At 43.8% G+C, this 106,336-nt stretch overlaps 2 protein-coding genes across 3 annotated transcripts; both read right to left on the bottom strand.

Moving 5' to 3' along the window:
* Positions 1–1,235: 1,235 nt before the first annotated feature.
* Positions 1,236–27,985, bottom strand: stmnd1 (stathmin domain containing 1). The gene is made up of 5 exons (XM_078228801.1): positions 27,848–27,985; positions 15,394–15,556; positions 8,172–8,329; positions 5,578–5,718; positions 1,236–1,747 (listed from the first exon to the last, which is right to left on the bottom strand). The coding sequence occupies exons 1-5, from the start codon at positions 27,923–27,925 to the stop codon at positions 1,415–1,417; spliced, it is 873 nt and encodes a 290-aa protein (XP_078084927.1). The 5' UTR covers positions 27,926–27,985; the 3' UTR covers positions 1,236–1,414.
* A 5,202-nt stretch (positions 27,986–33,187) lies between these two features.
* Positions 33,188–103,089, bottom strand: LOC144503838 (N-acetyllactosaminide beta-1,6-N-acetylglucosaminyl-transferase-like). 2 transcript variants are annotated; one of them, XM_078228777.1, is made up of 3 exons: positions 101,176–103,089; positions 92,224–92,313; positions 62,088–63,826 (listed from the first exon to the last, which is right to left on the bottom strand). In XM_078228777.1, exons 1-3 carry the CDS (start codon positions 102,131–102,133, stop codon positions 63,642–63,644), a joined length of 1,233 nt encoding a protein of 410 aa, XP_078084903.1. In that variant the 5' UTR covers positions 102,134–103,089; the 3' UTR covers positions 62,088–63,641. The 2 variants fall into 2 exon arrangements, with proteins under 2 accessions (XP_078084912.1, XP_078084903.1); XM_078228786.1 differs by lacking the exons at positions 62,088–63,826; positions 92,224–92,313 and adding an exon at positions 33,188–33,276.
* Between the last annotated feature and the right edge of the window lie 3,247 nt (positions 103,090–106,336).

The following is a 106,336-nucleotide window of genomic DNA, read 5'->3' as shown; positions in this document are numbered from 1 at the left end:
GGTTGCAAACTTAGGATTGGGGATTCCTCCTGTTTTCCCTAAAGGGCCGCTCCAGTTTGAGCCTCCTCCGGCTTGGACCCCCTCCAATCTCCCGATCACAGCTCGCTGCCTGACTGGGATCTGCCTGAATAACCTCAGAGAGGCTGCTCCACTTACCTTCCAGTCCAGACTCCTCCAGGGATCCTCGTTGTGGACTGTCTGTGGCCGAGCACAGGCCACCACTTGCACTGGCACTGCTGGGACTGGCATGCTGCTGGCTTTCTATCTGGAATGTTGCACACATGGAGACAGAAACCATGACCTCAGACAGATAACTGCCTGACCATCATAAAATCCAGTCCTGGCTTCCCCAGCCAACAGAGGTGGGCTCAACCCTGACTCTTTATTTAGTGGGTGAGGCCAGTGCTTCCTTGTAAAATCCAGCACCTGTATTGAGAAGTGTCCTGTCCATTAAAATAAAACTCTTGAAAGTTCCTGTTTACTTTTGGTTGGTTAAGGGTACCAAGGGATATCGAGCTAATGCGGGTAAATTGAATTCAGGTATTGATCAGCCATGATCTAAATCATTGGTGGAGTAGATTCAAAGGGCTAAATGGCCTATTCCTCTTCCTGTGTTTCTATTTCAGACACGCAAGTCAATTGAAAGGTCATTTTTTTTCTTCCAATAATTTTGCTCGAGTCCCCCCCGCATTGTACGCCATGTCTAAGTTAGAGAAGTGGAAATTAAACTGCTCTCAGGCCTAACCCTGATGCTAGATCTCAGAGGTACATGAAAACAGTGCAGATTTACTGTCCCTGCAGAATCTCCTCAAGCATCCTTTTTCACTTTTGGTTAACTTCTTCATCCTCTATATGACGTGAAGATGCCGGCGCTGGACGGGGTGGGCACAGTAAGAAGTCTCACAACACCAGGTTAAAGTCCAACTGGTTTATTTGATATCAAGAGTATTTGGAGCACTGCTGCAGGATCAGCACTCCGAAAGCTCTTGATATCAAATAAACCTGTTGTGAGACTTCTTACTGTGCTCATCCTACGGCATATCTGAGATCTTAGAAATTAGGATATCGCAGATCATGGCTGCAAACTCACACACCGCTGCTCTATGCAGCAAAGTGTTGGAACATTTCCATCTTTCATCTGATTATTCGGTACCTTAGCTAACTTTTATTATATATTTACAAGTGAAATGTATCTTTTTTTGCAAAGGGGTTTCTGAAAGAAGCAAAATCATTATGGACAACCTTTATTGACACAGAATAATTCTCTTCACAATGGCGTGGTAGACTTTGGCAATTCTTAGTTTAAGACAATGCAACACAGGTGTTAAGAGGATAAATTCCACTAAGACATTACAAGCAAGTCGTTAGGCAATCGGTGTGCAGTATTGATTCACATTTTTGAAACAAAATTGATTCAAATTTTGTTCACAATTACTTCATCAGCTACTTTTGTTGTCAAATAATGTCCATCATCTAATTCTACAACTTCACAACAGTCCTCTGTATTAACCTTTCTCTCCTGTTGGTTTAATCCAGCCTTGTCAACCAGGTCATTGCTTTCATCTTTCTCCTTTACTATCTCCTGCTGCTCTTGCTGGATTTCTTTGTGTTTGGCATTTATTTTCTCAACAACTTCCTCCAATTTCGCATGGTCAGGTTCTGGAGGCATCTCAGTCGGTTCATCTTGCATTATCACCGGTGAAGAATTAAACTTATTTATTCTTTCCTTTAACTTGACTTCTTTCATCTAAGAATAAACATCACTTTTTTACTGAACAAGTAATTCCCAATTATAATTTGGACTCCTTCAACTGACGCCATCAAAACTAAATTAAAAATAACTGACAGGTTGTGAAGTGCTTTTGCTAATGCCGGGCACATTTAAGGTACTGTATTAATGCAAGTTCTTCAGAAATAAAAAACCTTCAGCTCCGTCTAACATATTTATTTTCAATTGTTCTACTCTATTTCTTAGTCCAAGCAATCATTTTGATGTAAAATCTCAAATCTCATCCGACATCCGTTGATGATCCACTCACATAAGGGATAATTTTACCAACCGATTCTCCTAGGGCTGACGTTAGCCTATTGGGAGCGTATATCACACGTTCTTGTGCATATTCCTCATGAACTTCTGGAAAAGTTACTCGAGGTGTGCAGCCAAATTTTCACATATATTCCAGCTGACCACTGGAAGCACAATTTTGTAAAATTACTCTGACAACATTTACAATTTATAATCTTTTGAAATCGAAGGTGGAAAATGCTGCCTTAATGGTGATAATAAAGAGGAAACATTTTGACTGGATTTTCCCATGTACAACCTGGATGGACTGATTGCCGCTTCTGCGCTTCGCTATTCAATGATTTGTTGGGGGAGTTTCTCTGCTATTTATCTGATAACTCTGCCAAAATCATGGTGGGAGATTGGGAAAGTCCAGCGCCATATCTCTGTCCATGGCTATCTGACTCTGGGATATCTGTGTCCATTTTATGAATCACGTAATGGCTGTTTCTGCAGTTCAGAAACTATGGGTCAGGTGAAGGATATTTGGTGAGGTCTGAGTAGATGCTGGACTGATTTTCTTTCATCTCTAGGATCTGGGTTTCAAACTAATCTGGGTTCACTAAATAGATATTTCCTTCCTCTGCCAGTTGCAAGGGTGCCAATGAATTGTGTTCCTAGCAGGTATAATGCCACAACATAAAATGGGCCATGGTTTGTCTCTAATTTGACATCATCATTTCGGTAGCCCGTGTTAGAATAGGAAATAGTTAATCGTGATTAAAATAGTAATTAGAGGTTAATACGTTAAGCATAACACTAGGTGCATAAAAAAGGGAAACAGGTGATGATCTGGAGAGAGCATGTTCTATGAGAGTTGGAACAAAATGCTGCCAGGAAGTTCAATCTTTTACTTACAAGCAGCAACCCTGCTCTGTTACCTTTATAAAACTCCAATGGCTAATTGGTAAGAAAGAAACCTTTCTTCACAGAAAAGATTCTGTTGGAATTAACTTTAAGAGAAGATTGGTTTGGAGTCACCTTTGGAAAATGGCTAGATCAAAATCTAGGTATAATTAGTCACTGATGTTTTTTGGTTTTTTGACCATACAAAAGCAAAATAAGATGCAAAATATTTTTGGAGATGGAGCCTGAGCATTTGGACACAGATGAAGGTTTGGAGACTTATCAAATTTAATGGATAAAATTTATCAAAAGGAAGATTTATTAAGTGCTTTCAAGGCATGGTCACATTTTGACAAATGTAGAAAGTTGGAGGATAGTTCCGTGGAAGATTATATAATGGAATTCAGGAGACTATATGCAAAATTGGGGAATTTCTAGGTGGAATCTTTGCAGTCAGAGCTGGTTTTTAAGTTACAATACTGTGCTAAAGTATTGAACATGGATAGGCTTCTAGTTTTGCCGGAATTTTGGGAAAGACATACTGCTGAAACAGTTGTCAGAGGCTCTTAAAAACTTCCTTGGAAAATTATTATTTTCCAGCAGCATTCTGCAAATGGGCCATTCGTCAGTAAGATAGAAAATGGAGGACACAATGTTGATGTGGTGGTGAGACTGTCTAGACACAGGACACAAGTGTCAGTTTAAAAGGAGAATTGTAACTAGAAAAAATGAGGACAGGAACACCTTTGACAATTAAAAGGAGCAAAAAGAATCGGGGACTTGCAACAAAGGAATGAACCCCAGAAATGGCCCGGGCATGGCCAATCAGTGTTTTAGATGTGATTAGAAATACCATTATGCAATGAACTGTGCTAAACGACATAAGGGGGACAATTCTCCCAACCCGCTGCGCTGCTTCAGCGACCGGGAGACTCAAGCGGAGGCCGCGTATGCGGGTTTCCTGCTGGGCACCATGGCCTCTGCAAGTCTCCGGTTGCCAGATTTCTGGCGCCATCAGCTCCATGCCAGAAATCGGCACGGAGCTGTATAATGTATTCAAATACTCATTTAAATTTAATTAGCGGTCCTGGGACTGAAGTCTCTGGGCCCGCTAGCTTCTCCCTCTGCCCTCCCCCCACCACCAGGAGTCTTTCACTCCAGCGGGGTTTACAACAGCTCCCCACTTGCGGGGAGCTGGCAGCCCGACCCCGCTGGAGTGAAGGGGGGGCCATGGAGGCCCCCCAGGAGGTTGGGGGTGAGGGAGGGTGCCCCTGGGCATTGCCAACTTGGCAGTGCCAGCCCGGCCCCCTGGCATTGCCCAAGGGGCAAAGTGGCAATGCCCAAGGGGCATCGGCCAGAGCCAGGGGGTGGGGCCAAATGGGGGTGGGGCCATCCGTGTGGGTGGGAGTTCCCGCTGCCACTCTGCATTCAGCAGTGACAAAAGGGGGGAGGACAGCGATCGAGGCTGGCCATGGTGGGGGATGGGGGGTGGGGGGGTTGGCCTGCCAGGGGGTCAGGGCTGCCCGGTGGGAAATTGGAACTGTAGGGGATAGACTGAGGGGGCTGGGGGGCAGGGGGGTTGGGCGGTCGAGGCTGGCCAGGATGCGTACAGGGGGCAAGCAATCGGGCCGTGGGGGGCTCGCACGGCCAGTGATGCGGGGCATGGGGGGGGGGGGGGGGGGGGGAGGAGGTCAGAGGGGCAGCCATGTGGGGTTCGCGGGGCTGGCCAGCGATCAGGAGTCCGGCAGTGCAGGGCTACTGTGCTTGCGCTGATCTGTGCTCTGACAGATGGGCGCATGTGCAGTGGCCTGCTCAGCGCTATGCTGCCGGCCTCTCCAGCATGAATAGGCCCTGCCCACTAATTTTTCACAAGATTCACGCTAGTGCACTCTGCAGTGCACAGGGTGTGGGAGGTTGATTTTGAAACTCCCACTGAATAAACCAGCAGGAGTTACTCCAGTTTATATGCAAATTCGACACTTAGAAGTTTTGGGGGAATATCCCACCCAGTGTTTGAAATTAAGCATGAGATGGAAGATTCTGAAGAAGAAGATAGAGATATCGACCAAAGGGAGGGCATTATATTAGTTGCAAGAAGTTTCAAGCTGGTGATGAATAGTCCTTTGTGTGGTGTTAGAGGTGGATGCAGTGTGTGAAATAGAATGACTGAAATGCTACCTAAGCTCTTTAAATAATATGGATTGGAACAATGTTAAGGAATTTGGGAGTTCTCCCGATTCCAGATTTAGCAGAGAAAAAGCTAATTGTGTTAAAGTTGCATCGGCAGTTTGGCCATCCCTCTTCCCAAGGGTTAGAATTTGGTCCCATACCTAACAGATGAGCTCTCAGTGCAGGCACAAGGTGGGGAAGGTGGACAAATATTTCACATGGCAACAAAAGGTTTCTGTGGGTAGAAATCAGCATGTGTTGTGCCTGTTTCCCAAGGAAAAAACAGAGACAAAGTACACCAAATGAGCAGCAGAGTGCAGCCTATCTGTCAAAATTTCTAAAACTGTAAATGGCCATTTTATTTTAAATATAATTTGGTGCACAAAACTAATTAGTTTCACCTCTAGGATGGTAGAATACTACAGGGTGGTAGAATACTATGGTGTGGTGGAATACTATAGGTGGATATTATATTATAGGGTTGTTCTATACAATACCTTCCTCTTTTCCTCTGCTGCTATCATTTTATTTTCAATCTCTTCTATTGTCACACTCTTTTGTTTAGTTGTTTCATTCTTTAGCTTATCGAGTCTTGTTGGAGGTTTCTTAAAAATTCCCTCTGTCGACTTCACATCGAACTAACAAGTAATAAACGAAAGAAGGCATGAAAAATTAATTTCAAAGGGCTGTTAAAGGATTCAAGAGAAATAAACATGCTTGAAAGAACTCATGAAGTAAACCATTCAGAAATACAATATTAAAATCATGGAACAGTTTCCACGCAAATTATACAGGGATTTTCACAGCAAAATCAATATGAAAAATCCAGCAAAGATTTACACTTCCTTTGACAGATATGCTTTCAGTGAGGAGCAATGTTCTGCTGGTAACAAAGTAAAATCCTACAAACCAGTGTGTTTCTGGACATTACTCTCGGAATAGGTATTTGGTGGAAGGGACATCTATAGTAAGATGCTGTTATGATCCTCGGCCAGATCGCCAAGTCATTGGTAAGGTTTGGTTAGGGACCAACAATGTTTTGCTTACAGTGGACAAAGTGAAATTCAAGACACTTGCCAAGAGAATAAAACCACAAGATTCCACAGGCTTTGAACAGACGAAATAAACTTCACTTTACAAATTCAGAAAATGAAACCATTTACAATCTATCTTATACTCGGGGTCTATCTTAACATTCAAGGTTAATAAGAGGCACATGTGAATTAACAAGCAAACTGTGGTCAAACGCACTACACAATAAATGGTAGCTGCGACCAAGACCGAGTCCACGGATTTCTCAACAATCCACCCAGATGTCAGTAACATTGAGTAAACAAATCTCACTGAAACTCTGTCTCTCTGACGAGGGATTCCATTTTTCACCTGTGAAGATCTAACCTGAGAATTCCCTCCAAGACACCTCAGCTCAGATGGCACCAACAATGACCCACCTTGCAGGGTTTCAATCTCGTTTCCTGAGATTCTGTTCCCTTGGATTTCTGAGAATGTACTCAAACATTGGTTTCCTGAGAGTACACTCAAGCATTGGCGACTCGGTGCTGCAGGAGTATCAATCCTGGGCTGCCTCCTTGGATCTTCAGAGCATTTCCTGAGCCCTCTTCAGTTACCAGACTTGGACATCATCAACAACAGGCCATCTCACAGAGTTTCAATCTCATCTCCTGAGATTCCATTTCACTGGAATCCTGAGTCTGCACTCCAACTCACAAGCACAACTTCATCTCTTTGGCTGTGCCGAGTAGGACTCTACTGCTCCAAAAGAGTACCTTTGCCCCAGTGGCCTGCAGCATGGAGTCATCAACCTACAGCTGCCTTTTTCACTTAAAATATGAACCCCACAGCCCTATTCCTGTTTCTCCGCTCCTCACTTTCTAACTGAACTGGGACCTTTTCCTATCCCTGCCCCCTCTCTGGGACTCTCCTTTTGGGCCCTCTCCCTGTTCCCTGCAATGGTTCCCGCTCACCCAACCTGGATTTTCATGCCACTTTTTCTTCTAGGCCCAAAACAAAATGTAAAAATGCAGGACTGCACTTGTGCAGCCCACTCTCAGTCTGTGCATTGTGTAAAAGCTCCAAGATCCATCAGAAGTTGAAGTTCCCGACCTTCAAGTTAAGGTAAGAATGGTTTTCATAACAATGTGAATGCTTGAAGCAACTTGAAATGAAACGATGGAACTGGTTACTACTGCGATAGCAGTGTAATACAATGTAATGGAAACATCAATAGCACAGCTAAACCCAGAGGATAGGAATTCAGTGCCCCAGCAGGACAGAGTGGACAGAATAGGGAATGGTACAGACCCTGTGTTGGGGTCACCTGGTTTGATCCTGTGGAAGATAGAAAGCTACGACATGAATTGCTGTGGTTAGGCTTCTTTAACATTAAAAAACCGCTTCCCCACCCACCTACCCGCTACCCAAGGTAACAGTAGGATAATGCAACAGACACCAGGACAGTCTAAAGTTGGCCAATTTAATCAATGAACAGGGGTAGGTAATTTATGAGAGAGTCTTTTTGATCAACTAGTGTAACCTGGGAAAACCCAAGTGGTTTAGATCCTGAGTTGGTACATGAACATATAACTAGACTCAGTTTGTCCAAGAAACCACAAGGGACGATATTTGTCTTAATCTGTTAATTTGTTGCCGGGTGATATATAGGAAATGAAAGTCGCACCAATCCCTGAAGAACAGTGGTCACAGAATTATCGAGTTGAATGGGACCGAGGAGTCAGAAATATACCAAACCAGGAGTTGGGTATATGAGGTTAAAAGACTAAATTCAAAGAAATAAGAGAACAACTAAAGTAAATTGGCTGGGGTAATTCATAGCCCAATAGAATACTTAGAATTCTGCCAAAGGAACAATGCTGGTGGTGTCTATGACAAAGATTTGTAGTCACAAAATTAAATAAGTCATGATCACAAGTTTTGAGCAACTGTACATGTGCAAGCTGTTGCCCACGGTATGATAAAACAAATCACTACAAATTTTTGATTTAATACCAATGTGAACACCATGTTTGATTTTCATGTTCCCAATGTGCAGAAGATGGAAGTTAGCACATACCAGAGGACTGTGAACCTCTTGCCATTCTTCACTGTGGGCCTGGTTTAAGATCCCCTGAACTAAAAGTTCTTGCAGAATGTCAACAGACCTTGGTCTCTCCCTGATTTCCTGTACTGGTCCATTCTTTTTCAGCAAGCTACTTGCAGTAAGTGCTAAATCTGCAGGTGGAAAGAAAATACTAGAATTAAGAACAATTAAGAGGACAGAGTATTCAAAAACAGCGAGTGTCTCACTGCTCAGACTTCATCCTGTCTCATTGCACATGCCAACATGCTTTTGGAATGGGAACTGAGGTTGAATCACTGCTATCCATATTAAAAGCTCAATTTGTGCAACATTACCAGGGAGGGTCTCTGCAACTGACTGACCACATTTCACATAACCAAGGAATAGAAACATGTGAGCCGGGATTCTCCCAAAGAAATTCTAAGTGCCGAATTAGTGTAAAACCTGGAGTAACTCCATTTTCAAAATGAATCTCCCATACTCTTGAGCACTGCAGAGTGCCCTAGCGAGATTCACGATGAAAATCCGGGGGCGGGGCCTATTCCCACCCAAGGGGCCAGCAACATAGCGCTGAGCGGGCCACTGTGCATGTGCCGATCTGTCTTAGCGGAGATCGGCGCGTGCACAGTAGGCCTGCACTGCTGGCTTCCCAATCATTGGCCAGCCCCGTAACCCCCATCACTGCCCCTCCGATCCCCCCTTGCCCCGATCACTGGCCTCCCGGATGCCTCCGGGCCAGCCCCGACCACACTCCCCCCCCCCCCCCCCCCCCCACTTCCTCGGCCCACCTCGATCTCCCCGACCTCCCTCCTCCTTCCCCCGCCAGTCCTGATCAAACCCCCCTGCAGCGCCCCCAACCCCGATGGCCAACCCCACAGCCGGACTCTCCCTCTGCCACGGATCCCTATGCAGAGTGACAGTGGGAACCCCACCCCCCCGATCTTACCCCCCCCCCATTCCCCCATAAGCCCTGTCCCCTCTGGCCCCACCCCCTTGGCACAGCCCAACAGGCATTGGGCAGTGCAGCGGGCTGGGAGAGTTGCCCCCATGGTCTATATGAATTCACTAGAAGCTGCCTGCAACCATCAAACAATTGCAGGATAATGAACGTTTTGTCAATTCCAATATTGCAAATTGTTATGTAATAAGTTACTCACAAATATTCATTTTTAGCTTGGGTGAGTCACCAGGTATTTATTCGTACTACTTTTCTTTGGGAAGTGGGTGGCTGAGTGAAGCTACGCCCCAATAGGAAAAGCAGTTTGGACCTGTTTTCTTATTTCCCAGTTTTATTTTTTCTGGGTTGAAATTATTTTGGGGAAACTGCAATAAGATGTTACTCTTTTGTGCTTGGAACCTGCATTCAAATGTGGTCTGGACTGAAGGAATTAACTTTTGTCTTTCTTTGGTCATAAAGGTCTTTGAAAGAAAGGCTCTTGGACAATCTCCGCCCAGCCTAAGCCCATTTAAGAAAGCTGGTTTAAATCTGGCAGGCGCGGTTCCAGAGGACTGGAGAATAGCCAATGTTGTTACGTTGTTTAAGAAAGGAAGCAGAGATAATCCAAGAAATTATAGACCGGTGACCCTGATGTCAGTGGTGGGGAAGCTTTTGGAGAAGATATTGAGGGACAGGATGTATGCACATCTGGAAGAAAATGGACTAGTTAGTGACAAGCAGCATGGCTTTGTATTGGGAAGGTCATGTCTCACCAACTTGATTGAGGTTTTTGAAGAGGTGACAAAGATAATTGATGAGGGAAAGGCTGTAGATGTAGCTTATATGGACTTCAGTAAGGCATTTGACAAGGTCCCACATGACAGATTGGTACAAAAATTTAAATCACATGGGATTTAGGGTGGGCTAGCTAAATGGATACAGAACTGGCTTGCTTATAGAAAACAGAGAGTAGCAGTGAAAGGGTGTTTTCAGAATGGAGATCTGTAGCTAGTGGTGTTCCGCAGGGATCAGTGCTGGGACCTCTGTTGTTTGTAGTATATATAAATGATCTGGAAGAAAATGTGGGGGATCTGATACTAAGTTTGCGGATGACATGAAGATTGGTGGAGTTGCTGATAGTGCCGAGGATTGTCAGAGGATACAACAGGATATATATAGATTGGAGACTTGGGCACAGAAATGGCCGATGGAGTTTAATCTGGACGAATGCGAGGTGATGCATTTTGGAGGATCAAATTTAGGTGTGAATTATACTGTAAATGGCAGAATCCTTAGGAACATTAACACAGAGGGATCTGGGCACGCAGGTCTACAGTTCCATAAAAGTGGCAACACAGGTGGCCAAGGTGATTAAGAAAGCATATGGCATGCTTGACTTCATCAGCCAGGGCATTGAGTACAAGAGTTGGAAAATCATGTTGATTCTATATAAAACCTTGGTAGGCCACATTTGGAGTATTGCGTGCAGTTCTGGTCACCACACTACCAGAAGGACATGGAAGCTTTGGAGAGAGTGCAAAAAAGGTTCACCAGGATGTTGCCTGGTCTTGACGGTGTTGGCTATGAGGAGAGGTTGCATAAACTAGGATTATTTTCACTGGAAAGACAGAGGCTAAGGGGAGACCTGATAGAGTCTATAAAATTATGAGAAGCATAGACAGGGTGGATAGTCAGAGGCTTTTTCCAAGGGTGGAAGTGTCAATTACAAGGGGGCACAAGTTCAAGGTGAGAGGGGGAATGTTTGAGGGAGATATGCGGGGAAAATTTTTCACAGAGCGGTGGGTGCCTGGAATGCACTGCCAGAGGAGGTGGTAGAAGCAGGCACATTAGCAACATTTAAGAGGCATCTGCATGGGTATATGATTAGGGAGGGCATCGAGGGATATGGACTGAGTAAGGGCAGAAGGGTTTTTTTTAGTTTAGTTAGGGCATTATGATCTGCATAGGATTGGAGGGCCAAAGGGCCTGTACCTTTTTGATTTGATTTGTTTATTGTCACATATATTAACATACAGTGAAAACTATTGTTTCTTGCGCGCTGTACAGACAAAACATACCGTTCATAGGGAAGGAAACGAGAGAGTGCAGAATGTAGTGTTACAGTCATAGCTAGGGTGTAGAGAAAGATCAACTTAATGCAAGGTAAGTCCTTTCAAGTGTCTGAGAGCAGCAGGGAAGAAGCTGTTCGTGAGTCGGTTGGTACATGACCTCAGACTTTTGCATCTTTTTCCCGAAGGAAGAAGGTGGAAGAGAGAATGTCCAGGGTGCGTGGGGTCCTTAATTACGCTGGCTGCTTTGCCGAGGCAGTGGGAAATGTAGACAGAGTCAATGGATGGAAGGCTGCTTTGCGTGATGGTTTGGGCTACATTCATGACCTTTTGTAGTTCCTTGCGGTCTTGGGCACAGCAGGAGCCATACCAAGCTGTGATACAACCAGACAGAATGCTTTCTATGGTGCATCTGTAAAAGTTGGTGAGAGTCGTAGCTGACATGCCAAATTTCCTTAGTCTTCTGAGAAAGTAGAGGCATTGATGGGCTTTCTTAACCATAGTGTCGGCATGGGGGGACCAGGACAGGTTGTTGGTGATATGATAACACCTAAAAACTTGAAGCTCTCAACCCTTTCTGTACTTTTCTTTGTTCTAGGAAAACCGACTGTATATGGTACTGGAAATGAAACAAGCACACATCATAGTAGGTGGTATTTTTTCTCAGGTTAAATTGGCAATGGGGATGGGGTAGACTGATGTTTATTTTACATTCAGGAAGTGTTTACAAAGATATTAGGTACAACACATTTTCATTCCTCAGCACTCACACTTACCATCCCAATGGGAACAAAATCTTTTTTTTAAAGTATTAGTTGCTCCTGGAAAAGATAGCATATATATGGAAATGCAAATCAAGGGCTAGTACAAGGCCATTCAGTCCATTAAATCTGCTCCTTCCACAGACATTCTGTCATGTCATGGACTCAATTAGTGTCTTAAGAGATGGTTTGCATGAAGGTTGTGGAAGACGCGACTAAAATTTTGCCATATAACAATCCTTCCATTACTGTAGCAGCTAAAGGGTCATAGGGGTAGATTTTCAACTTGCTTCCTGACATTGTGGATGATCTGTGATTGTCAATTTTATTCTTAACAGCTATGCATTGCCTTATTTGTCAAACAGTTTTAATCCAAAACCCCTTGTGTAACATTCTAGACTGCACGGAATACAATTTTGATAGAACATTGTGTAACTTCAGTTGAAAACAGAAGGCATCAAATCAAAGGGAGGAAAAGAAGCATATTGTCCATTCTTAAACATACAAGTAAATGAATACCTGCTTCAGGGCTGGATTACAAAGGAGAGGAAGTTGTGCTCGAGTTGCATAAAGCCTTGGGCAGCCCCATTAGAAGTGCTGGCTTCAGTTCTAGGCATCACATCTCAGGAAAGATAGATTGGCCTTGCAGGGGGTGCAGTGCACAGGGTTTAACACAATGTTGTGAAATCTAGGCTAGTGAGTGGTCCTCCTTCATCTCCCTGGGCTGCAAGATTGAAATTGGGCATATGCACTAACCATGACCCCATGACATACATTTAATACGCAAAATATTTTATTACGAGTTGTGGAAAATGCTTAATCATTCATATATTAATAGAACTGTCATCAATTTCAAATGGTAAAAACAAAAGAAATATTTACATTTACCTTACATCATACTCAATGCAACTTCTGATTGGATCAATATCATGTCACTTTCACACAAAGTGATCCATTGTATAATTTGGTGCAAATTAAAGTACTGGCAAAGTAACATAAAGAGCAACCTCCCATATCTACTGGTGTTGTAACTAAGGCAGTCTCCTGGGATAGAGTAATTTTGCTAACTGTGCTTGCATACCTGGAATTTGCAGGGTGTGCCAATTGAACCATATGGGTGCGTTTATTGGACACAGAGGGAACGCACGGCTCTCCCAGTCATTGTCTGCAATCAGCACGAACCTCAATTCACGTGTCCTCGCTTTATGTGCGCATCACTTTAGTAATACTGGTCAGAAAAAAACTACATGGACAGAAACCAGCGGAACCTGGGAACCCTCCCTGCGCGTGGACAACATGTCTCATGAGCCAGACTCAGAACCGGGCCAGATGTGGCCTGTGGGCCACAGGTTGCCCAGCATTAGTTTAAAGGGTTCAAACCTCATTGTTGTTACTATTCTTCACATTGCATCATGGTCCCTGAACAAATGAGGCATATCTATCTGCCGCGAAGCAAAATGTGGGTCCCTTTTCAACAGTCTGACTGGCCAGTAGCACTTTCCACTTAATGGGTGTCACTCTGTAGAAATCTCCATATCCAATAGTAATCATGTGCCAATTGGCACGATTCAGTAACAAAGTTGGGCTGGGGTTCTATTTATTCACTCCTGAAAGATTACTTTCTTCCACCATCTGCTTCGTTAATTTTTCAGTTGCATCCAACTTTGCTTCTTTCCTATTACTCTGCCCCTAATCCCAACTCCTATTTAAAAGATTCAACATTCAGACTCCTTGTTAAATCTTTGGCTCACATTCCTCCGCTCCTTTGGTTTCTACTTGCCTTGCCGTTTGCCATTTGGCTGATCCCATGCTATCAAAACCATGGATCCATTTTCCTGACTGCCTAGCTCCCTCCTTGATACAACGACAAGAGCCACCCTGGACAATGTACCCAGTCTTGTAGTCAGGGTCGCAAAGTGGGTGCTACTTCAGTGCCTGCGCATGATTTAAGAATTCTAACTTGAATTCACAAGCTCATTCAGCTTGAGGACCAGTAGGTCAGCTGATTTCCTGAGAGAAGCAGCAGGACAAAAATGTCACATGTATGCACCAGTAGATGCTCAATTCTATTCTCAAGCTTCAGAGAAAACCACATTAGACAAGGTCCATGTAATCTAAACTGTTTAAATCTTTAAATTTGATGACAATGCTTGGCTTATAGTTGCTAGCACTCACACTTCTGAGTGAGATGGTTGTGGATTCAAGGCCCACTGTAGAAAACTCAGCACACAATCCAGACTGACGCTAAAGTGCTGTACTGAGGGAGTCCTGCACTGTTGGAGGTACCACCTTCTGGATGAAATATTAAATTAAGAATGGACATAAATGATTGCAATTCAAAGAAGAAGATTTAAAATTCTCATCCTTGTATTTAACTTCCTTCACAGCCTCACTACTCCTTATCTCTGTAACCTTGCTCACTCCTTTAACTCTCTATACTCCTCTAAATTATGGCCTCTTGTGCATCCCCGATTTTCATTGCTCAATCATTAGTGGATATACCCCATTGGTTAGTTGCCTGGATCGTAAGGTTTTGTATAATTTCTCTTCCTTCCTGATTTATGCTGCTTCTTCAAACCTATTTCTTTGACCAAGCTTTTTTGATCATCAGTCCGAATATCTACTTATGAGGCTTGGAATGAAATGTTTTTGGATAATGCTTCTGTTAAATGCCTTGGGATGTTTTACTACATAAAAGATGTTTGTTTTATTTTATTTTTTGCTCCATCCTTAAAGTTGCAAAGCCAATGCTCAGTCAAAGTAGACTGTGCAGACCAGAATACATTCCTTGCTTGCTCCAAAATCCAAATTGAATTTCCAATTGAATCCAATTCATGGTGCCCACAAGAGAGACAAACAAGATCCAAGCTGACAAGATAAGACATTGCACCCCATCTTGGGCTTGATTTGACCAATGCTTGATTTTAGCCAAAAGGCCAAGAAAAGAGGTTTTTTAAAAAAAAAATTTACTCCAGCCTTAAAATTACAAAGCCAATGCTTAGAATGGCAAAACCCAAATTCATTCCTTGCTTGCTCCAAAGATCAAATTCCAATTACAAGTTGTTGTTCTTGTGAGGTTGTGATTTACAGCAGTTTCGGGCTGCTTCCCGTGATGGAGTTGAACAGCACCTCTTTTGTGTGCAGCTACCTACTTAGATGATACTGCTGAATTCAAAACAGGTGAATGCTTTATGCTAGACTTTGCACACTAAATTCATGTTGGAGCCAGCCAGACTTGGAAAGAAAGTTCTCATATATCTGAAGCATTATTTAATTGAAGGACATGATTAGCTACCCCATAATGCAACTTGAATAACATATGCACATTTTTACTTGTGAGCCAGGATGACCAGGGTATTTTGCCTAACTCCATTATATATGAACAAGCAGGTTGCACTGCTCCATGCACAACATTTTCTATTCACTGCGTTAATGAGCTTGCTTCATACCATCATTAAATCCATTTTGTAGTAGTGTCCCATTTGCTTTTCTTAATGGTGGCAAGGACTGTTGCACTGCTCCCGGCAATGTTATCAAATCCTCCTCTGACACTTTGGATCCAGGTGAATCGTCAATGATGTTTAATTTGCTGCTTTTCCTATTGTTCTTAATCTAAAAGGGGGAATAAAGGAATTGGTTTGAATTAATCAATTTGTTGGTGAAATGTTGTCTGATGTGACTCGCTCTCTTTTGCTTTGTCAATTTCTGGGTGTACTTACTTATACCGCTTTAGCTTTGTAATTAGTTGCATATTTGGCAAAATGTTTCAATATCAACTGCTGAAAAAATGAAAATAAACCACTAGGCACATTTGTACTCATTGAGAAGCAGAAGGGGATTTGAATTGTGAATACAGTAAACGTGAGGAGTGAGGCGAATGGCTAACACTCCTGTCCTCTTACAACAAAAAGAAAAATGCTGGAAAATCTCAGCAGGTCTGACAGCATCTGTGGAGAGAGAATAGAGCCAATGTTTCGAGTGTAGGAGGAGACTCCTCTCCTCTTTTCTGACATGATCAATTTAAGGCCAGGGCTATTTTAACACCCAATTACAATTCCCACTCCACCAGCCAGCTGGCCACTTTAACCAGGGGTAAAGAAGCAGATGGCAGCAGGTGGCAGAAGGAAGATTGTGTGGCCTGGAGGCACTCGGGTAAATTGTGGGGCCAGGTGCAGAGGGGCGAATTTTGGGACGGAAAAGGTGGAGATTTTCCCTGTGGGTTGCAGAAGCTTGCAGTGCCTACAAGACAAAGTCTTCTATCTGCAGATCAGGATTCCTGGAGCAGGATAGCTACAGCAGGATTTAAATATCACTGGAGTACTAAAGACATCAGCGGATCCTGATTTGTATTCATTAATGAGACTCCTGCTTGAATCATGCAGGTGTCATTGCTGCTTGGGGGAGGGGGGAGTAAAGATGATGGCAGGAGGAATGGGCCATAAGGTTTGTGGACAATTTTAACTGATGCACCATTTCCTCAGACCGAGATTCGTTAATACCTTCTCTCAAGCCTATCTATTAGATGGTATAACATTGAGTACCACTCTGCCCAATCACTATTAAAACTGATGTCTTCAAAGGAAAAGAACAGAGAAATCAAAAGAGGGCAACTTTAGGAAAGGCACTGAAAATGATTCCCCAACTCCAGGGTACCAAGGTGGCCCATGCCACCCTTATGTTCTCCCTGTCACTGGACTCAAAAGCCATCCCCTACATCACACTGTGTGACACACCTTTGACCCAGAAACAGTAACTGTAAGGAAAATTTATCATTACTCTAAAAAGGTTTGAGGAACCTGTGATTGTTTTAAAAAAATGTTTGTATCAGTCTCTTAAAAGACCTTTTTAATTTATTATTTTTGGACAATAAGAAATATAAGTACATGTGACCCAGCTCCCCTTGTCCAGGAAGCAGTACCAACAAAAAATATGGAAACTGTGTGGCAGGCAGACACAAAGAGTAAGGAGGAGAGCTGGAAAGAAAAGGTGATTCTGGTAGATGCGTGCTACCATGATTCATGGGAGATGGGAGTTGTGAAGGTTCTGGAAAGGAGTGTGCCATACAGAGAAGATTGCATGGGCTGTTTATGCAGAAGTTGCTGCGTGTAGAGAATCAGCTAAGTTGTTGAAGAAAAGGGACTGGAATTCCGCTTGGAAGAACTGTGTGGCGGAAAGCAAGACCACACAGGTGGAGTGGACTGCCTACTAACTACATGAGATAGTCTTCGCTGTATCTGCTGTCCATGTGTAATTTACATTCACAGAAGTTTACATCATGGAAACAAACCCTTTGGCCCAACTTGTCCATGCCGCCCATTTTTTTAATGACTAAGCTCGTCCCAATTGCCCGTGTTTGGCCCATATCCCTCTATACCCATCTTATCCATGTAACAGTCTAAATGCTTTTTAAAAGACAAAATTGTACCCGCCTCTACTATTACCTCTGGCAGACACTCACCACCCTCTGTGTGAAAAAATTGCCCCTCTGGACACTTTTGTATCTCTCCCCTTTCACCTTAAACCTATGCTCTCTAGTTTTAGACTCCCGTACCGTTGGGAAAAGATGTTGACTGATTTATGTCCCTCATTATTTTATAGGCCTCTATAAGATCACCCCTAAGTATCCTACGCTCCAGGGAAAAAAGTCCCAGTCTATCCAGCCTCTCCTTATAACTCAAACCATCAAGTCCCGGTAGCATCCTAGTAAAACGTTTCTGCACTCTTTCTAGTTTAATAATATCTTTTCTATAATAAGGTGAACAGATTCATACCAAATGTAATTTGCCTGTTAGTTTATGTTGACTCTGGCTCATGCTAAATGAAAAACTAATGAAACATTAAGTCTTGTCCAATCATTTTTTTCATTTGAGAGTTGTTCAATAAATTTAGCTATTTTGTTTGATACGTTCCCATGGGGATCCTAACAATATGCGGCTATAGTATATGTGACCTATCAAATCCACCAACTCATCAAAGTTACTAGAGTGGTTGCTCCTTCCCCTTTGGCATCTGCTACTGAGAAGGACAAGAGCAGCAGAACGCCATCACCCCCAAATTCCCATTCAACTAACACACCATCCTGACAGTTAACACATATCACTGTTCTTTATCATTATCAGGTTATTAGCTTGAAATTCTCAAAGATGTGCAGGTTAGGTGGTTTGGCCATGCTAAATTGTCCTTTAGTGTCCCAAGATGTGTAGGTCAGGGGAATTAGTGAGGTAAATACATTAGGTTACGGGGATAGGGCCTGGGTGGGATGCTCTGTCGGAGAGTTGGTGCAGACTCGATGGGCCGAATGGCCTCCTTCTGCATTGTAGGGATTCTATGATACGGGCGGCACAGTAGCACAGTGGTTAGCACTGCTGCTCCACAGCTCCAGGGATCTGGGTTCGATTCCCGGCTTGGGTCACTGTCTGTGTGGAGTTTGCACATTCTCCCCGTGTCTGCGTGGGTTTCCTCCAGGTGCTCCGGTTTCCTCCCACAGTCCAAAGATGTGCGGGTTAGGTTGATTGGCCATGCTAAAAATTGCCCCTTAGAGTCCTGAGATGCGTAGGTTAGAGGGATTAGCAGGTAAATATGTAGGGATAAGGGGGTAGGGCCTGGGTGGGATTGTGGTCGGTGCAGACTCGATGGGCCAAATGGCCTCTTTCTGCACTGTAGGGTTTCTATGATTCTATGATACCTAATACCATTGTGGAACATGTAGTTCAAGGAGAAGGTTCTCCACAACCACCTTCTCAAACTATGGATGAGGTGACTTTACAAATACATCCAAATTCCCAAGAACAAATACCAGCCCTTCCTGTACCCTACCCCCATATTTTCCATTTCCTTAGGGGAACGAAATAATTTGAATTTTAGAAGTCTTATCACAACCAAAGTGTTTCACATCCAATTCATTATTTTTTGAAGTGCAAGTACATTTTTGGTCAGAAAATACAACAACCATGTTACACAAGTGAAAGCAAGATCTCACACACAGCAATCGAAATGGTCAATGGCCGGGATTCTCCCCAAAAAAATTCTAACTGCTGAATTCACGTAAAAACTGGAGAAAATCCTTTTTTTTAAGCGGGATTTTCAAAATGAATCTCCCACACACTGAGTACTGCAGCGTGTCTTAGCGTGAATCACGATAAAAATCAATGGGCAGAGCCTATTCCCGCTGGAGAGGCCGGCAGCATAGCGCTGAGCGGGACACTGTGATCTGTCATAGCGGAGATCGGCGCAAGCACAATAGCCCCACACTGCTGGCCTCCTAATCACTGACCAGCTTGATTGCTGGCCAGCACAGTAACCCCCCATCGCTGGCCGACTGACCTCCCCCATCCCCCAATCACTATCCTCCCAGACTCCTGGACATCTGTGGGCCAGCCCCGTTCTCCGCCCCCCCACCGCACCCCCTGCCCCGACACACCTCAATCTCCCCCCCACTCCTACCCCCCCGCGCAGTCCCAATCTCCTGACTCCACCCTCCACCCACCGGCAGCCCCGACACCACTGCCCACAATCCCGACCACCTCCTCCGCAGCCCCGACCACCGCCAACCCAATAGCCAGCCCCGATCACTGTCCATCCTCCCCTCTGTCACTGATCCCGAGTGCACAGTAGCAGCGGGACCCCCCCCCCCCTCGATGATCTCCCCCCCAAAATGCCCCACCCCCTCTGGCTCCATCCCCTTGGCACTGCCCAATGCCCGGTAGGCAGTGCCAAGGTGCCCTCTGGGCATTGCCACTTTTTGCCCCTTGGGTAGTACCAGGGCACAAGGCTGGCACAACCAGGCTGGTAAGGCCCAAGAGGCACCCCTCCTTATCCCCAACCTCCTGGGGGCCCTCCATGGCCTCTGTTCCCTCCAGCGGGGTCCTGTTTCCTGTTAGTGGGAAGCTGTTGTAAAACCCCGCTGGAGTGAAACACTCCAGAGACTCCAGTCCCGGCCCGCTAATAAGATTGAAATGCTTATTTCAATATTCAAGTCAGCTCCGTGCCAATTCCCGGCGTGGAGCTGACCACGGCAGAAATCCAGCAGCCAGAGATGCATGGAGGTTGTGGCGTCCAGCAGGGAGCCTGCTAAAAGGCCTTTGCTGATGTCTCCCGGCCCATTGCGCGGCTAGAACAGCTCGACAGGCTGGGACAATCGCCCCCAGTATGTTTTTGATTGAGAGATGAATTTTGGCCAGGGTACTTGGAAAACTTTAGGTTATGCCATCAGATTTTAGCTTGGAATCAAAGGGTAGAATTTGTTTTAGGTAACAACCTGATGTTGTGGTCAAACAGATACTACCTGGGAAGCAGATATTTTCCAGATATTGGCCCATTACTGAGGAGAAGATGGGCTCGCCATCCAATTAAGGATGGAGAGTGGGCTTTTGAAACTGAAGGGTCAATAAGAGGCCCTCAGAAGAAGCAACTTCCTGCAGTTCAGGTAAGAGAGAGGGGAAGAGGGGGAGGGGGGGAGGTGCCTTCATCCTGAAGTGCTCTCTCTTCAGCACATTAAAGTTTTAATTTAAAAAAACGGAATCAATAGCTGGGCCATCGAGTTTTGCACCCACCTGCCTCCCTACAAGCCCCCCCATCTGGGTGCAAAAATCTTGTCCATAATATCCTGGAATGACACAGTTCAGAAGGAGAATATTCAGCCCACTGTGCTATCCAATTAGTCTCACTGCACTATTTTCCCTTATGTCTGAGATTCTTGAATCCGGCAGGCAGTGTGAAGGAACATCTCCATTTATCAGTCTATTCCAATATCTAAGCAAAAATAATGCCAGCAAAAGTAAAGTTGGTTTACTATTGGAGGCATCAATCTCAGGCTGGTTAACTTGGGTTCTGGAGTAAAAGGAATGCAATTAAAGTTGAATTTCCCTCATGTCTGTCCCATTAAACTGCCAGCATTTGCTGATTTTGCATACTGGAGCCACTGAATAATTCAGATTGCTCAAATAGTGCGTCATAATTTTGCAGCTTGCTGCAGCTTTGTTCCTCATGAAATCTACTTTCCAAATTCAGGTCATTTCTATAAATGGAACCAAACCAACTAATGCCCTGAACGGAAATCACCAAAATTAGTGCATTGCCTCAAGATCTTAAAATGGGGCAGAGGTAAAGGTAGATGTATTTGTATGCAAATATATGTTTGTATGTATGTGTGGATATAGGAACAAAGGGCTTGAGAGTAGGCCCTTTGAGCCTGCTCCACCATTCAATAAATCATGTCTGTTTTAGTTGTGGGGTCAATTCCATATTCCTGTCTGCTCCCTATAATCCCTAACTTCCTTGTCTATCAAAATTCTGTTTAACTCTTCGATTAATAAATTCAATGACCTAGCCTTCTCAGCTTTCTAGGGAGGAGAATCCCACATACTAATAATCCTCTGAGAGAAAAAGATTCTCAGTCTTAAAAGGGAGACCTCTTATATTATGTCCCCTAGTTCTACTCTTGCCCACAAGCCGAAATATCCTCCTGGTATCTACCCTATCAAGTCCCCTCTGGATTATAAATGAGTGGGAAAAAGATTGGCAGATGTAGTCCCCTCAGGATTGTAAATGATTCAATAAGATCACTCCTCATTCTTCTAAGCTCCAATATATATATATGCCCAATCTATTCAACCTTTCTTCATAAGTCCTTTATCCTAGGAATGAGTTGTGTAAACCTTCGCTGTACTGCTTCTAACACAATTATATGATTATAGAATGAGAAGTGATCCTATTGAATCATTTACAATCCTGAGGGGACTACATCTGCCAATCTTTTTCCCACTCATTTAACCTGTTCAAATCCCATTGCAGATTCGCTATCTCCTCTTGACAACTTACTTTCCTACCTATTCTGGTATCATTAGCAAATTTAGCTAGCATACATTCAGTTCCTTTATAGCTCTTTATCTTCATACTTTTCATTATTTCTCATTCATTTCTTAACTAACCATACTATTTTGTTAGCAGGTGTTTTCATTATCTCACTGCTTAAGCCTTGGGTATGGCCTGCAGTTCCCCCTGATCACCTTCTTGTGCTATTCAGCAATGAATGTCCATGAAGCTGTTATTGTTATAACTGCTAGGTTAGCAATCCCTGAAAGTTATCCTTGGCCAAGGGTCCCATCATGCCTATTGTGTTGGCTAAATTTCCCATCATGCCTAGAAAGACCTCCTTTAACTACATTTTCTCTATTCTAAAGTTATTAATGCACAGTTTAATATCAATCTTAATAAAATCATTCCATTTATCCCAAATCATTTGGCAATCTGATTTGTCCAATCTAGATGTAGATTAAAGTCACCCACAATTATTGTGGTACCTTTTTTACACACCCCACTTATTTCTTCCTGTATATTCTGTCTTGCAGTGTAACTACTGTTAGCGTCCTATAAGCTACACCCACAGTGACTTCTTAACTTTTCTATTTCTTACCTCTACCAAAACTGATTCTACGTTTTTGCTCTTTTGAGCTAAGCTCATCTGTCACTACTTTCCTAATGATATCCTTAATTAACAGTTATCCCACCATCTTTTCCTAGCTTCCCGCCTTTCCTAGCCCTGGTCACCTTGCAACCATGGCCAGAATTTTGCCGTACAGTAAATCTACCGATTCCGGGGCACGCGAGGCTTGCAGAACGGAATTCTCCGTTGGCCTCGGGCGGGATTTTATGAGCCTCACTCGGGCAAGTTCGTAAAATACCGGTGCATATCTCTAGTATTTATTAGGTCATATGTAATTATTTCTATCTGTGCTAACAAGTAATTCATTTATGAATATTGTGTGCATTCAGATATAGAGCCTTTAACTCTTTTTTAAACCATTTTTGCAGTCTCTGGACTTATCTACTTAGTGTGTTTGTACGCTCTGCCTCTTCCTACACACTCCGGTTATCTGTATCCTAATCACTACCCTTCCCTATTACCTCATTGCTATCCTTTGATTTATTACAGCTCTTCTCCTATGATCCCTTTCCCCCCACTGTTTAGTTTAAAGCCCTCTCCACTACCCTAGTATTCTACTTACCAGAACACTGGTCCCAGTATGGTTCAGGTGAAGCCATCCAATGATACAGCTCCCAATTTCCCCAATATTGGTGCCATTACCCCATGAATCAAAACCCATTTCTCCCGCATCAATCTTTGGGCCACACATTCATCTATCGAAACTTACTTATGCTATGTCAATTTGCTTGTGGCTCAGATAATAATGCAGAGATTATTACCTTTGAGGTTCTGCTTTTAAATTAAGTGGCTAGCTGCATATAATCCCTAAGCAGAACCTCTTTCCTAGTTCTATGTATGTCATTGATATTAACCTGGACAGTGACAACTGGATCCTCCCCCTCGCAATGCAAGTTTCTTCCAGCCTGATCAGATGTCCTGAACTATGGCACCGGGCATGCAACATGGCTGCCTGGATTCATGTTCTTGGCTGCAGAAAACTATGTCAATTCCCCTGACTAAACTGTCCCCTACAGCCACTACATTCTTATTAACTCCCCCATTTGAGTGGTTTCCTATGCCATGGGGACATGGTCAATTTGCTCATCCATTCCGCAGCCCCTAATTCCATCTCCAAAAGCTGCAAGGACCTCAAACATATTGGGCAATTGCAAGGGCTGAGGTTCCTCCACTCAATCCCCTTACCTGACTCATTTGTAGGCATACCTTCCTGTCCCTGACCACTAACTAAATCAGAAGACCTTAATTTATCTGAATTAAGTGTCCAGGTAACTTTTGCCATCCCTAAAACATTGCAGTGTCTGCAGCTCAGCCTCCAAGTCAGTGACTCCAAGCCGAAGGTCCTTAAACCAAGGACACTTATGACAGATGTGCTTTCCTAGGATAACCTTGCTGGTTAGCTCAGATGGCTGGACGGTTGGTTCTTGATTCAGAGCAATGCCAACAGCATGGGTTCAATACCTGTACCGGCTGAGGTAATTCATGAAGCCTTGCTTTCTCAATCTTGTCCTCGCCCGAGTTGTGGTGATCCTCAAGTTAAATCACCTCCAATCCGCTCTGCCCCCGTCAAAGGGGAAAGCAGCCCATGGTCAACTGGGGCTATAGTGACTTTACCTTACCGAATCATACTGATGTCCGGGACCACCCATATCCTGCAGTCACAGCAAATTACCTGCCTTGCTATCTTTATTATGTCATAGAATCCCTACAGTGCAGAAGGAGGCCATTCGGCCCATCGAGTCTGCACCGACCACAATCCCACCCAGGCCCTACCCCCACATAGTTTACCCGCTAATCCCTCTAACCTACACATCTCAGGACTCTAAGGGGCAATTTTTAACCTGGCCAATCAACCTAACCCGCACATCTTTGGACTGTGGGAGGAAACCGGAGCACCTGGAGGAAACCCACGCAGACACGAGGAGAATGTGCAAACTCCACACAGACAGTGACCCGAGCCGGGAATCTAACCTGGGACCCTGGAGCTGTGAAGCAGCAGTGCTAACCACTGTGCTACCGTGCCGCCACCACTGTGCTACCGTGCCGCCCCCACTGTGCTACCGTGTCGCCACCGTGCTGCCACATGCTGTTGGCATGTGTTAGTTATTTATTATTTTCTCAATTATTTATAATTAATAAACCCTCCTGCACCCATGAATTTTACTACTGCTAGTAAACCTTACTGCTACTAATGAAACCTTACAATTACCTATGAATTACACCAATTTGAAAGGAAAATTAACAAAATACTCACTGGCCAACTTCCTCCTCCCTCACTCACCAAATTCCCAAGTTCACCCTCTGTGGCTGGCTGCGCTCAATGGTGAGCTGCTGTCTTCCTGCTTTCTTCCTTCTGACTTGCTTACTATAACTGTGTTCATGTTGAGCATGGAATTGTTCAATATAAACATCTCAAAACAGAAGTGTACACAGGAATGACCAAGACAAATGATAACTCTGCTGTAAAAGAATTGTGTAAAAAGCCTGCCAAACTAGGTCAAATAAATTCCTGATGAAGGAGCAGCGCTCCGAAAGCTTGTGTGGCTTTTGCTACCAAATAAACCTGTTGGACTTTAACCTGGTGTTGTTAAACTTCTTACTGTGTTTACCCCAGTCCAACGCCGGCATCTCCACATCATAAAATAAATTGCAGCAGAGTGTACCACTTTTTAGATTGAATAATAGCATTGCTGTGATTACCTATCTCGCATGTATGAGCACTTTAAAATAATAATGCCTCATTCAGACTGGTCCAGTTACACACCTGCATCCTAAGGTTTACTGTGAAACTCAGAGTCCTAATGAGTAAGACCAGCCACATTCATGATGCATCATGCATTTGCAGTAGTATTTCAAATCTTGAAGAATTTTTTATTTTGTGGGACATGGCGTCACTGGCTAGGCCAGCATTTATTGCCCATCCCTAGTTGCCCTTGAGAGATGGTGGTGAGCTGCCTTCTTGAATCGCTGCAGTCTACTTGTTGTGGGTTGACCCACAATGCCGTTCGGGAGGGAATTCCAGGACTTTGACCCAGCGAAGGAATGGCGATATATTTCCAAGTCAGGATGGTGAATGGCTTGGTGGGGAATTTGCAGGTGGTGGTGTTCCATGTATCTGTTGCCCATGTTCTTCTAGATGGAAGTGGTTATGGGTTTTCAAGGTGTTGTCTAAGGATCTTTGGCGAATTGCTGCAGTACATCTTATAGATAGAACGCACTGCTGCTACTGAGCGTCGGTGGTGGAGGGAGTGAATGTTTGTAGATGCAGTGCCAATCAAGCGGGCTGCTTTGTCCTGGATGGTGTCAAGCTTCTTGAGTGTTGTTGGAGCTACACCCATCCAGGCAAGTGGGGAGTATTCCATCACACTCCTAACTTGTACCTTGTAGATGGCGGATGGGCTTTGGGGAGTCAGGAGGTGAGTTACTCGCTGCAGTATTCCTAGCCTCTGACCTGCTCTTGTAGCTACCGTGTTTAAATGGTGAGTCCAGTTGAGTTTCTGGTCAATGGTAACCACAAGGATGTTGACAGTGGGAGATTCAGTGATGGTAACACCATTGAATGTCAAGGGCAGTGGTAAGAGTGTCTCTTATTGGTGATGGTCATTGCCTGGCAGTTGTGTGGCGCGAATGTTACTTGCCATTTATCAGCCCAAGCCTGGATATTGTCCAGATCTTGTTGCATTTGAACATGGATTGCTTCAGTGGCTGGGGACTCACGAACGGTGCTGAACATTGTGCAATCATCGGCAAATATCCCCACTTCTGACCTTAAGAAGGAGGGAAGGTCATTGATGAAGCAGCTGAAGATTGTTGGGCCTAGGACACTATACTGAGGGACTCCTGCTGAGATGTCCTAGAGCTGAGATGACTGACCCTCCACAACCACAACCATCTTCCTATGTACCAGGTATTACTCCAACCAGCAGAGTGTTTGCCCCCTAATACCCATTGATTCCAGTTTTGCTGGGACTCCTTGATGCCGCACTCGATTGAATGCAGCCTTGATGTCAAGGGCTGCCACTCTCACCTCACCTCTGGAATTCAGCTCTTTCATCCATGTTTGAACCAAGGCTGCAATGAGGTCAGGAGCTGAGTGACCCTGGCGAAACCCAAACTGGGCATCGCTGAGCAGGTCAGTGCTTGATAGCACTGTAGATGACCCCTTCCATCACTTTACTGATGATCAAGAGTAGACTGATTGGGCGATAATTGGCTGGGGTCTGACAGATAGAGAGAGAGTTGTCAGGCCCTTGCTAATGCAGGCAGTCTCAACTAGCTCCCCCACTGAGATGCCCCCCCCCCCCCCCCCATGCCACCCAGACTGATCGCAGTCTCCCCTTTCCTCCCCATCAATCTCAGGCAGAGTGGCAGTTGCCCCCACTCCCTCCCCTAACAATCGCAGGCAGGATGACAGCAGGCTCCCCTCCCCCCTCCCTCCCCCACAAATCACAGGCAGAGTGGCAGCGGGGCCCCACCTCCCTCCTCCACAGATCGCAGGCAGAGTGGCAGAGGACCCCCTCTCCTCTCCCCTCCCCTACAGATCAAAGGCAAAGTGGCAGGGGCCCCCTCCCCCCCAGATCGCAGGCAGAGTGGCAGCATGCCTCCCCACCCCCCCATTGGCCCTGCCCCTAGCACGCTCCTCATTGGCCCCCACCCCTGACACACACCCCATTGGCCCCGTCCCTGGCATTGCCCAGGTGCCAGGCTGGCAGTGCCCAAAGAGCATCCCTGTCTTGCCTTCGGCCTGTGGGGGGGGAGGCCTTAATGGCCTCTGGTCCCACCGGCGAGGCCAACACGACTGTTCCCTGTTCATGGGGAGCAGGAGAGGTTCTCTCCGGTGAGGCCATAAAGGCAAGTGAGCCCGGGCGATTGAGCAAAGCTAAGCTAAGCAAATGTAAAACTGTATTTAAATAAATTTAAATAAATTAATCAGCCTCTTGCCCATTTCCGGCGATAGGCTGACTACGCCAGAAATCCGAGTTTCGTAAAATCGTGAGCCGAGAAATCTGGAGCAATCCTGATTCCTCAGCTCTCACGCGATTCTACCGGCTCGCTCTGACCATCGATGGGCAGGGCCAGCCGGTAAACGTCCACTCACTATCTTTACACATTCATAAAAACATAGAAACTAGAAGCAGGAGTAGGCCATTCGGCCCTTTGAACCTGCTTCACCATTCAATTAGACCATGGTTGATCATCAACTTCAATATCCTGATCCTGCCCCATATACTTTCACCCCTTTAAGCCCCAAGGGCTATATCTAATTTCTTCTTGAAATCACACCACACTTTCTGCCCAGTGGTGTTTCAACCCAGTAATGTTTACAGAGATCTTCAGTTTGGAGAGAGAGAGAGACAAAGACACAGGGGAGTCTATGGCGTGCCCAATGTCCCTGCCACCATGTCCAGCCGGCTCCGGGCCCACTGGGGGCCTCCTGCTCCCTGTCCGTTGCCGCTTACCTTGCGCTGTCTCTCTAGACTGTCCTCGGTTCCGGCCTCCGGTTGTGTGGACACGGCTCTGGATGTGCCGCATCCCATTCCGCCCGGCACGCTGCTCCTCAACTCCCTCTCCACTTTCCTTACATTCCCATGCGCTCCCGTCCCGCCCACCCATTGTCGTTGCCATGGACTCCGCCGTTACCATGGCGCGTTACTACAATACCCAACCTCCGCGGCTGCGCGCGCACAGCTGCTGCCTCTCTCCCGGAGCCGGAATTTAACAGCTCCTCCAGTCATTCATTCATCACTCCAAACACACTCAACTCTACCTATCTGCGTAAACTGCAGCCCCCACACCCACCAACAACAACATTCACATCTCCAATGATAGGAAGGAAGAGCTTTCATGTTCATGGTCTTTTTTTCCCCCCTTCACCCAGCTCTGACCTACATTGACTTCCATCTTAATCAATTCTTCAAATTGAATATTCTTATTCCCTTTTTCAAATCCCTTCCAAACCCATCTCACCAACTTCCTTGGAACATGCAAGTCACTTGAGTTCAACCTGTGCTTGTTAGTTTAGTTTAGTTTATTTATTATTGTCACAAGTAGCCTTACATTAACACTACAATGAAGTTGCTGTGAAAATCCCCTAGTCACCACACTCCGGTGCCTGTTCGGGAACACTGAGGGTGAATTTAGCATGGCCAATGCACTTAACCAACACATCTTTCAGACTGTGGGAGAAAACTGGAGCATCTGGAGGAAACCCACGAAGACACGGGGAGGAAGTACAGACTCCGCATAGATCGGAATTCCCAAGCCGGGAATTGAACCGGGTCCCTGGCACTCTGAGGCAGCAGTACTAACCATTGTGCCATCTTCCAACTCCAGCCTCTCCTGCAACCCCCAGTCCATTGGTTAGACAACCAACAGTTGTTTATAAGCAACTAGAATAAGTCTTGGAATTGTCTCCCCAAATCTCTTCACGTCTCCACCCCTTTCTCCTTTAAGAAACTGCTTAAAACCTATCTCCTTACACATTCCAACAGCCCAACTTTGGCTCAGTTTCAATTTTTGTCTCATGATATTCTTGTGACATGTCTTGAACTTGTAGTTATATTAATTCATATTCTCAGTATTGTTGTCAGTCTAAATTGTGGTCGCAAGTCTTAGAGTGGACTTGAACCCAAGATATTCTGAGGATTCTGACTTATCTATAAAATTAAAAAGTTATAATCTCCCAACCTTACACACACACTTCTTCCTCCTCCAGCTCCACAGTCCAAAATTCTTTGTCCAATCCAATTCCCTACCAGTGCTCTCAAGTCTTACTGAATGCTCCTCAGCTCCAAACTCCAGGCAAACAGTAAGAGGAAGAGTGTATGATGATGCCTACCTGTCCACTTACACTCAAGTTTCTGCAAACCATTCCAAGCAAAGACGAGAAAAAGGTGGAAGACATAAAGGGGGGCACAGAAATTGACAAAGAATTTATGAAAATGATGGGAACAATTAAAGGAAGAGGGAGACAACTTTGGTTTTAATTTTCTTAAGGGGTAATGGCACAGAAATCTGTTACACTATATAACACAGTCATATGCATGTCATATGACATAACACCTCTGTACGATATGAACTGTGAGTGTAGAGCTTGTTAAGGAAATTTAATGAATGGAGATCACTCCATTTATTAAACTTATTAAACAGAATGATAACAGAAATTTGGCGAGAGCGAGAATTCAGTGCAACGGGGGAAAGAGGTATTACATAAATTAAAACAAGGAGCAGCAGTAAATATACAATCGGGTAATTAATTAGATCCAAGGGGATAAAATTAAAACTAATTCAGGCTATTAAAATTAAAGGGATCCAAATCACTTTAATTAACAATCTGGTATACATAAATAATTAAATCAGAAATAGAAATAAGGGAATACTAAACTTAAAAACATATAAATAGATAAACTGGAACAAATTGATGGGACAGCTGACACCCATTGCCTGGAATTGCTATGCCATGTGAGAACTCCAGGACACTTCTAGTCATGTGCTAGATAACCTCATGTGCAGGAAGTGCTGCTAAATGGTTGAACGCAAGCTCAGGTTTATAGAGCGTGGGAGGCTGAACATTTCCTATTGTGCACATTCCAGGAAGTGGTTAGCCCACAATGGCACTGTGGGGAAAACAGCCCCATAGGGAGGCACAGCAAAGTATAGAAATGCTGTGATCGTAGTGGATTTGATAGCGAGGTGGATATATAGGTGCAACTGCCAAAAAGAATCCCATATGGTCTGTTGGCAACCTGGTATCTGAATAAAGGGCATTACTGAATGGGTGAAGAACATTTTGTGCAGGTGGAGGAAGCAAATAGCTATCAGCGAATAATTTGATTTCATTTGGAACCTATGATGGGGGTGGGGAATGGTTTGAGGTCCTACAGGCAGAATTTCAAGAGCTCGGGAGGAATTATAGGGCAGGACCTCAAAGTCAGTAATTTCTAGATTACTCCCAGTAGCACATGTTAGTGAGCATTGAAGCAGTAAGGCAGAAAAATCTGTGACTGGAAAAATAGTGCAGGTGAGAGGACCTCAATTCCTGGGAAATTGGGACATGTATAAGATGGATGGGTTGCAGCTCAACATGGTTGGGACCAATTTCCTCACAGGAAAGTTAATTAATGCTGTGGGGGAGTATTTAAACTAATTTAGCAGAGGGAGGAAGATAAAACACCAGAGCGTAGATAATAAAGTGCACAGAGAGAAATAAAGTTTTAGAATAAATTGGAGGGATCAGACAGAAGATAGATTAAGATTGATTTAGAGTACATGTGTGTAAATGCTTAAAGGGTGATAAATAAAGATACTGAACACCACATTGTTGCTTGTTGAGCACAGTAGACAAATGGGATAATGGATTCCTGTCTCAAACAATGGGAGGCTTAGAAACTTCGTGTTCTTGGTTACAATGTATTCAAAAATATAGGAAGAGAATTATATTGTGGCTGTGGCAATACTTATAAAACATACTGTTGTCGAACTAGAAATGATTAACTCAGTTAATATGTATTCAGTCAACAGAAAGACTGATTGATGGCAGGAAAGAATTGTTCAGCATCATGAAGAGGATTTTTCCACTCTAATGTGGAAAAACAGTCATCGCAATAAAATTATTTGCCACTAGATGGTAATAAGGAGCCACCTGCAGCTGTGAGGTTATGTTGATGGCTGGCTGGAACCATCCTCTCCTAAAGGTAGTTCTATAGGGGGGGGACAGTAATCTTCCAGATATTGTTCAAATATCTAGTAAGTTAGTGTTTGCAAGGGCCAAATGTGGAACACCATGTTCAAGCCTGATAATGTCCTCAACCAAAGTCCAGATTCAAACACTTACCGCAACTTCCATAAGACCATGAAAAAAAGGGAACAGGTGTAGGCCATTCAGCCCTTCGAGCCTGCTCAGCCACCTAATAAGATTAAAGTGCTCCATCCCTACCCATTTATTGCCTGACCAGGATAAGGGAATATGTTTGATTCCAATCCTTCCACAGGGTCACTTCTACTTGAAATCTTTGAAAATGAATGACCTCATTCACCTCAGGATTTTGAATTTCAGATGGTGCAGATGGGGGGATGGTGAAAAAATGGACTAGTAATTCAAAGGCCAAGGCTAGTACTCTGAGGACATGGATTCAAACGGAATTTGAATTCAATTAATGAAAATTCATCATTAAAAGCCAATCTCAGTAATGATGCTTCTCGAAATCATCACTAACTGTCATAAAAAAAACTTGCCAACAACACCCACATCTCTTGAAAGGATAAAACAGGTACATAAATGAGGAGTGGCCAAAGCCAACTAGTTCATAGCCAAAGCAATGTTGGAAATACACGGATGGTTAAGAGTCATAGAGGTTTACAGCATGGAAACAGGCCTTTTGGCCCAACTTGTCCATGCCGCCTTGTTTTTACCATTAAGCTAGTCCCAATTGCCCGCATTTTGCCCATATCCTACTATACCCATCTTACCAATGTAACTTGTCTAAATGCTTTTTAAAAAACAAAATTGTACCCGTCTCTACTACTACTTCTGGCAGCTTGTTCCAGACATTCACCGCCCTCCGAGTGAAAAAATTGTCCTTCATCAGATTGTGTGCATAACTCTGCAATACAAATGAAGAGAAGGAAAAGGACATACTCATATTGCATAGTCATGTCCTCAAAGCACATCACATACTGAGCACTTGGACAAATTTAAGCTGATCAGAGAGAGTCATTATGGATTTATTTAAGTCATATCTGGCTAATCTAGTTGAATCTTTTTGATGTTACTAGGAGGGAACTTACAGCAAGTTTTTGATTAGGTTCTCCATGAGTTTAAAAAAGAATTGGTGGTAATCTTTAGACATGTTTCTGTAACTGGTGTGTAATTACTCAACATTTAATCTCCATCAATAAATTTCCCTTAAGAATGTGGCGGTAAGCCATTTTCTTGAAATGTTGCCGGTCCATGTTATATATGTATAGTTACAGCGCCATGAGGGAGGGAATTCCAGGATTTTGACCTAATGATGGCAAAGGTGACATAATTCCAAGTCAGGGAATTAGATGCGCGACTTGGAGGGGAATTTGAAGGGTAGTGCTGTTCCCCTTGCTGGCCTTGTTTATCGGGATGGCTGAGGTCACAGGTTTTGAAATTACTACTGAAGGAGGCTTGGTGAGCTCCTACAGTGCATCTTGTAGATGGTACACACACAGTCACAGTGTGCCATTAGCCGAGCAAATGAATGTTTAACAAAGAAAAAGAACAAAGAAAATTACAGCACAGGAACAGGCCCTTCGGCCCTCCAAGCCTGCACCGACCATGCTGCTTGACTTAACTAAAACCCCCTACGCTTCCAGGGACCATATCCCTCTATTCCCATCTCATTCATGTACTTGTCAAGACGTCCCTTAAAAGTCACTACCATATCCGCTTCCACTACCTCCCCCAGCAACGGGTTCCAGGCACCCACCACTCTCTGTGTAAAAAGTCTGCCTCATACATCTCTTTTAAAACTTGCCCCTCGCACCTTAAACTTATGCCCCCTAGTAATTGACTCTTCCACCCTGGGAAAAAGCTTCTGACTATCCACTCTGTCCATGCCTCTCATAATCTTGTAGACTCCTATCAGATCTCCCCTCAACCTCCGTCGCTCCAGTGAGAACAAACCAAGTTTCTCCAACCTCTCCTCATAGCTAATGCCCTCCATACCAGGCAACATCCTGGTAAATCTTTTCTGTACCCTCTCCAAAGCCTCCACATCCTTCCGGTAGTGTGGCGACCAGAATTGAACACTATATTCCAAGTGCGGCCTCACTAAGGTTCTATAAAGCGTCAACATGATTTAAGGTGGTGGATGGGATGCCATTCAGTCAGGCAGTAAATGATCAGCAGGTCTGGCAGCATCTGTGGAGAGAAACAGAGTTAACATTTCAGATCATCGTGGCTGGATAGCAGCTGTCTGAATCATAGAATCCCTACAATGTAGAAGGAGGCCATTCAGCCCTTCGAGTCTGCACCAATCACAATCCCACCCAGGCCCTATCCCCATGATCCCATGTTACCCTAGCTAGTCCCCGTGACACTAAGGGACAATTTAGGTGGCCAATCCACCTAACCCGCACATATTTGGAATGTGGGAGGAAACCAGAGCACCTGGAGGAAACCCGCACAGACATGGGGAGAATGTGCAAATTCCACACACACAGTGACCCAAGCCAGGAATTGAACCCAGGTCCCTAGCGCTGTGAGGCAGCAAGGCTAACCACTGTGCAATCGTGCCGCCCATGCAATGTGAAAGAATAAAGAAACAGGAAAAAACATGAAACAGAAAAAAAAGAGCAAAGTGAAGGCAGAGGTTATGATGCACAAAATTGTTGAAATCAAGTGTTGAATAAGCTGTAAAATGCAGAGTTAAAAGGGGAAGTGCCGTTTCTTCAGCCTGCGGTGAGTTGCACTCAAACATTGTAGCAGACCATGGGCAGAAAGGTCAGAGTGGGAGTAAGGTGGAGAATTAAAATAAGAAGCAACAGGAAGCTCAGGATCATGCTTGCAGACTGAATGGAGGTGTTTCACAAAGTGATCACCCAGTCTGCAATTAGTTTCCCCAATCTAGAGGAGACCACCCCATTTGGAGCGAATACAGAATACCAAACTGAAAGTTGGACAAGTATTTTGCTATTTCATTTGAGGCTTTGAATGTTGATGGCAGGTAATACAGATTTCTTAGTACGAGGCCCTTCAATTTAGTTTTACTATAATAAATTGATTAGGTTAAGGTAATTATAAAGTGCCTTATATATATATAGTGAGAATTCATAATGTGCCTGAAACAAAATATACAAAGGTATTATAAACTGCAAAGATATTATAAACTGTACAACCACAAATTAACCAAGTATTATAAGCTTAAACTGTATTTTCAATATATATGTATTGTGGGCCTTGGCCAACTTCATTCTGAATGCAGCATGATGGGAAACACAGTGTTAGACAGGCTGAATTATTTTAATACAATGGAGTACAGAAAGGCAGCTTCTGTTATCTGTTTTTGGATACATGAAAATAAGTTTAAATCATAGGCCTGCTATTTAAGGAAGCAAATTCGTTCATGGGTAGCAAGGCTGGAGCAGTCTCTCAAGCTGATAAAGGAGGCCTGGTTCCAGCGAAAGAGTGACTCCTTTCACCAATTAAGATTTGCAGGTGTTGGCTATGGCCTTGGTTACTAGTAATGACGTGGGTTAGGTTTCCTAGGTAAAGGGGAAGGAACCTACATGGGCAATAAGCTAATAATCTCCTTTTCCTGTTGACAGGTGGAACGTTATAAGCTAAGGTAATAATGTTGAATATTGTGATTGGACCCTTCAGTCTGATTGACGAGATTAGGCAGGATATTGAAATGTTCAGAATAATATAATAATTTTACCTTGCAATATTGGGCAAAGAGGACAGTCACTCCTCATTGACTGTGTCTCTCTCCTGATGCATTAGCAAATAAATTCCTTTTCGTTCTTTAACTATATACTGTCTTTCGCAGTCTATGTATTGGTTGAGTGACATTCAACAAATACAGAGCACCCCAGTGGAAACACCTCAGAAAATTCCTCTTACAAATGTTGAGAAGGGAGGAGGTAAAAGGGAAGGTGTTGCATCTCCTGCACTTACATGGAAAAGTGCCATTGGAAAAGGAGAGGGTGTTAAGGGTAACTGAGAAATGGATTGGATGTCACACTGGGAACTGTCCTCTTCGGAATACTGAAAGGGTAGGGTAGTGTAGGCTAAGATGTGTTTGGTGGTGGCATCACACTGGATGTGGCAAAAATGGCAGAGGATGATCTGTTGAACATGGAGACTGGTACATGGAAGGTGAGGACAACAACTGATCACCCCAGTTACACCTTCTTCCAGGTGGGAGGGAGGAGTGAGAGAATTTCATGAAATAGGTCAGACGCAGTGGAGGGCCCTGTTAACCATGCAGGGGTAAATTCCTTAGTTGAGGAAAAAGACATATTGAAAGCACTAGTATAGAAAGTTGGATTGTCTGAACTGATGCGACAGAGAAAGAGAGACTTGGGAAATGAAAGAGAACACTTGCAGGAAGCAGGTGTGAGGAAGTGTAGTCAAGGTAGCTGCGGGAGAACATGGGCTTGTAGTGAATACTGATTGTTTGTCGATTGTCTAACCTTCGAAATGGAGACAGAGTAGTCGAGGAAGGGAATGGAAGGGCCAGAGATGGACTAAGTGAAGGAGAGAGAAAAGTGAAAATTAGAAACAACAGCAATGAAAGTTTTTCAGTTCAGGATGGGAGCAGAAAGCGGTAATCAATATACCAGAACAAGAGTGATCCACATATCTCACAAAAAAGCAGACATTGCTACGACCCGTGTGGGCACCGAGCAACAACTTTTCTTTGTAGGAGCTGAAGGAGAAGTTGTTCAATGTGAGACCAAGTTCAGTCAGATGGATAAATTTGGTGGTGGTCGGGGGCTGTTTGGGTCTCCATTCAAGAAAGAAGTGGACAGCTCTCAAACCATCCAGGTGGGCAGTGGAGGACTGGAGGGATTGGATGTCCATGGTGAAGAGGAGACAGTTAGGGCTAGAAACAGGAAACTTGAAATGACGTAAGACATCAGAAGAGTCTCGGATGTATGCAGGGAGAGATTGGACAAGGGGAGGAACAAAGTAGAGTCAAGATAGGAAATACAGTGAGGCAGGAACAAGCTGAAAAATGGGTCAACCCGGGCAAATTCAATTTATGGATTTTGGGAAAGAGGTAGAAGCAGGTTGTTCGAGGTTGGGAGGCTGAGGGCGGAATTTTCCCGTCCTGCCTGCCATGGGAATCATAATGGAAGGGACAGGACCATACAAAGGTCCATTGACCTCGGGTGGGATTTTCCAGGCTTAGGGTGAGCGTGGCTGGAAAATCCTGCCCTATGAGTTTGGAGGCTATGGAAGGAAGATCTCCAGAGGAGAGAAGATCAGTGACAGCTTGACATTTGGTAGTGGGATTATGGTCCAGGTGGAGGTTTGATCTAATTTGATTTATTATTGTCACATATATTAGTATACAGTGAAAAGTATTGTTTCTTGCGCGCTATACAAAGCATACCATTCATAGAGATGGAAACAAGAGAGTGCAGAATGTAGTGTAACAGTCATAGCTACGGTGTAGAGAAAGATCAACTTAATGCAAGGTAGGTCCATTCAAAAGTCTGACAGCAGCAGGGAAGAAGCTGTTCTTGAGTCAGTTGGTACGTGACCTCAGACTTTTGTATCTTTTTCCCGACGGAAGAATGTGGAAGATAGAATATCTGGGCTGCTTTGCCGAGGCAGCTGAAAGTGTAGACACAGTCAATGGATGGGAGGCTGGTTTGCGTGATGGATTGGGCTACATTCACAACGTTCTGTAGTTGCTTGCGGTCTTGGGCAGAGCAGGAGCCATACCAAGCTGTGATACAACCAGAAAGAATGCTTTCTATGGTGCATCTGTAAAAGTTGGTGAGAGTCGTAGCTGACATGCCAAATTTCCTTAGTCTTCTGAGAAAGTAGAGGTGTTGGTGGCCTTTCTTAACTATAGTGAAGTGCTCCCCAACAGGAAGAGAACAGTCTTGCCTGGTGATTGTCGAGTGGTGTTCATTCATCCGTTGTCGTAGCGTCTGCATGGTTTCCCCAATGTACCATGCCTCAGGACATCCTTTCCTGCAGCGTATCAGGTAGACAATGTTGGCCGAGTTGCAAGAGTAGGTACCGTGTACCTGGTAGATGGTGTTCTCACGTGCGATGATGGCATCCGTGTTGATGATCCGGCACGTCTTGCAGAGGTTGCTGTGGCAGGGTTGTGTGGTGTCGTGGTCACTGTTCTCCTGAAGGCTGGGTAGTTTGCTGCAGACAATGGTCTGTTTGAGGTTGTGTGGTTGTTTGAAGGCAAGAAGTGGGGGTGTGGGGATGGCCTTGGCAAGATGTTCGTCTTCATCAATGACATGTTGAAGGCTCCAGAGGAGATGCCGTAGCTTCTCTGCTCCGGGGAAGTACTGGACAACGAAGGGTACTCTGTCCACCGTGTCCCATGTTTGTCTTCTGAGGAGGTCGGTGTGGTTTTTCGCTGTGGCGCATCGGAACTCTTGATCGATGAGTCGAGCGCCATATCCTGTTCTTATGAGGGCATCTCTCAGCATCTGGAGGTGTCTGTTGCGATCCTCCTCATCCGAACAGATCCTGTGTATACGGAGGGCTTGTCCGTAGGGGATGGCTTCTTTAACGTGTTTAGGGTGGAAGCTGGAGTAGTGGAGCATCATGAGGTTATCCGTGGGCTTGCGGTACAGTGAGGTGCTGAGGTGACCGTCCTTAATGGAGATGCGCGTGTCCTAGAATGCAACCGATTCCAGAGAGTAGTCCATGGTGAGTCTGATGGCGGGATGGAACTTGTTGATGTCATCATATAGTTGTTTCAGTGATTGTTCACCATGAGTCCAAAGGAAGAAAATATCATCTGTTGTAGGGAAAAATCCCTTGTACCAGTGCATTCAAAGAAGTCGAGTCGCAAGGCAACGTTCAAAGTGTTTTTCTTTATTGTACAATTACTGGGATCCCAGGGAGAACAGCGTAACCAGCCTAGAAACAGTGGCTTGGCCACGTTGATCTCAATCCTTTCACATCAGCTCTGGATCTTTATAGGGATCCAAATTCGAGCGGGAACATTTGATTATGCATTTTTACAATATGTATAAAGTGGTCTGTCGGGTCAGGAAGTTCTCTGGGAGGCTTGTCAATTTGCATTTGTATGGTGTGTGTTTGTGTTAATGGGACGACCTGTTCTTGCCCCGGTGTTTTAATGTGTTTCCCATTATCCCCTCTATGTGTCCCCTTATATCTATTGACCTCATTGTTTTGTGTCTGTGTTCCCTGCTTGCGAGATTAGGTGTTAATGTCATTTTGTCCTGCTGTGTGTAGGGAGATTTAATCTCATCTTTTATTCCTTTTACCCTAGTTTGTTAAGTTTCTTTGCCTGCCTTGGCCATTTTATTCCTGTAATATTTTATTGATAGTCTGGTTATGCCATATAGCCCACTCTCGGTCTTGACTCGCAGATATCCCGACCTTCCTTGGCCAAAGGCCGGTTTAAAATGCAGCTTCGCGCTGTTGCTGGGCAGAATAAGGATCTTTCGTTGGCTTTGAAATTTAAAGGTCTCTCAGCTGTGCAGAGGGGGTTTGAACGAATATCCATCCGGGTGTTCCGTTCTGCATTGTAGGCACGTTATGAATGGTGCCAATATGGCTTTTGGAAAATTGCCTACTTCACATCGATGTATCTAGTGTATAGCATCGGTTGAAGGTCCTGTGTGGTGAAGAAGTCTTGTTCGAACCTGTGCTTGAAGATGTTGGCATATTGAGGTGCGGATTTGGTCCCCATGGCTGTTCCGTGTGTCTGGATGAAGAACTGGTTGTTGAAGGTGAAGACATTGTGGTCTAGGATGAAGCGGATGAGTTGTAAAATTGCATCTGGAAACTGGCAGTTGACGACATTGAGTACTGAGGCCGTTGCAGCAATGCCATCATCGTGGGGGATGCTGGTGTAGAGTGCCGAGACATCGAGGTTAGTACACCAGATAAAAGCATCATAATCTTGATCAGCAGTTTTTATGACAATGTTAAGGCTGGACCCGAGAGAACAAAGTTCTATCAGTTCAGAGAGAGAGATAAGTTGGAGTGAGTGTGGGAAGCAGATAAATTGAGACAGCTGATGTCATGTTGGCAATCCTCAATCAAAAGATCAAGAGCTACAAGATCCAGGTTTCAAATTTCCAGCATCTACAGAATTCTGCTTTTGTTTTACCAGAATGATGCCTGGACTCCCAAACATTAAATCACAAGGGGAGATTACACAAGCAAAGATCACTTTCCCTGGAATTTAGATGACTTCAGGATGATCCAGTCAAAGATTTCAAGATACTAAGGGAACAAATAGGGCAGATAGAAGCTATTTCTGCTGGTTGGAGTGTCTAGGAATGATATAAGTGTAACTCTCTTCTGCAAACAGCAATTGATATTAATCAATAGTTAATTTTAAATCGGAGATTAGTAGATTTCCATTATCCAAAGATATGAAGGAATATAAAACACAGGCAGTAATCTGAAGTTTGGTCAGAGACCAGCCATGACTTTACTGAATGGTGGAACAAATTTGAGGTCTACTCCTCAAGGTTCTTTACAGGAGTATTGTCATCAAAGTTTGACATTGAACCAAGGGGAGAAGGTTAAACCTGGCAATCACAGGCCAGTCAGTTTAACAATGGTGATAGAAAAACTTTTACAAACAATATTCCTCAAGAAAATTAACAGCCACTTGGACAAGCATGGACTAATGTGATAGCTGGCATGAAATTGTTAAGGGCAAATTGTATTTGACTGAATTGATTGCAATTTTAAAGGAGTTCTGTTGATGCTGAGTTTATAGACTTTAGAACAATGGTTCCCAACCTGTGGTGCATGGATCACTGGTGATTCGCGAGGGTATTGCAGGTAGTCCATGGAGAAAAAAAAACACGTGTACCTTGGATGTAACATAATCAATGTTACATGATAATTCGCAATGGGATTGAATAGTCAAAATGTGTAGGAGTTAGCACAGATGGGACCTGTGTGATGTTAGGCCAACACAGTGGGGCTGTTATGCTCGTAAGAGCAGTGGCTCTGCTAGCAACAGCCAATCACTGCAGCATCCATAGGGAGTTGTTAGCTGCAAAGAAAACGCCTGCTGACCTCATGACCGTTTTGGAGATAGTGATTAAAATGGTTAACTTTATCAAGGCCTGTCCACTGTATTTGTGAATATTTACAGCTCTATGTTACGAGATGGGCAATGATCTCCATCAACTACTTCTGCACACTGAGGATCGCGGGCTCTGCCAAGGAAAGGTACCAGCGAGTCTTTTCGAGTTGTGTGATGAAGTGAGAATTTTTTTTACTTGATTCAAGCTTGAACTCTCACAAACTTTCAGCGATTTTCAGTGACTTGCCAAATAGGCATTTAAGGCAGATATTTTCGACCACATAACTGGCCTCAATCTGAGTCTTTAAGGAAAGTCAATGCCATTTTTCATGTGCAGGACAAAACAGAAACGGCGATGAAGCAAACAGATGTGAACCAAATGACTCGAGCAGTCAAATTACAAGTCGTTTGCGAATCTGTCAGATCTTTTGGCCACGGCAGGAATGCAGCTTCCATACAGTGTGAAACATGACATCAGAGAACACCTGCAAAGTTTGAAAACACAGCTACGCAAATACTTCCCTGTTACTGACACAAAGTTCAACTGGATACAAAATCCCTTTGCAAGCCTTAATGATTATATCCTCGCAAGCCTGACCCCCAGAGAGCAAAGCAGCCACTGTCCTGTGACAGTGCTGTAAAGCTAGATTTTTCTCAGAACTACCTGACTGACTTTTGGCTTTCTTTAAGCTTCTGAATACCCAGAACTGTCTGACAAGGCAGTAAAGTTTCTGATGACTTTTCCTACAACCTACCTTTGTGAAACTTGATTTTCTGGGCTTATTGTAACGAAAACAAAATATTGAAATAAACTTAACATTGATCCAGGTCTCCCATTGAGACAATCATCCGTGGAAGCTGACATCCAGCGTTTGACGTCTGCGAAACAACATTTGCCTTCACATTATGGTGGCACGGTGGCACAGCGGTTAGCACTGCAGCCTCATTGCACCAGGGACCCCGGTTCAATTCCGGCCTCGGGTCTCACTGTCTGTGTGGAGTTTGAATATTCTTCCCGTGTCTGCGTGGGTTTCCTCCGGGGGCTCTGGTTCCCCCCCCCACACTCCAAAGATGTGCAGGTTAAGTTGATTGGCTATGCTAAATTGTCCCTAGTGTCAGGGGATTAGCAGGGTAAATATGTGGGATTATGGGAATGGGACCTGGGTGGGATTGTGGTCGATGCAGACTCGATGGGCTGAATGGCCTCCTTCTGCACTCTAGGGATTCTATGATTAGGTGGGTGTTATCTGTTTCCACTGATAAGCCTACTGCAAGTAAATGTGCTGTGACGAATGCAATGCATTTGTGTGAAAGTCATAAACTATTAGAAATAGCTACAATTTTAATACCCGGTGATATATAAGTATGTTAAAAAAAAAGTTCAGAACAGCTTGTGGTCCGCAAAAGCTTTTGATGACAATCCAGTGATCCGCATAAGGTAGTGAACCACTGCTTTAGAAAGGCATTTGATAAATGTATGACATATTAGGAAGCCCAAGGGGTAAAAGGAGAGGCAATGGTCTAGTGGTATTATCACTAGTCTATTAATTCAGAAACTCAGCTAATGTTCTGGAGACCCGAATTGATCCCACCACGGCAGTTGGTGGAATTTGAATTCAATAAAAAATATCTGGAATTAAGAATCTACTGCTGACCATGAAACCATTGTCGATTGTCAGAAAGGCCATCTTGTTCACTAAGGGGAAGGAAATCTGTCATCCTTACCTGGTCTGGCCTACATGTGGCTCCAGAGCCACAGCAATGTGGTTGACTCTCAATTGCCCTATGAAATGGCCTAGCAAGCCACTCAGTTCAAGGGCACTAAGGAATATATCCTGGCTAGCCTGCGATGCTGATGTCCCTTGAATGAATTTTTAAAAAGCATACATAAAGAATTGGCTAAAACAGAGTTGTGGTGAATGGCTTTTATTTCCAGACTGGAGAGTTTGTGATCCTCAGGTTCTGTTTTTGATAGACATTCATGACTTGGAGGGTACAGGGTATAATTTGAATAGTTGCAGATAAGTGTAGTTAACAAATAGGAAAATAGTGATAAGACTTCAAGAAGACAAAGCCGCACTGGTGGAATGGTCAGCTACGTGACAGATGAAGTTCAATGTAGAAAAGTGAGGTGATACGTTTTTTGTAGAAGGAATGAGAGACAACACATGTAAAATGGTATTATTTTGATGTAGATACTGATTTGGACTTTGTGAGCTGATTGGTCTTCTTTTATAGTATTCATTGTACGAAGATGACACAAATCTTTAAAAATGGTAACAACACTTAATAAAACATTTGGCATCCAGGACTTCGCAAATAGGGGCATAGAATACAAAAGCCAAGGCGTTTTACGGAACCTATGTAAAGCACTAGTCTGGATGCAGCTGAGGTATGATACACAGGAAGACAAAGTCTTCAGATAAACTGTACAAGAGATTTACTAGAATGGCTCAAGGGATAAAGGATAACTGGTGTGAATTGACTCGAGAAGCTGTGATTCTTCTTTTTATAACAGGACTTGTTAGAGGTGCTCAAAACCATAAAGGATTTAAATAGTGTAAATAAAGAGAAATTGTGCTCAGGAGTCGGTAATCAAAGGGTTTTAAAAGTTGACTGGAAGAAGAGGCAGAGACGATATGCGGAACAAATGATTAGGATTTGGAATGCACTCTTTCGGGTGGTGGATACAGATTTAGGAATTTGATAAATATTTTGAGAAAAAAATTACAAGAGCCTAAATTTTCAGGATGGCAAACGTCGGCGCTTTACCCATCCCCGCCGACTCTGACAGGTCCACTGCAATTTCACATTCCATTGAGCATTAATTGGCAGCAGGCGGGACCGCCATTCGGCCTTGGAAGGAGGTTCCAATCCAGGTAATACTGCAGTGGCCAGAAGAGATACTACAGTGCTGTTCCTCAGCCTACGTCCTGGGTTTTGGGGGCGGGGGGCGGGGTGTGTCACGATCTTGGCATTGGGGGTTCGGGTGGAGGGGTATGGTAATGGGGGGGGGGGGAGGGGGGTGGATCTCCCAGGTCCTGGAAGAAAGGAAACTCCAAATTTGAAGGGGCCTTTAGATTGAGGTGTACCTCCCCCACTTCCTACTCAAGATGGAAATTCATTCATTTTTCAGTTTCCCACCCTGCTCTGACATGCACCCAGCAGCCTAAAAATTGAGGCTGGGCAGGAAAAGACCCTTAAGTGGCCATAAAGTGGGTACTTAAGGGCCTTAATAGCGGAAAGAGTGGGTTTCCTACCCGGAGGCCCTGTCCGCCCCATTGTGAAATTGTGTCAGGGTTGGGGCAGGCAGGATAATGGAAGTAATCCCAGTAAATTTACACTCCTTTGCACCCCTCAAAACCCACCTGGGAGGAGCATAAAATTCTGGCCAAGGATATTAGAAAAGAACATGATTAAAATGGGAGGGGGATGGGAACCTATGCAAGGATTCAGAGGAGGGGAATCAAGGACAAGTACAAAAGACAGAAAAGGGACTAAGTGATAGGCTGAGAAATCAAGGGCAATAATCAAACACCGTGAAAAATAGTGGGATTCATAGAATCCCTACAGTGCAGAAAGAGGCTATTCTGCCCATCGAGCCTGCACCGACAACAATCCCAAGCCCTATCCCTGTAACCCCATATTTACCCTGCTAATCCCCCAGATACTAAAGGGCAATTTACCATGACCAATCCACCTAACCCGCACGTCCTTGGACAAGTAATTGGGATTGGGAAAGTAATCTTAAAAAGACAAGTGTCAAGGTTTTGTGTCTTAATGCATGGGGCATTTGCAAAGTGCATGAATTCATCGCATAAGTATATGTAAACGGGTATGATATAGTGGGTTTATGGAGCTATGGCTGCAAGGTGACCAGGGATGGGAAATGAACATCCAGGGGCATTCAGTATTTAGGAAGGAAAAAGGAAAATGTGGAGGAGTTGCATTGCTGGTTAACGAGGAAATTAGCGCAATAGTGAGAAAGGATATTAGCTCTGTCAATGTGGAATCTCTATGAGTACAGCTGAAAAACACCAAGGGGCAAAATACATTAGTGGAGGTTGTATATAGACCCCCAAACTGTAGTGGTGACGTTGGGAATGGAATTAAATAGGAAATCAGTGATGCACAAGATAAAGGAACATCTGTAATTATGGGTGACTTTAATCTGCATATTGCTTTGGCAAATCAAATTAGTCACAATAGTGTAGAGGAGGAATTCCCGGACTGTGTACAGGATGGTTTTCTGGACCAATATGTTGAGGAACCAACTAGACAGGGTATTGTGTAATGAGAAAGGAATAATTGGCAATCTAGTTGCACGAGACCCCTTGGGGATGAACAACCATAATCTTCATCAAGATAGAGAGTTGATTCTTAGACTAGGATCCTGATTCTCAGTAAAAGAAACTACAATGGTATGAGGTGCGAGTTGGCTATGATGGATTGGGAAATGTTATTTAAAGGGATGACAGTGGATAGGCAATGGCAAACATTCAAAGAGCACATGGGTAAACCGCAACAATTCTTTATTTCTGTCTGGCATAAAAGTAGAACGGGAAAGGTGGCCAATTCATGGCTTATAAGGAAAATTAGACATAGTATTAGATCCAAGAAAGAGGTATTCAAATTGGCCAGAAAAAACATCAGAGCTGAGGATTGAAAGCAGTTTAGAATTCAACAAAGGAGGACAAAGGGATTGATTAAGAAGGGGAAAATAGAGTACGAGAGTAAGTTTGCACGGAACATAAAAACTGACTGTAAAAGTTTCTGTCAGTATGTGAAGAGAAAACGAATGGTGAAGACAGAAACAGGGGAATTTATAATGGGGAACAAAGAAATGGCTGACCAACTATATACATTCTTTCGTTCTGTCTTCACAAAAGAGAATAGAAATAACATACCAGAAATGATAGTGAACACAGGGTTTAGTGAGAGGGAGGGACTGAAGGAAATCAGTATTAGAGAAATGGTGTTGGGAAAATTGATGGGATTGAAGTCCTGATAATCTACATCCCAGTGCACTTAAGGCAGTGGCGCTAGAAATAATGGATGCATTGGTGATCATATTCCAAGATTCTATAGACTCTGGAACAATTCTTACAGATTAGAGGGTAGCTAATGTAACCACACTATTTAAAAAGGGAGGTAGAGAGAAAACAGGGAATTATAGGCCAGTTAGCCCAATATCGGTAGTGGGAAAAATTCTAGAGTCCATTATCAAAGATTTTATAGTAGAGCACTTGGAAAACAGGGGCAGAAACGGTAGAGTCAGCACAGATTTATGAAAGAAAAGCTATGCTTGACAAATATACTGGAATTCCTCAAGGATGTAACCAGCAGAGTTGTTGAGAGGGAGCCAGTGGATGTGGTTTATTTGGACTTTCAGAAGGCTTTCGACAAAGTCCCACATAAGAGATTAGCTTGTAAAATTAAAGTGCATGGGATTGGGCGTAGTGTATTGAGATGGATAGAAAACTGGTTGGCAGACAGGAAATAAAGAGTAGGAATAAATGGGTCTTTTGCCAAATGACAGGCAGTAACTAGTGGGGTATCATAGGGATCGGTGCGAGGACCCCAGCTATTCACTATATATATTAATGGTTTAGATAAGGCTACTGAATATAATATCCCCAAATCTGCAGATGACACAAAGCTGATTGGAACGGTGAGCTGTGAGGAGGATGCAGAGATGCTTCACTATGATTTGGATAAGCTAAGTGAGTGGGCAAATGCATGGCAGTATAATGTGGATAAATGGGAGGTTATCCACTTTGGTGGTACCAAACACAGGAAGGCAGATTATTATCTGAATGGACATAAATTAAGCAAAGGGAATGTGCAATGAGATCTGGGTATACACCAATCTCTGAAGGTAAGCATGCAGGCGCAGTAGGCATCAAAGGCAGCAAATGTTATGTTGGCCTTCAAAGTACAGGAGCAGGGATGTCTTGCTCCAAAAATACCAGGCTTTGCCATGAGGCCACACCTGGAACATTATGTATAGGTGAGGCTCCACCTGGAATTTTATGTGCAGTTTTGGTCTCATCTGAGGAAGGATGTTCTTGTGATAGAGGGAGAGCAGCGAAGGTTTACCAGAGTGATTCCTGACATACAAGGAGAGATTGAGTCGGTTAGGATTATATTCGTTGTAGTTCAGAAGAATGAGGAGGGCGGGAGAGGGGATCTCATAGAAACCTATAAAATTCTAACAAAACTACACAGGGTAGAAGCAGGAAGGATGTTCCTGATGGTGGGGGTGTCCAGAACCAGGGGTCCTACTCGAAGGATATGGGGTAAACCTTTTAGGGTTGAGATGAGGAGAAATTTCTTCACCCAGAGTGGTAAGCCTATGGAATTCACTATCACAAAAAGCAGTTTAAGCCAAAACATTGTATGTTTTCAAGAAGGAGTTAAGATATAGTTTTTGGGGCAAAGGGGATCAAAGGATATTTGGAGGGTAGGGAGCAGCATGATCAGGCTACTGAGTTGGATGATCAGCCATGATCATATGACTGGCGGAGCAGGCTCAAAGGCCAAATGGCCTCTCCTGCTCCTATTTTCTATGTTTTTATGACTATTCTTTGCAGTATTAATGCAGATCTAACGGCCTGAATGGCCTCCTTCTGTACTGTACTTTTTACGATTCTATGTTTCCAAACAGATTTTAGGAATGGTGTCTAATAGGTTTTAAAGATCAACTTCAAAATTTGGAGAGATTTAGGGAAGGAACTCAATGGGTGTGAAGCCAGACAGCCGAAGATACGGCTGCCAATGCTGGGGTCGGGGGAACATGGGTTACAGAGTTATTGAAAGATTGGAGGATGTTACAGAGATGGGGAGGGACAGGCATGGAGGAATTTGAACAGAAGGATGTAAATTTTAAATTTGAGCTGGTAGGGAGACCATTGTCTAATGCAGATTGGCAAACACAATTCACCAATAAGAGACACTCTAACCACTGGCCCTTCAATGGTGTTAGAATCACTGAATCCTCCACTGTCAATATCCTTGGGGGTTACCATTGACCAGAAACTCAACTGGACTCGCCACAAACACAATGGCCGGGATTCTCCCAAATAAAATTCTAAGTGCCGAATTTATGTAAAAATGGGAGTAACTCCCACTGTTTTTTTTTAGAAAGCAAGATTTTCAAAATGAATCTCCCACACTCTGTGCACTGCAGAGTGCCTTAGTGAGATTCACATTGAAAATCCGGGGCGGGGCCTATTCCCGCTCGAGGGGCCCGAGCATAGCACTGAGCAGGCCAGCTGCATGCACACCAATCTGTCAGAGCGGAGATCGGCGCATGCACAGTAGCCACGCACTGCCAGCCTCCCGATTGCTGCCACACAGATCCTGCCACCCCCGATTGCTGGCGTCCCGGGTCTCTCCGGGCCAGCCCCGCCCCACCCCAGGCCTGCCCCGATCTCCCCCAATCTCCCCCCGCCACCGCAGCCCCGATCTGCTCATCTCCCCCACCCACAGCCCTGAACCCTCTGGGAGCTCCCCCCTTCCCCCGATCAGCCCCTTCACTTCCTCTGCCACAGTTCCCTATGCAGAATGGTAGTGGGATCCCCCACAACCCCCGATTGTCCTCCCAACCACATCCCTGAATAGGCCCCACACCCCTCTGGCCCTGCTCCCTTAGCTCTGCCCAATGCCCAGTGGGCAGTGCCAATGTGCCTTCTTGGGCAGTGCCAGGAGGCACCTCTCCCTTATCCCAACCTCCTGGTGGAGGAGGGAGGGGCACCATGGCCTCCCTTCACTCCAGCAGGGTTGGGCCGCCAGCTCCCTGTTAGTGGGGAGCTATTGTAAACCCCGCGAGTGAACCACTCCTAGTGGGGGGGGCGGGGTGGGGGGGGGGGGGGCGGGGGGGGGGAGGCTTCAGTCAAGGTGCCGTTAATAAGATGGAAATAGCAATTTCAATATTTAAAATCAGCCCCACGATGATTTCCGGCGCAGAGTTGACAATGCCAGAAATCCAGGGCCCAGAGACACGCAGAGGCTATGGCGCCCAGAGAATTGCCCTCAAAATGGCCTCCACTGATGACTCCCAGCCCGTTGCGCTGCTCTAGCTGGGAGAATCACCCACAATGGCTACAAGTGCAGGTCAGGGGCAAGGAATACTGTGACGAGTAAATCACCTCTTGACCCCCCAAAGCCTGTCCACTATTTACAAGGAATAAGTCAGGAGTGTGATAGAATACTCTCCACTTGCCTGGATGGTGCAGCTCTAACAATACTCGAGAAGCTTGGCATCATCCAGGACAAAGCAGCTCGCTTGATTGGCACCACAGCCACAAACATCCACTCCCTCACTACCGATGCTCAGTAGCAGCAGTGTGTACTATCTACAAGATGCACTGCACAATTCACCAAAGATCCTTAGACAGCACCTTCCAAACCCACAACCACTTCCATCTAGAAGGTCAAGGGCAGCAGATATATGGGAACACCACCACCTGCAAGATTCCCTCCAAGCCACTCACCATCCTGACTTGGAAATATATCGCCGTTCCTTCGCAGTCAAAATCCTGGAATTCCCTCTCTAATGGCATTGTGGGTCAACCCACAGCATGCGGACTGCAGTGTTTCAAAAAGGCAACTCAACACCACGTTCTCAGGGCAACTGGATGGGCAATAAATGTTGGCCAGCCAGTAATGCCCATGTCCCATAAATTAATTTTAAAAAACATAGGGATGATGGATGAATGGAACTTGGTTCGAATTTGGATTTGGGCAGCAGAATTTTGAAGTTTATTAAGGGTGGTAGATGGGGTGCCAATCAGAAGAGTATTAAAAGAGCTGTGTCAGGGGTCAATAGAAGCATTGATGAGGATTTCAGCAGCAAATAAGCAGAGACAGATGATGTTACAGAGATGGAAATAGGCATGTATGACAGGAAAAAATGGGGTCAAAAGCAAATAAATGTTGAGGTTGTAAGCAGTCTGGTTCAACCAATGTGAGGAAGACTCAAGGGTTTGTTCTCAGGGTGGGTGCACAGTGGTCAACACTACTGCCTCACAGTGCCAGGGACCCTGGTTCAATTCTGGCCTTGGGTAACTGTCTGTGTGGAGTTTGCACATTCTCCCTATGTCTGCATGCGTTTCCTCCGGGTGCTCTGGTTTCCTCCTACAGTCCAAAGATGTGCAGGTTAGGTGGATTAGCCATGGTAAATTGCCCATTGGTGTCCAGGGATGTGTGAGTTGGGTGAATTTGCCACTACCTCTCCCAAAGCTTTGATCAATAAACTGCTTGTTGAATCTTTAAGTCTTGACTCCGAGTGGTGAATTTCCCACAACAAATTGGCGTAGTCGGCAGGATCTATGCTGCTGGTGAGTCGATCGGTTGGCCTCGATCGGCAACTGGGGTAGAGATCATTGAATCTGTGGGAGTCAGACTGAGTCAACAATGAAGTTTAAAATGGGTAAAAATTAGGGGAATTTACGGTATAGAAATAAGTATTAAAGAACAAAGAACAAAGAACAATACAGCACAGGAACAGGCCCTTCGGCCCTCCAAGCCCGCGGCGCTCCCCGGTCCAGGATTGAATCCTGAATCCAGGAACCCCGCCCAATTTTCCAGCCTATCTACATCCTAATATCCTATCCACCGAGCTGTCCCTCACAGCTACGATGCTTTGTTCATCACAACCTATTAACTCACCCCCCCATTCCAGACCATGTGATCACCAGGGAGAGGCGAAAACCCAGAGTGAAAACCCCAGGGCCAATATGGGGAAAACAAAATCTGGGAAATTCCTCTCCGATCCCCTGTGGCGATCGAAACGAGTCCAGGAGATCACACTGGCCCTGATCAGAAAATGCTTCCCAACCCTATTCATTTCCACTTCTGCTTTACGAACACCATCTGAATTCCCTGCCCCCGAGACAGGTTCCCAACTATCCGCAGTCTCGCTCTGTACTGGCACCAGCAAGATGATCATAGAATGAAGCCTTGAAACGAGAAACAAAGAACAATTAGCCCGCGCCGCTCCCTGGTCCAAACTAGACCACTCTTTTGTATCCCTCCATTCCCACTCCGTTCATATAGCTGTCTAGATAAGTCTTAAACGTTCCCAGTGTGTCCGCCTCCACCACCTTGCCCGGCAACACATTCCAGGCCCCCACGACCCTCTGTGTAAAATATGTCCTTCTGATATCTGTGTTAAACCTCCCCCCCTTCACCTTGAACCTATGACCCCTCGTGAACGTCACCACCGACCCGGGGAAAAGCTTCCCACCGTTCACCCTATCTATGCCTTTCATAATTTTATACACCTCTATTAAGTCTCCCCTCATCCTCCGTCTTTCCAAGGAGAACAACCCCAGTTTCCCCAATCTCTCCTCATAACCAAGCCCCTCCATACCAGGCAACATCCTGGTAAACCTCCTCTGTACTCTCTCCAAAGCCTCCACGTCCTTCTGGTAGTGTGGCGACCAGAACTGGACGCAGTATTCTAAATGCGGCCGAACCAACGTTCTATACATCTGCAACATCAGACCCCAACTTTTGTACTCTATGCCCCGTCCTATAAAGGCAAGCATGTCATATGCCTTCTTCACCATCTTCTCCACCTGTGACGTCACCTTCAAAGATCCGTGAACTTGCACACCCAGGTCCTTCTGCGTCTCTACACCCTTTATGGTTCTTCCATTTATCGTGTAGCTCCTCCCTACATTATTCCCACCAAAATGCATCACTTCGCATTTATCAGGATTGAACTCCATCTGCCATTTCTTTGCCCAAATTTCCAGCCTATCTATATCCTTCTGTAGCCTCTGACAATGTTCCTCACTATCTGCAAGTCCTGCCAGTTTTGTGTCGTCCGCAAACTTACTGATCACCCCAGTTACTCCTTCCAGATCATTTATATAAATCACAAACAGCAGATGTCCCAATACAGAGCCCTGCGGAACACCACTAGTCACAGGCCTCCAGCCAGAAAAAGACCCTTCCACTACCACCCTCTGTCTTCTATGACCAAGCCAGTTCTCCACCCATCTAGCCACCTCCCCCTTTATCCCATGAGATCCAACCTTTTTCACTAGCCTACCATGAGGGACTTTGTCAAACGCTTTACTAAAGTCCATATAGACAACATCCACGGCCCTTCCTTCGTCAACCATTCTGGTCACTTCTTCAAAAAACACCACCAGGTTAGTGAGGCATGACCTCCCTCTCACAAAACCATGCTGACTATCGTTAATGAGTTTATTCCTTTCTAAATGCGCATACATCCTATCTCTAAGAATCTTCTCCAACAACTTCCCCACCACGGACGTCAAGCTCACCGGCCTATAATTACCCGGGTTATCCTTCCTACCCTTCTTAAATAACGGGACCACATTAGCTATCCTCCAATCCTCTGGGACCTCACCTGCGTCCAGTGACGAGACAAAGATTTGCGTCAGAGGCCCAACGATTTCACCTCTCGTCTCCCTGAGCAGCCTTGGATAGATTCCATCAGGCCCTGGGGATTTGTCAGTCTTTATATTCTCTAACAAACCTAACACTTCCTCCTTTGTAATGGAGATTTTCTCCAACGGTTCAACACCCCTCCGAGACACTCCCAGTCAACACATCCCTCTCCTTTGTGAATACCGACGCAAAGTATTCATTTAGGATCTCCCCTACTTCTTTGGGCTCCAAGCATAAGTCCCCACTTTTGTCCCTGAGAGGACCGATTTTTTCCCTAACAACCCTTTTGTTCCTAACGTATGAATAAAATGCCTTGGGATTCTCCTTAATCCTGTCTGCCAAGAACATTTCGTGACCCCTTTTTGCTCTTCTAATTCCCCGTTTGAGTACTTTCCTACTTTCTTTGTACTCCTCCAGAGCTCCCTCCGTTTTTAGCTGCTTGGACCTAACATACGCCTCTCTTTTCTTTTTGACCAGTCCCTCAATTTCCCTGGTTATCCACGGTTCTCTAATCCTACCCTTCCTATCCTTCTTTTTTACAGGCACATGCTTGTCCTGTAGCCCTAACAACTGTTCCTTAAAAGACTGCCACATACCAGATGTGGATTTACCCTCAAACAGCCTCTCCCAATCAAGAGCTGCCAATTTCTGCCTGATCCCACTAAAGTTAGCCTTCCCCCAATCCAACACCTTACCCTTGGGACACCACTCATCCTTTTCCATCACTATCCTAAAGCTAACAGAATTGTGGTCACTATTTGCCACATGTTCCCCTACCAAAACTTAGAAGACCTGACCGGGCTCATTCCCCAGTACCAGGTCCAGTATAGCCCCCTCTCTAGTCGGGCTGTCTACATATTGTTCCAACGACCCCTCCTGTACACATTTTACAAATTCCTCCCCATCCAGAGTCCCTGCCCTCAGCGATTTCCAGTCTATACCAGGGAAATTGAAGTCTCCCACTACAACAACCCTATTTTTCCTGCACCTATCCAGTATCTCCTGACATATCCATTCTTCCACTTCCCTTGGGCTGTTGGGGGGCCTGTAGTACACCCCCAACATAGTGACTGCGCCTTTCCTGTTTCTAAGCTCCACCCAGAGTGACTCGTTACACGACCCCTCTGAATTGTCCTCCCTCTGCACCGCTGTAATATGCTCTCCAACTAATACCGCTACTCCCCCACCTCTTTTGGCCCCTCCTCTGTCTCGCCTAAAACACTTGTACCCTGGAATATTCAGCTGCCAGTCCTGTCCCTCTTTCAACCAAGTCTCTGTCACCGCAACCACATCCAAATTCCTCGTGCGCATTAAGGCCCCAAGTTCGTCTGTCTTACCTGCTACGCTCCTTGCATTGAAGTATAAGCACTCCAGACCTCCAGGCCCAGTGAGGTCGCCCTCCCCCAGAGTGCTCTTCTTCTTTGCCAGCCTTGTCCCAGCCCCAAGCTCGTCCCCAGCCTCCACACTTGTAGACCTAATATTTTGATCTCCACCCCCCTGCCATACTAGTTTAAACCCCCCCGAACTGCACTAGCAAAGCTCCCAGCCAGGATATTTGTGCCCTTCCAACTTAGTTGTGACCCCTCCCTCTTGTACAGGTGCCATCCTCTCCTGAAAACCTCCCATTGATCTATGAAAATGAAGCCCTCCCTCCTGGACCAGTCCTTTAGCCAGGCATTCATTTGTACCAACTCCCTATTCTTAGCCTCACTGGCACGAGGCATTGGGAGCAGCCCAGAGATGGCCACCCTAGTGACCCTACTTTTTAACCTATTTCCCAACTCCCTGAATTGCTCTCTAAGGATCCCCCTACTCTTCCTATCTACGTCATTTCCACCAATGTGTATAATGACATCCGTTTCTTTATCTTCCCCTTTTAATATGCCTCCTATCCTCTCGGAGACATCCGTGACCCCAGCACCAGGTAGGCAGACTACCATCCTGGAGTCCCGTTCGCACCCACAGAATCGCCTGTCCGTGCCTCTAACTGATGCACCCCCCACCACTATTGCTCTCCTAACCCCTCTCTTCCCTTTCCGGGCCACAGAGCCTGACTGTGTGCCAGTGACCTGGTCACTGTGTCTTACCACTGGAGAGGCACACTCCTCCACACTATCCAAGTATTGACTGTTACTTGTGCTAATCGACTAAAGGACAAAAAGGAAGTGCCTGTCTCAAACGCACAGCCTTAGACCAGTTGTTAAGAGGTGAAATCCCCCACACGAAGGTCAGGACCCTGAAGTGGGCGTAGAGGGACCAAGGCACTTAGGATCATGAAGCACAAGTAGTAGAGGTCATTTTAGTATCAAACACTGGTGGCGAACAAACGCAGAGTTTGCCATCCGCTTGCATAAAGTTGTGTAATTTTGGTTGGTAGTCTGTCAGTTAAGTTGTAAAGCGGTGCGGAAAAGGAGCTGATCAACTCTGACCTAGAGCCGGACTCCAGTGGAGAGGAAACACGTTGCTGAGTAATCGTGGCCGTGAGAATAAACAGAAACGATGGGAGGAAAGACGTTACTGAAAGGGTAGTCGTAGCCGTTTAAAGAAACCCCTGTGAGGGAACATAGAAGCCTGCAAGATGGCAGGGAAGGAAACTAAGTGGGGAATTCCGGGTTCCCTTATTGATAAATATATGACAGACAGACACTTGTTGATTAGGGAGATGCAAAAGGATGGCTGGGATGTTTCTCAGACCTTAGAACAACAGAGAAGGTGGACAGCCGGGCAGAAGAAAGACAAAACAAAGAAGGCAGGAGTACTATTAGTACATCAATTAGCTGGACTAATTGGACAAGTAGCGGCTTCCACTAAGAAGTGGAACGAAGACAAGGATAAAATTAAAGGAACTAGAATCTAGGGTAAGGGAATTAGAGAAAAGGAATCAATTATTAGAAGAAAACCAATGGGGTCCTCTGCCCCCTTACGAGACAACACAACCGGGAGCGACAGCCCCTCCAGAAGAAGGAATAGCGCCAGAACAAACTTGGTGCCAGTAACCCGAGGGGGGACAGTCGCCGTGCCAACAGCACATTATAAACTATCCACACTGGGCGAGAGACAACAGATATTGGCCTCCCTGGGTAAACTACAAGTCAGAAGCGCAAATATGAAATTTTGGGCAGAATTAGATACGGTCTGGGTAGGACACCAACTGCACTTAAGGGATATACACCAACTAGTCAGGGCCGCATGCCCAGCGGACAAATGGAGGCAGGTAGCCGGAGGGGCCAATGCCCAAGCCGCAAATGACTTCCAGGGTGGGCGCTGGACGCATGCGATAGCCCTAACGGCAGAGGTGGATGCCCAACAGGCACCCTTCACCCGGTTTAAAACGGAAGTACAGAGAGCTTTAGGAAATGCCCCTACCAATTGGAGTAAAATCACAATGATCAAACAACAGAAGGGAGAAGGAGCCCCGGAGTCTGGGGAACGCTTGTTCCAGGTATACCAGGAATGCTCGGGGCAGGTGAACCCCGCTGGTGGGGATCGAGCCTTTATTCAAGCTTTCATGGATGGGCTCTCCAGTGCCCACCAAACCATCTTAAAAATGGGAGTGATCATGTCCCAGGATTATGACGAACTAGTGGAATGGGCTAGTGGCGTACACGGAGTGGGGGAGGAAAAGTCTCAGACAAAAATAAAACAGTAGAGAGTAGGTGCCTACGGTAGCGGGGGCGGGACTAAGCCCAAACAGACCTGTCACAATTGTGGCCAACAGGGGGCACTTTGCAAAGGAGTGCCGGGTCCCAAGGAAAGGAAATAAATCTGGAAACAGTGGGGGACATTGTAATTATTGTAATAAGAATGGGCACACGGAGGCAACATGTTGGCATTAAACATGAGAAACCCCGATCCGTGTCCACAGCAGAATCGGAGGGATCTGGGGACCTCCGAGATCAGCAAGACTGACAGTCTACAGCCCCCATTGATAAGGGTAAGAAGGAGGGAAGGATCTATGTGTCTGCACTGGTAGGGGGCAGGCAATGTGAGATGCTGGTGGACACAGGAGCATCCATATCTGTCACCGACCTTCCCTTACCCACTACAAGTAGGATGATTTATCTAACAGGGATAGGAGGGAACAAAACACCCGCCTGCCAGAGCGAGACCACGTTAGTGGAAATAAATAATTTGTATATACCTATGAGATTCTATATATGTAAAAATAATGAAGATACAATAATGGGAAATGATTTAATGAAAGAGTATGAAATTTTGATTGACTGCGGGAAGGGAGAATCAATCTGGCCAAAATGGGACGGCCGGAAAACCGGAATGGAGAGACTCACAAGTCACCTCGAGACCATCAAGGTGGCCACAGCCACCACCAGAGATTGGCGACTAGAAACAAAGGAGTTTGGAGCCATCTGTGCCTCCGTCCCCGGAGTATGGGCCGAAACAAAATTAGACACTGGCCTAACCAAAATTGACCCAATAAAGGTGCCTGGACCGGAGCATAAGCCCCACCGACAGTACCCAATGAAACCGGAAGCAAAGGCAGCTGTAATAGAAATAGTTAAAGGGTTAGTGAAGAAAGGGATCCTGAGGGAAACTATGAGTACCACTAACACCCCTGCCTGGCTGGTGAGCAAACCCGACGGAAGCTACAGACTCACAATAGATTACACTGCCCTCAATAAAGTCACTCCCAAATTACACCCCATTGTAGCAAGCCCCTCGACAAACCTGAATGTATCGTCACCGGAGCATAAAATCTTCACTGTATTAGATATAGCCAATGGATTCTGCTCCCTATCCTTGGATTCCGAATCCCAAGAAAAATTTGCATTCACAGTGGGAGACAAACAGTACACTTGGACTCGCCTACCGCAGGGATTCCATAATAGCCCCGCCATCTTCCATTGAGTAATGAGTGACATCCTGAAAAGGGTCGAACTACCAAAGGGTAGCACGATTCTACAATACGTGGATGATATATTAATAGCCTCAGAATCCAAGTCAGGACATTAGAAAGCACTATATCTAGTGCTGAATGACTAAAAACCACAGGGTTTAAGGAGAGGCCCAAAAAGGAAAAGCACAAGTCCTGTATCTAGTACACTTAATATCACAAGAACTTAAAGAAATGCCAATTGACCGAAAGAAGGCAGTACAACAAATGCCGCGGCCAGTCACCGTAAGAGGAGTCAGGAAGGTGCTGGGACTGTTTAATTATAGCCAAAGTTTTATCCCAGAATTCGCAAAATTGGCAGAGCCTATACAGAGGCTAGTTAAAGGGGGAAAGCCAACTTTAGACTCCATAGAATGGGGACCTGAGCAAGAAGAGGCCTATAATAAGTTAAAGGCAGAGCTGATATCAGCCCCCGGACTGGGACTACCAGATTCCAATAAAGATTTCCACATACACTGTAACAATGAAGGGGAGTTCTACTCTGCAGTAGTAACGCAAGATCATGGTGATAAACGGAGACCCATAGGTTACTATTCAACAGCAGAAGGGCCGGTAGTAACCGGACGGCCAAGGTGCATAGCTGCCTTAGATTGCACCGCCTGGGCAGTAAATGTTAGCAAACCGATAGTAGTGACAGGAAATATAAATCCTCCACACCAAACACACCTTGATGGAAATGCTAAATACAGGAAAGTTAAGGTCTGTCTCGAACATGAGAAGGGTCAAATGGGAAGCCGTCCTCCTACCTCCCAGCAAATCAGTTATAATAGTAAGAGACACAGGAGATAACCCAGCAGAAGGAATTTTGGATACAGGGGAACCACATAACTGTGGGGACGTAGATACGGATACAGAAGAAGGTAAGATAAAGGATGTACCTTTAGCAACAGCTGAAGAGACTCTTTTTGTAGATGGCTCACGTAAATACGTGGAGGGATCACCCCAGACAGGGTGGGCAGTAGTAAATGACAGATTGGAAACAGTAAAGTCAGGAAGGGTTGACGGAGGTTTATCCACGCAGGTGGCGGAACTAGTGGCACTCACAAAGGCACTAGAATTGTCAGAAGGAAAGACGGTAAATATATACACTGATAGTAGGTACGCATTCTGAGTAACACATGATTATATGACAGCATGGGGTAGGAGGGGGTTTGTAACCACGGGAGGAACTCCTATTAAACATCAACAAAGGATCAAGGCATTACTAAAGGCCAGCGAAAAACCCCAAGAAGCGGCAGTAATAAAAATTAAAGCACATCAGAGGGAACCAGAAAGGGACAAACCCGACTGGCTAAAATACAAAGGGAACCAAGCCACAGATAGAGCAGTGCAACTAGCGTTAGAACAAGAAGCAGTTGGCGAGCTGCCAATAGCAGTTATGAATCAATCAGACAGAGGACAAAATAGATATTCGGGACTTACACAAAGATACTTCGAAAGAGGAAAAGGGTAAATGGGAAGCACAAGGAGCGAGCAGAGGGACTGATAATGTTTGGAGACGCAATGACAAGGTAATGGCACCGGAATGTATACAAAACACCCTCTTGGAACTACACCATGGACTCTCACATGCGGGAAGAGAAGCCATGGCAACTAGTATAGGAAAAGAATGGTGGTGGAAAGGAATGGGAAGGGACATAGCCCGACATTGTCACCGATGCGTGACATGCACGTAATACAACCCCGGTCAACCCATAAAAATTAAGATGGGACACCAGCCCTGACCAAATGGGCCCTGGGAACATCTGCAAATAGATTTCACAGGGCCACTACCACAATCCCACGGTAAAACCTATTGCTTGGTTATCATAGACCAGTTGGCAAGGTGGGTAGAGGCATTCCCCACCAGAAATTGTACTGCCACCACAGTGGCTAGAATATTGGCAGAAGAGGTCATCGCTAGATGGGGAGTACCCCTGCAAATTGATTCGGATCAGGGGACGCACTTCACTGGGAAAGTGATGAAAACAGTGTGCCAACTTATGGGCATAAAGCAGAAATTCCACATTCCTTACCACCCACAGAGTTCTGGAATGGTAGAACGTATGAACCGAACCCTTAAGAATGCCCTGGCCAAGGCTATGCAAGCGTCAGGAAAAATGTGGACAGAGGTATTACCTGTTATACTAATGAAGTTAAGAGCCGTGACAAACCGTACAACCGGATTAACCCCTTATGAACTGATGACAGGAAGGGCGATGCAATTACCAGAAAACATCATAACAGGTGGGGCCGATGTAGGCCCACTAAAAGACAAAATTAAACGATATGTTTTGGAACTAAGCGTCCAACTAAAAGGGATGCGTAAATTAGTAAAGGATAATCAGGAAGAAAGAGACGCAGAGAGAGAGCTTGAAATGCTCCCTGACGTCTCAACGGCAGGAAGTCGCGTCATGGTAAAAACATTGCCCGAAAAACCAGGATTTGCACCAAAATGGAATGGGCCATATGAGGTCATAATCAGTGGAGATACCTGTGCCTGTCTGGACATAAGGGGGAAAGGTGTATGGAAACATTGGACCCAGCTGAAATTGTATAAAGAAACTAATGAGTAACGTGCGATTCACGATTAATCAATAAAGTAACCAGAATGCTTTCCCTGCAACAGGTAAAGACTACAAGCAAGTTCAACTAAAGCATCTGGGTTGTGTTCGGGTTGGCAATGTAGCCTTTGGAAAGTTGTTAATAGAGTAATAAGATAATTTTGTTTATTGTATCTGCCTTGATACTTATCTGCCGCTAGCATGTCTAAGATAGTGTATATAATTGCGTCGCTCTATGTTGTCACGGTTGTAAAGGTGACAGGATTAGAAGATAACCTATTTTATAAGACCCATGTACATTTACACGGCAATTGAACCGTGTGTTACCCACTTGCCCAATCAGTAGAGGCCCTGTTCGTGGCCACCCCTGGGTGGACCCCCCATGACTTTTATAGAAGATACCTCGGACGCACCCTGAAAAGGACAAACAGGCAAATATAAAAGGAGTATACAGGGAAGATGTGTGGAACTAATAAACTTCACAGTTCCTATGTGCAGGGGGCTCCGGGGAGTAAAAGGGAGAGTATGCTCAGACGATAAAAGCTACCCACTTTGCTTCTCGGGGCAAGGGTGGGGATGTGCGTGTGCCTTGGTCCTCAAGAATGCTTCCTGTGTTCAGACACAGTGTGCCCGCCGTCATTGTCAAGTGAACAAAGGCCAGTTTATTTGTACCTGTAATGAGCAAAGATGCCTGAATGTGACAGCAGGGAGGCAATTCATTTGTGGTCAGTGTAATGGGATTCATGTCAGCTCAGCTACATGGACATACCCGTTTGATACTTACCAATTGCCAGGAGGGTATGGAAAGTCAAGTGACCTGGAAAGTTGGTGGTTTCTCGAGTTTACACAAACCACTAACTGGGAAGTTAAATGTTTCCAAGCCAAGAAGGGATTAGTGTTCCTCCTCAATGGCACCTTCATGACCGCAACACCAAAACTCCCGGTCCTCTGTAGTAGGGACAACAGGACCACTCACTGTTCCACGCCCTCAAAGAGGGCATACCTGAAGATAGTAACCCGAGCCTTCAGCGAGGAATTCTGTGCTGATTGGAATGATCCGGTCACACTGGATCGTCACTCGGCTACGGGTCCCTTGGGACCCTGTCCCTGGGGGGAGCAGCAGGAGTAATTAGTGCCGCGAATAGAAACTTTGTGGATTAACCATTCTGAGAAACAGTACAGCAAAAGGACTGGATGCCATCAACCGAGAACTGGCTGAATTAAGAGTGTACACGCAGCAGACCCGCTATGCTGTAGATTATCAGTTAGCTCAGCAGGGGGGAGTATGCACAATAATAGGAGACAAATGTATAACACATGTTACAGATGAACCCTACAACATCACCCAAGCCATTAATGACATAAGAAAGCAGCTTGATTACTTTAGACAAGGCCCCAAGAAGGGGAATAGCTGGCTTGAATGGTTATTGGGGGATCCTGGGGGTCTTATTTAATGCATGAATTGATTATTCTTGTTGTAATAATAATTGCTTGTTGCTTGATTATCGAATGTTTTAATACCTGCTGTAAAGTCATGATGGCTCGGATTGTGCCAGGAGCCAGTGTGGCCACCGAAGAAGAACATCTAATGGGAACACCCGAGGACGGAAACGACGGAGAGAAGGACGAGACAGAAGAGTACCTGTAAACGTGTAACCTGCAAGTACGCGCAGAACATCACGGACGACAAATACCCAAAAGACTGTATTAATTGCCGGACCGGCGACACAGGAACTTTGATATTTTTGGTCAGTCTGATTATTAGTGCATAATCAATGACCAAAAGGAGGGATTGTTGGAGTAAAAATTGGAACTTTGGAACTGTGACCTTTGGAGACTGATGAGTACATGACTGACTGCAGGACCAACTTCACCCAGCACTCATCTTGTGGTTAACAAGTGTATATAAAAAACTGCTGGAACAGACACAAGTCCAGACTTTGAGGTCTATGTGGTCAAGTTTAACTTAAGAAAAGGGGAACCAAAACAATGAGTCATGGGTTTTGTTAATGGTCGTTTTTGAAGAAATGTGATTGGAAGCTAATTGTTGCTAATTGTTGCTAGGGAGCCCAATTGGTTAATATATATGTAACTGCCCAAAGCTGCTACACAATAACTGCTGGTGTCTTGTATGAATAAAGTGTATAAAAAAGGCTAGCCGCCACACCAAATCGAGAAGTTGACTGCGAGCACAGGGGAGGGCCGCTACTTCTCCCAAAGCTTTGATCAATAAACTGCTTGTTGAATCTTTAAGTCTTGACTCCGAGTGGTGAATTCCCCACAACAGGTGCATTAGCCATGGTAAATCGCCCATTGGTGTCCAGGGATGTGGGGGTTGGGTGAATTAGCCATGGTAAATGTGCAGGTTTACGGGGAGAGGGCAAGAGGGCGAGCCTGGGTAATATGCTCTTTCGAAGAATCAGTGCAGACTTGATAGGCTGAATGGCCTCCTTTAGCACTGTAGGGAATCTATGATTCCATGACATGGAGTTGGAGGAGAGTAGGGGGCTGTTGGAAAGAGATACAAGGATGACCATATGGGTGGAGACTACATTAAGAGCAAGGTAGCAGGGAAGTCCTTCTACATAAAGGACAAGTTTCCGTTAAGGTCACAATATAAATGTAGTCATCCACAATAAGATCACGGATGGCACTGGTGGATAGACCTTCAGATTAAAATAAGACTCCATGTAGGTACCTGAACTCAGTCTGTAGAATGACTGCAAGGAAGCAGGTTATTATAAAGTCCTGGAGTAATATATTCACTGTCCAAGCCAATTTCATAGTTATGAAATGCTCCACAAGCTTTACAATGACAGGCATCATGAGCAACATTTTGCATTTTCCCATTAACCCTTTTTTTAAAACAAAGTTGGGGAAATGATCAAATCAAGCCTGAATATAGATGAATGATTGGTGGACAATTCCTTTACAATTCCTTTTAAACTCTCAAGCAGCTTTGACCAAAATGAGCAAAACTGGAATGTTGATCACTCATGTGCCAAACTTTGGGGAAGATTTTACTGAAAATGTTGACTGCTGGAAGAAAAAACTGATATCGAATATACATAGTTAAGACCCATTCAAATTTCCTGAGCCACATTTTTATTTCTTAGGAGGGACCACCATGACCAATGCAGCCAAATAAACCATGAATATATCTATGTAGTAAAATGTAATCAGCTCCATTAACAATGAGGTCAGTAAGATGGCCATAATACAAAAGGATAATTAAAAAGATTGCTTGATTTACAATCTTAAAGCATTACAAACTTCCAGGGGAAAGTTTGCACATTGGAATTTAATAATGCACTACACTGGTCCCTACCGCTGTTCATTTCTGCAGTGCCTTTCCTACACTACCTCATTAAGAAAGCACATGTATCTTGCACTTTGTGATTTTCTATGTAATAAGGTCTTTTTGCTTCGTAATTGTTGTTGGTAGCTGCATACTTGAAAAGTACATGAGTACATACAGTGTTTAATGGAACCAAAAAAAATACAAGATGGATTTATTTCATGTGATAATAGAATATCCTTCAAATTACACCACCGGTCCAGTCAGTATCTTGAGTAGGGCTGGTCAATGTTTCAGATAGAATACTTTGTTAGCACTTTATCACGCTGAAGAGTTTAATCCAAAATACTATCCTACAATCTTCATTCGGCCGCTGACTGTCCTGAAATTAAACATATGCATTTCGAGCTTCTTTGATCACCGTTGTCTTTTAGAACTCTTCTAGAAAAATAAAATGTGAGGATATTTCCAAGAATCCCCTGGTCCTTTCATCTATATAAAAAAAAAATTCACCTGAATGAGTCAGCGAATTTTAAATGCCCAAAATTGCAAGAAACAAGGCAACCATTTCGGTTATGGAACTATTTCATTTGCCGGCAGTTTTAGATCCAGACACTTTCATTCTGTTACAGTACACTAATCGATTTTGCAAAAGAAACAGGAGCAGTCAAGGGGGTAATAATGGGAAGTCCTGGAATGAGCTTCACTCGAGGGGAGCAAGGCTGGGGCAAGTCACGGGGCCCAACTGCAGGCAGCGCTGCCATCCCTCAATGCTCTTTATGCCAGCATCAGAGCCTTGTAAAAGATCTTCCTATTCCAAAATAACAGGAGGTGCCTTTCATATGAAATGTCCCAAGAAAGATCTCAATATTTTCATACGGTTTTCACAAATCATTGACAATGGAAAGTGCAAATGCAGCTTGTGTGCAACTAACTGGCAACTCTTACAGTACATGAAGTTTAAATGCTCAAGTTCCAAGTAACCCAAATTGACTAGTTACCTTTCTGTAGCCCCCACCCACCCCACCCTTAAGTAAATATGGGAGGGCGAGGGAATTGGTTACTGTAACCCATAAACAAACACGGATAGTAGGGAATTCTCTAGTACTGTGGAATTTTTCCCTGTGCAGACATTTTATGGGTACGCTCTATTCCCATGGTGCCAAAGGAATAAAAATGAATGGAACATAACACATTTAAACAAAAAACAATTCAAAACAGTTTAAAAAGTTGTGGAGAATCAAGTATATCCCAGATAGTTTCTCAGTTTATGTTCATTCTGTGTTTTCGTGTCCTGCGACGTTACAACCTATTCGGAGTCATTCACAAACCGGTTTGCGAAGCAATGATACTCTGATTCCGAGCTCGTTTGAGGATCCGGTATTCAAGGCATTCCAGAGTTGGTGGATAGGCATGGAGTTCAAATTTATTAGCAAACAAGCAGTTTCTTTCACTCAACCACTTCAAATCCTCAAGTCCATAAATACAAATATTTCTGACATAGTGACCTGCAAGACATAAAAAAAAAGTCCAATGTATAATTGACAGCCTGAGTTTGGCAACTGCACAAGAAAGCCCTTTGTCGCGCAATTGTGCAATATCTTGAGTGTCCCTAGCTGGAAAATGTCATATCATTTGCTTTCAACACTGACGCCCAATCGGCAGCCCCACCCCGCGGCCCGATCGGCAGCCCCCTCCCAGGTTCCTGAGCAATTAGATAATGGGACCTGCAAAATGGGTGAGTGGAAAGACCTTGAGACTAAGATAAATTAAAAACTAATGGGGATTGGGTGGTGCTCTCTAGTGTGTATTGTATAGCACAACAGTTGTTTTGGACTAACTGAAAACCTGATTAAATTCAGATACTACTTAAAGTAATTTCCTTGTATTTTTCAGTGCAGGTTGCTGAGTGTTTTTGATAGCTTTGAGTGTGCTGGATAGCTTTTAGTACACTGGGTATAAAGGCACAAGTGGACAGGATAACTCTTCATATCAATAAATTCATTAAAAGCACAATCAAGTCTATCATTAGAATCAATATCACACTGAGAGGCACTATGATAACTCTTACTGAACGATAGCTTGCTAGTAGATACAAGTCTAGCCTATCCAGCCTTTCCTCATACGATAACCTGCCCATTCCAGATATGGTTTAATAAAACTTCCCTGAACTTCTTCCAATGCATTTATACTTTTCCTTAAATAAGACAAATAGTGTCCAGTATTTGTACAGTACTTCAGATGTGGTCTTACTGTATAACTGAAACAACCTCCCTACTCTTGTATTAAATTCCCCTTGCAATAAATGATAATATTCTATTAGCTTTGCTAATTACTTGCTGCACCTCCATGCTAACCTTTTGTAATTCACACACACTAGGACACCCAAATCCCTCTGTAATCTCTTACGATTCAGATAATATGCTTCTTTTTTATTGGTCTTGTCAAAATGGGCAACCCCACGTTTTTCAAAATTATACTCTGCTAGATCTTTGCTCATTCACTTAACCTATCTCAATCTTTTTGTAGCCTCCCTACGTCCTCTTCATAACTTACTTTCCTTTCTATCTTTGTGTTGTCAGCAAATTTAGCAACCATGCTAAATCTTCATCCAAATCATTTATGTAAATTGTAAAGAGTTGAGGGCCCAGCACTGATTCCTGCAGCATACTCATCACATCCTGCCAAACAGCAAAATCACCCATTTATGCATATTGCTTCCTATTAGCTAACCAATCTCCCATCTATGCCAATATGTTACCACCCACACCAAGAGCTATTATTTTCCGCAAAAACTTTGATGTGGCACCTTATCAAATGCCTTCTGAAATTTAAGTACAGTACATCTATCAGTTTGCCCTTAAGCTACAGTATTTGTTGCTTCATTAAAAACTTCAATAAATTGGTTAAACGTGATTTCCCTTTTCCAAAACCATGTTGACTCTGCCCGATTACCTTGAATTTATCTAAGTGCCCTGCTATAACATCTTTAATAATGGCTTCCAACATTTTCCCTATGACAGATGTTAAGCTAACTGGCCTGCTTTCAGTCTCCCTCCCTTTTTGAATAAAGGAGTTACATCAGCTATTTTCCAATCTAATGGAACCAAATTAAGTGAATTTTGGAAAATTAAAACCAATGCATCAACTATCTCACTCGCCACTTCTTTTAAGATATAGGAAAGATAGAACAGGAGTAAGAGAGGAGGGGGAGTTGCACTTTTGATTAGGGAAAGCATCACGGCCATACTGAGAGGGGATATATCCGATGGTTCGGCCACTGAGTCTATATGGGTAGAACTGAGAAATAAGAAGGGGGAAATCAATTTGATAGAGTTGTACTATAGGCCCCCAAATAGTCAGCGGGAAATTGAGGAGCAAATATGTAAGGAGATTACAGATAGCTCCAAGAAAAATAAGTTGGTAATAGTCAGAGATTTTAATTTTCCCAACATTGACTGGGACAGCCAGTATTAGAGGGTTGGATGGAGTGAAATTTGTTGAATGTATTCAGGAGGAATTTCTCATTCAGTATGTGGATGGCCCGACTAGAGAGGGGGCAAAACTTGACCTCCTCTTGGGAAATAAGGAAGAGCAGGTGACAGAAGTGTTAGTGAGGGATCACTTTGGGACCAGTAACCATAATTCTATTAGTTTTAAGATAGCTATGGAGAACATAAGAACATAAGAAATAGGAGCAGGAGTAGGCCATCTGGCCCTTCGAGCCTGCCCTGCCATTCAACAAGATCATGGCTGATCTGAAGCAAATCAGTTCCACTTACCCGCCTGCTCCCCATAACCCCTAATTCCCTTATCGATCAGAAAACTATCTACCCGTGATTTAAACATATTCAACGAGGAAGCCTCCACCACTTCAATGGGCAGAGAATTCCAGAGATTCACTACCCTCTGAGAGAAGAAGTTCCCCCTCAACTCTGTTCTGAACCGGCCCCCCCTTATTTTGAGGCTGTGCCCTCTAGTTCTGGTTTCCCTTCTAATTGGAAAGAATCCCTCCACCTCTACCCTATCCAGCCCCTTCATTATCTTATATGTCTCTATAAGATCACCCCTCATCCTTCTAAACTCCAACGAGTACAGACCCAATCTGTTTAATCTCTCCTCATAAGCTACACTCCTCATCTCCGGTATCAACCTGGTGAACCTTCTCTGCACTCTCTCCAAGGCCAATATATCCTTTCGCAAATAAGGGGACCAAAACTGCACACAGTACTCCAGTTGCGGCCTCACCAGTGCCTTGTACAGTTGCAGCAAGACCTCCCTGCTTTTATATTCTATCCCCCTTGCGATAAAGGCCAACATTCCATTCGCCTTCTTGATCACCTGCTGCACCTGCAGACTGAGTTTTTGCGATTCGTGCACAAGGACCCCCAGGTCCCTCTGCACAGTCGCACGATGTAATTTTTCTCCATTTAAATAATATTCCAATTTACTATTATTTCTTCCAAAGTGGATAACCTTACATTTGCTAACGTTATATTCCATCTGCCAGATCCTCGCCCACTCGCTCAGCCTATCCAAATCTCTCTGCAGACTTTCCGCGTCCTCCACGCAATTCGCTTTCCCACTCACCTTCGTGTCATCAGCAAACTTGAATACCCTACATTCAGTCCCCTCCTCCAGATCATCTATGTAAATGGTAAACAATTGAGGCCCCAGCACCGATCCCTGCGGCACGCCACTGGTCACCAACTGCCAACCAGAAAAGCACCCATTTATCCCAACTCTCTGCTTCCTGTTAGATAGCCAATCCCCAATCCACGCCAACACCTTACCCCTAACTCCGTGTACGCCAACCTTCTGCAGCAACCTTTTGTGAGGCACCTTATCGAACGCCTTCTGGAAATCTAAAAACACCACATCCACCGGTTCCCCTCTGTCAACCGCACTAGTGACATCTTCATAAAAGTCCAGTAGATTCGTCAAACACGACTTTCCCTTCATGAATCCATGCTGCGTCTGCTTGATCGAACCATTCTTATTCAGGTGTTCTGTTATTTCCTCTTTAACAATGGACTCTAGCATCTTCCCAACTACGGACGTTAAGCTAACCGGCCTGTAGCTACCCGCCTTTTGTCTACTTCCTTTTTTAAACAGCGGCGTAACAGTAGCTGTTTTCCAGTCAGCCGGCACTACCCCAGAGTCCAGCGAATTTTGATAAATTACTACTAACACATCTGCTATTACCTCAGCCATTTCTTTCAGTACCCTGGGATGCATTCCATCCGGGCCCGGGGACTTGTCTACCTTCAGTCCTATTAGTCTACCAAGCACCACCTCCTTAGTAACAGTAATTGTATTAAGGACCTCCCCTCCCACCAACTCTCGATCTCTAATATTCGGCAAACTATTTGTGTCTTCCACCGTGAAGACCGACACAAAGAACTTATTTAAAGTCTCAGCCATTTCCTCGTTTTCCACTATTAAATCCCCCCTCTCATCTTCCAAGGGTCCAACATTCACTCTCGCCACTCTATTCCTTTTTATATACTTGTAAAAACTTTTACTATCATTTTTTATATTTTGAGCTAGTTTAGTTTCATAATCTATCTTTCCTTTCTTAATCGCTTTCTTAGTCGTTCTTTGTTTTTCTTTAAAGCTTTCCCAATCCACTAATTCTCCACTATTTTTGGCCACTCTGTACGCATCTGATTTTATTTTAATACTCTCCTTTATTTCCTTCGTTATCCACGTCCGGTTATCCTTTTTCTTACAGTCCTTCTTTATCACCGGAATATATTTTTGCTGAGTACTTTAAAAAATCTCCTTAAAAATCCTCCACTGTTCCTCAGTTGTCCTACCTACCAGTCTGCTCGCCCAGTCTACATTAGCCAATTCCACCCTCATCCTATCGTACTCCCCTCTGTTCAAGCAGAGGACACTGGTTTGGGACCCTACTTTCTCACCCTCCATCTGTATCAGAAATTCCACCATATTATGATCACTCATCCCAAGGGGATCCTTCACAAGAAGATCCTTAATCCTACCTGTCTCATTGCACAGAACCAGATCCAAGATAGCTCGCTCTCTCGTAGGTTCTGTAACATACTGTTCAATGAAACAATCCCGACAGCATTCCAAGAACTCTTCCTCAAGCCCTCCACGTCCAATTTGAGTCGACCAATCAATATGATTGGAGATCATATCAATGATAGGTCTGGCCCAAAAGTTAAAATTCTAAATTGGGGCAAGGCCAATTTTGATGGTATCAGGCAGGAACTTTCAAAAGTTAATTGGGGGAGTCTGTGGGAAGGCAAAGGGACGTCTGGTAAGTGGCATGCTTTCAAAAGTGTGTTAACCAGGGTTCAGGGTAAACACATTCCTCTTAGAGTGAAGGGCAAGGCTGGCAGAAGTCGGGAACCCTGGATGACTTGGGATATTGAGGCCCTGGTCAAGAAGAAGAAAGAGCACATGACATGCATAGGCAGCTGGAATCAAGTGAATCTCTTGAAGAGTATAGGGGGCGTAGGAGTAGAGTTAAAAGAGAAATCCCGCAAAAAGGGGACACAAAATTGTTTTGGCAGATAAGGCAAAGGAGAATCCAAAGAGCTTCTACAAATACATAAAGGGCAAAAGAGTAACAAGGGAGAGGGTAGGGCCTCTTAAGGATCAACAAGGTCATCTATGTGCGGATCCACAAAAGATGGGGGAGATCCGAAATGAATATTTCTCATCAGTATTTACTGTTGAGAAAAGCATGGATGTTAGGGAGCTTGGGGAAATAAATAATGATGTCTTGAGGAGTGTACATATTACAGAGAAGACAGTGCTGGAAGTCTTAAAGCACATCAAGGTAGATAAATGCCCGGGACCTGATGAAGTATATCCCAGGATGTTGTAGGAGGCTAGAGAGGAAATTGCAGGTCCCTTAGCCGAGATATTTGAATCATCGATAGTCACAGGTGAGGTGCCTGAAGATTGGAGAGTGGCAAACGTTGTGCCTTTGTTTAAAAAGGGCTGCAGGGAAAAGTTTGGGAACTACAGGCCAGTGAGCCTCACATCTGTGATGGGTAAATTGTTGGAAGGTATTTTGAGAGACAGGATCTACAGGCATTTAGAGATGCAAGGACTGATTAGGGACAGTCAGCATGGCTTTGAGAGTGGAAAATCATGTCTCACAAATTTAATAGAGTTTTTTGAAGGGGTAACCAAGAAGGTAGATGAGGGCAATGCAGTTGATGTTGTCTACATGGACTTTAGCAAGGCCTTTGACAAGGTACCACATGGTAGGTTGTTGCATCAGGTTAAATCTCACAGGGTCCGGGCAAGGTATCTAAATGGATACAAAATTGGCTTCTTGACAGAAGCCAGAGGGTGGTTGTAGAGTGTTGTTTTTCAAACTGGAGGCCTGTGACCAGCGGTGTGCCTCAGGGATCAGTGCTGGGTCCACTGTAATTTGTCATTTATATTAATGATTTGGATGAGAATATAGGGGGCATGGTTAGTAAGTTTGCAGATGACACTAAGATTGGTGGCATAGTGGACAGTGAAGAAAGTTATCTCCAATTGCAACGGGATCTTGATCAATTGGGCCAGTGGGCTGACGAATGGCAGATGGAGTTTAATTTAGACAAATGCGAGGTGATGCATTTTGGTAGATTGAACCAGTTAATGGTAGGGCGTTGGGGAGAGTTACAGAACAAAGAGATCTAGGGGTACATGTTCATAACTCCTTGAAAGTAGAGTCACAGGTAGACAGAGTGGTGAAGGCGGCATTCAGCACGCTTGGTTTCATCGGTCAGAACATTGAATACAGGAGCTGGGAAGTCCTGTTGAAGTTGTACAAGACATTGGTAAGGCCACACTTGGAATACTGTGTGCAATTCTGGTCACCCTATTATAGAAAGGATATTATTAAACTAGAAAGAGTGTAGAAAAGATTTTCTAGGATGCTACCGGGACTTGATGGATTGAGTTATAAGGAGAGGCTGAAAAGACTGGGACTTTTTCCTCTGGAGCGTAGGAGGCTGAGGGGTGACCTTATAGAGGTCTATAAAATAATGAGGGGCATAGATCAGCTAGATAGTCAATATATTTTCCCAAAGGTAGGGGAGTCTAAAACTAGAGGGCATAGGTTTAAGGTGAGAGGGGAGAGATACAAAAGTGTCCAGAGGGGCAATTTTTTCACACAGAGAGTGGTGAGTGTCTGGAACAAGCTGCCAGAGGTAGTAGTAGAGGCGGGTACAATTTTATATTTTAAAAAGCATTTAGACAGTTACATGGGTACGATGGGTATAGAGGGATATGGGCCAAATGCGGGCAATTGGGATTAGCTTAGGGGTTTTTAAAAAAGGGCAGCATGGACAAGTTTGTGCCGAATGGCCCGTTTCCATGCTGCAAACCTCTATGACTCTAAGATGCTAAGATAAAATCCATCAGGATCTGGGAACTTGTCATCCCGAGTTCCAACAATTTGCTTCACTAATTATTGTAATTTTTCTGAGTTCCTTCATCCCTTCCAATTGCACAGCTATTTCTGTGATGTTACTTGTATCCTCTACAGTGAAGACCAACCCAAAAGTATCTGTTCAATTCATCTGCCTTCTCCTTATTTTCTATTAGTAATTCTCCAGGCTCACTTTCCATAGGACCAAAGTTCATTTCGTTAACTCTTTTTAAAATATCTATAGAAACCCTTACTATCCATCTTTATATTTCTAGCTAGCTTTCTTTTATATTCATTTTTCCTTCATTATGAATTTTTTAGTTATTCTTTGCTGTTCCTTATATTCTGTCCAGTCCTTTGACCTGCCACTCATCACTGCGCAATTATATGCTTTTCCTAAAAATGTAAGACTAACTTTATTTTTTTAATTAACCACGGATGGTGGGTCCTCTCCTTGGAAATGTTCTCACTGGAATGTATCTATTTTGTACGTTCTGAAATATCCTCTTAAATGTCTGCCACTGCATCTCTATTGACAAGACCTCAAGTTAAATTGCCAGTGCTGCTTTCATGTCCTCATAATTTCCCATATTCAAGTTAAAAATATTAGTCTGAGACTCACTTTTCTTTCCCTCAACTGAATGTAAAATTCAATAATATTATGATCACTGCTACCTAGCAATGCCTTAATCATGAGGTCATTAATTAATCCCATCTCATTGCACAAGACCAGTTCTGGTATGGCCTGCTCCCTGTTTGGCTCCAGAATGTGTTGATCTGAGAAGTTGGTATCCTGAAAACATTCGATGAATGTGTCATCTACGCTATCTTTCCCATCTGATTTTACCAGTACATACGCAGACACAAACACACAAAGCCCAACTAAAAACAAAAGATTAGACAGAATTATTGGTTGCAACAGCTCAGCAAGTTATTGCATGTTTAAAGAATGCAGGAGGTGACAAAGTGCCAGAACTGAAAATCAATAGAAGTTCTGACCAATAGTTAATATTGCTGCTCTGGTATATAATGGATGTGGAGAACTAAGTACATTTATATTCCATTATCCCACTCGTATGAGGGTCTTCAGCACCCACAAGTAGTTTCTTTTTACTTTGGAGTGAAATCCTCAATGTATTTATAAATATATCTTCTGTTCAAAAGGTTTACTCAGTCAGAGAGGAGCCATTAAGATAGAAATGTTTAACAATTTCATATTACAAAATCTGTGACATGAAGATAACAGACAATGAATAATTACATCCATAAATTCAGACTTTTTGAGGGAGCAGGTAGGGAGTCCACTGGTCACTATGAAACTTTAATACATTCGCATTCGGCTACAAGTTGACCCACAGACAAGTTTCCCCCCAGCCTAAATAATCCAATGGAGCAGACTGCTCTCTGCTCAAATGTCAGTCTTACTTGCGGACTTGCACAATACTGCTGAATCAGCAGGACCCAGCTTTGCCAACAAGCAACCTTAATCGTTTTTATCCAAAACGTTCAAATATTGACCTAAAAATTATTGACCCATCAAAATAACAATGAAGCATTGTTTATGCCACAGGCAAGATGGGAAATCAAAGCATTGTTAATGTCTCGAAGCACTGCTCTGCCATTCGCCACATGACAATGGCACCTGGCTGTCAGGCTTCCCTTTCAAATACATTGAATGGCTTGAAGGCCCTGCACTCACTCTGTAGATGCAATGCAAAGACTACAGATAGTTAAGCCAAATCGTTTTATGACTACATGCCCTTTTAACAGCATGATAAATTCTAATTATTTCTTACTTAACACCTCACCTCTCTGGTACTTAAAGTTAATCATTATATGCATAGTCTCATTCCTTCAGGTTTCTGAACACTGGAGATTTTTATGTTTATTTTGCTTGGTGCCCTTTTCTCTCTCCAGTCTTTCTTTCTGTGCCAAATTTAGCAATAAATACATCATTCTAGCGTACATTTCATTAACAGATTTTGTATTGTTAATTTCGCAATTCTTCTGCCATGACAAGTAAAAGGCATGTCACATGCAAAACTTAAAATATGGGGGTGCAATTCTCCCCAAAAAATTCTAAGTGTCGAATTCATGTAAAACTAGTAAATTCCACTGGTAAAAACTTGTAAATCCCACCCCTCCCCACGGCCTGATCACTGGCACCCTGAACATGTCCGCACCAGCCTCGAATCACCCCCGCCCCCAAGATACCCCCTGGGCACTGTCACACTGATTTTGATTCGATTTGATTTATTGTCACATGTATTAGCTTCGTGAAGTGTATTGTTTGGTGTGCACGATACAGACAAAGTATACCGTTCATAGGGAAGGAAAGGAGAGAGTGTAGAATGTTAAAAGAGTTAGAATAAAGTTTTAGAGCATATTGAATGAGAGTAAAAGATAGAATTAGAAGGTATGCTGGGCACAGCCTGCAAGAAGTCACCTCGCTCTGGCGCCATCTTGATTTGCCCCTTGCGCAGTGCTGGGGGCCCAGGCTGGCACTGTCAAGGTGCCAGTGCCCGGGGCGCAGCCTTCCCGGCACCCGACCCTTGGGGGGGCCTCAACTGCCCCCTTCACTCCAGCGGGGCCGGGCTGGTAGCTCCCCACAAGTGGGGAGCTGTTGTAAACCACACCAAAGTGAAGGAGGGAGGGAGGGGCTAACGGGCCCGGAGATTTCAGTCCCAGGCCCACTAGTGATATTTAAAACTGATTTACATGCACATTTAAGTAAATTATGCAGCTCTGCGCCAAAAATCGGCGCAGAGCTGATGGCGCCGGAAATCCGGCTACCGGAGATGCACGGAGGCCGTGAGGCCCAGTGAACAGCCCCGAAACGGCCTCCGCTCGAGTCTCAGAGCCAACTGCGCTACAAAAACAGTGCAGCGGGCTGGGAGAATTGCCCCAATGGACTCTGCCCAGATGGAAGCTTCTGGATCTGCCTTTGATTATTTGGAAATGGACACTGATGAAATGTTCAGATGGCTTCCAAGGGTGCTAGGTTGCAACCTCAACCGAGACTATGTTGTAAACAGAGGTGCAGGGGGATTGGGGGGCGGGGGGGTGGGCGATAGATCTGTCATGTAATAAGGAAAGCTAATGAGACCAGTTACCTACAAGTTAAGTCTGAATGTTCTATGGTATATCGATGACTATTGACCATGAAACTGGTTCTCTGATACGGAAATTCTTTTATCCTAAAACTCAGGAGACACCTGGGAGCAGTCGCAGACGAATACCGACATGACAAAAGCTACAGAGATGCAGTGTCACCTTTGCCTTTTCAGAACCTTAAGAGTCTTTTAAAAAGCCACACAGTCAGATTCCAACGCTCTGATTTCATCTGTAAAGTTATTGGGCCTCCTGATACAACAGCCACTTGAGTGCTTGACTTAATTATCTGCTCAACATTCTTCTCTTTGAAGTAATCCTGATATCTGATCCCCAGCCACCTGAACTTACCTAACTTATATTTCAAGAGTGGGGAAAACTTCCTCCTTCATTGGACTCACAAAGATACATGAATTGTTAACTATGCTTTTGGTTTAAAAGTGTAGAAGTTCACTATCTTCATTAATTGCAAGCTATATTAAACCTTGGTTAGGCCGCATTTGGAGAATTGCGTGCAGTTCTGGTCACCGCACTACCAGAAGGACATGGAAGCTTTGAAGAGAGGGCAAAGAAGGTTCAGCAGGATGTTGTTTGATCGTGAGGATGTTAACTATGAGGAGAGATTGAATAAACTAGGATTGTTTTCACTGGAAAGACGGAGGCTCAGGGCAGACTGGATAAAGGTCTACAATATTATGAGAGGCATAGACAGGGTGGATAGTCAGAGGCTTTTTCCAAGGATGGAAGTGTCAATTACAAGGGGGCACAGGTTCAAGGTGAGGGGGAGAAAGTTTAAGGGAGATGTACGGGGGGAAGTTTCTACGCAGAGAGAGTGGTGGATGCCTGGAATGGGCTGCCAGAGGAGGTGGTGGAAGCAGGCACCTTAGCAACATTTAAGAGGTTTCTGAATTGGTACATGAATAGAGGGAAGAGATGGCTATGGACTGAGTAAGGGCAAAAGGTTTGTTCTTCAGTTTAGTTAGGACATCATGATCAGCACATGCTTGGAGGGCCAAAGGGCCTGTTCCGGTGCTGTACTTTTCTTTGTTCTTGGGAGTGTTGAGTGCGCAATTGGTGTAGTACTTAGACACAGACACACACATACATACACAGACACGTACAAAAGGAATTGGGAGTTAGCTGCGTGTTCGGTTCACAGTTGTCCTGTAGTTGATACTGCAGCATTTCTATCACAGGAACTGTCAACATTAGATAGGGAGGGCAGGTCTATGTAACAGCAAGCATGTTTATTCATCCAGTTACAGGAATGTTTAGGCCATCAGAAATAAAAGGGTCAACTTCTGACACAACAGAATCCAACATATTAGTCCCAACATTACATAGTCTAAAATAAAACTTCATAATGTATGGGTTCAAGGTGGGGTTACCAACCCTATCTTCCTCTGGTGTCACAAGGAATACAAGATTATTCACTTGTACATTACTGTGAACAATCTTTAAGGAAAAAAAAGTAAAAAATTAAAAAGGTTTTCTCCCATTTTCTTTGAAAACTTTTGTTTATTGTTAGCTAATAATTGTAAATGTATTGAAGAGGAGTTTAAAAAAGGTTGGGCAACTGGAGGGAGGAAGTAAAGTATTTGACTCACCAGGAACAAAGCCAACCAGAATTGGTAACTCTAGTTTAGATTAATTATTGGGGGGGGATCTTTTCCTTAAATGTGGCACATGGTTTCATTTCATGTATATATTGGCTCTAGCCAATATACAACAACAAACACTTTTTATACTACAAGGAATCTGTGACTTTGTGTAACCTGGAATCACTTTAACCAGTTCTCATTCTGCCATCAATTCATTCTTGGCAGTTTGTTCTAAAGAAAAATCAACAAAAGAGAAGTAGCAATAGCTAGATGTCTCTCTCATTATTCTAAAGTATGCACATATAGAACCAGAACAATAAGCAACAGGACCATCGTGCCCTGCTTTTGGGCACAATAACCTAACCAAATGAGAAAAAGTAAATATTTTGCTAATTCTCCTAAATCCTGCGATATTAACCCCACCCTCCCTCTCTCTGTCCTGACAAACATACTCCATTATGTCACTCGTCAGACCCAAGTTTGGTAACCTCCATCCTTCACTTGCTGTGTAATTCCTTTTATATCCACTCACTGCTGGAATTCACCCAGATCCTTTGTCTATGAGATGCATTTGTCTCAGTCACTTACACCAAATGCACTGCATCCACTCGGTGAATATGTTGCTTTCAGTCACTCACAGGTCTTGTTTGTTTTTATCCTAGTAGGACAAGGGAGTGAAAAACACAAGGGAGGGGTGGGATGACTGCAGGTGGACCACACAAATACTCCAGCTCACTGATGCAGAAGAGGCAGCCCTGGAGAGAAGAGGCACATCTGTGTCCTTCACAGTTGGAAAAGGAGAGACAAGGAGTTCGCAGGTAGCTGGTGACAGACTTAAAGCATCTGATATGTATGCTGACTTTGAGAAGACCAAGTATGATAAACATTGTTACTTTGTATGACAATTCATGGCTATTTTTATCTTCAGGTTCCATCATGCATAAAGTGTCATGGGAGATGTGCGGGCAATTGGAAGTGGTGGGCTAGTTGGTGGCAGTATCTGTTTTAGTTTCAATAATGAACTAAAACTTAGCTATCCAAGAGCATTTGTAGCAGCAATGTATATGGTTGAATTGGTAATGGTCTGGCTGACTTCCTGTTCCTCCTCATCAAAAGATACCTGAAGAGCTCATTTGTCCTCCTCCATCTCCAATCTTCTCCACTGTGCAATGTTGCTCAGGATGCACACACAATCATTCTGTACTAAAGGGCTCCTCTGGATTAATGTGCCTGTAGCTCATCAACATTCCAATGACTTTCTCAATGACAGCCATGGTAGTCATGTGGTTCTTGTAGAGTTCCACACCTCATTGACGAGTGTCACGAACCCATTTGAGGTGAATATCCCCTGATTCATGTGAACAGTTCTTAATTCTACTCCTGGAATAAAATGGTCTGGGATGTTGGACTGCTTCAGTATGAAAGCATTGCGACAGCTTCCAGGAAATTTGGCATACATCTGCATGAACGTCTTCCTGTGGTTGCACACTAGCTGCATGGAGCAACATCACGTGATTGATCAAAAACTCCTCATTACTGCAGTGGTGCTCTGATTGTTATGTGCATGATGCCACTCTGTACCAGTGGGAATTTGATTTATTATTGTCACGTGTATTGGGATACACAGTGAAAAGTATTGTTTCTTGCAAGCTATACAGACAAAACATACCGTTCAGAGAGTACATAGGGGAGAAGGAAAGGAGAGGGTGCAGAATATAGTGTTAGTCATAGCTAGGGTGTAGAGAAAGATCAGCTTAATATACGGGAGGTCCATTCAAAGTCTGATGGCAGCAAAGAAGAAGCTGTTCTTGAGTCAATAGGTACATGATCTCAGACTTTTGTATCTTTTTCCTGATGGAGGGAGATGGAAGAGAGGTGAATGGAGTCCTTGATTATGCTGGCTGCTTTTCCTAGACAGTGGGAAGTGTAAACGGAGTCAATGGATGGGAGGCTGGTTTGGGTGATCGACTGGGCTACGTTCACAACCTTTCGCAGTTTCTTGTGGTCTTGGTCAGAGCAGGAGCCATACCAAGCGGTGATACAACCAGAAAGAATGCTTTCTATGCTGCATCTGTAAAAGTTGGTGAAAGTTGTAGTGGTCATGCCAAATTTCCTTAGACCCCTGAGAAAGTAGAAGCGTTGGTGGGCTTTCTTAACTATAACATCAGCTTGGAGGGACCAGGATAGGTTGTTGGTGATCTGAATACCTTGAAAGTTGAAGCTTTTGACCATTTCCACTTCATCACTTTTGATGGAGACAGGGGCATGTTCTCCATTACGCTTCCTTAAGTCGATGACTATCTCCTTCATTTTACTGACATTGGGGGAGAGATTATTGTTGTCGCACCAGTTCACCAGATTCTCTATTCTTTTTCCTGTACTCCGTCTCATCATTGTTTGAGATCCGATCCACTATGGTGGTGTCATCAGCAAACTTGAAAATGGGAAGTCAACCAGAGGGACAAATCTTAGTTGCCCGCTCATTCTAGCTATTTTGGCACAGGGAACATTTACACAGCAGCACATTTCCATTAATAATGGGAAACAAGAAAATGGCAGAGGCTTTGAACAAGTATCTGTCTTCACAGTACAAGACAAAAAGCATCCCAAGAAAATGAGAAAATCAAAAGGACATAAGGGGAGGGAGGAACATAGAACAACCTGGATTTGATGGCCTGCATCGTAGGGTCTTAAACAAAGTGGCTACAGAAATAGAGGATACATTAGTTGTGATCTTCCAAAATTCCTTGGATTCTGGAAAGGTCCAAGCCAATAGGCAGCATGGTGGCACAGTGGTTAGTACTGCTGCCTCACAGCGCCAGGGACCCGGGTTCAATTCCCGTCTGTGTGGAGTTTGCACATTCTCCCCGTGGGTTTCCTCCAGGTGCTCCAGTTTCCTCCCACAGTGCAAAGATATGCGGGTTAGGTGGATTGGCCATGATAAATTGCCCCTTAGTGTCAGGTGGACTGGCTAGGGTAAATGCATGGGGTTGTGGGGATAGAGGCCGAGTGGGATTGTGGTCGATGTAAACTTGATGGGCTGAATGGTCTCCTCCTGCACGAAGAAATATTTTTAATAAAAATTGAAAACTAAACATGTAACACCTTTATTCAAGTGAGACAGAAATCAGGAAATTATAGACCAGTTAGTCTGTCCGTCATTTGGAAAATGCCCAGAATCCATTGTAACAGGACATTTAGAAAATCCTAATACAATCGGGCAGGGTCAACGTGGTTTTGTGAAAAGGATATGATGTTTGATAAATTTATTGGAACTCTTGGAAGACATAACATGCAGGGTGGATAAGGGGGAACCAGTGGATATAGTGTATTTTGATTTCCAAAAGGTATTCAATAGAGTGCCGCGTAAAGATAAGAGGTAATAGTGCTGGAGTGATATATTAGCATAGAGGAAGGATCTCAAGCTAACAGGAAAGAGAGTCAGGATAAACGGGTCATTTCCAGGATGGCAAACTCTAATTAGTGGAGTCCCACAGAGATCAATGCTGGGGTCTCAACCATTTACAATCTATATTAATGACTTAGATGAAGAGACTGAATGTACATGACCAAAAATGCTAACAATACAAAGTAGGAGAGCAAGTTGTGAGGAGGATGACGAGTTTGCAAAGGGATATAGATAAATTAAGAGAGTGGGCAAAAAATTGGCAGATGGTGTATAATATAGGAAAATGTGAGGTTGTCCACTTTATCCAGAGAGTGGTTAGAATGTGGAACTCGCTACCACATGGAGTAGTTGAGGCAAAAATGCTTAATTCTATAAAATGAAGCTAAAGACACACGAGGGAGAAAGGAATTGAAGCATATGTTAATGGATATGGAAAAGATTGAAAGGGTGCAGAGGCGATTTACAAGGATGTTGCCTGGATTGAGTGGCATGCCTAATGAGGATAGGCTGAGGGAGCTCGGTCTTTTCTCCTTGGAGAGACGTAGGATGAGAGGAGACCTAATAGAGGTAAATAAGCTGTTGAGAGGCATAGATCGGGTGGACTCTGAGGCTTTTTCCCAGGGTGGAAATGGCTGCTACGAGGGGACACAGGTTTAAGGTGCTGGGGTGTAGGTACAGGGGAAATGTTAGGGGGAAGTTTTTCACATAGAGGGTGGTGGGCGAGTGGAATCGGCTGCCGTCAGTGGTGGTGGAGGCAAACTCAATAGGGTCTTTTAAGAGACTCCTGGATGAGTACATGGGACTTAATAGGATGGAGGGTCATAGGTAGGCCTAAAAGGTAGGGATATGTTCGGCACAACTTGTGGGGCCGAAGGGCCTGTTTTGTGCTGTAGTTTTCTATGTTTCTATGATATAGATGATAAAAGATGGCAGGAAACTTGTATGGAGCCTAAAGATGGATCAGTTGGGCTGAATGGCATCTGTGTTTCTAACACTCAGCTACACCAAAAATAAGTTGCATTTATATTGTGCCTTTAACATAGTAAAACTTTCACAGCAGCATTATCGAACAAAATTTGATGGTTGATATGAAGGAGTAGGCATTCTTGGCGATGGAAAGGGTATGGGGTCAGAGGCTCAGATCAGGGACAAAAAAGCACGTCACAATTGCGAGCAGTTTGATTCAGCTTTAGATAGTGGTCAGAGATTGGATGGAGTATGTGGCCAGAGAACACAGTTTGTGGCAGGGAACAAAGGCAATAATGCCACTCTGCCCAATATTTATGAACTAATTACAACACCATGAATGGAGTAAAGCACATGTACTTTTCCCCTGTGATTTCTGACTAGTTATAGAACACTGGGAATGATTCACTTACCCAGTTCATCACACCTTGGATAAAATACAAAATATCATGATGCAGCGTCTAGAAATTCTGCCAGATTCAACTGTCCAATGTTAAGAGCAAGCATCTTCCACATCCTCAGGATGTGCCACAGTGCTTCAAATCCAATTAAATTGTGGTCACTGCTGGAAATTATGCCAACATATTGCAAATTAAGAATTTTTTGAAGTGCGTCAATGTGGTAATGTCGGGAAATGTAGCAGCTAATTTGCACACAGCAAGGTACCATAAGTAGCAATGAGATATACAACTGGATAATTATTTTGAAAGTGATGTTACTTAAGGGATAAACTTTGGGTAATACACTGGGGAGAACTCACCCACTCTTTTTTGAATTGTGCCATGGGTTCCTCCACTTCCAGCTGAGCAGGCATAACATCTCATCCAGAAAAACACAAGCTCCCTGAACTGCACTGAAGCAACAGTCTGAATTATTTGTTCAATTCCCTGCAGGTGAGACTTTGAACTTGTGACTTTGTTCAGACACAAGTGTTACCACTGAACCAAAGTTGGTGCCAACAGCACTATGCTAGTTAAGAGGCAAGGAGGACTGCAATTTTAACAACATTGTTGTTGGAGTTGCAGCAAAATGTGTGAACCTTTTGAGGCGTTACAACAGAAGCCAGTCCCTTCCCGGAGTAGGATTTCACTGGAGCTGAACACATGGACTTCTCTACAGTGCCTCAGTTGTTGGTTTAATAATCATATAGACACAATTGTACATGGCAAGGCAGTGCGCGCAGTTCTGGGCACCCAATCTTAAGAAGGATGACCCAAGACCTTTGAGAGCGTGCAGACGGAACTTACTTGAATGACACCAGGGATGAGGGGAGACTGGAGAAGCTGGGATTGTTTTCCTTAAAAGCAGAGAAGGTAGAGAAGAGTTGCTCAAATCATGAATGGTTTTGGTAATTTCTCTTTATTCCTACTACCGCTGAAGCGGAGCATCTCAAAAAATAATTAATGGACTTCACTAAAACCTGGTACACAGAGAGTGTAAGGCCCAAGAAAGAATGGATTAGTTTTGGTGAAGATGTGGATCTGACTTTCAGATTCCAGAATATTTTAAAGGATTCAATAACATGGAGCAAACGGACTTAAAAAAAATGTTGCAGGTTGTTTTGTTTGGAATGTGATTGTCTCACAGCTTTATAATTTGAGCAGAGTTTTCAAAGCAGGTTATTGGAGGAGATGGATTGTCCTGAAGCTTCTCAGTGCGATAGAAGTTTTTGGATAAAAAATATTGTGTGTTTTTTTACCTTTGTAGTTACAGAGCATCAACTCAAAGAGGAGTTGTGCTATTGCAATAACACTGAGTTAACACAGTGTTGCAGAGGTATGCGCTCTACTGAGTGCCCTCTTCACTTGTTTACTCTGTTCCCAGTTTTAGAAGGGTTGGTAACCAGAGATCGCGAGTTTAAGCTGATTGGTAAGAGCCAGAGGTGACAGGTGCAAGAAAAAAATAATAGAGTGTGGCGCAAAATGGTAGTTGAAGCAGATTCAGGAGAAATTTTCAAAAGGGGATTGGAGAAATACTTGAAGGGAAATAGAAATTACAAGGCTGCAGGGAAAGTAGTGGTGAGATCAATTGGATAGTTGCAGCATATGGGGCAGAATGATCTCCTCTGGCTCTTATGACTTCAAGTCTTCAATGTTAACTCCTCTGTTACAAGGCACGTTTGGAGGCTTGTCTCAAGTGTTTAAAAAATAATTTCAGCCAGTTCCCTTTTAAAATTAACACCCGATTAATACGTCAACACCTAGCCTATGTTAAAGCTCTGTATTCGTAATTCACACTGACTGTGGTTTAAAATAGAGCAGTTGCCAAGGCACAATAAACCAGACAGAGGTCTCAAATAAGTGTTACAGGAGAGCCACTTTAAAATTATGGATTTTCTTGGAGATACCAGGTTCCACTAGATGACTGCCAATTGAATCTCCCAGAAGATACAAGGACCGATGTGAAAACTTTTAAACTGGGAAACAAGCCCATGGGAAATAAAGCTTGTACTCAAGGGAATGATTGCTATCACACGCCCCAGGAGACTGAAATTGTTATCCCGGTATTAACAAACAAAACCTTTACAACACCATGTTGTAAGCTTTTACGAACATATGCATTAGAAGCAGGTCACTCGGTCCTTCAAGCCTGCTCTGCCATTCAACACATTTACAGCTGATCTGATTGTAACCTCAACCCAACATTCCCACCTATCCCTGATAACCTTGTTAATCAAAAATCGACAGTTCTGCCTTAAAAATATTCAAAGACTGCTTTCACCTCCCTTTGAGAAACAGTTCCAAAGACTCTCAATCCTCTAAGAAGTTCTCAACTTTGTCTTAAATGAGCAACCCCTTATTTTTAAACTTCATTCTAGATTCTCCCACAAGAGGAATCCACTCTTCAGGATCTTAAAGGTAAGGTTTCAATCAAGTCATCTCTTACTCTTCTAAACTTCAGTAGATACAAGCCTAACCTGTCCATCCTTGCCTCATAAGATAACCTGCTCATTTCCTGGTATTAGTCTGGTGAACATTCTCTGTATTTCTTCTAATGCAGTTATATCTTTCCTTAAATAAGGAGACCAATACTGGGCAAAGTACCTCTGATGTGGTCACATCAGTGCCCTGGACAATGAAGCATAACCTCCCTACGCTTGTAAGTCCCCTCACCATAAATGATAACCTTCTATTAGCTTGCCTACTTACATGCTATGCCTCCAGAGTATCCTTTTGTGATTAATGCACAAGGACACCCAGATCCCTCCGAATCTCAAAAGCTCTGCAATCTCTCACCATTTAGATAATATGCTTCTTTTTATTCTTCCTGCCAAAATAGACAATTACACATTTGCCTACATCATACGCCATTTGCCAGATCCTTGCCTACTGAATTAGCCTATGCCCCTTTGTAGTCTCCTTATGTTCTCTTCACAACTTACTTTCCTACTTTTGTGTCACCAGCAAACTTAGCAACCACATCAATTGTCCCTTCATCCAAATCATTTATATAAATTGTAAACAGTTGAGATCCCAGCACTGATCCCTGCGGCATACTGTTCATTATATCCTGCCAATCTGAAAAAGACCCATTTATGCCTACTCTCTGCTTCCAGTTAAGCAAACAATCTTTTATCCATGCTAATGTGTTACTCCCTCCACGAGCTTTTATCTTCCACAATAATCTTTGAAGTGACACAATATCAAATGTCTTTTAGAAATCAGTACATCCACTGGTTCCTCTTTGTCCACAACACAGTAACTTTATTGCAGTGTTAATGTAAGCCTACCTGTGACACTAATAAAGAAATTTAAACTTTTAAACACATTTTAAGGTAGATGTAAAGATATCTGTGCTGAATCATAACATTTTCATTTTTTTGTTAGAAATAAAGATGGGATAATGACTCAAGATCATATAGTTTTCCTTCACTGATGTCAGCTGTGGCTCAATGGTGACACTTTGGTTCAAGCCCAACTCCAGGGACTTGAGCCCATAATCAAGGGTTAACACTCCAATGCTGTACTGAAGGAGTGCCACACTGTCAGGGGTCCAGATGAGACATCAAACAAGGCTGTTTGACCCTCCACCCCCACCTCAGCTTAAATTAAGTGAACACAAGGTACTATTTCAAAGATGAACAGCTATAGTCTTTCAGTTCCCAAGCTAATTTTAAACCTCAAGTAACATTATTAAAACAGGTTATTTTGTTTTTATGACATTATTGTTTGTGGGATCTCCTTGCATGCAAATTGTCTGTAATGTTTCCCATATTATAACAGCAACTACACTTCAAAAGTAATTAATTGGCCGTAAGCTGCTTTAGGAGATCCCAAGAGTACGAAAAGCTAGCGCTTTCTTTCCATTTATGGAGGAGGAGAGCGAAGTGTGTAATTCATTGTTTTACACTGTTTGTTTACCCATTTATCTAAATAAACCATCACTTGGTTTACATCCCAAAATTTGGCCTAATTAATTGCAAAAATTAGCCTGTTTGTTGTAGAAAACGGAATCACATAATGGAATGTGGTACATTGCTGTATCAGTGTGGAGTAGGGTTTCTTCTTAAAATGCCTAGATTTTGTTATCTTTTGTCTAGATATTAGACAAAGTACATTCCAAATCATACAAGACATGCGGCCTGCTTACATCAGTGTTCAGTAACAAAGAAACTCAGGTAAGGGTTCTTAATAATGAGGGGAGCTGGGGGACAAACTTGCCCTTGATACATCACAAGTAATCTGCAAGAAAACAAAGATGTGGGTGTAAAATTCAGCAAAGGTCACACCTGTAAAATATTGTCTTAACATTACGATTCCTCCATGGACTGGGGCCAACAAATGCCAGTGCTGGTGTCTCGGAGAGGGTGACAACATGCAGGGTGAAAACGGAAGAGCGGGTGAACATTAGGGGACACCCCATCTGGGAGAAGCTGCTCCCCAATAACGGATTCTATCTTTTGCATACTGGCTGCTCCAGCTCCAATTTGAGATTCCCTCTCTTCCAATCTTGCTGTTCCTCCAGAGACAGAGGGGACGATCTTACGACCTCATCCCACCCATTGTTCGGTGAGGTGAGGTAGTAAGATTGCGTGCAAGGCAATATTTCAGTAAAGCGCCTGGTTTCACGCAGGTTCTGATCTTACCAGACATTGTTTTCCGGGCATGAACAGCTTTGCGCCGAAAATGGTTGAAACTCGCATTTAGCATGCATTTCAATATAAGTACCGAGCGCAGCATGCAATCGTCCCCCCTCACTGGTCAGATGTCACGCAGGTGAGAATTACAGCTGACCTACATAAATGGGTCAGCAGTGACAAAAGCGAGAGAGGAGCAGAGTACCAATTTCACGGGTGGAGGGGTTCTCAGCCTTGCCCATAGTGCAGAGTGGGGGGGCTTGCATGGGTGCAGTGGTTTGAGGGGAGCTCGTGCCGGTCTGGGATCCTGCGTTCATTGGTCACTGCTGGCTTGGGGTTTGTACTACGTGCATTCCCTCACCCAATGAACGACCCCCGAGTGGGTGCATATGTGGTCAACCCCACTGATGTCGCCATGGTTACCCTACCATCTGTCTGCTGGGCAGGCTCTGTAGCTGACCGCTAACATTCCATCGCAGGCCCCACTAACATAGAACATAGAACATTACAGCGCAGAACAGGCCCTTCGGCCCACGATGTTGCACCGACCAGTTAAAAAAAAAACTGTGACCCTCCAACCTAAACCAATTTCTTTTCGTCCATGAACCTATCTACGGATCTCTTAAACGCCCCCAAACTAGGCGCATTTACAACTGATGCTGGCAGGGCATTCCAATCCCTCACCACCCTCTGGGTAAAGAACCTACCCCTGACATCGGTTCTATAACTACCCCCCCTCAATTTAAAGCCATGCCCCCTCGTGCTGGATTTCTCCATCAGAGGAAAAAGGCTATCACTATCCAAAAAACTAACAGAAACAAGCAGTAGCTCTGTCAGCTGATGCTCCAATCAAGGAAGCTCGACAGGTATTAACATGGCCCCTCACACAGCATGGACTCTGCAGTGCTGCCTTCAATGGGAAACCATCTCGTGCTAGTCACAAGAATGCTTCTCCACCGTCTCCTTGAACTGCAAGCCATTCCTGGAAGCCACTGCACCAGACATCCAGCCCCTTCCAAACCACTACACCCATGCAAGCCCCCCATCCCCACCTTAGCTGCACATCTTTGGACTGTGGGAAGAAACCAGAGCACCTGGAGGAAACCCACGCAGACACGGGGAGAATGTACAAACTCCACACAGACACTCGCCCTAGGCTGGAATTGAACTCAAGTCCCTGATGCTGTGAGGCTTATAATGGAGGTGTAGAAAGAGTTTGCAAATTTCTGTTTCTAACTTAAATCTTTAGATTTAAGGAGTCCCTGAAAACCAAAACGTAGTCCCTTAAAAAGTAGCCCTCAAGAATAATTATTTTGATTCCTGACCCCGAGGGATATCCTGTGAAAAGGCCCAATAATGGTAACACTATCCCAAACAGTAAAGCTATTTTTGAGAGGTACCACGATAAAGGTCCTGCACGTACAGAATTGTGATCTGTTTTAACAGCCAAGTTGGCCTCAAGTTACTAGTATTACTAAAGAAATCTTGTGAATGATCCCAGGGATGAGAAGAATAGAACACACCTCAAATTACTGAAACTTTAATCACTTGGGGGACTAGAATTGTTGGAAGCTGCCCTGATGCTGGCGTCGCCTACAGCAAAACCAACAATATTTTGTTTTGAAAAATAAAAGGTGGCTTCAAGGAAAGTGCACAGTCATTCTGATTGGGAATTATAATTCCCATCGCTGGACCAAATTTAAGTGAAAGACAAATCCTCATTCAATTGTGTTTATTAGTGAGTTTGGTTACTTTAAATACTTATGAATGACACAGCAATGGTGCAAACGTTGCCATTGTCAAGTGCTCCCCTTTCCTCCCAATAACCCTGCTAATCTGACTCTTACACATTTTGATTTGGGTCATGTCCTCCTCTCCAAATCCTAGAAATGGGCCCCTGAAATCTCAATGGGGTTGCACCTCTGGAAAACAACATCACATTTTCGCAAACTCTTTCATACCACTTGTAACCCCCATTTCCTCTCTTCATATTTCACTAGATGCTAGAACAGAAGTGGTAATGGTTCATCATTTACTCAGCCACCAGAAATCAGTTCTTTGTAATTATTACACAATTGCTATGGAGTACAGAGCTTACAGATCCTGAAAAATTGATGCAATTATAAATCAGGGAAGATGGTGGAAAAACAACATATGCATGTAGGATGTATTGAGCCATTCAAACACAATATTTTTGAAAAAATATTAAAAGTAGAAACCATTGGCTGAATGAAGTGTTTTGTACAAGTATGCATTGCAAGGGAGCAGCCTAGCAGATTATCCAGAAGTCCGCTAAAATGTACTACAATATAAAGAGAAACCAGTAGTATATGCTATGGTGGCGCAGTGGTTAACATTGCTGCCTCACAGCACCAGGGGCCCGGATTCAATTCTAGCCTTGGGTGACTGTGTGGAGCTTGCATGTTCTGCCCGTCTCTGTGTCAGTTTCCTACGTGTGCTCCAGTTTCCTCCCACACTCCAAAGATGTGCTGATTGGCTATACTAAATTGCACTTAGTGCCAGGGGGATTAGCAGGATAAATACGTGGGGTTACAGGGATAGAGCCTGGGTGGGATTGTTCGATGGGCCAAATGGTCTCCTTCTGCACTGTAGGGATTCTATGATTATCTTTAGCCTTGGCTTGTTTAGCAGGGAGGCATACGCAAGTTTAAAATAGCACTAGGCCCTGGGCTGACTCTCCAACATTGGTCAGCTTCATGCTTAAGCAGGGAGACTTAAAGATTTGCCATTAACAAGATGGGAAAAACAGTTAAATCTGCAAATTTATCTTTACTTTTTTGATTGGCACCAACAACACAGAAACAAGCACTGGTTTATAACTAAACGGGTAATTAAATGATGCAAGAACAAAAACATTGATATGATAAAGTAAGGGAGTTATAATGGCTAAGTTAGTAGTTTAATAAATTAAGAGCTTGTTACAGAAGTAAAATAGTTATCGATAAAGGATGTTCGTTGAATTTCCTTTGTTGGAATTTTATTTTAATCTTTATATGATTACATAATGTAGAATTGTATGGACAGTCATGTAGAGGGAGTAAGAGAAATGTATAAAACCTGCCCATTTGTAGTGAGTATTGAGATTCATAAAGCCTAGGAGAGAGAATTGAAAACTGTAACAGGTCCAAATTCTCAAGACACCATCATTAGATTATTTACAATATATATTGATGACTTGGACGAGGGAAGTGAATGTATTGTTGCCAAGTTTGCGGATGATACAAAAATAGGCAGGAAGGCAAGCGGTGAGGATGACACAAAAAGTCTACAGAGAGATTTAGACAGGTTAAATGAGTGGGCAAAAACTTGGCAGATGGAATATACTGTACGAAAATGTGAAGTCGGAAGAATAAAAAATCTGATTATTTAAATGGAGAAAGACTGCAAATACCTGCAGCAACAGGAATTTAGGGGTTCGCTTGCATAAGTCACCAAAAGATAGCATGCAAGTTCAGCAGGTAATAGGGAAGGCAAATGGAATATTGGTCTTTTGTTCAAAGGGGATGGAGTATAAAAATAGGGAGTCTTGCTAAAACCATACAAGGTACTAGTTAGACCACACCTGGAATACTGCAAACAGCTCTGGTCCCCGTATCCAAGGAAAGATATACTGGCATTGGAGTCAACCCAGAGAAGGTTCACTAGGTTGACCCAGTGTAACAGGGAATGTTGAAACCCTTGCTTATTAAGGGGCTTTTAAACCAAAGTAGGCTAGTTTAAAATAGGGACCATAATGTGCCTTATACCAAAGGTATTACGATGTGCCTCCCATATATATTACATGAAGGTATTGTCTATAATTCAATAGTAGTTAATTGTTAACAAATATTGTAATTTTAAAAGTTTTGAATGTCTTGTAAGCTTTACCCGAGGGCAGCCTGCCCTAAAAGCATAATGGGAAAAAGCAGAACCAGATAAGCCACATTTGCTGGAACAATGAAGTATAGAACCTGATCAGTGAAAGGCTTTGGAAGACCTTGCAGCTGGAAGGTACTAAGATAGTGGTATGAAGAGAAGGATTTAATTGTGAATTAAAATGAATAGAAGTATTCCACTCCTGACCTCTCTGAGGGGACTGTGATGATAAGGTATAGCTAGCTAAGTGGAAGGACTCCCTTTCAGTTCCCACAGTTTACAAGTGATAAGGGGGAACCTTGAACTTGTCAGACTGCGTAGGTAAGGTTGCTAGGCAACAGTGGGAAAGATTTTCAGGTTAGTACCTAATTAGGCTAAGGAATAGAATGCTATTGGCCAGGGTAAATAGTGTGTATTAATGTAATTGGATCATCCAGTTTGGATGAAAGGGAATATGAATCTTTGAAAATAGGGTATCAGAAGTGTTCGTGTGATGTCGTTTCAGAGAGAAGCTGGAATCCATTCTGCATCTCTCTCCCCCAATATGTACTGGTCAAATAAAGAATGTCTTCAACCACATACTGTCTCTCGCAAGCCTTTGTGTTTAGCTGGATTTGGCTACATGCAGGACCCTCCAGATTGGAGGCCCCAGTGAATTCCCCTAACATCAGGTATGGAGAGGTTTTCTTTTGAGGGGAGGTTGAGTAGGTTGGACTGTACTCATTGAAGTTTAAAAGAATGAGGCGCAATGTTGAGACATATAGGATTCTAAGGGGGCTTGCCAGGGTAGATGCTGAGAGGTTGTTTCCCCTTTGGGAGAGTCAAGACCAGAGGGCATAATCTCAGAGCAAGGGGTCTCCCGTTTAAGACAAAGATGAGGAAGAATTTCTTCTCTGAGGGTTGTGAATCCATGGAATTCTTTACCCCATTCTTTATTTGCCCAGTAGAGGCTGGGTCATTAAGTATGTTCAAGGCTGAGATCAACAGACATTTAATCAGTAAGGGAATCAAGGGTTACGGGGATAAGACAGGAAAGTGGGGTTGAGGATTATCAAATCAGAGCAGTGATGATCTCATTGAATGGCGGAGCAGACTCAATGGGCTGAATGGTCTCCTTCTGCTCCTATGTCTTAAGAGATGTGGTTGTAAATATTAAGTATACATTGAATTACTATTGCATATATTGTAAGAAATTTAAGCTATCTGGTGTTAATGATAAACAGCCTAACTAATAATTAAATGCTAACAGAAGTACGAAAAACAAATACATAGGCGCATAACACATGAATTTTTTAAAAATGGATTCATTCATGGGGTTTGCCAGCATTTAATGCCCATCCCTATCTGTCCTTGCGAAAGTTGCTGTGAGCCGCTTTCTTGAACTGCTGTAGTCCACAGTGCTGTTAAGATGGGAGTTCCTGGACTTTGACCCACCACAGTGAAGGGCAGGTAATATAGTTCTAAGTCAGGATGGTGTGTGGCTTGGAGGGGGAACTTGAAAGTGAAGGTGTTCCCATATGTTTGTTGCCCTTGTCCTTCAGGCAGTAGAGGTCACATGTTTGGAAGGTACTATTGAAAGAGGTTTGTTGAGTTGCGGCAGTGCATCTTGTAGATGGCACACACTGCTGCCACTGTATAGTCATCAGCGGACATCCCCACTTCTGACTTTATGATGGAGAGAAGGTCATTGATGAAGTAGCAAAAGATGGTTGTGCCTTGGTCGTGCCAAAAATGTGCGGGTTAGGTTGATTGGCCATGCTAAATTGCTCCTTAGTGTTAGGGGGATGTCAGAGAGATTAGTAGGGTAAATGTGTGGGGTTGCGGGGATGGGGCCTGGGTGGGATTGTTGTCGGTGCAGACCCGATGGGCCGAATGGCCTCCTTCTGCATTGTAGGTATTCTAAGCAGATGCCCTGAGACTAAGATGCTTGACCTCCAACAACCATAACCATCTTTCTTCGTGCTAGGTACGACTCCAACAACGGAGAGATTTTCCTGATTCCCATTGACTCCAGTTTTGCTAGGATTCCTTGCTGCTACCCTCGGTCAAATGCTGCCTTGATGTCAAGTGAAATTACTCTGAGCTCACTTCGAGGTCAGCTCTTCTTCCATGTTGTCCATGAGGTCAGGAGCTAAGTGGCTCCAGCATAACCCAACTGAACATCAGCGAGCAGGTGATTACTGAGTAAGTGCGGCTTGACAACGCTGTCAAGGGGTCAGAATGGGGAATATGCCAGGCCATAAGGTTACAGTTTTGGTTGAATACAAGTCTGCTGCTGACGGCCTACAGTGCCTCATAGATGTCCAGTGTGGAGTTGCTAGATTTGTTCGAAATATATCCAATTTGGTACTGTGGTAGTGCCACACAATACAATGGAGGTTATCCTCAAATGTGAAGACTGGACTTGCAGATTTATTAACTGAATTTAAATTCCACCATCTTTTATGGTGGAAGTTGAACCTATAGCTCCAGAGTATTAGCCTGTGCCCTGACTTGTCCAGTGATATTACTATTAGGCTATTGTTTCTCCATATCTGATCAGAACCTCCACAAGTATTTCCCCACAATAACTGGGCGCTCTGACACAGTTCTTGATACAAGTGAACAAAGAACAATACAGCACAGGAACAGGCCCTTCGGCCCTCCAAGCCCGCGCCGCTCCCTGGTCCAAACTAGACCATTCTTTTGTATTCCTCCATTCCCACTCCGTTCATGTGGCTATCGAGATAAGTCTTAAACGTTCCCAGTGTCCCCGCCTCCACCACCTTGCCCGGCAGCGCATTCCAGGCCCCCACCACCCTCTGTGTAAAATACGTCCTTCTGATATCCGTGTTAAACCTCCCCCCCCCCCCCCCCTCACCTTGAACCTATGACCCCTCGTGAACGTCACCACCGATCTGGGAAAAAGCTTCCCACCGTTCACCCTATCTATTCCTTTCATAATTTTATACACCTCTATTAGGTCACCCCTCATCCTCCGTCTTTCCAGTGAGAACAACCCCAGTTTACCCAATCTCTCCTCATAACTAAGCCCTTCCATACCAGGCAACATCCTGGTTAACCTCCTCTGCACTCTCTCTAAAGCCTCCACGTCCTTCCGGTAGTGTGGCGACCAGAACTGGGCGCAGTATTCCAAATGCGGCCGAACCAACGTTCTATACAAGTGCTCACCCTATTACTTTGTATAGGTCTCATAATAAAAGGCAAATGGAGGAAAGCAGAAGGATTGTGTCACATGCAAATCAATCCAAACGATTTCACCTCCATAACATAGCGAACAGGCAAAAATATCACTCAAAGAAGGGAGATAGTGTTTCAATACAATCAACAGATGTGGTTACACTTCAGTATTGAGGAGCGATATTACTAATAATACAGAATGAGAACAAAATTGAAAAAGTAAATTTTACCCAAATAGTCAATGTATATTAGGAATCAAAGTTTAAATTTAAACAAATTACCGTGGCAAACATCATGGTTTTTTTGATCACTCCATTTTATGGCACGCAAGTTCCCTTCCCAGGCTGCCGATGGCATTGAACCAGGTACACCTGAAGGATGGATATGTAGCATTAATACTGATAACTGCAACTACAAAATACTGAAAACCAATCTGTGTGTTTAAAAAGAACCTTACATTACAAACTGTTATCAATAATACAATGGAACTGCTAAATTCCTTGGTTAAAATTTCCATTTGGATTAATGATAAGCATTGGAAATTTCCAATTAGCCTATAATTGTGCAATGTTGATAGATTAATTGGAAATTAATCTTCCAAATGTCTCTCAAGGAATGGTTCTGAGCCATAGAACTCCAGGGTGAAGACTTGCGGGCCAGATTTTGCAGATCATGGCGAGGCAAGGATACTTGCTGTTGGTTTTGAAGGAAGCTGTCCACAATGATCTAACAATCTCAGGGGGAGGGAGGGGGTGTGTTTCCCCTCTCCTGATGGCAAATTAGTTCTGGCAGCAGATTGAGGGGTTCTCTTTGCAATCAGTCGCTATAATGCCACGAGCAGCAAATCATATTAATGTACTCATACATAGAAAATCATTCAAAATCACTGAAACCCTTTGCTTTTAATCTAAATTTTTAATTAGCTGATTTTAACTTGTGTTACACAGAAAATAGGAGGAAGAGGCCATTTGGCCTCTTCAGCCTGCATTGGCATTCTATCAGATCATGTCTGACCCAATTGTCACCTCAGCTCCACCACTCTGTCCGCCATCCATAATCATCGGCTCCATCAACTCCCTTGTAGATCAAAAACCCAACTCAGCCTTGAATATATTCAATGACCCAGCCTCCTCCTGCTCTCTTGTGGCAAGAATTCCAAACATCGATGACCTTCTGAGAGAAGGAATTCCTTCTCCAAAGATAAATAAACTTGCAAAATGAAAAATATATTTTTTTTAAATGCAGATTTTTTAATTTTGGAGAATTTTGACCTTTTAAAAATAAATTCTTTCAGATCCAGTAAGGGCAGTTTAGCAGTAACTAAGTAGTCGGTACACCTTTACATACCTAGTTAAACCTCATTCAAAATGGTGCAACCCTTTCAAGGGTTTTTAAAGGAGTCGAATAGCGGAAGGTTTCATCAAATTTAATTGCAATCTGTGGAAACCGCTCAGGAACACCTTAAAGGTGCAGCATAAATTCACTGACAGCAACTTCTGGATTTCCGCGTTATTCTGTGCACACCCAAAGTTGCTGCCAGTTTTAGCATTGTAACGGCAGTTTTGGCATCATTACCACAGCAAAATCCAAGCCTCATCATTAAAGCCTTCCTAAATCATTGGATGAAAGAAAACATGGTGTCAAAGCTTTTCATCTTGCATTCAATCAGGAAAATTCACAAGAATACCAAATGTAAAAAGGAAACAACAATTTATACTTCCTTGTATTAGCTTAGCAGTTAACTGTCAGTCATCAGTTAACTGATGCATTCTCAATGGTGATGCCTCTGCCCGAGTCCACTTCCCAACCAATCAGCACTCTTCTCATGAAGTATAAATTGTTGTTCCTTTCACATTCGGTATTCTTGCAAATTGTCCTGATGAGTGCAGTGCAAGACCAAAAGCTTCAACATTTTTTTTCAGCAATACTTAAGCCTCTACGAATTCCATAAAGTATTAGTTCGAATATGATTCCTCATACTGTATATTTGTAGCAGCATGCAAAAGTACAGTAACAAGTCCCAGATTTAAAAAGGGTCATCAGAGCACATTAATCTAAAGTCTCCATGACATTTGTGATGGGTGCTCTATTAATATCAAAAAAGTATGAACAGACGTTGTTGGCCCCCCCCCGCCCCCGAGTAGAGGAGGAGGATATTTTAAATATCTCGCTGCTTGAGATGTGAAACTGGTGGAGAAACCCTGTGCTATTGGTGTTCAAATTCACAAGAAAACCAACTGATATTCATTTTTTTGGAAAGATCCCAGTGTGTACATTAAGGGACCGTAACATTTTTCTAGCTTGGTAAGATTATGGTCCCCCTGCAATACAGTGATCTGTTTATTTTATACTTGGGAGCTTTCTGGTAAAAAAAAAAGATTCACAATGAAGCAAGAGGTAAACTGGAACTGCCGAATACATCGGAGAAAAGGAAGCATTGCCCATAATAAAAATATATATCCAGGCAGAATGAGGGTTCAGCAGCAGTTTAAACTGCACAAGGGTAGGAATTGACTGGATGTTAGGTAGTTCTCTTTCCCCAGAGAGTAGTAATTATCATGAATACTGGGCACATTGTAAGATCCTGTGAGGTTGCTGTGAAAACTGCAATGAATCTATTTATTCTGCAAATCTTCATATGAAGACTTCCTAATCGATGAAACACATTCTAAGCTTCACCCACAGCTTGTGGGCCAAATCACCTTTCAGTAACCACGTTGATTTTTAATTACCACTCAAAATCAATAGATTCAGAAGCAAATGACTCTGAAGCACAGCTAGGAATGCAAGGTAAAATAAATCGGCAACTTTAAATTTTCACAGCCTCAGACATCCCAAAACACTTTGAAAAAGGACTTAATCGGCTGTGAAGTGTCATCTTTAGAAACATAGGAAATTACAGTGTGGAAAGGTCACTGGGCTCATGATGTCCATGCTACTGAAAAAGGGAGCTACTGAGCCTAACCCCAATTGCAAGTTATTTGTCAAGGTCACCACACGTCAAGTGATTTCAATGCAATGTGGGTTTAACAATGAGAGTTTCTGCCTCTACCACCCTTTCGGAGTGCAAATTCCACACATCATTCTTTGGGTGAAAATATTTCTCTGCAACGCCTCTCTTCTGGTAATTACTGTAAATCTATTGCTCCAGGTTATTCATCTCTTTGCTAAGGGTGTATGTTCTTCCTATCTACTCTATGCCCCTCAATTTTGTACACCCCAATTAAATTTCCCCTCAGTTCTCTGTTCCAAAGGAAACAACCCTAGTCTGTCCAAGTGTTTCATGCCAAAATCCTCGATTCCTGGCAACATCTTTGCAAACTTCCTCTATGCGCACTTTAGTGAGATTATATATTTTCTATAATGCAATGACCAGGACTGTACACACTACTCTAGCTGTGGCTTAACTATAGTGCCATGAACATAGATACCTTCTAGACATGTGGTATTCCTAATACTACTGTTCCTGCTGCATCCTATCCACTCTTAGTGCTTTTTACAGTTCTAGCATAATCACCTTGCTCATACTATGCCTCAGTTAGGCAAGAAAAGTATCCTGTGTCTTAACAAACTTATTTACTCGTCTTGCTAACTTTGAGAATCTGTAGACATAAGAACTAGGAGCAAGAGTAGGCCATCTGGCCCCTCGAGCCTGCTCCGCCATTCAATAAGATCATGGCTGATCTTTTTGTGGACTCAGCTCCACTCACCCGCCTGCTCACCGTAATCCTTAATTCCTTTACTGTTCAAAAATTTATCTATTCTTGCCTTAAAAACATTCAACGAGGTAGCCTCAACTGGGCAGGGAATTCCACAGATTCACAACCCTTTGTGTGAAGAAGTTCCTCCTCAACTCAGTCCTAAATCTTCTGTCTTGAAACCTTTTGCTCTCCAACCTTTCCTTGGTTATTCTCCTGCTGTTTGTGTATTCATAAAACTTTTGGGTTTTCCATGCTTTTTTAAAAAAAACATCATTTCTTTGCTTTCTTAATTTTCTTTTTCAAAATTTCACCCCTGCACTTAGTACACTTGAGCTTTCTGCTCTTGGTTCCTTATCAAAGAATTGCCACATCCTGTGCTGTATGCTGTTGATATTGGTGGGGTTCTATGTTTGGATGTCAACAGCACCCCCCCCATTCCCTTTTTTCTTTGTGGGAACATATTTGTTTTAAATCCTCTTGATATCCTCCTTGAATGTCTCCCATTGCTTGAACACTGACTTGTAAAGTTGGGAAATGCAGAAGCCAATTTGCACAAAGTTCATGGTAAGTTCACTAGGCCGACTTCTGGGATGAAGGCATTGTCCAATGAGGAAATGTTGGACAGTTTGGGCTTATATTCTTTGGCTTTTAGAATGAGACATCATTCTGAGGGGATCTGACAGGTAGATCCTGAGAGGATAGTTCTACTCTTTGGGGAATCTGGAACTAGCGGGCACAGTTTAAAAATAAAATGGTTTCCCATTTAAGATAGAGGAGGAGGGGAAATTGCTTCTCTCAGAAGTTCATTCATCTTTAGAATTCTCTTTCCCAAAGAGCAATGTAAGCCAGTTCATTGAATATATTCAAAGCTGAGTTTGGCAGATTTTTGATCAAGGGGAGAGTTAAGGGTTATGGGCAGCTGCGGCAAGGAAAGGAATAAAGTGAAGTAAATAAGGCCACAATTAGATCAGCAATGACATTAGTGAAGGGCAGAGGCGGCATGTTGGGCCAAATGGCTTACACCTGCTCCTATTTCTTAGGATCTTATGACAAATTTGTCATGCAAGTAGTGGTTAGGATCTGGAAATGCGCTGCCAGAGGGTGTGGTGGAACAGATTAAATTATGACTTTCAAAGGGGAATTGGATAATTGTCAAGAACAGATGAGGACTGAGGAAAAGGCAGGGAGGTGGGACTAGCTGAGTTGCTCTCTCAGACAACCAGCATGTACATGGGCTGAATGGCTTCTTTATATGCTGTAACCATTCTATGATCCTATAACATGTTAATCTCAGAGACAGAGGGCAACATGATCCAAACTAAACGGTCTCCTTCTGTTCTATAATTCCGGTGGTTCCCAAGGTATCCCCATTTCAGCTTAGACAGGAAAAGTCAGAAATCTGAGTACTACACTTATAGAAAATCTGTACAAGAGAATATAGTATGTAACGAAGATCACAATGTGCATTGTCAGATAGTGCCTAATTATAATCAACATGGTGCAGAATATCATTTTTGTATAACAAAGCAAACCATTTTACCTTACTGAAAGTGGTGAGGGATCAACAACCATAAAGACAATGCAATATTGAAATCAAGCAACTGTTGCTTACCTTTGACTCATTGCTCTAGATTGAGATTACTTTTAAAGATTATTCAGCATATATCCAGTAACTGGCAAGTTATTCCAATTCCAGTTACTAATTTGAAAGCTTAATCCTAAGGGCCCTTGGCCCTTGTGATTTATGAAAGCAACGAGCTCATTGCCAAATCTTTCATTCCACCCACTCAATTATTTATATACCATGAAGGTGAAGAATGTTAAAGTTTATTTATTAGTGTCACAAGTAGGCTTACATTAACACTGCAATTGAGTTACTGTGAAAATCCCCAAGTCACCACACTCCTGCGCCTGCTTGAGTACACTGAGGGAGATATTTAGCATGGCCATTGCGCCTAACCAGCACGTCTTTTGGACTGTGGGAGGAAACCGGAGCACCCGGGAGGAAACCCACGCAGACACGGGGAAATCATCCGCACAGACAGTGACCCAAGCCGGGAATCGAACCCGGGTGTCTCTGGCGCTGAGGCAGCGGTGCTAACTACTATGCCACCCCGTTGGTGTTTGGAGTAGAGCTTTTCTAATTTCAAGCACACGGCTTCTGTACCAAGCACTGCCAGAAGCAGAACAGAAACTGCCAGAAATCTACTATCATTATTTAATTTACCCAACTTGTTTCATGGCTAGCCTTACACTACTGCACCAAGGTGACCTTTCTACCCCTACCTTTCTACCCCCACCAGCCATGATGATCTTTTGAGTAAAAGAGGTGTTGAAGTTTGTACCATAGGCCCATGCTCACTCACTCAAAACCAGGATTAAACGGCACCGATCCATTTTGTACTGCACTGCACGCATAACAGAAAGAGTAAAGAATGAATTGCATGCATTTATATAGCACTTTTCATAACTTCAGGATATCCAAAAAGTGCTTTAACAGCCAATAAAGTACTTTTGGAACTGTACTATTGTAATATAGAAAATGTGGCAGTCAATATGCACACAGCTTCCACAAGCAACTGTATATAGACCAGATCATCGTTTGTAAGCTAATGATGGTGGAGAGATAGATTTTGTCTCTTTGTTAAAATAGTGCCATGGGATCTTAGGCCCACCTGCGAGTGAGTGCCATATGGGATCTCAGTTTAAGATTCATCCAAAAAATGAGATCTTTGACAGTGCCGCACACCCTCACTACATCATGTGCTCAAATCTCTGGAGTGGGGCTTGGATCCACGCATCTGAGTAGCTGCAGACACTCAACATTCAGGCCTAAATTTGAATCTACTTCGCAAAAAGTGTCAAATAAAAGCAAAATTATGCAGATATTGGAAATCTGAAATAAAAACAGAAATGAACAAAGGGAGAACAAAGAAAATTACAGCACAGGAACAGGCCATTCGGCCCTCCAAGCCTGCACCGACCATGCTGCCCGACTGAACTAAAACCCCCTACCCTTCCGGGGACCATATCCCTCCATTCCCATCTTATTCATGTATTTGTCAAGACGCCCCTTAAAAGTCACTATTGTATCTGCTTCCACTATTCCCCCCGGCAGCAAGTTCCAGGCACCCAACACCCTCTGTGTAAAAAATGCTTGATAAACTCAGCAAGTCTGGCAGCATCAGTAGAGACAGGAACTGAGTTAACGTTTCAAGTCCGTATGACTTTTCTTCAGAACTGAAGAGGGGTAGAAATGTGGTGGATTATATAGTTGGAAAGGGGATGGGGCAGAATAGAAGGTCAGGGATAGGTCAGAGCTAAGGAGAGATTAACAAAGTTGTCATGGACACAAAACAAAGGGAGTGTTGACAGTAGCATTAAGGACTAAAGAAGTGCTAATAGTGGCATAAGATGAGAGAGCAGAATGTGCTAACAGGAGAACAAAGGTCTGTGCTCAGTGAAAGTAAAACTGAAGAACAAGTGACAGATGGTCTTGTGGGGGGAGGGAAATATGGTGTTAGCATTGGTACAAACCAAGGAAACAAAAACAGAGGGGTCAAGATGGAGAGGAAAGTTCACAGTCTAAAGTTGTTGAAGTCAATGTTGAGTTCAAAATGCTGTAACACACCCTCACCCCTTCCCCTCCCTCACAGAGTCATGACAAGGTCCCTCATGTGCTCACTTTTCAACCCACCAGCCTCTGCATAGAAGGATCATCCTCTTCCATGTCCACCAGCTCCAGCATGGTGCCATCACTAAACACATCTTCCGCTTACCCTCCTGTCAGCATACCACAGGCTCCCTCCCTGACACCCTGGTCCACTCCTCCATCACCCAATGCTTCATCCCCTTCCCATACAGTTGCAGAATGTGCAATACCTGCCCCTTTACCTCTTCATTGTTCAAGGTCCAAAACAGCTTGCATCTCTTTCAATGCTCTACTATATGCACTGCTCCCATTGCAGTCTCCTCTATACTGGGGAGACTAAACGCAGACTGGGTGACTGCTTTGCAACATACCTTACTCAGTCCACAAGCATGACCCAACCTCCTGTTGCTTGCCATTTCAACTCAGCATCTTGCTCTCATGCCCACATGTCCATCCTTGGCCTGCTGCGATGTTCCAGTGATGCCCAATGCAAACTAGATGAACAACACATCTTCTGATCAGGCAAGTTACAGCCTTCTGGACTCAACATTGAGTTTAATAACTTTAGACTGTGAACTTTCCCCTCCATCTTGACCTCTGTTTATTGTTTCCTTGGTTTGTCCCAATGCTGCCCATTTTAATTTGTCCCCATGTTAATTTAATTTAGTTTATTTGGTTGGCCAAAAAGATTGGTTTGTCCTAATGCCATCGACTCTCCCTCCCCCACACTTGTTCTTCAGTTTTGCTTTCACTGAGCACTGACTTTTGTTCTCCTATTAACACAATCTGATATTTTACTTGTACGCCACTACCAGCAACTCTTTAATCATTAATACTACCATGTTTCCATGACATCTTTGTCAGTTGCTCCTTAGCTCCTACTTATCCACAACCTTCTATTCTGCACCCACCCTCCCATTTAATCTATCACATTTCTATCTCTTTTCAGCTCTGAAGTCACATGGACTCAATGTTAACTGTTTCTCTCCCTACAGATGCTGCCAGGCCTGCGGAGTTTTTCCAGCATTTTCTGTTTTTATCCCAAACAATATGAAAGCTGGAATCTAAAGGCACAGTGCCATTCTTGATGGGAATCGCAGGATGCAGAAGAGGCCCTTTGGTTCATCGAGTTTGCACTGACACGCAAGAAACAGCTGGTCGGAATTTTACAACCTCGCTTGGGTGAGACTCGTAAAATCCTGCCCAAGGCCAACGGAGAATTTCATTGTGAGCCTTGCCTGCCCCGATTTGGGGGCGGGAAAGGGGTAAAATTCCAGCCCTGAACTCCTACCATTTGCTTGCACTTGGCCCATAGTCTTGAATGTCATGATGTGCAGGTGCTATCCAGGTACTTTTTAAAAGGATGTGAGGCAACTCTCCTTTACCACCCTCCCAAGGCAGCACATTGCAGATCGTCACCACCCTCTGGGTAAAAGAGTTTTGCCTCACATCCCCCCTAAGCCTTTTGCCTCTCACCTTGAACTTGTGTCCCCTTGTGACTGACCCTTCATCTAAGGGGAATAGCTGCTCCCAGGGCAGCAGAGTGACACAGTGGTTAGCATTACTGCCTCACAGCGCCAGGGACCGGGGTTCGATTCCAGCCTCGGGTGACTGTGTGGAGTTTGCATGTTCTCCCCATGTCTGCATGGATTTCCTCCGGGTGCTCCGGTTTCCTCCCACAGTCCAAAGATGTGTGTGGGTTAGGTTGATTGGCTATGCTAAATTGACCATTAGTGTCAGGGGGACTACAGGATTACAGGGATAGGACCTGGGTGGGATTGTTGTTGGTACAGGCTCCATGGGTAAAATGACCTCCTTCTGCATTGTTAGGATTCTATCCACCCTGTCCATACCCCTCCTCATGCTGATGTTGCACCTACCTGGTATCCTGTTGAGTGTTACCCAGTAGTGTTCATCAGGACTGTATGCGTCTTTAGACCAGTTTAACAAATCCAAAGCTCGCTGGTCTTTCAAAATAAATTCAACGAAATCGATAGTCAGGGCATAGTAAGCCGAGCCAAAATAAATGGTCAGGTTGTGGGGAGGGGGCGACTTCTGCTGTTTAGTCCTGACCATATAGGACTTCCTCGCGGACAGAACCTGCTTGTACACGAACCTGGTGCGGCCTTTGGCATGTTCGGGGGGCAGGATGCCGGGGGTAATGTTCTTGCCTTTGAAGGTTTTGAGGTGGCGAATGATTTCCAGGTTGGTTTTGAGCGGGTAGTCCTGGCCGCACAGGTTGAGGACGTATTTCCAGTTGGTCCTGAGCCTGACGAGGTCAGTCAGGCAGTTGATGTCCGCCTGCAGGCGGGAGATCCCGCCATAGATGATGGGCTCCATCCTGGAGGCGAGGAAGACGTTGCCGAAGCAGCTCTGCAGCCGCTGGAGTTTGGTGTGGAAGTGGCCCGGCGACTTCTCGTCCACGTGGATGCAGTAGAGGTTATGCGGTCGGTAAATGGCCTTGAAGAGGCTCTCGAAGGTGTCAAACTCCTTGTGCACGGTGATGATGAAGGCCAGCGGGAAGCTCTTCTCCTCGGCGGTGAGCGGGCTCCGGGCACAGTGAAGCAGCGCCCGCAGTCCGCTGCAGTACTCCGAGCCCCCCGGCTGGAGGGAAGCTGCCGGCGGCTCCCGTTTCCACAGGAACACCCTCTTCCCCTGGAAGAAGGAGTCGCACACAGCCTCCCAGCCGGGTGCCTCTCCCCGCGGGAGTGACCTGCCGGGATTCTTCAATTTATCCCACCTCCCATCCGACTGAATCCGATAAAACCAGTAGCAGCTCACCACCACGAACAGCAGCAGCGTGACGAACCCGAGCTGAATCCTCTGCCTCGCCTCCATCCCTCCAAATAAAAGACCCTCTTTCTCTCTCCCTCTTAGCTGCTGCCTAATAGACCCAGGCAGCGATGGATGGCGAAGGAGCCCCCCCTGTGCTCCTGTCCCTGCATTTGGACGGAGCTGGGCTGGGGAAGGAGAAGCTCCAGTGAACCACACCACGCGGAGTGCCTCCCAGCACAGAGGATGTGAACAGGGCTCTCTCTCTCTGCTCTACACTTTTAACACTTTCCACCCGGGAACCTTCCATTGTAACTATCATTTAACCCCCTGGCTACTTCCAAAGCTATTTTATCCTCTACAAGCAGACGAGGATAATGGGATCACCACGATGTGTGTGCATAAGTGACGGATTCATATGTTCATATTCAGGAGCAAATTTTAAGAAACATTGGTTTCTATTTAGGGAATCAGACCTTGGATAGTTAATTTCACACATTCCGACAAAACCCACCCACCCCAAGTATCAGCCTACAGACTTTACTCCCTGAACAGGTGGTGATCTTATAGAAGGGGAAATGGTAACTTTAAAAAAATACTGTTCAATAAGTCAAGACATTGTTTGTATGCGGGGCTTGTAACTTTGGCGACGGGATGAAAACTGGTTGTTATGGCTGATGTGATTTAGTAGTAGCAGAATGTTTTATATACTGAATTTAGATTTGGAAACATAGTAACCACAGCATAAAACAAAAACTCAAATTGGGAGCGGCCAAAAGTAACATGCATTGTTCGTGGAAGAGTCTCTTTTGTTCGCCTCCTGGTAGCCACATGATTGAAAGATAATGGAGTTAACTAATTATCGTAATTAATCGCCACCTCTAATTAATCCAGCACGATAATAATTGGAAGAAAACTGCAACAGATCCAGGGGTGCTTTTTTTCTCCTAAGCATGCCACACTTTTCACATCTCCAATTACTCACTTACTGATATGTATCCTATCTGAAATAAATCTTTCTCATTTGCATTTGAATGAATCAATACTAACCCTGGGGAAACTGATCACTAAAATATTGTTTTTGCAGCTTGGCTTTGAATTTACCCATCTGGTTCAACAGTTCTGGGCTTGTTATGGTGTACTTTGTAAATTAAACAGAAAAAGTTGGAAGTAATGAACAGGGTCAGGCAGGATCTGTGGAGAGAAAAGCAGAGTTAATGGCTACAATTTTACTGCCCCACCTGCCGCGGAAATCAGAGCTGAACATGGCACATGGAAAGGTCAGTTGACCTCGGGCAGGATTTCGGGACGAGCGAGGACGTAAAATCCATATATTTCAGGTCTGTGACTTTTCATCAGTATTTCCAGCATTTTCTGTTTTTATTTTGGATTTCCAACATCCGCAGTATCATCTATGTTATCCTGTCCTTTTTAAATCTTAAAACAGAAATAATTCCACCTCTTAATCTCTGTTTTTCAGTGAGAACGTGCCCCCATTTACACAATCGCTCCTTATAATCCAATTTCTCCATCTCAGCACCAGTGACCCAGGTTCAATTCTCAGCTTAGTTCACTGTCTGCACGTTCTCCTCATGAGTGCATGGGTTTCCGCCCACAGCCCAAATGATGTGCTGGTTAGGTGCATTGACCATGTTAAATTCTCCCTCAGTGTACCTGAACAGGTGCCAGAGTGTGGCGACTAGGGGATTTTCCCAGTAACTTCATTGTAGTGTTAATGTAAGCCTACTTGTAACCGTAATAAATAAACTAATCTCAAGTGTTCTTGTTGCTTGCATCCATACACTTTTTAAAGCTGCAATTCCTTTCCGGACTGTGACAATCTATGAAGAAAATGAATCATGGAGTTCCTATACACAGTGTTTTCAGTACTTTGAACAAGTGAATGAAATTGCAAACATATTGCTCATACCAGTTTCTCTCAGTACAACAGGAAGTAAAATCTACAATTTGCTCCAGAACTTGGTTCACCCAGCAAAGGCAGGAACCAAAACTTACCTTGACTTAACAAAGATCCTTGAAGAGGTCAAAACAGCAACAAGCATGTCACAGATGTGCCAAATGAGCCATTCAGCGAGTAAATGCTGGAGCAAAGACAGTTAATGCAAGAATTGTGGCAAAATGATTCACATTGCAAAAACTTATTCGGTTAGACCAGCTTCGCCTGAGAAGAATATTCAGAAGAAGAATATGAGTACCTTCAAGATGAAGAACAAGTTGCATTCTACAAGAATTAACAACATGGAAGAAAATAATTATGACTGTGAGGAAGAAAATGTCCAGAAATATGATGAAGAGTTCCAACGAAAAGTCTTATCCATACAAAGTAAATCACATTGATTCTGGCTGATGCCAAAGTTAGATAGACAAAGTATTAGGTTGGAGGCTAATACTGGTGCTGCTGTATCTTTAATTCCTGAGATTAGATATCAACAAAAGCTAAAGCATCTTCCTTTAAAACCAGCTGATGTGATTTTAAGGGGATGCATGGAAGGTGCCATTAAAAGGCTACATTGTAGTCAACATAGAGTTGAGTCGGCAAATGGTGGAGACGGCTCTCCATGTGGTCCATGGTAATTTTCCAGCTCTATTTGGGAGATCGTGATTGGAGAAGACAAAGCATAACAAGAGTGCTATCAACAGTTTGGTCAATGCCAAAACAGACCTACAGCACCTTCTCGATAAATACACGAGTATATTCAAAGAGGCACTTGGCTCAATGAAGGGAGTTCAAGTGAAACTCAAGATTAAGCCTACTAGTCAACCAAAAAGTCTCCCACAGCAAGAGCGGTGCCATATGCAATTCGTCCCAAGGTCGAAAAAGAATTTGTGCAACTTGTTAACATTTGCATTACAATGAGTGACTGGGCTACCCCCATTGTACCCGTCATGAAACCAGATAGTTCAGTTCATATTTGTAGTGATTTTAAAACAACCATAAATCCAGTGTTGTATGCTGATCAATATCCACTTCCTTTAATTTAAGATTTGTTTGCTGGGTTATCAGGTGGGCAGAAATTCAGCAAAATCGATCTTTCACAAGCATATCTGCAGGTGAATGTAGCCACTAAATGTAAACCATTGCTTACCATTGTTACTGATAACCTTCAGCCTTTTTCATTATAAAAGATTGCCTTTGGAATAATATTTGCACCAGCCCTATTCCAAAGTTCGATGCATCAGGTTTTAAGTGATCTTTCTGGTGTGCAATGTTCTTAGTACAGGGTCCAGTGAACAAGAGCACTAGAATAATTTAGAAGCAACGTTGGAACATCTTCAAATACATGGTCTATGTACCAAGAAAGAAAAGTGTAACTTTTTTTGGACAACAGTCCAGTATTTGGGTCACATTCTTGATAGCAAAGGCCTACATAAAGCACCTAAAAAAAAAATGGACACTTTTAGAAGCACCATGTACAACAAATGATGCAATTGAGATCCTTTCCAGGATTAGTAAATTATTATAGCAAATTTGTTCCTAACTTAGATACATTATTAAAGCCATTGCATAATTTATTATGTGTGAAACAGTCATGGACTGGACAACAGAATGTGAAAAAGCATACGAGGATGTCAAAGATGCTTTGCAGAAGCCTGAAGTATTAATTCATTTTAATCTGAAGCTACCATTACTACTTCCTTGCAATCCTTCATCTTATGGAGTAGGGGCAGAAGACTCACATATTATGCCTTCGGGAGAAGAACGACCAGTAGCTTTTGCTTCACAAAACTCTGACTCATGCTGAATCTAATATGCTCAGTTAGAAAAATTAGCATTGGGTATAATTTTTGGCATACAAATGTTTCATCGTTATTTATATGGTCATCACTTCACATTATTGACTGATCATCAACTCTTTACTATTTTTGAGCCGCATAAAGGAATACCATCATTAGTTGCTAGTTGAATGCAAAGAAAGTCATAGATCTTATCTGCAGATTCATACTTTATATTGTATCATCAATCAGAGTGCTATGCTAATGCTGATGCATTATCATGCTTACCTTTACCTATTATAATCTTCTTTGTCTTTTGCTGGTAGGTCATTTGCCTGTGGCAGCTTCTCAAATTCAGAGACATACCAGAGATAATCCCAAGATGGGGAAGGTGATGGATATGGTATCGAAAGGAATGATAGCTGGAACACATCATCCGCATCCTTATTTGAAACCATATGTGTTAAGAAAACTTGGGTTGACCGTCCAAGTTGGGTGTCTATTGTGGGGAACCCAAGTGGTCATTTCTCCTAG

The sequence above is a fragment of the Mustelus asterias genome, chromosome 2 (genome assembly GCF_964213995.1).
Source record: "Mustelus asterias chromosome 2, sMusAst1.hap1.1, whole genome shotgun sequence".
Taxonomy (NCBI): Eukaryota; Metazoa; Chordata; class Chondrichthyes; order Carcharhiniformes; family Triakidae; genus Mustelus; species Mustelus asterias.
This window is presented reverse-complemented; position numbering and strand designations above follow the sequence as displayed.

What these genes read in the sequence shown, in the direction of transcription:
- LOC144503838 (XM_078228777.1), bottom strand. Translation starts at nt 102,133, where the DNA reads ATGGAGGCGAGGCAGAGGATTCAGCTCGGGTTCGTCACGCTGCTGCTG. An exon ending in AACACTCAACAGGATACCAG is followed by an intron (nt 92,314 to 101,175) that starts GTAGGTGCAACA and finishes TCCATCCTTCAG; the next exon opens with GTGTACCTGGTTCAATGCCA. An exon ending in AAACCATGATGTTTGCCACG is followed by an intron (nt 63,827 to 92,223) that starts GTAATTTGTTTA and finishes TATGTCTTGCAG; the next exon opens with GTCACTATGTCAGAAATATT.
- stmnd1 (XM_078228801.1), bottom strand. Translation starts at nt 27,925, where the DNA reads ATGGGATGCGGCACATCCAGAGCCGTGTCCACACAACCGGAGGCCGGA. An exon ending in GTCTAGAGAGACAGCGCAAG is followed by an intron (nt 15,557 to 27,847) that starts GTAAGCGGCAAC and finishes TCCCCCTTTTAG; the next exon opens with ATTAAGAACAATAGGAAAAG. An exon ending in ACAAAATGGATTTAATGATG is followed by an intron (nt 8,330 to 15,393) that starts GTATGAAGCAAG and finishes TTCCACCTGCAG; the next exon opens with ATTTAGCACTTACTGCAAGT.